Genomic DNA, 144179 nt, shown 5'->3' with positions numbered 1-144179 from the left:
GAATGCCTGGGTTTGAGTCCTGGGGTTGAGTCCACTCCTGATTCCAGTTTCCTGCTACTGTGCATCCCAGGAGGCAGCACTGATGGCACAAGTACTTTGATCACTGCCACCCATGTGGGAGACCTGGACTGAGTTCCCAGCTCTCATCTTTAGCTGGCTCAGCCTTTGTTATTGTGGGCATTGGAGAATGAACCAATTATGTATGTAGTCTGAGTCTAAAGTAAAAAATAATTGCAAACACATCCTGAGTTATACCTATTAGATATTTTCAGTGAGGTATTGGTTACCATAACTTACTTTGCATTACACTATTGAATTAAGCAAAGAAAAGCATACACTGATCATGTTGTGAAGCAGATTTCTTACTGCCAGAATAGAGATAAAAATGCAGAATAGGGTTAAATATTTAGCAGAGGTTCAGATGTTGGTTGGAAGTGTTCATCCCATTTTAGAATGCTGAGCTTCAAGTCTCAGCTCTGCTCCTGATTTCTGTTTCCTAATATATTGCACATCCTGGGAAGTAGCAAGTGATAGTTCTAGCACTTGTCACCTATATTAGAGACTAGTATTAAGATCCTGGCTGCTGGTTTTCTGATTTTGGCCTTACCCAGCCCTGGTTGTTGCTGACATTTGTGGAGTAAACTAGCAGACAGGAAATCTATTTCTCTCTTTCTACTTACAAATAAATAAAAATAAATTTTCGTTAAACTATAAAATGAAAACTATGAGGAACTCTTGATCTGAGATTGAAAATTGATTTAGGAGAATAGTTTCACACTTTTACAGATACAGCTAAAAATATAGATAAATGTCATATATATATATATATATATGTCATATATGGGTTCCCAATATATTTCTGCTGATCTGCCCTAGAGGGAATGGCAACACACAACAATATTACTGTCCATTAAGAGGATTTAGACCTCCATAGCTCATTTCTTAACTGAATCAGTAGAAAAAAAATCTCAACCACTTTGTATGCCAAAATATAACAACATGCTTGAAATTATGGGGGCATCTCAAAGAACACAAGAACCTAGCTTGAGTGAGCTTCCATTGGCCAAATATGGACAATTTGAACATGAAAGCCACATAACAGTAAGGATCGCAAACCAGTAAGCAAAGTAAAACAGATCATACTGAGAATGATAGGTAGATAAATGAGAGAAAGATCAGTAGATCATAAAGGAAATTCTCATAGTAGAATATCAACTACTAAATAGAAAATTTCCAGCTGACAATCTTGACAGTATTACTTAATTCAAACAGCAATGAATTCTGGATGCAAAAATAGTGAGCAACAGTATGTTGATGTAGATATCAAGCATCTTTCCATAAATTAGTTATTAATTTTAAAGAGAAAAATAATAATAATTAAAACATTTAAAATAGATGGGACATAAGTTAGTCAAATGATCAAAATTAACAAAATCTATACTGGGACAACTCCCTACCATGAATCACTTGATGGGTGTGCTGAGAAGGACACATCTCTTCTGTGATAGTCCTACCTCCAATGCAGAACCTGAATCTAATTATGAAAACAAACAAACAAACAAACCAATAAAAGCTGGGAGGCTACATTTGCCTGTTGCTGCTGTAACAAATTACCATGTACTTACTGGATTAAAACAAGACAACTTTATTATTTTGCAGTTTTGGAGATTAGAAGTTTGAGTCTGATGGAACCAAAACACGAGTATATACACAGAACGATGCTCCCTCTGAAGACTCTCAGAGAGAATCTATTCCCTTGAATTTTCCAGTTCCTAGGGAACATTGTTAGTTGCCTACTCTTTTATGTCCCCTTGTGAATACATTAGGCTCACCTGAGTAGTAGAGCATGCTCTATTGATCTTGGAAGTCTTAATTTAATCATGTCTGCCAGTCACTTTTGCCATGTAAGAGACCATAGTCCAGGTTTCAGGAATTATTAAGTGTATATTTTGTGCCATCCATTAATATTATGTCTACCACAGAGATATTTTATAAAATATTTGATTGTATCCTAAACTAGCATCAATATCACGAAAAAAAAAAGCAATCCTGATATAAAATATATCAGGATAATTGGCAGAATTTGAATAATTGAACTATGATTATATAAGTGAATGCCTTTGTTCTTGGTAAAAAAAAAATATGTCAAACTACTTATAAGTAAGGGAACATTCTGCTGCAATATACTCTCAAATAGACTCATAATAATAATAAATCCACATGAGAGAATGAGAGAACCAATGTTGCAATATATCAATAACTGATTAATCTGTTAAAAGCATACAGGAGTTTTATGTAAGATTCTTGCTATTTTTCTGTATGTTTTAAATTATTTACAAAGAAAATAATACAAAATAAACTTTACAGATCTCTTATGATCTTATCAGGCAAGTTCTTTGCTATTAACACATGCCTTAGGAGAGATTTTCATGATATGTCAACAGAGGAAAATATGAAAATATAAATAAATGAGACTCAGGTATGAAGGTACTGCAGGTGAATATTCACAATCTACATTTCTAAAATGAGATTTTGTGTGTGTGTGTGTATGTGTGTCTTCATCTGTCTCTGTAACCCTTTCAAATAAATAAATAAATCCTTTAAAAAAAAGGAGGGTGACCTTGTGGTATAGTGGGTAAAGCCACCACCTGTGACACCAGCATACCATATGGGCACCAGTTGGAGTTCTGGCTGCTCTGGAGTTCTGAGGCAGCTCCATATTAATGGCCTGGGAAAGACAGTGAAAGATGACCCAAGTATTGGGCCTTTGTTATCCATGCAGGAGACCTAAAAGAAGCTCCTGGCTGCTAATTTCGGCATGGCTCAGTCCTGGCCATTGTGGCCATCTAGAGAGTGAATTGGCAGATGAAAGATATCTCTCTCTCTCGCTCTCTCTCTCTCTCTAACTCTTTCAAACAAACAAATAAATCCTTTATAAAGTATAATAAAATAAAATGAGGTTGCATTCCAATACAACAGGATGGTATTACATAAAACTGTAAAGTCAGTAATAAATTAGAACTTCTTCCTGATTATAGAGAATTTCAGACATTCTTTTCAGTAAGGAGCAACATGATACAAGCAATAAAGAGTAAGTGCTCATGATGGGTTAGAAAAAATAACTTTGGAATTTGACAGCAAGTGCAACATGCTCCATGATTTTTCCAGCAATCAAATTTTGAGATGGTAAGGATTAAACTGGAATAGTTACAGGTGGCTTGGAGAGAAAGAGATGCAAAATTATTGCCAAAAAGAATCTATAAGACTTAATAATAACCAAGATACAACTAGACAAAGAGAAAAATGGTGATAAGAGGAATTAGATGTTTTCATTTTTTTTAGTTTGGATAACTAACCAAATAACTTGGTATGTGAAGATGAATAATTCCATATTTTGAGTAAGTCTGACAAAATAGTAAGATAGACAACAAGAAATTGCAGGTTTGAGACTAGAACTTTGTAGACACAAAAGAAGGTTCAGTTCTTTTACTTAGTTATCTGCAGATTTTTATTGATTCTGGTATCCTACATTCACCTTAGAGTTAGTCATTTGTATTGAAAAACTTAAAATGCAAAAAGAGTATGAAGAGGAGTCTATTTTAACTTAATCTATTTCCATACTTACACAGCAATAAGCTGTCAGTTTATACACTTTCAAATTTCCATTTCCTTTCAAGATAAAGTTGATTTTATATGTATAATTTGTCTCTAATTTTATCATAAAGTGTTATTGTAAGGCAATGTAACAGATCTATTTTAGTCAGGATATTGTAATTTTAGAATCTGTGGGAAAATTAACTTTTAAAATCTATATAACTGTATTCAAATTGTCATCAGTAATTCCTCCTGGTACAACTCAGAAAAAAATTCATTTCCTTGAAATATGCAATATAAATTCTACAATGTTATTGAATTATGCAAAATTGATGTTTCTCACACTGTAGTTACTCTTCAGAATTTTTCTTCCTTTTCATATTTCCCAATGCTATAAATCTCTGAAGAATTTCTAATTGAAAAAAATTACTTTTTTATACATTTTCTCTATATACATTCCTACCTAGAGTCAGTGAACTACACCCCAGTTGGATGACATGTTTGTGTAGCATTCTGAAATAGCCTCCATCAGCATAGACAACATTTTATAAAAATTTATTTGAAAAGCACAGTTACAGAGAGAAAGAGAGGGAGATTAGATAGATAGATAGATAGATAGATAGATAGATAGATATCCTCTGTTGGTACACCCCCCAAATGGTCATGGTTGGGCCAGGAAGAAGCCAGGACACAGGAGGTTGTTCTAGATCTTCCATGTGGATACAGAGGCCCAAGTGCGTGGGCCTTCTTTCACTTCTTTTCCCAGGCTATTAGCAGGGAGCTGGATTGTAAGTGTAGCAGCCAGGACTTGAACAGGCACTCATATGCGATGTCAGCGTCTCAGACAGTGGCTTTACCTGCTATGCCACAATGCCAGCCCTCCACCCCCAGACAGTTTTTGTTGAGCCTTGCAATGCATAAATATTGCAGGAAGAAGATAGTCATTTAACATATAAGGAAGTATAATGCATTTGTTTTTTTTTTTGCTGCTAAAACAAATTACCCAAACTTAGTGCCTTGGAACATTGACATTGCATATATTCTTTTTTTCTAGGATTTTTATTTATTTGAGAGGTAGAGTTACAGACAGAGAGAGGGAAAGACAGAGAGATAGGTCTTCCATCTGCTGGTTTATACTCCCCAAATGGCTGCGATGACCAGAGCTGGCCGATCTGAAGCCAGGAGACAGGAGCCTTCTTCCAGGCTCCCACAGGTGTGTAGGGGCCTAAGCACTTCAGCCATCTTCTACTGCTTTCCCAAGCCATAAATAGAGTTGGATCAGAAGAGGAGCAGCCGGAATATGAACCATGTACCATATGGGATGCCGGCACCGCAGATGGATGCTTAGCCTACTTTGCCACAGTATGGGCCCCTGCATATATTCTTTAGTTCTGGAATTCAGATGTCTGGAAATGAGATAGTATCAGGGTTGTGTTTCTTTTGGAATTTTCATGGGAGAATTTATTTTCTTATCTTTTTCAATTTACCAGCCACATTTCTTGGCTTGTAGCCCTTCCGTTTTCAAAAACCATCACTCCAACCTCTGTTTCTGTTGTCCCAACTCTTTCTGCCTTGGGACTTTTTACTTCCCTCCTATAAAACACTGGAGTTACATTAGGCTCACTCAGATAACCTAGGATAATCTCATCACCTCACCTTAAGATCCATGATTACTCAGATCTTCAAAGTCCCTTTTGCCATGAAAAGTAACAACGGACTAAAAAGAGAAAATCTTTGGGAGGTCATTATTGTGGCTACAACAAATGAGTCGAAGATATAAATATCTTGGAAATGTCACTCAATTTAGATAGCAAAAATCAGAATATACCCAGAATTTTTTGAGTCCAAATCTGTGTCTTGGATTTCTACACTATACTACCTTTCCTAATAGTTATTACTGACTCCAACCTTCTTAAAATTCCTAGTTATATTTGCTCCCAATGTTAGTGTCACAAAAAGTATATACTTAACCTATTGAGGACTAGGAAAATATAATCACCATAAGAATATTTCTTTTACTCCCTCAAAATAATCAAGGCACATGGTATTTCTCTATAGATTATGGTAATTTTTTATTTTTCTCTTTTACTTTTAGACAAAGTAGAGATTTTAGAATGATGGTTGTTTGATTTTGACTCTAAAAAATAAAATGAAAGAAAACAAAATGAAAACTTCTCTTTGCTCCATATTCTTTCCACTGTATTACCATCCAAAGCCAGTGTGCTGTATTGCTCTCTATCCTGTATTTGTGTGATTTAGAAATATATCTAGGGGCCAACGCTGTGGCATAGTAGGCTAAGCCTCTGCCTGCGGCGCCAGTACCCATATGGGCAGCAGTTCATATCCCAGATGGCCCTCTTCTGATTCAGCTCTCTGTGTCCTGGTGAAGCAGCGCAAGATAATCCAAGTGCTTGAGCCCCTGCACCTGCGTGGGAGACCTGGCCCAGCTCTGGCCATTGTGGACAGTTGGGGAGTGAATCAATGGATGGAAGACCTCTCTCTCTGTCTCTCCCTCTCTTGTCTGTAACTCTAGCTCTCAAATAAATAAATAAATCTTTAAAGAAAAAAAAATATATCTAAAATATATGAACATGGTCAGGGAAATTGATAAGTACTTTGAAGTTATTGCATGAAAAACTTTAAAGAACTGATACATATGTATCATATGTATATATGAAAACAAACACAATAGACACCTATGAAACTCTAGCACAGAACAGAGTATACCATTATTGTCATGGACTGCCTTGTTTCCTGTCCGTATGTGTTCCTTTGATGACACAGATATCTCCATGTGCTCAGCAGAATTTCAGATCTAAAAGACAGGAGCATTATGATAATATCAATTAAACAAAAGACCAAAGTTGATACTGGAAGTGGGGTGGGGTGCTCCAAATAATTTTTAGAATATATTCCAAGCCACATACTACCTTGAAATAATATTTTAAATAATTAGCTTAGAAATTCACCTGTATAGAGATAGGTAATCTGGTTTTATTTAGATCTTAAAATCCAGCCTCTCATTTCTCAGGTTCTAAGCCAGTTCTTTTTTATATTTTTGATTTTTCAAATATTAACATATACTCTGTTATTAAAAAATAAAATGGCCCTAAAATGAGTCTATATTACCATATTGTGATGACAAGTATAAATTTGCTAGTTATTATGTTATTTAAAGTAGCTGAACTATTTTTGTTTCATCTTTCCTACCACCTTTAATTTTCAATGTTAATTTTCAAATGATCCTTTACTGTAATGATTTAAAATGTTTCATAAAATTATTCTGAAAACCGAGATCATTTTTAAGTCATAGCACTATTTTTAAATGGTTGCTTTTTCTTCCCCTTCAGTATCAAATTTTCAAACTACGTAGAGCAACAAATCCTTATTAATCTTTTTCTGTATTCTAATTATATTAGTTAGATGCTATTGTAAACTGACATAGAATGAAATCTAAAGTTCTTAATGATTTATTTTATTAAATATTTGAAATGAAAGCAACCCTAAAATTTCTTTTGAATAGAATAATGTTCATCATTGTATCTGAAAGGACAAGAAATAACTTGAGTGTCATGGATTTGACAGAACAATCTCAAATGTAGCTTATGTCATTATTTTTCTGCATAACATTAATGTTATTGTAATTCAGAATTTGGTACATTTTCTCAATTAGTTGTATTGCATCAGGATCATAGATGTAGAATTCAGTTTTTATGAAAATAAACAGAAAACAGATAAGCAGTATGCCACTCACTTTGTTCACATTTTGTGCAGTTGTAAAATACTTAGATTATATTCCAAATACAGATAAGTATGGTTATTAATATACCAGAGACTGAAACAGGACATATAAGAAAATTGTTTTGCTTCCATTGAGGGAACACGTCCAGGCTATTTTAGAAGGCTTTCTACTTATTATATTTTTATTTTCTCAAAGGAGTTTAGAATAAAATTACACAAGAAGTACATGTGCAATTACTTAATAATATATTTCATAATATATTTTGAAAGCAAAAACACATTCATTCCTAGCAGTTCTTAATATTGCCTGTAAGTTACATTAGCAGAATTCTATCCTTTGAGGAAAATACTGATACATTGCCAAAAATGTTGAATTAATTTTCTGGCACATAATTTTTCCATATGTCATATTTGTTTATAATCTCTGTTTTATAGGACTTAATCATTTATATTTTGATAATTTAAGAGTGGGCATTTGGTGCAGCCATTACTTATCTGACAAGGGAATAATATTCAGAATATTATCAGGAAGTCAAAATACATGATAAATAAAATAAGTCCAAATAAGAAATGGGCAAATAACCTGAACAAATAGTTTCAAAAGAATATATTAATATAAATAAATACATAAATACCTGAAAAAAGTGCTCAATATAGCAAATGGCCTCTCTCAAATATTGAAGCTAATCTGAACACAGAATAGTAATCGTTAATTACTAATGGCTGGAAGGAGTACATGAGAATAGAGTGAGTTTGCATAATGGGTACTAAATCAGTGTTTGATGGAAGGAATAAGTTTACAGGTGTTACACATCATAGTGGGATGACTATAGTCCACAGTAACCTAGTATACATTTTATGAACAGATAGAAGGAGAACCAAGCCTCCAGTCATTAAAAAAAAAAAATGCCCAGGAAGGGTAAGTGTTGATTATCCTGATTTGATCAGTACACATTATACATGTATTGAATGCCACACTGTAGCTTATAAATATATATAACTTTTGTTAATAAAATTTTCTGTAAAAAATTAGAACAGTGAGTCTAAAGAGTGTTATCAGAAAGACATGTGGTACCTGAAGCCATCTCATGAAATGGAAAATACAGGCACATTAGAATTATGGTAAAATTTTACTTCCGTTGTGATGTTAAAGATTTTATTCACTAATGTGTATATGTTCTAAACAATGAACTGAAAACTTTAAAGCAAATATACACCTTTGAAGGAAACATAAACCCACTCCCATAACACAAAAGTTCTTTCCCTGTATTTTAACACACTCCCTCATTAATTATCTTGCTTTGTTCTACTGGCAGAAGAGGGCACCATTAAACTAAGAATCATTCAAAATATTGCACTATCACAAAAATGAACAGGAGGAAAGTCAGATCAATTCAGTTATTATAGTAAATCAACTGATAAAAATGCACCTATTACAAAATACTCATTCACAAAATATGCTGTGAAGCACACACTAGAAGCCAACACTCTAAATATAATTAATACAAAAATAATATGGAGAAAAGATAACTGATTGAACTCAGGAATGAAAAAGTCATTGCAATATGGGGAATAATTTTAAGATGTCCAAGAGAAAATAGATGCAAAAATGAACTTAATAAGGGACATCAAAGAAACATAGGAAACAAAAATAAGAGAATGAATGAGTAAAAATATCTTTCCACATAAAATCTGCCAAGTAAAGCCTTTACTCCAGCTTATGGTTGGATTGGAAGGCCCTACATAGGATCTTGGCCTGCACTCAGATTCATATGTCACAAGAATGTTTATAAAGCAAAAAGTCTACAAGATATGCAAGGAGATAAAGATATAGACACAATTTCAGTAGTATGAGAGACTTTAAGCATCACTTTGGAACAAACTCTCCCAAACACATTAAAATACAGAATGGCAAAATATAAAGCTGGTAAGATAAATAACACATTTGATATATATGTCAGACATAAATGTAATACATATGGAATGAAAACACATGAAAAAATGTTCAAACTCTCATAATTAGAGAAATGTGAATTTAAACAATATTTAAACACATATCTAATTTGTCAGGTTAACAAAAATTTAGAAATATGACCATACATTCTTTTGGCAAAGCTATGGTGCATATGCCTGTATCATTGGTTAAAATACAAACTGCTAACATCTTTCAAGAGAGGAATTAGCTGTATCTAACAAAATTACAACTGTATTTGTCCTCTGATCCAGAAACACCGCTGCTGAAAAACTGTTTTAAAGGTTTACCCACAAACATATATATTCATCACATTGTGCATTGTATTGCTTATAACTGAAAACTACTGAACATGGTCCAAGTGCTCATACACAGAAGAATGGCTGACTAAACCATGGTATATCTACACAATAAAATACAATCTGGTGATAAAAAGATTTAAGAAATCTCTATAAATTGATTTGTAATCACTTCCAGGATATGTGGATAGGCAAAAAGAAACAAAATGCAAAAAGTTTAAATATCATGTTACTTCTATGGTTTGTGTATGGTTTTATTGTGTCCCCCAAGGCTTCATGAGCTGGAGTTTTGGTCCTCTGTGTGGTAATGGTGGGGCATAGTGTGAAAGTTTTGGAAAACAGGTCCTAGAGAAAAGTTCTTAAATCACTGGGAGAGCTGTCCACAGAGGCAATAAAGTATCTCTTGTGGGATTCTTGAATTCTCATGAGTCAGTAGTTATAAGAACAAGCCCAGGCCCTAAGTCAATCTTCAGGTTCCTGTTTTCAAAATGTGATCTTTCAATTCCCTAAGTTCTCACCATCTGCCATGAGGTGCTCTGTGGGCAGAGCTGATGCTGGCCCATGGTCTTAAACCTCCAGAACTATATATTAAATAAATCTCTTTTTAAAATAAAGTTAGCCTTCTTCAGGTATTTTATTATAGTGACAGAAAATGTACTAATACAGTTCTTTGTGTAAGAAAGGAGCATGAGGAAAAATATTAACTTTTGCAAAGTGGATGAAGGAAGGTTAAACAAGCAATTAAAGAAATTAGTGACTTACAGAGACTGGATGGGAACAAGTGAAGAAAATGGAAAATTGGGAATTGAATGTCAGAGATGAGGAGAAGGAAAACATTACTATGAATATTCTTTGTATCATGTTTTCTCTAAAAATACATTAATGTTTACTCTATAATAAATGAATTGAAATCAACAAAGATATGATGGGAACCTAAAATAGAACACAAACAGTAAAAAAGTAAACCAATTGTATTAAAAATTAATTATATTACTGCACTGAAGATAAGGAATTTTTAAGGCTAAAAAGTTAGATAAATCTTTGATATTAAAGGACTTATAGATTTACATAATTGGACTTTTTTTTGAAAGATTTATTTATTTATTTGAAAGAGTTACACAGAGCGAGAGGAGAGGCAGAGAGAGAGAGAGAGGTCTTCTGTCCGATGGTTCACCCCCTAGATAGCCGCAATGGCCGGAGCTGCACTGATCTGAAGCCAGGAGCCAGGAGCTTCTTCCAGGTCTCCCACGCGGGTGCAGGGGCCCAAGGACTTGGTCCACCTTCTACTGCTTTCCCAGGCCATAGCAGAGAGTTGGATTGGAAGAGGAACAGCCGGGACTAGAACCGGTGCCCATACGGTTTGCTGATGCTTCAGGCCAGGGCGTTAACCCACTGCGCCACAGAGCCGGCCCCCATAATTGGACTCAAAAGACATCTGCTATGACATAATACTGGTTAATTCTATGTTTAAAATAAATATTGGATCATGTTTTTTGGAGTATACACTCAATAAGTACATGAATAAATAATTAAAAATATGTAAAGGTTATTCAATCTTTGTATTAATACTGGTTTTCAATTGGATGTGACTGTGCCCACTGGGAGACATGACATCATGTAAACCAGCTTTGGTTTTCATAACTACTGCCATCTAAGTGGCAACTCCTGGTGTTTAGTCAGTAGAAGTCAGGACTATGGCTACACATCCCACAACATATGGTAGCCCTCCTCAAAGAAGAATTGTCCATCCTCAAATGTCCAAAGTGCCAATAATGAGAAACTATGGTTTAGACCAAGAACAGTTCTGGCAATTAATAATAGGATAATGAGACTCTATGCCTTTTTTAACAGTAAGAAAAAAGAAATGAGCACTCAACATAGCCCGTGAATTATTATAAACAGATTCAAGTGTTAACACAAAAATAATTTATTCAGAATCTAAGAGAGCAATGACAATTGCACTGATCTTGATTATAGTGGAAAAACAACCCCCTTTCTTTTGTTTCACAGTTGTGTAGAAAATCACAGATATTAAGTCAGGTTTGCCCAACATCTGATCAGAGAACTATATGTTCTCTTTTTTGGAGTGAAAATATCTTTTAAAAACTCACCAAACACTCTAATTACTCTATTCTTTGTTCTGCACAGAAATTAGCCATAGCTTCCTACAGAAGACAAGGATGCAGATGTTGCTTTTACACTCAGCCAGATGATTTCATTAAAACCAAATTGTAAAATCAAATGTATGTTTCAATTTCTTCTCTTCCTTATAACTTCAGAATTTTAAGTATTAGATTACCAACTTTGTATAAAATATAGGCTAAGAAATAAGTCTGGGCTATCACACTAAAATCCATTCCAGGAAAGGTTTTTAATTTACATTAATTTAAATCTATTTTTTACATTTTATATCATTCAGTACATTTCTCAGATGGAATTTCTGAAATATCTCAGGACATTTCCAACTTCAAAGTTCAGCATTTCACTACATCTAAAATCTTTTCTAATACCAATAAGTCTGAATTCTTGTCCTAGCAGAATATTTACTGCCTCATTTACTACTTGATATTGTTAGTTAGCCACATGTATCAAATGAATCACTGAATATTTTACATTGTATAGTGGAGATACATTCTCTATGATCACATAAAATTAGTATATTATATTGTTTTCATTCAAAGAAATATAAAATTTTGGTTTATTGTTACTATTAATTTTAAGAACAAAATGAGTTGTGGGTTCTCCCAAATTGTCATGTGGCTTAGGCACAAGTAGAATAGTTTACAATGTTCAACTGGGTAATGCATATGACTTGGATTCCAATGGATTATTTACTTGCTAGCCTACTCCTTTGAGATAACACAGGACTTTCCAAAAAATAGTATTCAAATAAAGATTTTAAATAATAAAATTCCTAAAAGTCTTTAATAAGATCAGTATACTTAATCTAAGATTATAGCATAAAGCATTTTAGCCCTAGGTAGAAATAAAAAAACTGGCAAAGAATTATCATTTTACATGGGGTAAAAATCATAAGAACAACAATAGATGCTACTATTCACTGACCACCTGCTCTAGCACTGTGTTCAAAACTTCACAGATACTATTATTACCTCATGAATAGTAACAGTAGTTGTATAAGCAAGTTTGAGTTGCTCCATTTTATTCATGAGGAAATGGAGTTTTTTTTGTTTTGTTTTGTTTTTTTGTTTTGTTTTTGTTTTTGTTTGTTTGTTTTTTGACAGGCAGAATGGACAGTGAGAGAGAGAGACAGAGAGAAAGGTCTTCCTTTGCCATTGGTTCACCCTCCAATGGCCGCCACGGCCGGCGCGCTGCGGCCGGCGCACCGCGCTGATCCAATGGCAGGAGCCAGGTGCTTCTCCTGGTCTCCCATGGGGTGCAGGGCCCAAGTACTTGGGCCATCCTCCACTGCACTCCCTGGCCACAGCAGAGAGCTGGCCTGGAAGAGGGGCAACCGGGACAGAATCCGGCACCCTGACCGGGACTAGAACCCGGTGTGCTGGTGCTGCAAGGCAGAGGATTAGCCTAGTGAGCCGTGGTGCCGGCTGGAAATGGAGTTTCAAAAATGATCTGGGGTTGTCCAAAAGCTAAATAGCATGAAAACAGTAGCAATAAAATATAAACACAGAGCGCTCGAATTCTGACTTTATATTGCTATCATCAGACTAATATCTCATTTTGCATTCTTTAACCTTAAACTATCTGATAAGGCTTGAGAGAAAGTGGATATCCTGAAAGCTTTACTCTGGTCAACAATACAAATTAAGATAAATCAGCATGCTGTGTTATTCTCCATCAAAGCCAGTTCTTACCCAAAATATAATCAATTAGTTCTTAAAGGCAATATAAAAGATGGAAACTGAAATCATATTCCTGGTATCTGTTAAGTTCAAACCCCTAATCTGCCACTTACCTATTTTTGTGACAATTGGAAATTTTCTTAACTTCTTTGTTTCTTAAATCTCTCACTCCCACGCTCATAGACATGTGGATGCTATTAGATAATACATGTAAAAATGCCTGACATTTAAGATATATGCAGTTACTGCTGGTTGTTTTGTTGCTGCCATTGTGTTGCTAATATGGTTGTCAACATCACTTCAGGATAGCATAGAACATATACTTCCACTGAATAATCCTTGTACATATCACCAGATATGATGCTAGAATTATCTTGTTAACGGCATCTGTCTCTCTGAGTCTAACGTCTTACCATTCCCAGAAAAGCACTTGTTTTCATTTTCCAGTATACTTGATAGGTTATAAATTCTCAAACTATTAGAAGAATTGTACATATTTAGGATTTTTTTTTACCCTCTGTAACCAGATGAAAAGAAAAGTACCAGAAAATATCAACTGGTGTAAATTTTGAAAGTAAACATTTTATTTCCCTTTCATAAAATCACAACTCTCTTATTTTGTACACCTACATGGTGTGAGGACATTGGAGCTATCCTAACCACTTTGTGTAATCATGAGGACAGATGACAGTGACATACTAAGGATGACAAAGTGGAAATTTAAGCAACATTTTACTTGCAGCTGGGAACATTCTGACACATTCATAGGCATGCTGACCCTTCCTACTCTTGTCACTTGATGCTGCTTCACAGAGATAAAAGCATGCATTTCAGTCTAAGGTTGAATTTGAAAGGTTGTGTTTGTTAATCGCTCTTCTCTAAACCTGAGCTCCTTCCATTACAAAATGGGGATTATTACAGTAAATATTTTGCTACTATTATTCATATTATTATTTCCTTTTTTATGATTGCTATCTATTTGTGGGTTAAAGCCAAATGTATCTTTCCAAGGCTGATGTTTCAACTACTTAGAAGCAAATCTAACTGCCTTTAGAGAATACATAGCAGATTGCTGTTACATTGTCCTTTAAACTTTTTTATGTGCAAATCAAATATGTAGAAAATTTGAAAGCAGTGGATTATGGATGCCTGCTGAAGGTACGTGACTGAAAAATATCTAGGAAAGGTCTTGACTAGGGATGCAACCTAGGAAGTAGTATGAGATGGAATCCTGCAAAGTGTCCATGAAACCGAAAGACAAAGGGCTGCTGAATTAAAATTGAACATCAAAGACAACAATGTTGATATAAATATTATAATAATATTATGATTGAGTAGAATTACACTAAAATAATTCAAGTCTCTTGAGAGCCTTGATTCCAATATCTTATGGAAATATATGCTCATCCTCCTTAAAAGCCTTCACTAATTAGTGCTTACATTTTCTGTGGAAGACTTTAGTGCAGTTTAAAACACTGCTTGGGATGCCTACTTCCCACATCACAATGGCTGACTCTGTTTCTCTACCAGCTTCCTGCAGGTGCACTCTAGGAAGTCAGTAGATGACTTGTGTCCCTATCATCCATGTGGAGGACATTACCCAGATTGGGTTCATAGCTGCAAGCTTTAGACTAGACCAGTCTTAGCTGTTATAAGCATTTGGGGAGTGAATGGCAGCTAGAAGACTTCTTTATCTATCTCTCTTTGCCAGTTCCTCTTTCAAAAATTAAAAATAAGTAAATAAAACATTTTTTTAAAAAAATTACGTTGCAATACTCATTCTGTTTGTGGGTTATTTTCCACTGATATGTTTTTCTTCTGGATTTTTGACATAACTTTTTTTTTATCATAAACACTAACAGTTAAAATGAAATTATTATTTGCACTCAAAGATAATGAAAACCTAGACTCCTGATTTCAGTATCCTACTCACTCAGCCTCAATTCGTGGAGCCATGATTTATTTAGGTTTTTGCCTTCTGAATGTTCTCTGTCAAAATTGTTGCCAGATCCTTTCCTTTTCCTTCTAATCTCTTATTAACTTTCTCTTTCCATTCCTGCTTCTACCATCTTCATTCAGATCCATTTTATATAATTTGATTCAGTTGCAAAAGCCTCTACCTGGTCTCTAGCTCTATGCTCTCCAATTCAGGCTTCCTTTCCTCTCTCATTTCTTCCACCTTGAAAGTTTGTTTTAAGTTTCCACCACAGTATTCTTCCATTAAACTGCTAGAATCCTTTCAGTACCAAGCAAGACTATTTTCTCCTTCCTAACAGGAGACCTCAACTTAAAGTGATGCTTTGACCCTCTAAAATTGTAAAGCACTGGCCAGTGGGATTCTTCACACACTACTTTTGATGGTTACTTATGAACATCTCAACATTGTTACTGATAAAGCTACAGGATAGCTGAGACTGTGATATATATTTTCATATAAAAAGCCAATTACTGGTATAGTACCAAGTATAATCAAGGGCTCCCTCAAGTGTTTTTCTGAATGAATTAACAAATTATGAATAAGAAAAATTGACTTTCAAGAAAAATGCTGGAAAGAAATAACCAAGCCTCAATGTTTTAAGTGGGTAGTGCTATTAATTTTATGCAAATGGGTTATATACTTAGTGAACTGTACAAATGTAGGCAAAATAATACAAAAACTTTGAGTAAAACTTTCAGGGTCTTTTTTTCCTAGTAACAGGAATCAATATTTTAAAGTCATTCATAATGTTGTAATTCTTAATTTCATTGGCCATGTTTAGTTATTCTCTAATATATGCCCCGATCTGATGCTAATGATTTAAGTTCTCTTTCTATTTTTTTTCTGGCCAATTAATTTAACTCTTTGATAAGTAATTATTTCTTTATTCAATTTTAAAATATTATATTTTTAACCATTAATTGTAAATTGGCAATATAGAATATATAAATTTATACTGAGCTATGAATACAATGTTGAATAATTAGTCTAAGAAGCTAACATATCCATCTCCTAAACTACTTAATTTTTTTGTGTGAGGACATTTGAAATTTTCTCTGTCAGAAATTTTGAAATGCACAATATCCTATTATTTACTATATCCTATTATTTACTATATCAACTATGCTGTAGTATTAATACTTTTTAAAGATAACTACACACTTTATGTTTCAATTATATCCCTGAAGCCAATGACCCCCCAAATATTCATCAATCTATAAGAGTATTGTCTTACTTACTTCTACTCCTGTGTCTAATTTTCCATTAAACATCTTCAACTAGATGTGTCCAGAACCCTTCACATCTGCTAATCCCCAAAATAAAACTATTTTTGCTTTTTACTTGTTGAACTCTTTATTTACTGAAGTGTTAAGCATTTGACTGCAATGCAAATTAAAAATATGTTATACCAAAAGTAAAGAGGAAATGTGGGAAACAGGGAGGAAGGAGTAGAGGGAGATAGGCAGTATCATTATATTTTCAGAACTGTATCTATGAACTACATTGAACATGTTAAAAACTGAAAAAAATTAAAATTAAAACAAAAACACACACAAAAGAAGCAAGTTTTTTGCTAGGAAACTTGGAAAAGTATATGCTGTTCACTGAAAGATAACAAGGTCCATATGTTTTGGTACATATGACTATAAGGATGATATTATATTCACCTCCTCATATTTCAATGTCCGAAACCCAAACACTGTCTAGTTTAACTTTCCCTACTCCTTACTAATGTGAAGACAGCAATGCTGACAACCGAACTTCTACACATATCTCAAATTCTTATCAACTTTTCCAGTTCAGGGCCATATCATTTATTGCATGGGTTATTTAAATATTTGTACCCTTTATTGGTCTGCTCTATTCTTTCCTTGTTCTTCATTCTGAAACTTGAATGACATTTCTAAATTAAAATATAAAATCAATCTCTTGCTTAAAACTTGCTAATGACTCCTCATCACCTTCAAGATAAAGTTCTAATTAAAAGACATATAAAGTATTTCAAGTTATATGCCTCCTGCTAATCAATTGGTGTGTCCTCCCTACCTTTGGCCCTATTCAACTGCCATACTGAAGGAACTGCTTTAAAATCCCTAATGATTACTTGTTTTAGTCTTACTCTCCTATTTAAATTAAAGTCCTTCAATTTGTATTTGCCTATTCATTCGACCTGAAATTTTCCTACTTATCTGTTAAATATTAGCTCAAGGATAATGTCTCTAAAAGTTTTCTTATATCTTAATTTGTCATACTTCCCTGATTTTTCATTATGCTTATAAGCTACTCTTACTTTAATGCAATCTGATATTATATTATGTTATACTAGTTTCATAATTTAAAGTGTCTCTCCCATCATCCTACTGTAAGGTGCTAAAGAAAAAGACCTTTCAAAAAAGCCAATAAAATAGTTTCTGATGAAAATCCATGGACCGATTAAATGCAGGTGTGTTTTACTGAATTGTGTGCTAATGGAAGTACAGAACTAGGAAACATATTTTGCCTTTGAGCAGAGACATGATGTATTTTTTTTAAAGATTTATTTATTTGAAAGTCAGAGTTATACAGACAGGAGAGGGAGAGAGGGAGAGAAGGAGAGAGGGAGAGAGAGAGGGAGGGAGAGAGGGAGAGAAGGAGAGGGGGGGAGAGGGAGAGAGGGAGGTTTTCCACCTGCTGGTTCACTCTCCAGATGGCCTCAACAGCGGGAGCTGCGCTGGTCCAAAGCCAGGGGAGCCAGGAGCTTCTTCCAGGTCTCCCACGTGAGTGCAGGGGCCCAAGGACCTGGGCCATCTTCTACTGCTTTCCCAGGCCATAGCAGAGAGCTGGATTGGAAGTGGAGGAGCCAGGTCCATATGGTATTCCAGCACTTCAGGCCAGGGAGTTAACCCACTGTGCCACAGTGCCAGGCCCCATGTGATGTATTTTTCCAACCACTTTATTTCTCTTCCATTTCTAAATTCCTTTGCAGCTAATGTGTCTTGCAATTAATTCTATACAACAGAATGTGGGTTCCAATAATATGACATTGATCCAAAACCTCCTGTTACTTTCTTCCCATTGCCATCTAAATGAAGATGCTCCAGTCAAGAATTCTGGGATACCAGAGTTGACACTAGATGACTAGAGAACCATAAAATGGAAAAAAATCATTTATTCATCTAGAACACTCACTCACTGAAGAGTGTGTTGGCTGAGCACTTTGAGTACTGTTGGTTACTAGAGGGCTCAATAGTCATTTCTCAGACATCTTCATTTGTGACTATATTGCTTTATGTAAAGTTTATATCTAGAAAATACGGATTTCAATGTATGTATTTCTGTAGGACTGATCACTCTGCTTCATGTGTTTGTTTTCTTTCATTTTCTTTGGAATCATTCTGGTCACATGGCTCCTTTTGTCTTGCCTTTTGCAACTCAGGCTTCATTCACAACTATTAATGAAAGAAACTTGGAAAACTGCTCCCAACATCAACTCCACAACTCTAAAATTACATCCTCCACCCATGTGAGAGATGCAGATGGAGTTCCTGGCTCCTGGCTTTGGCTTCCAGCCCATTTAGTGAGTGAACCAACGGATGGAAGACTCTACCATTCTGCCTTTCAAATAAAAACATTTTAAAAATGCATGTCTAAGATTCAAAGTTTGATTTTGTTTCCTTTAAATCCAGAGATAAAGCATCTTCCTCATCTACTTCTCTACGGGTGTTTTATATTTTCCCTAGCCCACCCTCTTGCTGAAGATGGTCCCTTTCTTGGAGAGTGACTTTTTGTAGGCTACTCTAAGCCCTTAACTCCCATCCCCATACATCTAGGCCTCAAATTCCAGAGATTAACACCATCTTGTCCACACCTAGTATGCCCAATGGTCTTGGTGTACTTAGGAGATGTGCATTTTCCCATCTTAAAACCAGGACAGTTCTGAGCAAACTGGTAAGATTGTTCATCCTGGAACTTAGCCATCATACCCACAGCCAGAGAAGAATAAGTTCATCAGGTCATTGCTATGGCTTTGAGATTCTTTCTATTTTTGGTAATTGGGATTTTTTCTTTTTTATGGACTTAGCATCATTAAAAATAAAATTATTATTTCATTCAGCATTACTAGGTGTTGCTCCTGACAGTTTTGTTATATAAAAGTCCACCATTTTGTCAGCATTTTAATGTTTTTCCACAGTATTAAAGTGAAGTTTGAGGATAAAAATCATAGTGAGTTACCCCTGTGGGTAACAGTTCCCACAGTTATCACTTACTGAAAGTCCTATCCCTGACCTTGAGAATTTTCTAGAATACTCTAGGCAGGTCAAGCTTCTTCCAGTTGGATCTAGAAGATAAACTTTCTCGTTACTGTTCAAACTCCCTGAGGCAGGCCAGTGGGGCTGGGAGACTGTGGGAACTGTCTACATAGGTAGAAGATCCTTCACAAGCAGGCTGTCAGCTGTGACTGGAAAGCCTGTCTCCAGGCCAACTGGCATCTCCCCCACTAATAGCTTCTTGTGCTGTGTGTGTGACCTTGCAGCTTTAAATCACACCTTCAGGGTGGGTGTAATCTTTGAACCAGAGCTGATAGAGGAAGGAGCTGAGCACCTGGGGAGAGTGGATTGGCTCCAAGAGACCCTGGCTACCTTGTGTGACCTTGCAGTTACAAGTTAGTTGCAATCTTCACCCAGAGCCAGCAGAGCGGAGGAGGCTAAGCCCCTAAGGAGCCAGTCTCTAGGAGACCCCCCTCCCTCAAATCCCTGAGTCCCAAGCCAATCAACAAACATATGGGAAACCCTCTGTTCAGTGGGAACCCCCAATAGGAAAACTGAATGAACAGACAATATTGCCTTAAAAACCCGGGACACTTCCTCAAAGCCAGTGTCCCACTCGGCACTCCACCTGGTCTCCTCTTGGACCACGCGCTTTCTCTGTCGCTTGCCAATCAAATAAACGTTTCTTTTCTGTCAAAAGTTTCTGCCTCTTTACAAATCGTTTCTGGCTTTTTATTTCTATACTAAGCTGAGGAAAAGAACCCAGGAGACTCGCTCCGGCAACCGCCCCCCGCCCCCCGACAGTAACACTCCCCTAAGGAAGCAATATTCTCTTTTGTTTGTTGCATTTCTTCTCTCACAGTACCTGGTGCACATAGGCATTCGGTAACCTTCATGAAAGGAGGAGGTCTGGGCCAGTCCATCCCGCTTCTCCAATCCAACCCCATCTGCCTCAAACTTTACAGAAAAGCGTTCAAGTATTCGTCCTATTAATATATCCTTCCCTGTGTTCCACACACTCATTTCTTCTAGTGCACGTATTTCCTATTTCTATAGTCACTTCAATGGATTTTGGGGTTGGCGAGAGGGGTAATCCTGTGCGCATTCATGACGCCATTTTGATACCGGAGACTAGACAATTCTTAAAAATAAATATACTCATTTTCAGTATGCAGCCTGCTTGCAAGGGTGCTTCAAAGGCGTTTTCCAGATATTCCCGGCTGTGCGAGGGTCCAGGGGCCCAGCCTGCGCACGCCCTGGGTACCCCCCAGCAGGCCCCCTACGCGGGGGCGGAGATACTGTCACCCATTGGCTGAGGCAGCTCCCACACGCCCCCCAGAGCCCCGGAAGTCGGTACCTTCAGGAGTCCCCTCGGGCCACGCGTCAGTCACCCTGCGCCCCTCTCTCAGACCGCCAGCTCCCCTCCCCCACACCCCGCCCCAGGTCCCTCCATTTCTGCCATCTCTGTTTTTACTGACGCTTCTACTTGTGGCTCCTCTCGTTCCTTTGCGCATTCAAAACTGGGCAGCGGGCATGAGCTTGGCTCACCGCAGCCCTATCAGTGGTGCCGGAAGTGCGACCGCCGCCTCGGCACAGTCCCCTGCTGCTTCGGGTGAGTTGAGGCAGAGGTCGTCTGCGAGGGGGTAGGGGCAACGCTGTCAGGATCCTCAAGGGCGGGCAAAGCAGCTTTCTGCTTGTGGCCGGAAGTGCCGTCACCCCGACCTTGGCTTTTCCGTTGTGGGGCACCTATCTGGGCGCCCAGCAGAGAGGAAGGTGAGGCAGAACAGTGGGGAGGTGGCATGGCTGGTGCGGCCCTCCGACTGCTTGCTCGGCTTAGCTTCCCCGGGCCCACGACGAGTGAGGCCTGTGGCCTCCTCCCTGGGGCACTTCCTGCCTCAGTGATGGGTGCTGTGTTGCGCACTGTGGTTTCTCTCCTGCAGCGGAGATTTGGGGGGCATGGTACCCCACTCTTCCTGCTCCCCAACCGTGGAGGTCCCCGGCCTCATTTCCGGACTCAGTTCTTTGGCAGCCTGGGGCCAGATGCCTCCTAGCCTGGCTCTGCTGGAAGCCGCTCTCCTTACGGTGGAGGAAGGGAGCTTGCTCTGGAACATCCCATCAGCTCTCACCGCGGCTGGGCCCGGAGGGCTGTGCAGCTTCAGGGAAAGTAGTTTTAAGTCCTCCATTATAGTGATTCCCGTCTCTTGTGATGAGTTAACTATTCCATGCAATTCACCTGGGAGTCAGGGCAAATTCTCAAAGGAATTCCTCCGTTTACTATTTGTGTATACTTTAGGCCTCTCTCTATCGTTGCAAAAGAGTTCATTTTTGGGCTCAAGTACCTACTGCTAGGAGAATAAAGTCGCACTGTAATGAAGACAGCAATTTGACCTGAAGAATGTTGTCCCACGCTTTCTCCTTGTGAATCTGTGGAAGTGATATGCGACTGTCAACGTATAAATAATCCTGAGTACTAGCTAAATATGTTCTATCAGAGTTTATTGCTATCACAAAACAAAATTGGATACATTTGTTAATTTTTTGTTTTCTCATACATGTAAACATAATTCCAAAATTTTTGAACAAGTTCAGTGAAAAAAAAAAAAGAGAAAAAAAAAAAGAGGGGAAAAAAAAAAGCCTAGCACCTGGAAACCATATACCCATACTGACCTGAAATAAAAACACCAAAGTTTTTCCTTTTTCTAAGCACCACTATTCTAAGAAGGAAATATTAGGATGCAAACAAAAGCATGATTTGGGATAGTATGACAAACAAGATTTGGGGTTTCTTTTTCTTTTTGTTTTTTTTTTTTTTTTAACGTTTGTGTATTTATTTGAAAGGGAGAGTGACAGAAAGAGGGAGAAGAAGAGATCTTCCATCCACTGGTTCACTCCTGAAATGCCGTAAACATCAGAAGCTGAGCAAGGCTGAAAGCAGTTACCAGGAACCCCACTGGGGTCTACCATAAGGGTGGCAGGAAGCCATGTATTTGAGTCATCATCCTCTGCCTCCCAGATATGTTAACAGGAAGTTGAATCCAAAGCTGAGGAACTGGGACTGTATCCCAAGTGCTCTGATATGGGATGGGGCCTCTCAAGCGGTGGCTTAACCATCCCTGCAGCAACACCAACTCCCAAGTTGGGTGTTGTATGAAAGAGTTAACAAACATTTTATGCTGAAATTTCACAAATTGTGCTTATATAAGTACAAATTATAAGAAAAAAATTAAATTCCAAGGTATTTGATTGTTTTTGTAGCTATTGTGAATGGGATTGATCTTAGAAGTTCTTCCTCAGCCATGGCATTGTTTGTGTATACAAAGGCTGTTGATTTTTGTGCATTGATTTTATACCCTGCTACTTTGCCAAAATCTTCTATGAGTTCCAATAGTCTCTTAGTAGAGTTCTTTGGGTCCCCTAAATAAAGAATCATATCATCTGCAAAGAGGGATAGTTTGAGTTCTTCTTTCCCAATTTGTATCCCTTAAATTTCTATTTCTTGCCTAATAGCTCTGGCTAAAAATTCCAGAACTATATTGAATAGCAGTGGTGAGAGTGGACATCCCTGTCTGGTCCCAGATCTCAGTGGAAATGCTTCCAACTTTTCCCCATTCAATAGGATGTTGGCTGTGGGTTTTTCATAGATTGCTTTGATTATATTGAGGAAAGTTCCTTCCAAACCCAGTTTGCTTAGAGTTTTCATCATGAACGGGTGTTGTATTTTATCAAATGCTTTCTCTGCATCTATTGAGATAATCATATGGTTTTTCTTCTGCAGTCTGTTAATGTGGTGAATCACATTGATCGTCTTGCGCACATTAAACCATCCCTGCATACCAGGGATAAATCCCACTTGGTCTGGGTGGATGATCTTTCTGATGTGTTGTTGCATTTTATTGGCCAGAATTTTATTGAGGATTTTTGCATCTATGTACATCAGGGATATTGGTCTGTAATTCTCTTTCAATGCTGCATCTTTTTCCGGCTTAGGAATTAAGGTGATGCTGGCTTCATAGAAAGAATTTGGGAGGACTACCTCTTTTTCGATTGTTCTGAATAGTTTGAGAAGAATTGGAGTCAGTTCTTCTTTAACTGTCTGGTAGAATCCATCTGGTCCTGGGCTTTTCTTTGTGGGGAGGGCCTTTATTACTGTTTCAATTTCTGTCTCAGTTATGGGTCTGTTTAGGTTTTCTATGTCTTCCTGGTTCAATGTAGGTAGGTTGCATGTGTCCAGGAATCTATCCATTTCTGATAGGTTTCCCTGTTTGCTGGCATACAAGTCCTTGTAGTAATTTCTGATGATTCTTTTTATTTCTGTGGTGTCTGTTGTTATGTTTGCTTTTTCATCTCTGATTTTATTGATTTGGGTCTTTTCTCTTCTTGTTTAAGTTAGTTGGGCCAATGGGGTGTCAATTTTGTTTATTTTTTCAAAAAACCAGCTCCTCATTTGACTGATTTTTTGCAATTTTTTTTGGATTCAATGCTGTTGATTTCTGCTCTGATTTTAATTATTTCTATTCTCCTACTAGATTTGGGTCTGGTTTGCTGTAGGTTTTCTAAATCCTTGAGGTGAATTGAAAGCTCATCTATTTGATGCCTTTCCAATTTCTTGATGTAGGCACCTATTGATATAAACTTTCCTCTTAACACTGCTTTTGCTGCGTCCCATAAGTTTTGGTATGTTGTGCTTTTATCCTCATTTACTTCCAGAAAATTTTTGATTTCTCTTTTAATTTCTTCTATGACCCATTGTGTCGCTCCCCGTCTTCATGGAGGAACGACACAGGACCCTGCGCTGTTCTTTTGTCTGCTTGGCCCTCCCCGGGTTTGCTGCTGGTTCTTCCCGGCTTGGCTACCGTCCCTTCCACCTCCGTGGAAGGGCGGTTCCCCCTAGCCACTTTACCCACTTCCGCGGGGGAGCGGCACACCGCTGGCTGGCTCTCTCAGGGGCTGCACAGGTGTTCCTTCAGATAGATGTTCCCCTTAGATGTTCCTGGTGCATGTTGTCTCTCTCCTCCTTTATAGTCCTCTTCCACCAATCCCAACTCTGCTACCCACACGCCGAGTACGCTGCTCTCCTCCAATCAGGAGTAGGTCCTACAGTTTATTGGTTGAACTGGAGGCAGCTGTGTAGAAGCTGTTTCTCCCTTCTCAGCGCCATATTGTGGGAGAGCAGATGCATAGAATAAGTCTTAATTCCAGTAACTTAGTCTAGTCCGAGTTGCTCCCCACACATTGTTCATTCAGGAGCTTGTTGTTCAATCTCCATGTGTTTGCGTATGCTCTAGGGATTCCTGAGTTGCTAATTTCCAACTTCATTCCTTTATGGTCTGAGAAGCTGCATGGTATGATTCTAATTCTTTTGAATTTGCTGAGACTTGCTTTATGGCCTAGTATGTGGTCAATCCTAGAGAAGGTTCCATGTACTGCTGAGAAGAATGTAAAATCTTTAGCTGTAGGATTGAAAGTTCTGTATATATCTGTTAGATCCATTTGGGCTATAGTGTCGTTTAAATCTACTGTATCCTTGTTGATCTTCTGTCCTGTTGATATGACTATTACTTAACCAAGGACGTTAAAGATCTCTATGATGAAAATTAGAAAACCTTAAAGAAAGAAATAGAAGAGGATACCAAGAAATGGAAAAATCTTCCATGCTCGTGGATTGGAAGAATCAACATCATCAAAATGTCCATTCTCCCAAAAGCAATTTATAGATTCAATGCAATACCAATCAAGATACCGAAGACCTTCTTCTCAGATCTGGAAAAAATGGTGCTGAAATTTATATGGAGACACAGGAGACCTCGAATAGCTAAAGCAATCTTGTACAACAAAAACAAAGCTGGAGGCATCACAATACCAGATTTCAGGACATAGTACCGGGCATTTGTAATCAAAACAGCATGGTACTGGTACAGAAACAGATGGATAGACCAATGGAACAGAATTGAAACACCAGAAATCAATTCAAACATCTACAGCCAACGCATATTTTTTCAAGGATCCAAAACCAATCCCTGGAGTAAGGACAGTCTATTCAATAAATGGTGCTGGGAAAATTGGATTTCCACGTGCAGAATCATGAAGCAAGACCCCTACCTTTCACCTTACACAAAAAAATCACTCAACATGGATTAAAGATCTAAATCTATGACCTGCCACCATCAAATTATTAGAGAGCGTTGGAAAAACCCTGCAAGATATAGTTACCGGCAATGACTTCTTGGAAAACACCCCAGAAGCACAGGAAATCAAAGCCAAAATTAACTATTGGGATTGCATCAAATTGAGAAGTTTCTGTACTGCAAAAGAAACAGTCAGGAGAGTGAAGAGACGACTGACAGAATGGGAAAAAATATTTGCAAACTATGCAACTGATAAAGGGTTAATAACCAGAATCTACAAAGAGATCAAGAAACTCCACAAGATCAAAACAAACAACCCACTTAAGAGATGGGCCGAGGACCTCAATAGACATTTTTCAAAAGAGGAAATCCAAATGGCCAACAGACACATGAAAAGATGTTCAAGATCACTAGCAATCAGGGAAATGCAAATCAAAACCACAATGAGGTTCCACCTCACCCCAGTTAGAATGGCTCACATTCAGAAATCTACCAATGATAGATGCTGGAGAGGATGTGGGGAAAAAGGGACACTAACCCACAGTTGGTGGGAATGCAAACTGGTTAAGCCATTATGGAAGTCAGTCTGGAGATTCCTCAGAAACCTGAAGATAACCCTACCGTTCGACCCAGCCATCCCACTCCTTGGAATTTACCCAAAGGAAATTAAATTGGCAAACAAAAAAGAAGTCTGCACATTAATGTTTATTGCAGCTCAATTCACAGTAGCTAAGACCTGGAACCAATCCAAATGCCCATCAACAGTAGACTGGATAAAGAAATTATGGGACATGTACTCTCTTGAATACTATACAGCAGTCAAAAACAACGAAACCCAATCATTTGCAACAAGATGGAGGAATTTGGAAAACATCATGCTGAGTGAATTAAGCCAGTCCCAAAGGGACAAATATCATATGTTCTCCCTGATTGGCGACAACTAACTGAGCACCAAAGGGGAAACTTGTTGAAGTGAAATGGACACTATGAGAAACAGTGAGTTGATCAGCTCTTGTCCTGACAGTTGATGTACAATGTAATACTTTATCCATTTTAGTATTTTTTTTTTGTTCTAGTACCAGTGGTTGAACTCTGTAATTAACACACAATTGTTCTTAGGTGTTTAAATTTTAACTGAAAAGTGATCCCTGTTAGGAATTTGGAAAACATTATGCTGAGTGAAATAAGCCAATCCCAAAGGGACAAGTACCACTTGTTCTCCTTGATAGGTGACAACTAACTGAGCACCAAAAAGGAAACCTGTTAAACTGAAATGAACACTATGAGAAACTGTGACTTGATCAACCCTCACCCTGACTGTTGATGAGCAACTTAATATGTTATCCCTCTTAGTATTTTTTTTTGTTTGTTCTACTTAATATTTTGGTTGAATACTGTAATCAATACACAATTCTTCTTAAGTGCTGAAACTTAACTGAAAAGTGATTGCTGTTAAATATAAGAGTGGGAATAAGAGAGGGAAGAGATGTGCAATTCGGGACATGCTCAAGCTGACTTGCCTCAAATGGTGGAGTTAGAAACATACCAGGGGATTCGAATTCAATCCCATCAAGGTGGCATGTACCAATGCCATCTCTCTAGTCTCAGTGATCAATTTCTGTTCACAATTGATCATAATGATAAGACTAAGAACCAAAGGGATCACATAAACAAGAATAGTGTCTGCAAATACTAGCTGATAGAATCAAAAAGGGAGAGAATGATCCAACATGGGAAGTGAGATACACAGCAGACCCATAGAATGGCAGATGTCCTAAACAGCACTCTGGCCTCAGAATCAGCCAGATCCCAGTGGAAAGAATGGGTCATCAAAGAAGGAGGTACCTTTCTCTGAAGGGAGGAGAGAACTTCCACTTTGACCATGGCCTTGTCTAAATATGATCAGAGTCAGTGAACTCAGGGGGCTTCCATAGCCCTGGCAGCTCATGACAAGAGCCTAGAGTGATTACTGATGCCATAAACAAGAGTGTCAATTTGTTAAGTCAACAATAGGAGTCACTGTGCAGTTACTCCTCATGTAGGATCTTTGTCCTTAGGGTGCTGTACATTGAGATTTAATGCTATAACTAGTACTCAAACAGTATTTTTCACTTTATGTTTCTGTGTGGGAGCAAACTGTTGAAATCTTTACTTAATGTGTGCTCAACTGATGTTCTGTATATGAAGAGAATAGAAAATGAATCTTGATGTGAATGGAAGGGGAGAGGGAGCAGGAAAGGGGAGGGTTGCGGGTGGGAGGGAAGTTATGGGGGGAAGCCATTGTAATCCATAAGCTGTACTTTGGAAATTTATATTCATTAAATAAAAGTTTAAAAAAAAAGAAAAAAATTAAATTGTGACATGAAGTTTTGTATTTCTTAAGGAAAATCTTGTTTTTCCCTAACCTCCAAAAATTACCTCTTTCAAAAGCATCCTTTATCAAAACATTATCAACATAAGCTACTTTATGCTACATTGCTGAACCTTTGTACTGCCTTGTCTTATTAATGATTCATAGTTTTTAGCATTTTCTTCTTCGAGACACCCTCCTTGTTGTCCTTGTTTATCTTAGCCCCTCAATTTCCCTGATTTGTGTGTTACTCAATAAGCAACTCTTCATTTGTTTGGCCTTATCTGTAGTAAATCACAGCTGACTGTCCCATGTCTTTATTTCCACACCTCAGACATTATCTATTAAAATTCTAATGTTCCACTAAAAATGCCTACACTTACAAGACGTGTGAATACATATCTAAATTTCTAAATTTTTTTCTTTACAATAGTAATTCTTTGTACTTTCCCACAGTAGTAGTTCCTGAATACTCAGTGGGAAAAAATTACTAAGTATGATGAAAAAATTAGCAAACTTTTGGCAATAAGCTATGTCGCATTTCCCTATTTCTTGGATCAAGTCATGTCCGTTCAAGTAAATACAATGTAAAATGGTCTTGGTAGCAGTGAAATATGTGTGTCTCACAGAAATAACCCAGAATAGAGGCCTGGTGCTGCAGCATCATGGGTTAGACTGCCACCTGTGATGCAGAAATCCCATATGGGTGACAGTTCGAGTCTTGGCTGCTCAATTCAGCTCCCTACTAATGTGCCTGGGAAAGAAGTGGAGGATGTGTTAAAACACAGAATAGTGAAAACATAAGGTATTTGTCTTTTAGGGACTGGTTATTTTCACTTAGTATAATGGTTTCCAGTTGTATCCATTTTGTTGCAAACACAGGACTTCATTCTTTTTTATGGCTGAGTAGTGTTCCATAGTGTATATGTACCGAAATTCCTTATCCAGTCATCAGTTGATGGACATCTGGGTTGATTCCACATCTTAGCTAATGTGAATTGAGCTGCAATAGACATGGGGGTACAGATAACTCTTTCATATGCCAATTTCATTTCCCTTGAGTAAAATCCCAATAGTGGAATTGCTGGGTCATATGGTATTGATATATCTGTTTTCATTTTTCTGAAGTATCTCCATACTGTCTTATCAGTGACAATACTAGGTTACACTCCCACCAGCAGTGGATTAAGGTATGTTTTCCCCCACTTCTTTGCCAGCATTTATTGTTTGTTGATTTCTATATGAGAGCCATTCTAACTTGGGTGAGGTGAAACCTCATTGTGATTGTGATTTGCATTTCCCTGATGCCTAGTGATCCTGAGCATGTTTGTCATGTGATTGTTGGCTATTTGAATTTTCTATTTTGAAAAATGCCTGTACAATTTCTTTTGTCTATTTCTTAACTGGATTGTTTGTTTTGTTGTTGTTGAGTTTCTTAAGCTCTTTATAGATTCTAGATGTTAATCCTTTATCAGTTTCATGATTTGCAGATACTTTTTTTTTTCTTTTCTTTTTCTTTCTTCCTTTTTTTTTTTTTTTTTTTTTTTTTTTGCAGCACAGAAGCTCCTCAGCTTGATGTAATCCCATTTGTCAATTTTGGCTTTGGTTGCTTGTAACTCTGGGGTCTTTTCCAAGAAGCCTTTGCCTATGCCAGTGTCTTGTCGAGCTTCCCCAATGTTCTCCTCTAGTAATTTGATGATATAAGATTATAGATTTAGATTCTTGATCGATTTTGAGCTGATTTTTATATAAGATGTAAGGCAAGGGTTTTGTTTCATATTTATGCATATGGAGATCCAGTTTTCCCAGCATCATTTGTTGAAGATACTGTCCTTTCTCCAGGGACTGATTTTAGCTCCATGGTCAAAGATTAATTAGTTGCAGATGCGTGGATTGATTTCTGGAGTTTCTATTCTGTTCCATTTGTCTTCATGTCTATTTTATGCCAATCCCAGGCTGTTTTGATTACAACTGCCCAGTAGTATGTCTTGAATTGTGGTATTGTGATACCTCCAGCTTTGTTTTTATTGTATAAGATTGCTGTAACTATTCTGTAAATATTTCTGTTACTTGCTTTGGATTTTCTTTGTACTTTTACTGGGAGATTTTCTGCCTTTACCTTCTTTCATAATGATGATTATTGTTCTGAGTTTCTGTGTGTAGCATAAACTTAATCATCATTTGTCATGCTGGATGAGTGGTGACAAATTCTTTCCATTTCTCTTTGTTTTGGTAGGCCTTTATTTCACCTTCATTGATAAATGAGAGCTTAGCAGGGTACATTATTTCTGGGTTGACAGTTTTTTTTTTTTTTCTCTTTTAAGATTTGTACTATGTCCATTATCTCCTAGCCTGTAGGGTTTCTGATGAAAAATCACCTTTGAGTCTAATTGGAGATCCTCTAGAAGTAATCTGACATTTCTCTCATGTACATTTTAGGACTTTTCTTTATATTTTACTCTTGAAAGTTTACTACAGTGTGTTGTGGTGAAGATATTTTCTGGTCATGTTTCTTGGGGATTCTATGTGCCTTGTGTACTTTTTTTCTCCAAATTAGGAAAGTTTTCTGTAATTATTAAATGAAATAGGCATTCTAATCCATTCTCTTTCTACACCTTTAGGAATGCCTAAAACATGTATGTTGAAATGTTTGATAGTGTTCCATAAATCTCCAACACTGTTTTTAATTTTTCTAACTTCTCCTCTTTTTTGTTTTTTTGGTCTGAAAAATTTCCAGAGATTTGTCTTCTAACTCAGGTATTCTTTATTCTGTCTCACCAAGTCTGTTATTAAGGCTTTCCACTGTATTTTTATTTGACATATTGATTTCTTCGTTTCTAATATTTCAGTTTGATCTCTTCAAAATCTCAGTCTCATGGGAAAATTTTTTTCCGTGACATGTATGCATTCCTTTAACTCTTGAATTTCCTTCTTATTGCTTCTGAGTAAGCCTATGATCAATCTCTTCAATATATTTTTAGGTGTTTCTTTGTATTCTAATATTGAAATGTTGTTGTGTTCCTTGGGGGAGTCACTTTGTCTTCCTTATTCTTGTTTCTGGAATTTCTGCATTTATTTTATGCATTTGTGGAAATACTCATTTTTCTCCTCTGATAGTTTTTGTCTTTGAACCATGCATCTGTAACTTAGTGGAGTGTCTGATCTTTCACTGAATACCAAGAGGTGTGTGCTGGGTGTGGCCAAGGAGCTGTTGTTAGTGCTCCAGGGTAGGGCAAAGTATCCAGGGTGACACCCAAGTTGGGTGTGGTAGATCTCTCTACTGTCAGCTGGGGTAGGGGTGTTGACCTGATCATACCCTCACTTCCTCTGTTCCAAGAGGATTAATACCTTGGTTTAGCCCACAGTGGGTGCAACACTCACCCCTGCTGCCACATGAATCACAAAAGGGATCCACACAGTCTTCATGTGAGTGCAAATCCTACTACTGTGACCACCCCAGGCAATCAGGGAGCCCTGAGCATATGGTGCCACACACAGTGATTGGCCAGAGACCCAGCTGCACTCTGCACCCTGTTGTGCAATCACAGTTCTGACAGCCTCAGCACACAAGGCTCCTACAGTCATGGGTGGTAGAGGATCCCCTCCACCCTGCTTGCCTGCCACATCCACCAAGAGGCAGAGATGTACCCAGTGCCAGCTACCTGTATGTACTCTTATCTTGGTGATTTTGACTCCAGAGCCTGTGATATGTTGAGAGACTGAGTATACCTCACTGTCCTACATAGATACCCAGCTCCCTGTCAGTCCCTCCAACCAGAACTCAAGTCAATGGGGAATGCTGATTTTTCCCTCTGGTAAAATCACTGGATCCCACACATGCACAATACCTGTCACAGCTACATGTGTCAGAATGGTGCCTTCACCCTGCTCATTGCCAGGTGGTGTAGTGTGGGGTTTGGGAGAGAGAAAGTGCCCTTTTTTTTTCTCTGGATTAACTGGATACCCTGTTCCCCTTTGGGCTCCAGTCTGGACTCAAAGACAGTGTACTCCATCAGGTTCTCCCTCTGGCTGTATTGCTGGTGGCAAGGGCTGCTGCAGTCTGCAGTCATCTTGCACTCCAGAGCTAGTGATTCCTCCTGCTCTCAGCTGTGGAGATTGTTTCGTGTCCATGCTCCTTACTGTGCCTCTGCATCTTCCACACTGATCCATGGCATCCCTTTTCTTTCTATAGAATTTGTATTGCAGATTTCTCTCCAACTCTCCCCTGGGAATGCACTTCCTCCACTTCTTTTGCTACTACTTCCCCTTGCTGAAATCATTGTGTCCTTTCCCTGTTGTGCCATCTTGGAATCCTCCATGAATAAACTTTATTAAAAATAAAATTTGAGGCCAACATTGTGGTACAGCAGGTTAAGTTGCTACCTGCAGTGCTGACGTCCCCCGTGAGTGCCGGTTTTGATCCTGTTTGCTCTACTTCCAGTCCAGCTGCTTCCTAATGTGCCTGGAAAGGCAAGCGAAGATGGCTCAAGTACTTAGGTCCCTGCTTGCATGTCAGAGGCCTGGATGAAGTTTCAGGCTCTTGGCTTTGCCCTGGCCCATCCCTCGCCATTTTGGCCATTTTGCACGTGAACCAGCAGATGGAAGATTCATTCTCATTCTCTCTCTCTCTCTCCCTCCCTATTTCTCTGTAGATCTGCCTTTCAAATAAATAATCTTAAAAAATAAAAATAAAAGTCATACCTAGCTATTACTTGATGAAACATATAGAGAATATGAGAGTAGGGGGATTAATATAGATATAGATGGAGATAGATGCAACTAGAGATAGACATAGAGATAGAGAGGAAGATGGAGAGAGAATTTCTCAAACTATAAGCCGAGATTAATACAGTGAAGGAGAGTTCTAAAATAAATATTGGTGAGTTCACACATGAATCTTCAAAGCTGTCTTGGTTCAAAGCTTATATTCATGAAATTTTAAATTGAACATTATAAAAATTAAGAATGGGAATCCCAGGAGGGGGGAAAGGGTTGGAAAGGGTGGAGGGAAGGGAAGCCCCACTTTTCCTAAGTCTGTATATATGAAGTATATGAAACTTGTTTAACTTAAATTAAAAAAAAAATTGTCCTATATAAAAGTGTCAAAGTGAATGCAAAAAATTCATTTTATTATTGAAAGTAAAAATACAAAAACAAAAACAAGAAAGTTGAAAAAGAAGCGTATGAAGTGTTTTTATGTGGGCCAACACTGTGGTGCACTGGGTTAAGCTGTGGCCTACAGTACCAGCATCCTGTGTGGGTATCGGTTTGAGTCCCAGGTGCTCCACTTAAGATCCAGCTCCCTGCTAATGTACCTGGCAAAGCAGCAGAAGATGACCCAAGCCCCAGTGAGAGAACCGGAAGAATCTCCTGGCTCATGGGAAGAATCTCCTGGCTCATGGCTTCAGCCTGACCTAACCCCTGTCATTGCAGCCATTTGAGGAGTGAACCAGCAGGTGGAAGATTGATCTCTCTCTCATTTTCTATGTAACTCTGTCTTTCAAATAAACAAATAATCCTTGAAAGTGTTTACTTAAGATTCATATCACTGAGTAGTTATCACATTATCTATAATTATAAAATAGCTAGTTGAAATCACTAAAATCACTCAATACAACAAAAATCAATTTGAATGGTAAAATTAATAGAATAAAAATCCTAAAGCAAATCATAATTTAGAGTATAGAGATAATTGCAGAGAATACAAAATAACAGTATATAAATGACCATTTAGATTATTTTCCAGAAATTTTTTGCTGTCTTTTTGTGTTACTGGGAGTAAAATAGAATTCCTTCCTGCACTGGTGTTGAGTTTCGCTATCTAACTGTTTGGCTAATAGAAAGTAATGGTGTTGCTTCAGAGACCTGAATCTTACCATCTGATGATCTGCCATGAGAAGAACACATCACAGAGGGCCTGAGCCTCAGGATGGGGCATACAAAACAAACCATATGCACTGTAGGTGTTGTTTCAAGGAAGATGAAATAAAATGGAACAATTCTGAATTTATCCTGGACCCTGGACCCTGGGTCTCTGGGCACAGGACCTGAAACCTCAAGAGTACTCTAGACCAACTGACTTTCAGCCAAGCCTCATGTCCATGAACATAATATTATTTCAACTCAAAATAATCTCTGAAAGATAGAAGGGGCCAGTGCTGTGGTGCAGTGGTTAAAGCCTTGGCCTGAAGCACCAGCATCCCATATGGGTGCCAATTCTAGTCCTGGCTCCTTCTCTTCCAATCCAGCTCTCTGCTATGGCCTGGGATAGCAGTAGAAGATGGCCCAGGTCCTTAGGCCCCTATACCCACGTGGGAGACCCAGAAGAAGCTTCTGGCTCCTGGCTTCGGATGGGTGCAGCTCCAGCCATTGCGGCCAACTGGGGAGTGAACCAGCAGATGGAAGACCTCTCTCTCTGTCTCTAACTCTCTCTGTGACTCTGTCTTTCAAATAAATAAAATAAATCTTTAAAAAAAAAGCAAAATCTTAAAAAAGGAATGTTTCAAAGTCTTCTGCACAAAATTATTTATGTTTCATTAGTTTTTGCTCACTGTGATTCTTCTACAGTTGGTAGATAAAAAGTCATATGTAAGGATGTTCATAGTTTAGTGAAACCTTGATTTTACATGAAAATAGAGAAAATGGCTACAGAGTACAAAGGGTAAGCATAATGGCTTACTGTTCTTCAACAGTGGGCTTTAGGTTTTAGAAAGTAACAATTCCTGATACTTTAAAGATTCTCTGACCTGGTATTAGTATTTATGAGTTAATAAAATAAAACATTTTAGGAATGAATGACAAAGAGGATAAAAACCTGTTAAAATGAAAATGTCAGTGGTCAATTTAGACATGTGCAATTGAGTATAAAAATGAACCCTTGATTTGTGGTTTTATTACAATTCTGTTTCTCAAGGAACAGTTCTGACATATAAAATAATTGAATATGATGGTTAAATAGGTACCATATAAAATCCAGTTTGTTACAAAGCAGTCTACTTTCTTCTTAAATTAATAAAAGATTTCCAGGTGAAATATGAAAAGGAGAATTGTGGCATGGTTATCTTCTGATCAAATCCAAAGAGATTTGTTTGTCTTGCACACACAATGCCTTGTATTTTGAGTTACATCCTATAATTAAATCCTGGGGGAATGAGTTGTAATTCTCTCTGATAACCCATCGTTCAATGTTTCCACATATATTTTGGAAATGTCTTGGTTTAATAAAGCTAATTGGTCTCTATGGGAAATACAAAAGTGCATTTGAAGATAGTTGCTTTCATTTTACTATAAGTTCTGTTTGGTTTACTATTAATATGTGAAATAAAGAAGTAGATATCTAAGCATATGTAAAATCATTCCTACAATCCATATAATAATCCATTCTTTGGAACACAGATTGAACTTTTTCAGAAAAATAATGGTATCCCCAAGGATTAGGTTTCCACATAGAACTGAAAAATAACTATTTTAACTCACAAACTAATCTGAATCCTATTTGGAATAAGGCAAAGTATATTAAATACATATGAAAAACCAAATAAATCTTAATGTAATTGAACTGTACACTACACGTTAACAATGTTGGCACAGAAAAAAAATTCATAATTTCACATGTGTGACTGGAAATAAATTACCTGTGCTCTAAATGAGGTATAAAAAAATCCCTAGTTTGAGCAAAGTTAAACATCCTAAACATATTAGATTATGAAAATTTGAACATATGTTAGAGGAAACAGAGTATTCTATAGAGTGATGCTGCTTTTGTTGCAGGGTTGGAATGGGATTCATGGATGGAGGGTTCCTATTCTATGACAGAATTTTATGAGTAAGACTGACAGTGAAGGTAAACTATATATGTGTGTATGTAATACTTTATGGACTATGTATTTATGTACTATACTTTCATACTTAACATAATATATATATTTTACTTTAGTGAAGAGACACAGAAATATGGTTAATAGCAAAGGACATTATGTAGGACATGTTCAACAATTATAGGACAAGCTGCTGATAGCAAAATTGGTCTGTCTGCAGTGGTTGCAAAATTAGGTTCAAGAGCAAGGAAGAAACCTGTTGAGAGCCATAGAGTAGGCAATAAGGTGAGAGGCTATAAGAATGAAGAAAGATGACAAATCCCCAGCAGCAATAAAATGGAGAAAGCACATCAGCTGAATATTTCCTTCATAAATGCCTGCAGAGTAAGAAAAAAAATTAATCTGGGTTGCTTTTGTTATGTGTGGGTTAATGGCTCACTGTAGTTAAATATAGGTGATTCCCTTGTTAAAATTAGCACAACACATTTAGATCACAAGAATAGACCTTAAAACTAGTAGTTTATTTGCGTAGCTTGATGAAAACAATTCTCAATGTTTAGCAAAGTGTTCAAACCATTTTGTTGAGGTTATAAATAAAATATGGAAAATTACTCCAATTTTAATTTTATTTAATTAATATGTGGGATAAGAATTTCAACTCATTTGGGGGAATAATATTTAAAAGATTAAGCAGTAAACTGATATTCTTCCCAAAACAAAGTCAATGAATATTTTTTCAGCTAATGTTATGTCTGAATAATATCACGTGATGAATTTTTATCAGTACTGCTATTTCTGTTAAATACCCAGTCAACTTTCCTATACAATTTCCTCCCTTTGCAGGGATGTTGGAAGGAGACTTGCTTAGTCATGTGTCACATAAGGACAACAGGAGTTTCAAGACTAAATGTTGGCAAGGAAGGATTTTTAACTGAGCTGAGAAGACATGGAATCCTGAGGCACTGTTATGTGCCAAGTGGGAAAACTTGAGTTCAGTTTTCATATCCAGGTTGCCACCTAAGGACTTTGGTGACATCATCCAGAATCACAATGTAGTAACACAGAAGTAGGCTTTTCTTAATCTGTCTTATTTATCCCTGTATACCAAGGGAATGACACTGAGCAGGTACATTCCTATTTTTTGCATCCTAGGGGCTGGATATACAGCTACCTTATCCCCACTGTCCCATAAGATGCACAGTGCTGTGTGAGCTAGGGTTCTGAGGTCACCCTTGATTTATGTGAACCAGGGAGACCTGTGAGACTCAGTCTTCTTTGCTAGAGAACTGGAATGACCAAGGAGATATGCAAGGACTGCTCAGAGTACAGTATGATTTTAGACAGTGACTCCTTTCTCAATATGGTGCTACACTGCTGCAGCCTGAGCTCTGTGGGATGGGGTAGGGGACAACATGATGTTCTCTAAAGCAAAGTGGCTGAGAGTTTTCCCAGGAGCTCTCCTTACTGAGCTTCTGTGGTGTGGTGAATGAATTCCTCTCTAGCAGGGACCTCCTGTGCAAAGTGTTTAGACTGATGGGCTCTACTGCTCTCCTGCTCATGCTTTCAACTGAAACAGAATTTCCATCTGCTAACCTCCACCTCCAACTCCCATTGACCTTGAGGCCAGGGATCATGACGCCAGTGGACTTTCTCCCTCTCCATGCTACTGCTTTTGCTCTCAGGGCCCCATCTTATTCCCACTCTTCCCTTCCTATGCTCAGGTGCTCTTCTTGGCCCTCATCTTGAGATGTAATTGCTTTTGATATTCTCAGTGGAAGAAGCAAATCCTGGGCTTCTCAATCTATTCATCTTGGAAACTCCCCATAATTAGTATTTCTATTCTTTTATTTAAAAAAAAAAAAACCTTTAGGGGCTGGCGCCACGGCTCACTAGGCTAATGCTCCACCTGTCACGCCGGCACACCGGGTTCTAGACCTGGTCGGGATGCCAGATTCTGTCCCGGTTGCCCCTCTTCCTGTCCAGCTCTCTGCTATGGCCTGAGAGTGCAGTGGAAGAAGGCCCAAGTTCTTGGGCCCTGCACCCGCATGGGAGACCAGGAGAAGTACCTGGCTCCTGGCTTCAGATCAGTGCGGCGCACAGGCCGCAGTGGCCATTGGAGGGTGAACCAACGTAGGAAGGACCTTTGTCTCTCTCTCTCACTGTCTATAACTCTACCTGTCAAATAAAAAAAAAATTATAGTGAACTACTGTACTAGAGAACGCCAGAATCCATTACCTCCACCTGACTGGGTTGTAATACCCCAACATAATTAGCATTATTAACCCACAGTTAACATCACACTGAACAAAGACAAGCTAACATAATTTCCTCTATGTCCTATAAGCAGACAAGAATACCCACTCTCACTGTTCTCATTCAATAATAGTCCTGGAAATGTTATCCAGAGAAAATAGGCAAGAAAATACACACAAATCAGAGGAAGCCAAATTACTCCTGTTTGCAGATGACATGATTCTACAGCGAAATAAATCTGAAGACTGTACCAAGAGACCATTGGAACTGAAAAATGAATTTAGTAAAGTTGTGGGATACAATATCAAAACACAAAATTCAGTAACATTTTACACAGCAATAATGAATTCACTGAGAAAGAAATTATAACCACAATCTAATTAATAATAGGCACAAAAATACCTTGGAGTAAGTTTATCCAACAATGTAAAAATTTCTACAATGATTATTACAATGCACTAATGAAAGAAATTCAAAGAGACACGCAGAAATGGAACAATCTTTCATGTTCATAGAATGGAAGAATTAATATTATTAATATTACTAAAAGTCATATTTCTAACATAGTTTACAGATTCAAAGAAGTTCTCATCAAAATATTGATATTATTCTTCATATAATTAGAAAAACTGATCCAAAATTTCATATGAAAGCACACTAAATAGTCAACATAATTTTGAACAAAAAGAAAAAAACTGGAGGCATCACAATAGCTGATTTCAAAATATACTAGAGAGCTAATTGATCTATAATTGAGAACCTGCCTGTAGATGTTTTAATCCAGGATTGTTTTTTTGTTGCATCCTTAGAGTCATTCAACCGAAAGACAAAAATGTGCAGTTGGGCAACAGTATTCCCATGGTACAAGTCATATATCTGGCATTATGTGGTAAGGATGAGGAAGAAAACACTAATTTTCTTCACCTAACCTAGAAAACATAGCAGCCATTCTGATTTGTTGCAGATCCAAATGCATGTTTGTATAATGCTGAGAAAAAGTGATTAATTCAAGAATAAACTTGGTTATACTGAGATATCTTTTAAGATTATCTCTTTCAGTTTTTATAATTTAGTACTTTGAATACCATTTACATTTGAATATGGTTAGTCTGGTTATAAAATGAGACTTTTTTCACTCAATTTAAATGCCTTTGCAATTTTTAGATTATGAATCCAAAAGAAGCTATCCAAAGATCTCTAAAGTCATCTGAACTAGTTATTACTTCAGTGAAAATAAAGTAGTACGTATTTGAAAAGCTCGTATATTAAATTGAGAACTGTCAGAACAAAAGGCTCCAAATTAGTTGGCATAAAACAACCAAAATATATTGTCTTAGTGTTCTGGAGGACGGAAGTCTAAAATCAAGATGTCCGCAGGGCCACTCTCCCTTTGCAATGCAGGGGGATACTTCCTTGCTTCTCTCTGACTGCTAGTGGTTACTGTCACATCTTTGCCATTCCTTGACTTGAAAATTCATGACTCTACTCTCTGCTTTCGTGGTCACATGATATTCTTCCTGTGAAACTGTGTCTTATCATGGCTATCTCATAAAGAAACCAGTCACATTGGATTAGGGGCTTACTACCTCAGAGCAACCTCATCTTAATTAATTACATCTGTAAAGACCATATTTCCAAATAAGTTTATATTCTAGGGTATTAGGGATTACAATTTCATCTTTTCTATGTAGGTAAAATTCAATCCATAAAAGACATGAATAATCAAACCTCCACGTCTTATGTGATTGGTTAATACTAAGTAAAGGAAAATACTTGACACAAAAGAATTTCTTGGTTCACCTCATAATGAAACTATAAATCTCCCAATGTTTCAAGAAGACAACAAGGTACAAAGTCCTTATTAATCATCCTTGCACTTTTAAACTCTCAGAGTAATAGAGTCATGTTTTCTGGTATTTTACCTTCAATGTTGTTATATAATGGTATTTCATTCACATGGTTTGGTGAATGGATCTCTGAGCTGGATCTCTGAGCTGGCCTGAGAATCAGATGTGGGTTTCAGAGGAAGATGGGTTGAAAATCAAGTAATTTACATTATTCCCCAAGTTGTTTTGCTATATGTATAGTCCAACATCCACATCACCATCATAATTTTGAGCACTAGTTTTTAGTTATTATGATCTTGCTGTGGTAAGTGATGCAATGACTTCGATTTTGAAAAAATTTAAAAAATAATAATTTTTCTAACTAAAGAGAAAAGATACATGTAAGACTAATATTCTTTTAGAATGTGAGCAGGCACATTTTATTCTTCCATAATCTCTAGGTTCTATTATTTTGGAAACCTTATGATCTTAAATGACCATATTTAAATAGACCCACATTTAACATAAAATGCAATTTTTTTCTAATATAATTTTCAAACAGTTTCATGGGCTTTGTCTTTTAAATTATTTAATGATATTAGTAGCTCATTTATTTGACAATAGGTCATAATTCCTCAGCAGTTAATATGTACTTAGAAATTCTTGCAAAATGAAAAATCTCATTTACAATTAATTTCCAGTGTAATTGCTTCTAATACAATTTCATAGTATTAATTTAAAAGTTAATAGCAACCATACAATGTTATGTTTTATAGATATCAGTTGAAATACTTCCTAATTTTAATTTTCCTTCTTTTAATGCAAAACCCTTTTCCTAGGATTCATTATTATTTAAGTCTTGGAAAATCACAATGACCTTCTACTCATGTCTTCAGTGACTGCTAGAAAGCATCCTAGACACGATCACGCCCTATCATTTCACTCAAATTAGCTACCCTGCTATGACAGTCAACTCTGAAAACTTGTGCAGTCCACTGATAGCTAGAATTGTAACATTCAACTACATTGCCTGGACAACAGTATCAATGTGGCTTTCTTCACCTCCCTAAATTCTAATGTTTTCTTTATCTTTACACAAGTTAAGGTACACAAGACTGTTAAAGTCACATATACACAGAAGGTCTTTGAGAATTTCATGGCAAAATGCAAATTATGAAAGCATTGTGCATGAATTTCAAAAAATGTTCAAACCAAAATGAGCAAGCTAATACTAGGGAAAGCACCAACACAGACATTTTCATAAGTATTATAATTTATATTGACTTATCTTAAATACTAAGTTATTGGTAGACATGATTTGGAAATAAATACTCTAATACCTTATAACATCCTATTAGTCCTGAGAAAATAAACTATAAACGCACTCAATCATGTGCATTGAGGAATTCTTGATTGTTTTAGAATATGAAATATATGATATAGATATTCTATCTTACATATAGTTATGTGACACTCAAAATGATTAAAGTTCTAGTACTTAAATCATAACAAATTCTAAAATATAAAAAATTTAATTTAGATTTCTACATGTTAATTAAAAATGCAATAAAATACAAAGAGACTCTGTTCTTGAAAACTTGAGAACTACCTGGATAAAATTTCCAAGTTAAAAATGTTTGATAAACTGTAGAAAAAAATATGGCTCTGGGGGCCACACACCTGTGGCATTGGCATCCCATATGGACACCAGTTCATGTCCCAGCTGCTTCACTCCTGATGCAGCTCCCTGCTAATGGTCTGTAAAAGCAGCAGAAGATAGGCCAAGTATTTGGGACCCTGTCAGCCACATGGGAGGCTCACACAAAGCTTCTGGCTTTTTTTTTTTTTTAAAGATTTATTTATTTATTTGAAACAGTTACACAGAGAGAGAAGGAGAGGCAGAGGGGGTGGGAGGAAGAGGTCTTCCATCTGCTGGTTGAATTCCCAATTGGCTGCAATGGCTGAAGCTGCACCGATTCAAAGACAGGAGCCAGGAGCTTCCTCCCGGTCTTCCCATGCGGGTGCAGGGGCCCAAGGACTTGGGCCATCTTCTACTGCTTTCCCAGGCCATGGTAGAGCTGGATTGGAAGTGGAGCAGCCGGGTCTTGAACTGGCACCCATATGAGATTCCGGCACTGCAGGCAGTGGCTTTACCCCCTACGCCACAGCACCAGCCCAGCTGCTAGCTTCTGGCTTCTGCATGGCCTACCTCAAGCCATTATGGTCATCTGGGAAGTGAACCAGTGGATGGAAGATTCTCTCTCTCTCTCTGTCTCCCCCTCCCTCTGTAACTCTTTCAAATAAGTATATAAATAAATAAAATGCTTTATAAAAAATCCTCTTAATTAATTGATAAGTTAGAAAAAAAGTAGGCAGGTTAAGCTTTAAACTATTATTTAGCCAAAGAAATTCCGTAATTTCTAAGTTAAAAGAAGGTAAGATAAGAAAGTAACAGAAATAAAGAAATAGAATAAAGATTAAACTGTGGTGAAACTCTGCAATGGAATATAGTAAAACTTCTAAAAGGAATAAAATAATTTCCATATTTATATAAGAAAATATATAATATTAAAACAAGGTCTAGGAAATGTATAGAAATTACTACTTCAGAAATGGAGAAAAATAAAATATCTCTTTATGTTGGTTTTTGTTTACATTAGTAAACAGAGATGATAAACAACTAAAAGTATTATGTGAGTGAACAGAGAAAAGAGACATAGGATGACATATACAAGGCTACTAGTGAGATATCTCAGTTTATAGTTTTGAATTTGTTTTCACTTTGGATGAGAATATATAACAAATCCATAAAACTACATAATGCGTTATAAAGGACAAAGACATTGCAATGATCATGATAAATACAAATATATCATAAATTATAAGAAATACAAAGGGATAAATATTCCATAAATACTAAAAAGTTAGTGTGAATTACAAGAATAAGACAGCTACATCTCATTTACCAAAGATGGGATATAGAAGTCATACTAAAGCAATTTAATTAGGCTTTTCTGTCAAACATTAACAAAAATAAAGCTAAAGTAGCATATTCATGTTGGACTAAATAGAGTGTAGGAGAAATTTGTAATGGAGGTAAAGGAATTGTCTATAAAATAATTTTAATTCACCAATTGGTTATGGTAATTCTTTTAGAATGAATATCTTATTAATAAATGTAAAACAATTGTAAAGTAACTACAAGGAGTAGACATATCCATCACCACAGTGCTGTATTTTTGAAGTTAAAATTGGTGACAGCTTGGCTTTATTAATTCTTACACCTAATAAACAACTATTCTACAACTGCAGATGGTACATCCTTTTGAAACATATGCAAAAGTCAATGTCAACAAATTTAAAAATTTAACATTGTGTACCATAATTCTCTAATTTAAAAATAGCAATTAGGATACATTTTTTTAACTTTTATTTAATGAATATAAATTTCCAAAGTACGGCTTATGGATTACAATGGCTTCCCCCCCATATCATCTCTCCCACCCACATCCCTCCCCTTTCCCACTCCCTCTCCCCTTCCATTCACATCAAGATTCATTTTCGATTCTCTTTATATACAGAAGATCAGTTTAGCATACATTAAGTAAGGATTTCAACAGTTTGCTCTCACACAGAAACATAAAGTGAAAAATAATAGATGATTTTTTTTAAATGATGATGAAATCAGATCAGACCTATTGTCATGTTTAATCCCAGTGAGAGTCAAGTTGGGAATTGATAATTCTTTTTTTTTTTTTTTTTTTTTTTTTTTTTTTTTTTTTTTTACAGACGATCAGTTTAGTATACATTAAGTAAAGATTTCAACAGTTTGCACCCCCATAGAAACACAAAGCGAAATATACTGTTTGAGTACTCATTATAGCATTAAGTCTCTATGTACAGCACATTAAGGACAGAGATCCTACATGAGGAGTAAGTGCACAGTGACTCCTGTTGTTGACTTTACAAATTGACACTCCTGTTTATGGCATCCGTAATCTCCCTATGCACAAGTCATGAGTTTCCAAGGCTATGGAAGCCTTTTGAGTTCACCTAAATGCCCATCAATGGTAGACTGGATAAAGAAATTATGGGATATGTACTCTTTACTATACCACAGTAAGAAACAATGAAATCCAGTCATTTGCAACAACATGGAGGAATCTGGAACACATCATGCTGAGTGAAATAAGCCAGTCCCAAAGGGACAAATACCATATGTTCTCCCTGATCGGTGACAACTGACTGAACACCAAAAAGGAAACCTGTTGAAGTGAAATGGACACTAGGAGAAACGGTGACTTGATCAGCATAGCCCTGACTGTTAATGAACAACTTAATACATTATCCCTCTTAGTAGTTTTTTTTTTTTGTCTGTTCTACTTAATATGACTGGTTTAATTCTGTAATTAATACACAGTTATTCTTAAGTCTTGAAATTTAACTGAAATGTGATCCCTGTTAAACATAAGAGTAGGAATAAGAGAGGGAAGAGATGTACAATTCGGGACATGCTCAAGCTGACTTGCCCCAAATGGTAGAGTTAGAAACATACCAGGGGACTCCAATTTAATCCCATCAAGGTGGCATGTACCAATGCCATCTCACCAGTCCAAGTGATCAATTTCAGTTCACAATTGATCATAATGAAAGGACTAAGAGTCAAAGGGAGCACATAAACAAGTCTAGTACCTGCTAATACTAACTGATAGAATAAATAAAGGGGAGAGTGATCCAACATGGGAAGCGAGATACTCAGCAGACTCATAGAATGGTGGATGTCCTAAACAGCACTCTGGCCTCAGAATCAGCCCTAAAGGCATTCCGATCTGCCTGAAGAGCCCATGAGAGTATTTCAGGCATGGAAAGCCAAGACACTCTGGCAAAAAAAAAAAAAAAAAAAACAAAAAAAAACAAAAAAAAACAAAACCCTAAATGAAAGATCTCTGTGAGTGAGATCCCAGTGGAAAGAACAGGTCTTCAAAGAAGGAGGTACCTTTCTCTGAAGGGAGGAGAGAACCTCCATTTTGACTATGACCTTGTCTAAACAAGATAAGAGTCGGTGAACTCAAAAGGCTTCCATAGCTTTGGAAACTCATAATTAGGATACATTTTTTTGCACAAAAGAAATATGTTTCAAAACAAACTACTCATCAAATAAAAATCACAATAAAAATACTTTGAACTAGATTATAAACAACAAATATAAACTCAGAGGTAAAGACAAAGTAGATGTTCTAATTGTATAGCTACAAATATTTAAAATACCTTAAAATTATATTAATGAGTAAAGGAGAAAATGTAAAATTTTAAAACCAGAATAAAATGTCTCAAAAGAGAAAAAGGTACTAAGCAATAGAATGTTTCAAAAAGTCAATGGATACTTTGTAAAAGACAAAAGTAATAATCCTTAGGCAAATTAGATCAAGACATAAAGATATAAAGAAAGACACACTGCATTAACCACCAGCACAACTACATAGCCAAGACATAAGAAATAAAGTGTTATGAAAATAACACTCAAATACCCAGAAGAAATTAAAAAGAAAACCTCTGAATTATTCAGATTGACTCAATATTAGAGAGAAAATGAGAAAAAGGGGACTTGAAAAGCCAAATAAGCAAAAGTATTTTTACTATTAATGTTTTTTGTGTAGAAATCCCAAAAGGAAAATACATACAACTACTAGGATAAAAAATATTTTAAAGAAGTAACCAGGTTTTAAAAATCAGTATATAAAATTTAATTGAAAAAAGTTGAGCTGCATAATTATTTGTGCATTTTGATATATGAGCATTACAGATAAATATGAAATTTGTTTTTTTTACAAAGTTTTTTTAAAATGGACATTTCTGAATGCCAGGCAAAAATAAAATTTTTTTTTTTTTTAGTTTTAATTAATTTTTTTTTCTTTTTTTTGTATTTTTTTTTGTATTTTTTTTATTTATTTAATGAATATAAGTTTCCAAAGTACGAATAATGGATTACAATGGCTTCCCCCCCATACCGTCCCTCCCACCCACAACCCTCCCCTTTCCCACTCCCTCTCCCCTTCCATTCACATCAAGATTCATTTTCGATTATCTTAATATACAGAAGATCAGCTTAGTATACATTAAGTAAGGATTTCAACAGTTTGCTCCCACACAGAAACATAAAGTGAAAAATAATAGATGATTTTTTTTAAATGATGATGAAATCAGATCAGACCTATTGTCATGTTTAATCCCAGTGAGAGTCAAGTTGGGAGTTGATAGTTTCTTTCTTTCTTTTTTTTTTTTTTTACAGAGGATCAGTTTAGTATGCATTAACTAAAGATTTCAACAGTTTGCACCCCCATAGAAACACAAAGTGAAATATATTGTTTGAGTACTTGTTATAGCATTAAATCTCAATGCACAGCACATTAAGGACAGAGATCCTACATGAGGAGTAAGTGCACAGTGACTCCTGTTGTTGACTTTACCAATTGACACTCCTGTCTATGGCATCAGTAATCTCCCTATGCTCCAGTCATGAGTTTCCAAGGCTATGGAAGCCCTCTGAGTTCTCCGATTCTTATCTTGTTTAGACAAGGTCATAGTCAAAGTGGAGGTTCTCTCCTCCCTTCAGAGAAAGGTACCTCCTTCTTTGTAGACCTGTTCTTTCCACTGAGATCTCACTCACAGAGATCTTTTGCCAGAGTGTCTTGGCTTTCCATGCCTGAAATACTCTCATGGGCTTTTCAGCCATGACAAATAACAAACGCAAAAACCAAGGTAATAAAAACAAGGAAGTCACCATGAAGCCCTCAAATGAAAAAGACACCCCAATTCAAGATTATGAGGATGATGACATAGAAAAAATGCAAGAAGCAGATTTCAAAAAATTGATAAGAACATTAAGAAGTTCTCAAAAACAAATTCTTGAACTACAGAAATCCTTAATGGACAAGATAGAAAATCTCTCTCGTGAAAATGAAATATTAAGGAGGAATCAAAATGAAACAAAACAACTAGTACAACAGGAAACTGGGATAGTGACTGAAGTGAAGAATTCAATAGATCAAATGAAAAACACAATAGAGAGCCTTACAAACAGAATGGGAGAAGCAGAAGAGAGAATATCAGACTTAGAAGACAGAGAACAGGAAAGGATACAGTCAGACCAAAGAAAAGACGAGGAAATTAGAAATCTAAAACATATTGTTGGGAATCTTCAGGATACTATTAAAAAACCCAACATTCGGGTTCTAGGAGTTCCTGAAGGCATGGAGAGGGAGAAAGGATTAGAAGGCCTTTTTAGTGAGATATTAGCAGAAAATTTCCCAGGTTTGGAGAAGGACAGAGAAATCCTAGTACAGGAAGCTCACAGAACCCCTAATAAACACGACCAAAAGAGATCCTCACCACGACACGTTGTAATTAAACTCTCCACAGTGAAACATAAAGAAAAGATCCTAAAATGTGCAAGAGAGAAATGTCAGATTACTCTCAGAGGATCTCCAATCAGACTCACAGCTGACTTCTCATCAGAAACTCTACAAGCTAGGAGGGAATGGCGAGATATAGCCCAGGTACTAAGAGAGAACAACTGCCAGCCTAGAATATTATATCCTGCAAAGCTATCATTTGTGAATGAAGGTGAAATAAAGACTTTTCATAACAAACAGAAATTGAAAGAATTTGTTGCCACTCGTCCAGCCCTGCAAAAGATGCTTAAAGATGTGTTACACACAGAAACAAAGAAACACGGTCATCAATATGAAAGAAGGTAAAGGAAGGAAACCTCACAGCAAAAGATCACAGGGAATTCAAAGCATATATTAGAAAATATCTTTGGCAAATGGCAGGGCAAAGTTACCACTTATCATTAGTCACATTGAACGTGAATGGCCTGAACTGTCCAGTTAAAAGACACCGTTTGGCTGATTGGGTTAAGGAACAAAACCCATCTATTTGCTGCTTACAAGAAACACATCTTTCCAACAAAGATCCATACAGACTGAAAGTGAAAGGCTGGAAAAAGATATACCATGCCAACAGAAATGAAAAAAGAGCAGGCGTATCCATCTTAATATCAGACACCATAAACTTTACTACAAAAACCGTTAAGAGAGACAAAGAGGGACACTACATAATGATTAAGGGATCAATTCAACAGGAAGATATAACAATTATCAATGTATATGCACCTAATTACAGGGCACCAGTTTATCTAAAAGATTTGTTAACGGACTTAAAGGGAGACTTAGACCCCAATACAATAGTACTGGGGGACTTCAATACTCCACTCTCAGAAATAGACAGATCAATAGGACAGAAGATCAACAAGGATACAGTAGATTTAAACGACACTATAGCCCAAATGGATCTAACAGATATATACAGAACTTTCAATCCTACAGCTAAAGATTTTACATTCTTCTCAGCAGTACATGGAACCTTCTCTAGGATTGACCACATACTAGGCCATAAAGCAAGTCTCAGCAAATTCAAAAGAATTAGAATCATACCATGCAGCTTCTCAGACCATAAAGGAATGAAGTTGGAAATTAGCAACTCAGGAATCCCTAGAGCATATGCAAACACATGGAGATTGAACAACATGCTCCTGAATGAACAATGGGTCATAGAAGAAATCAAAAGAGAAATCAAAAACTTTCTGGAAGTAAATGAGGATAACAGCACAACATACCAAAACTTATGGGACGCAGCAAAAGCAGTGTTAAGAGGAAAGTTTATATCAATAGGCGCCTACATCAAGAAATTGGAAAGGCACCAAATAGATGAGCTTTCTATTCACCTCAAGGATCTAGAAAACCTACAGCAAACCAGACCCAAATCTAGTAGGAGAAGAGAAATAATTAAAATCAGAGAAGAAATCAACAGGATTGAATCAAGAAAAACATTCCAAAAAATCAGCCAAACGAGGAGCTGGTTTTTTGAAAAAATAAACAAAATTGACACCCCATTGGCCCAACTAACTAAAAAAAGAAGAGAAAAGACCCAAATCAATAAAATCAGAGATGAAAAAGGAAATGTAACAACAGACACCACAGAAATAAAAAGAGTCATCAGAAATTACTACAAGGACTTGTATGCCAGCAAACAGGGAAACCTATCAGAAATGGATAGATTCCTGGAAACATGCAACCTACCTAAATTGAACCAGGAAGACATCGAAAACCTAAACAGACCCATAACTGAGACAGAAATTGAAACAGTAATAAAATTTTTAAAAATTTAATCTAGCCCTAAAAATTAACAGTATCTAAGAAGAAGTCTAGTAAATAATATTCAAGCAGTTTTTAAGATACTATAAAATTATATTGTCTGTTCAAGAAGACAAAAATAAAGACCTAAATTAATATACCGTTTTCATGGATTAGAAATCTATTTAAAGGAAGCAGTTTTTTCCTGATTGTAGAGTCACTGCAACTACAAAACAGCAGTGAAAGACTTGCAGAAATTCATAAACTGAATCTGTAAGTTTACATGGATAAGCAAAGAACCAAGGGTAATTGAGGCCGGCGCCACCGCTCACTAGGCTAATCCTCTGCCTTGCAGCGCCGGCACACCGGGTTCTAGTCCCAGTTGGGACACCGGATTCTGTCCCAGTTGCCCCTCTTCCAGGCCAGCTCTCTGCTGTGGCCCCGGGAAGGCTTGGGCCCTGCACCCCATGGGAGACCAGGATAAGTACCTAGCTCCTGCCATCGGATCAGCGCAGTGCGCCGGCCGCAGCGCGCCAGCCGCAGCGGCCATTGGAGGGTGAACCAACGGCAAAGGAAGACCTTTCTCTCTGTCTCTCTCTCTCATTGTCCACTCTGCCTGTCAAAAAAAAAAAAAAAGTAATTGAAAGTGAATCTGCCTCATCAAATAGGAAGTACCATCCTAAAGCAAAATAATGAATATACTGTACTATTGACTAAAGGCAAGATAGTCAGGCTTATGCATATAGAATAAATTTAAGTAATAGATAATTTGAATATGCAAGAGCACATCAAAAAGTTTATGAAAATTGAATTAAAAGATGTTTATTTTTGTGTAAAAAAATCCATGAATATTAGGAGCCCTCAAAAAGTTTATATGAGTGCATATTTTGAAATGCTATGCATGGATTTCAAAACATTTTGCACCAAAATAAACTACACTTTTTAATTTTTAAATGTAACAGACATACAAGTAGTGTACATATTTATTTGGCATTATGTGATGTTTCTGTATATGTTTACATGGTATAATGTCCAATCCTGATAAGTAGATCTGTCTCCTCAATCATTTAACAATTTCTCAGGCCATTTTTTTTTTCAAGATTTATCCATTTATTTGAGAGACAGTTACAGAGAGAGGGAGAGGGAGAGATCTTCCATCCTTTCTGGTTCACCTCCAAAATGGCTGCAACAGCCAGTGCTGAGCCAAGCTGAAGCCAGGACTTAGGAGATTCTTCTGGGCCTCTTGCGTAGGTGCACTTCTGGGGCCATTGTTGTGGCACGACAGGTTAAGCTGTGGCCTGAAATGCCAGTATCCCATATGAGGGCCAATTGGAGCCCTGGCTGTTCCACTTTAGATCCAGTCCCCTGCTAATGCACATGAGAAATCAGAGGTACTTGGACTCCTGCTACCCACCCACCTGGGAGACCTGAATAGAGTTCCAGGATCCTGGCTTTCAGCTGGCCCAGCCCTGGCTGTCGTAGCCATTTGGAGAGTGAACTAGCAAATGGAAGATCTCTTTCTTTCTCTATCTTCTCCTTCTCCTCCTCCTCCTCCTCCTCCTCCATACTCCTCCTCTTCCTCTCCCTCACTTTATAACTCTGACTTTCAAATAAATAAAATAAACCTTTAAAACAAAAGAAAAAAAAATTTTTATAGTAAAACTATCAAAAATCCTATCTTCTAATTTTAATAGAGAAATGCAATATATCAACATTTAATTCCATTTTTCCATGAGATGTTTTGCTTTAATTATTTTTAAATATATGTTTTCTTGGTCTTTTTATTTTATTTTCTTTCTCTCTCCCAAGGCCCCCAATCTTCCTATTTGAAAGGTAGAGCAAAAGAGAGAAAGAAAGCGAGATCTTAAATTCATTGGTTCAATTCCCAAATGTCTGCAACATTTCAGGGCTAGGTCTGGAAAATGCCAGGACCCAGGAACTCCACCCAGTTCTCCCACGTGGATGGCATGGACTCAAGTATTTAGCCATCACATGCTGCTTCCCAGGATGTATATTAGCAGGAAGCTGGCTAGGAAGTAGAGGCAAGACTCAATTCCAGGCACTTCAATATGGGATATGGACATCACAGGTAGTGGCTTAACCAACTGTGTCACAATGCCCTCAGTACATGAACTTTTCAAAGCCCTCTCTCATATTGAGAAATTCACATTCTAGGGACCTTGGTTAGAACAGAGCTAATTTTGCAGCCAACTGTGCAGTGAACTCTTCCTAGTCATTTCTGCTGGAGTAATTTTTGTGCATATTTTAAAAATGAAGCTGGATCTCACATCAGATAAACATATGAAGGTACTTCAAAAATTCATGGAAATGGAGCTGAAAGGTTTATTTTGATGCAAAAACTTTTTAAATCAATGCATTGTTTTTCTTAAAATGTGCATTTTCTATTAATTTCTTTAAGAGCCTTCTATGCATGGTTTTTTTCTTGCACCAAAGTTAACTTACCTTTTAATTCAAAAACTCACAAATTTTTAAATGTACTTTAAAATGATTGAAAAATATAATTTAGGAATAAAAATATGAAAATTATGAAGACAGACAAAGGAACAACATACACAAAATTTAGTATTGTAATTTTTTCATTTGAGAAAATAAAGGGAGGGTTCACGTAAGGAAGAGAGGGAACTTCAAAATATTGTATTTCCAGGGGCCAGCATTGTGGCACAATAGATTAAGCCACCAACTGCAATGCCAGCATTCCATGTGAGCACCAGTTATAATCCCAACTCCTCTAGTTCCAAACCAGCTCCTTGCTAGTGCACCTGGGAAAGGATTTATTTACTTTAAAGGCAGGGTTAGAGAGAGAGAGAGAGGGAGTTCTTCCATCTGCTGGTTTACTTCATAGCCTGGCCAGGGCTAGGCCTGACCAAGGCCAGGAGCCAGGACCTTCTTCTGGGTCTGCAATGTGGGTGCAGGGGCTTAAGTTCTTGGGCTGTCCACAGCTGATTTCCCATGCTTATTAGCAGGGAACTGGATCAGAAGGGGAGAAGCTGGGACTCTTATTGGATGCTGGCATTACAGGAGGCAGCTTTAACCACTATGCCCCAATACAGGCTCTTGTATTACTACTTAGAATTGCATATGAATCCACAATTTCCTAAAAATAACAAAGTTTAATTAAAAATAAAACATGTGTTCATATGAGGTAATTAAATTAGTCCACACAATTAAAATCTGATATTAAATACTTTTTCTTAAAAGAGTAGTTTAATCTTTTTATACCTTTGTAGTTTTAAAATGTAACTTAATCAGTGAGTTAGATGGGAAAATCATATTGAGTTTGTTTCATTTATTCATGATCGCTCATCATCATTCCCATCCTTATTCACTTACAATTAACAAGCCATTTAATTTAATGGCTTCAAATGACTTCAGTCAGTAATGCAATCAATCCCTCATTTAAAATTGGAAATCTAAGGCAAAGCTTCTCAAAGTTTAGTGAGCATCATCTGGAGAGTTTGTTAAGAAGCAGTGCTGAGAACCAACATGAAATCTCTAATTCAGATGTCCTGGGGTGTGCCTAAGAATCTGCGTTTCTGCTTTCCAGGTGTTACTAGTGTTGCTAATGCAGGTGATCTGGGTTTTAATCAATAGGCCACAATTTTGGGTCGTATCCTAATTCACCATTTGATTTCAACCTAAAAAACTAAAATCATCTGAGGTCTTTAAAAGCATAAGCTTGTCGTAAGGTGACTTTAATACATAGCATGTGTGTATCCACATAGGAACATTCTCTTTGCACATAGTCACCTTTAAACTATAAGGTAGCATTCCATCATAAATCTTAATTTTGAACTATAAAATAAAACATCAGTGTTATGTTAGATTCAAAATTCCAAGTATATATGATGACATTGCCATCTAATGGATAATCCATTTAGAAAATGTAGTCTACAATTATATATGCTGTTTCTGTTCAAATTCCCCTCTGAATCTAGAGGAAAATCTCAGGTTATAAGATTGAGAATTGTGGGAAAATAGGATGCTAATATTTTTCTGTTATGGAAAACAATTACACAAAAAATCATAAACTAAGGAATTTGTCCAAACATTCATATACTTCTTTTTAAAAAATTATTAATTTGAAAGTCAGAATTACAGAGAGAGAGGGGAGAAACACAGATAGATCTTCCATCCACTGGTTTACTCCCAGAATGTCCACAACAGCCAGAGATGGGCTGGTCCGAAACCAGGAGCCAGGAGCTTTTTCTGGGTTTCCCAGGTGTGTACAGGGTCCTAAACACTTGGGCATCATCCACTGCTTTCCCCAGCACATTAGCAGGGAGCTGCATTGGAGGTGGAGCAGCCGGGACTCGAATTGGCATCCACATGGGATGCCCATGTTACAGGTGGCAGCTTTACCAGCTATGCCACAGCGCTGGCCCCCTACTTCTTTTTTGAATCTAATTTTTCCGATTCTTCAGGAAATGAAAGGGATAAACATTTATTTTTTAATATGATTCCTAAAGCTAAATATTCATTTTCAGTCAAAATATTTGAACATTAATTGCATTTTGTGGCAAAATAAAGTTCAGAGAACTTTAGAATGCAAATTAAAGAAATAATAAAAAATTAAGAGGAATAGAGCTGCATAGACTGCTTTGCTATAGAAATTGCCACAAATTAAAAAGGAGGAGAGATTGTAGACTGGTGAGAAGCATGAGAGCAACTGTAATCTGAGTTAAGTAAATAGATTCATCATTTAAAAAAATAAAACTTTGTGATCAATTGATCTTTTAGGTACCTTTCTGATTCAATATTCATAATTAGATGCTTTTCTATGAGTTACAGTTCCTTTCTTACTGAGGACAAAAGTTAATTCCTGTTGGAAAATTCCTCAGAGATTTCCTGCTTTTTAGGACACTAGAAATCAGTATTTTTTTCTCATGTCTTGCAAACCAAAATTACATATAATGTATTTCCATGTATCATTACATTTTCCTGCAATACTGTGCCTCCAGGAAGAATTATCAAATACTTAGCAAATAATGTCTTCCAAGTGTTTATCTACTGTAATTTCAGCAGCATATATAGAAATAAAAACAGAGTATCTAAAATTCTATTCTATCTAAGCCTGCCTAGGTTAAACTAACAACCCTGATATGCATTAAACACTTTTTTTGTTTTTCCTCTGTCAATAAAAACAAGGAATGCAGAACAATATATAGAAGATGGAATGGAAGAAGGAAAAAAGGAAGAAAGGAGAAGAAGGGAAATTATAATGCAAGCAAAAAAAAAAAAAACCTGTCAATGCTACGAAATTGCCTTGAGACAATTTGATTTGTGGATGCCATATGTCATGTCATGCACGCCATAAAATTTTTGCATAAATATTTAAGTATTTATTGGGATGTGTTATTGGAACTAAAATTGCTATTCCAGAGACTATGCATATTTAAATTTTGAGTGATGTTGTCAAAATGATCTATTTAAAAAGGGGGGAGGAAAATGCAGCAGGATGGCTGCTGAGTAAAATCCCCCACTCACTGACCCCACCAGATTTTGCAGCTCTTCAAACACTAATCTAGCTTTGCAAGAGCTGTGGAAGCCAGGTGAGAGACCGTCATACCTGACAGTAGTCTAATAATAAGAAAAGATGCATTCCTGAATGCAGGAAGGAAAGAAGCTTGCATGATCCCTTCCTATCTCCAAGCAGCACAGGTGAATCTGTTGTTTTTAAGATCTCTCCTATGTAATCCAAATCCCTGCCATCATAGCAATTACACTGTATCCTGACAGTTCTAGCATGGCGAGAAATTTGGTTCATGTCAACTAGATACTTGGTTGTTCAGTGATTCTTACAGATGAATACCTTCTGAGAGGTAATTAAAAAATCTTCAGAATTCACATCTACTCCTTTTTGTTCATTAATATGCTTCAACCTCAAGATGTCTGTGTCAGACCTCTAGTAGTCTTTCATGGTCAGATCCCTGAGAACACAGTGAGGCTGTCAGCTCAGCCATCTGTATACCTTCCCACCTCAGGCTACCAGCCACTGTTCTTCTTGGATATATCCTGTACCTCAGGGTCACTTTTTCCACCCTAAATTCATGATCAGGTGCACCACCCACATCTCCACCTATCCATTATTAGCTTGCATTCACATATTAGCTATAAATTTGTAAAACAAACTTGGGCTTTTCCCTTTTCAGTTAATAAAAGAAACTTGAGCTTTTCTTTTTTTCTTTCTTTATTCTTTTTTTCATGATCTCTCATGGCTAAACTCGTAAGCTAGGGAAAGAGCACCAATACAAATGTGGAGTAATATGTGAGTTTCACCTACCTGATTGTACATTTAGTTTATTGTATCTAGCCTTGTCCAGTCTCAGTCCTGGATGTTCTATTTCTTTTTTGTTTTTTTTTAAGATTTATTTATTTGAAAGTCCAAGTTACACAGAGAGAGAAAGAGAGGCTGAGAGAGAGAGAGAGAGAGAGAGGTCTTACATCTGCTGGTTCACTCCCTAATTGGCCACAATGGCTAGAACTTGAAGCTAGGAACCAGGAGCTTCTTCTGGGTCTCCCACATGGGTGCAGAGGCTCAAGGACTTGGGCCACCTTCTACTGCTTTTCCAGGCCATAGCAGAGAGCTGGATCGGAAGTGGAGCAGCCAGGACTCGAACTGGAACCCCTATGGGATGCCAGCACTGCAGGAGGTGGCTTTACCCACTGCACCACAGCACTGGTTGCTGAATGTTCCATTTCAAACCCATGATAGACTGCTGCAGGGAATGTCCACATGTCAATTGAGCTGAGCCATGGCTGAACTATGGCTGAGTCAGCTCCAGATACATAGTTACTTAGTGTGCTGTCATCAAAAAGTTCAGTCTCCACCAATCACATGCTTAGAGATATTCCTCTATGGGCACACATCTCTCTGCTGATGCACTGATGCTGGCAGGGCTTTGTTCTAGACCTTTACTAAGCCTTGCCATGGCCTCTATTCAGCATAGTTTTCTGCCATTGACACTACTTTCATAGACTATCATTAATAATACTATAGACTTTTCTAGAATGTGTAGCATTATTTGCATGACTGCTTGCATAGTAACCTGGATCTGCTAAAGAGCATTTTCTTACTTCATACAGAACTCTAAGCTTACAAGTCATTTCTTGGTGTGAGGTGTTTTAGCTATATAACCCAAAGAGATTCACCTGGTGCCATGTTTCCTTTATTAAGGTAAAGGCTGCAGGATGCCTACCATCTGTCTTTGACATTAAGGAGATTATAATAGAATGTTTTTGATCACCAGATCTTTAAAATCTACTAATGCGACACGTGCCTGCATGTTCACAGTGAATTTTTTTCTGTTACCTGTATCTTACCAAGGTCTGCAGTATACTAAACACCTATTTCTCATCCTCTCTAATCAACTTAATGTTACCAGTACAAATAGTTCTATGAAATATCAAGTTAGTCTAGACCTTAGGGTACTTCAGAAAGTTCATGGAAAATATTTTAAATTCATACTTTTTTATAACATGCATTTTCTTGAACTTTTTGTTTTTGTAAACCCTTCATATGCATGGATTTCAATGTTTTGCACCAATATAAACTTAATGTTACCAGTACAAATAGGTCTATGAAATATCAAGTTAGTGTAGACCATAGGGTACTTCAGAAAGTTCATGGAAAATATTTTAAATTCATACTTTTTTATAACATGCATTTTCTTGAACTTTTTGTTTTTGTAAACCCTTCATATGCATGGATTTCAATGTTTTGCACCAATATAAACTTAATGTTACCAGTACAAATAGTTCTATGAAATATCAAGTTAGTCTAGACCTTAGGGTACTTCAGAAAGTTCATGGAAAATATTTTAAATTCATACTTTTTTTATAACATGCATTTTCTTGAACTTTTTGTTTTTGTAAACCCTTCATATGCATGGATTTCAATGTTTTGCACCAATATAAACTTATCTTTTAATTCTTTCTTTCCATGTGCTTTTTGAAGTATCCTTGTATTATGATAGTGGATAGGTCAGTTAACAGAAATCTGAGGCTAACCTGTAAATGAATATTGCATGTACGTTTGAACATTTTCTGAATTTTCGTTTGCATTTGAAACAGAAAACAACTCATTCACTAAAGTAATCACTACATATCATGTAGCTGAGGCCATGTTAATTAGGGTAAGATCTGAGCTTGTGTTTGGTATCTTTGTAGAGAATTTAAAGAAGCAAACTTGATGCAATATCATCAGAAGTAGGAATAATAATGTGATGGATGTTTTAATAAATCTTATCTGGAGGAGATGAGGGAAGATTAGACCAAAGCTAAAACTGTAACTGTATCTGGTAAAGAAGAACTAGTTGCCCATGTTAGCTGGGAAAATATTTTGGTATTTTGTGGCTAGGACAATGTTCATCTGTTGTCTCTGCTCAGATATGATCATGGAGTATTTTTGTCTGTCTCTCTCAAGTCACAAGATGGCCTTATCTGATGTTGACATTATGTGAAATAGTGTTTCACCAAGGTCTGTCTCTGAATACCAAGTTAGCTCATATCAACACCAAAGCCCAGGTGACAATAAGAAGCCAGATCATATCAAGTGATGCTTTTCTATTCCTCAAGGACATAAGCACAGTGCATGGTACAAATCAAAAACAGCTCTTTCAGAGTCCATTTCAATTCAGAAAATTACATGAATCTGTGGGACAAAAGTCATTTACAAGTGACTGTTAGTGGGAAATTAAATTATTTGGGGGAGATTGATAAGTAAATCATTGCTTGCACTCTTACATAATTTATCTGTGATATAAATATTTAGAAATCCACATGTCTAAGTTAGTGTAAAATTATGATTTTCATTCTTTGTTTAACATGGCATAATATATGCTTATGTAGTATTAAATTTTCTGGGATATATATTTTTTAAAGATTTATTTATTTTACTTGAAAGTCCGAGTTACATAGAGAGAGAAGGAGAGGCAAAGAGCAGAGAGAGAGAGAGAGAGATCTTCCATCCACTGGTTCACTCCCCAGATGGCCGCAACGGCTGGAACTGCGCCCATCCGAAGTCAGAAGCCAGGAATTTCTTCCGGGTCTCCTATGCAATGCAGGGGCCCAAGGACTTGGGCCATCATCCACTGCTTTCCCAGGCCACAGCAGAGAGCTGGACAGGAAGTGGAGCAGCAGGGTCTCAAACCGGCACCCATATGGGATGCCGGCACTGCAGGCGACGGCCCTACCCGCTATGCCACAGCACTGGCCCCATGGGCCATATAATATTTTTTATTTATTTTTTTTATTTTTTGACAGGCAGAGTAGACAGTGGGAGAGAGAGAGACAGAGAGAAAGGTCTTCCTTTACCGTTGGTTCACCCCTCAATGGCCACTGCGGCTGGCGCGCTGTGGCCAGCGCACCGCGTTGATCAGAAGCCAGGAGCCAGGTACTTCTCCTGGTCTCCCATGGGGTGCAGGGCCCAAGCACCTGGGCCATCCTCCACTGCACTCCCTGGCCACAGCAGAGAGCTGGCCTGGAAGAAGGGCAACCGGGACAGAATTCGGTGCCCTGACTGGGACTAGAACCCCGGGGTGCCAGCGCCTCAGGTGGAGGATTAGCCTATTGAGCCATGGCGCCGGCCGGGATATATAATTTTTAAAAGCCCTTATTTACTATCGCCAACATATTCCACTTAATTGCTTGTAACTTATGTTGGTTGAATTTCACAAGTATTATTTAATCAGAATTTTTAAGGATTTGACCATACTAGGTAAATTATTTTTTTGTTGAAGATAAAAGGAGGTTTCTATGTGTACTGTGGGAAGCATGCTGCATTTGGTTTTGTTTTTTAATTTTTCTTAATTGAGAATCAAGGGGCAGGCAGTTGGCATAGTAGTTGGGACATTGCTTGGGACACCTACATCCCATAGTGGAGCACAGGAGTTTGAGTTCCAGTTCGGCTATTAATTCCTCCATCCTGCCAAAGTACCCTGTGTGAGGTGGCAGGCACTGACCCAAGGACTTGGGTCTCTGCCACACAAGTAGGAGACCTAGGTTGAGTTTCAGGCTTCTATCTTTGGCCTGGTCCAGCTCTGGACTTTGGCCAAGTATTTAAACCAGGAAATGGAAAATATCGCTCCCTGTGTCTGTCTCTTTTTGCCTTTCAAATAAAATAGTGAACAAAAATCATGTATATTTATTAGGTACAGCATCATGTTTTGAAATAGGTATTTGTAGTAGAGTGAGTCAGTTAAAATAAATAATGTGCATTATCTCACATCCTTACTTTTTTGTGGTGAGAACACTTAAAATTTACTTCTTCCATGATTTTCAAATATAATGCAGTTATTAACCATAGTCATCATGATGAATGCTAGATATCTAGAATCTGTGTAACTGAAATTTTGTACCCTTTGATTAACATCTCCCCAGTCTCCCTTGGCACTAGCCCCTCAAAACCACTATTATATCCTCTATGTCTAATGACTTCAACTTTTTCAGATTTTGTATATGCATGAGATCAGGCAGTTTTTGTCTTTCTGTGTATGTCTTATTTCACTTACCATAATGTCTGCCAGGCTTATTAATCATGTTTCAAATGATGGAATTTCATTTTTTTTTAAAGAGGGTTATGTGGTTATACCACATTTTCAATTTTCTAAGTGAAGAACTGATCAGAAACATAATAAATTATAATTCCAGAATCATCAAATAATAAATTATTTTTTCAATTTATTTAACTAGCTCTATGAAATACATTAATACATTTTAAAAAATATTTTAAATGTTAAATATGTTTATGGAAAAATATGTAAAACATGATGTTTGACAAGTTTTTCAAGCTAATTGCGTTAACCCATTTCATGGCTCAGTTTCTTGAGATTTGGCTCTCCTAAGAAGTCCTGATAAATAATATACGAAAGTAGTAGAAATCATGTATCAGTTTTCTATGATAACTCCTGCTATGATTCATCCCATTCGGAGGAGAAAGTAGCCTCAATATGTGTTATAGCTCAGTTGATATACCTACATGTCTTATATAAACATTTTCCATTCCCTCTGCTGATGTTCCAGATAGTTATATCAACTGTACAGCTGTGGCTTATCCTGTGACTGTTATCTACTGCACTAGCTACTAGACCTGGCCAGCTTTCATAATTAGCCAGGGAATGCCTCTTCTCCATCTGTCACTGTCTCAGTAATCCAATTTAGTGCCCAGGAGAGATTTGTTGTGATGAGAAATAATGGTAAATAATGGTTAGGAAATATAGATTGTACATATAGAAGTACATTTTACTGCCAGGCTTAGAATGTTCAATAAGAGCAAAGAGTTGAAAGCATTCTGTAAATCACATATTTAAATGAGCAGGTGACAAAATCTTGTACATGTGTTCGTACTCTTTTTTTTAAAAGATTTGTTTATTTACTTGAAAGAGTTACACAGAGAGAGAAGGAGAGGCAGAGAGGGAGATAGAGGTGTTCCATCTGGTGGTTCATTCCCCAGACGGCCGCAATGGCCGGAGCTGTGCTGATCTGAAGCCGGGAGCCAGGAGCTTCTTCCAGGTCTCCCATGTGGGTACAGGGACCCAAGGACCTGGGCCATCTTCTACTGCTTTCCCAGGCCACAGCAGAGAGCTGGATCGGAAGTGGAGCAGCCGGGACGTGAACTGGTGCTCATATGGGATGCTGGCACTGCAGGTGGCAGCTTTACCCTCTATGCCACAGAGCCGGCCAACATACCTACTTTATATGCAAACAAATGCAAAAGACCTTTGTTTTTATAGATTTGGAATCAAAGGTCCTTAAAATCATTTCTAGGTATAATATTCTAAAATTCTAACATAGAACATTTCTTTTTAGAATTTTTCTATAACCTCATAATGTAAAAAGTACATTAAACTGGAACAAAAGCTTCCTGCCACCGTGTTAATTACAAATAAAAACTTCATTGTATTTCAAGCTTCTTTCATAATCTAAAAATTTTCAAATAAATGTTCCCACTGTAGAAATTAAGGGCAAGAAGAGATGGTCTCATGATGTCCTTATCTATTTCTGAGATAAGTTTTCTTTGTGTCAATACAAAGTGTTCATAAAGTCCTTTTTTGCTTAAAGGAGATATCTATTAATATAAAACAGTAAAACTTTTTCATTATTATTTTAACCTTAATACTGATTTACAATGCTTAAAATTAGATATCTTCCACTCATTACCTTGAAGTAATTAATCTACTTTATTGCTCATTAATAATATATGTCACTTAATTTTATTATGCTCACCATTGTGACTGCATGGTTCACCAGAGTCGTATCTGGAAGGTTCTAGTGTCTGTTTCTTGGGATCCTATTGAATTAGCAGCAGCTAGTTTTCTACACTATAATCCCTGATTTTTCCCTTCTTTCTCCTTCAAATCAAAGATTAAAAACTAAATTGAGTATGCCTATGCCAATATGTCATTCACTTTAATTATTTTACATTTTAAAGCTATTAAAACACAGTCTACATTGGTACTGATTATTTGTTCCAAAATGAATCACCAAGAGTGGGTAACTGTTAATGAGAATCGAGAGGTTCTACATTACATCTGAAAAACAAACTTCAGGAAGATAGAATGCCCCCTAATTATTCATGTCAGGTCTAAGCGGGAACTCTTCCATGCACTTCCAAAGACAATCACCCGCAGACCACTTCGTGTCCATGATTGTGAAAGCACTAATAGCTATTCAGCCTCTTAGGTTTTAACTGCCAATGAAGAATCTTAACTTTTCAAAATTTGTTAACATTATGTTGAGTGAAATAAGCCAATCCCAAAGGGACAAATACCACTTGTTCTCCTTGATAGGTGACAACTAACTGAGCACCAAAAAGGAAACCTGTTAAAGTGAAATGAACACTATGAGAAACGGTGACTTGATCAGCATAGCCCTGACTGTTAATGAACAGCTTAATACATTATCCCTCTTAGTAGTTTTTTTTTTTTTTTGTCTGTTCTACTTAATATGACTGGTTTAAATCTGTAATTAATACACAGTTATTCTTAAGTGTTGAAATTTAACTGAAATGTGATCCCTGTTAAATATGAGTGGGAATAAGAGAGGGAAGAGATGTGCAATTCGGGACATGCTCAAGCTGACTTGTCTCAAACGGTGGAGTTAGAAACATACCAGGGGATTCCAATTCAATCCCATCAAGGTGGCATGTACCAATGCCATCTCACTAGTCCCAGTGATCAATTTCTGTTCACAATTGATCATAATGATAGGACTAAGAACCAAAGGGATCACATAAACAAGAATAGTGTCTGCAAATACTAGCTGATAGAATCAAAAAGGGAGAGAATGATCCAACATGGGAAGTGAGATACACAGCAGACCCATAGAATGGCAAATGTCCTAACAGCACTCTGGCCTCATAATCAGCCCTTAAGGCATGCAGATACAGCTGAAATGCCAATGAGAGTATTTCAGGCATGGAAAGCCAAGACACTCTGGGGGAAAAAAAAAAAAAACTAAATGAAAGATCTCCACGAGTGAGATCCCAGTGGAAAGAATGGGTCATCAAAGAAGGAGGTACCTTTCTCTGAAGGGAGGAGAGAACTTCCACTTTGACCATGGCCTTGTCTAAATATGATCAGAGTCAGTGAACACAGGGGGCTTCCATAGCCTTGGCAGCTCATGACAAGAGCCTAGGGTGATTACTGATGCCATAAACAAGAGTGTCAATTTGTTAAGTCAACAACAGGAGTCACTGTGCACTTACTCCTCATGTAGGATCTTTGTCCTTAGTGTGCTGTACATTGAGATTTAACGCTATAACTAAAACTCAAACAGTATTTTTCACTTTATGTTTCTGTGTGGGAGCAAACTGTTGAAATCTTTACTTAATGTATGCTCAACTGATCTTCTGTATATAAAGAGAATAGAAAATGAATCTTGATGTGAATGGAAGGGGAGAGGGAGTGGATAAGGGGAGGGTTGCAGGTTGGAGGGACGTTATGGGAGGAAGCCATTGTAATCCATATTCTGTACTTTGGAAATTTATATTCATTAAATAAAAGTTAAAAAAAAAGAAAAAAAAACAAAAATAGACAGTTCTCATGACTAGTTGAGATTCTCCAATGCAAATTCACAAAGCTTTAGAGTATGACATAGACTCCAGGATATTTGTACATTATTGGATCAGTAGAATGTGTTGTTGTACTTGAATATTGGTTGAAGCTTCTTCTTTCCAAAGAAGTGTCAGTTCTAATCCTGTGCTTCAAAAAACACATAATAAGGACTTGTCGATGGGAATGTACAATAACAGATGAGGAGGATGGTTTATTACAAATAAATATTCTATGCCTCTTGGAAAAGTAGCTTAGAAAGAAAAGTCTTAATTTTCCAAATTACTGTATTGTTAACTAATATTATAACTGAAATTATCAAAAAGTCTTCTTAAATTTTCATTATTATAAATTCAAAATACAATCTTTTTTCTGATTTTTAAGATATATGAGGACTCAATTCTTTTCTTTATATATATATATATATATTTTTTTTTGACAGGCAGAGTTAGACAGTGAGAGAGAGAGACAGAGAGAAAGGTCTTCCTTCCATTGTTTCACCCCCCAAATGACCGCCACGGCCGGTGCTGCATCAATCAAAGCCAGGAGCCAGGTGCTTCCTCCTGGTCTCCCATGCGGGTGCAGGTGCCCAAGCACTTGCACCATCCTCCACTGCCTTCCTGGGCCACATCAGAGAGCTGGACTGGAAGAGGAGCAATTGGGACAGAATCCGGCACCCCAACCGGGACTAGAATCCGGGGTGCTGGCGCCACAGGTGGAGAATTAGCCTAGTGAGCTGCGGCGCCGGTCTCAACTCTTTTCTAATAGTGAATTTTAAGACAAAAATAAAATTTAAATTCATAATACATTTAAATATTGATACATTACTAGCTGAATGTCTATTATGAAACTAAAATTTGCTGTAAGATTTCTTAAACTAGAAGAAAATCATCTTTCACATTCATAAATCATATAGTACGTTCATAAAACTTATTCACACGAACCTTTTTTAAAGTTCATATGAATGGATTTCAATTTCTTTACACCAAAATAAACTTATTTTTTTATTTTTTTTGATTTTTGTTTCCATGAACTTTTTGAAATACCCTTTTATGGACACAAACATATATAAGGCGAGTTTTAAAGGTAAATTAGTTTCTGGTAGGCTTTCAAAAAACAAAGATTAATTTTCAAAATTTTACACTACTATGAAAATGTATAAGGTAAGAATTTCAGGTTTTCTTATTTTCCTAATTATTGTCAGCATACATATAGAAGCATCTAGAAGTAAATTACTGTTGTAGCTACAACTTACTCTTAAATGGTTAACAAATTATGATAGGAAAAAATGTGGTAAGCATTAATAATTGATGAGCCTGATTAAATGATATATGACAGTCCTTTAAATATTTTATCATTTTCTCCATAACTGAGTTTATGGTAAGTGTACAGAAAACGGTATTATTGGATACATAAAATAAACTGTATTTTGGGCAGGCATTTTGCCTCCGTGAGTTAAGCGGTTGCTTAGGATGCCCATGTACCATAGTAGTGTATCAGTTTAAATCCCAGCTCACTGCTAAGTATGCCTGGGCAGCAGATAAGTGTTCAAGTATTTGAGTCCCTGACACCGAATGGGATTCTTGATGGAGTACCTAGATCCTAGTTTCAGCCTGGCTGACCATAGCTGTTTTGTGTATCTGGGGAAGTGAACCAGCACATCGAAGATCTCTCTGTGTCTCCCTGTCACTCTTGTCACTACTTTTCAAATAATAAATAAATAAAACTAAACAAAATTTACTTAGTTTAGATAAATATAGATACATTATTTATATATTAACATATGTCGCGATCTTTGTAAATATTTTTGTTCAAGGACAAAATCTTTTTTAAAGATATATTTTATTTATTTGATATTTCTTGGGGTTTTTGTAAATATTTTTGTTCAAGGACAAAATTTTTTTTTTTAAGATTTATTTTATTTATTTAAAAGATGGAGTCACAAAGAGTAGTAGAGACATAGAGAGAAGTCTTCCGTGCACTGGTTCACTCCCCAAATGGCCTTAATGGCCAAAGCTGAGCTAATCCAAAGCCAGGACTCAGGAGCCAGGAGCTTCTTCTGGGTCTCCCATGTGGGTTTAGGGACCCAAAGACTTGGGCCATCTTCTGCTGCTTTTCCAGGTGCATTAGAAGCGAGATGGATTGGAAGTAGAGCAGCCAGGACTCTAACTGGAGTCTATATGGGATGCCCTAACAGGAGATTTAAGCCACTGCACCATAGTGCTGGCCACAAGGATAAAATCTTTAAATGTATCTATGTGACCAATAAATATCAATGCATGTCCACTTTAGAATGCTTAAAGCTACAGAAATATTGTAAAATAAAAGCAAAATAGTTACCATTCATATCAATTTTAGGCAGATAATATAATATTCCTTAACTATCCAAAGGATAAAACTAAAAACTAAGATTTTAAAACAAAGTGTTAACTTCACCAAACTGGAGAGCCAGATCGCATTGTATCATCTAGGTTAGAGCTCCTCTCAGTGGCTTCGTTTAGAATTTCATATGGCATGTGTATAAGAGTACTCCTAAATTTAAGGCTCCACAAAATTTAACTGTACCAGCACTAATAAAGTAGGAAGTATACTTGAACACTCTGGAAAACAATGACATGCAACTATTTAGATTTATTTGGCATGCCTACGAATTGTTAAAACTAGACTACGTGGAAGTAATAGGAAGTATACAAAATCTTCAAGTTAACCAAGTCATGGTCATAGGCTTTTCAGATATATGAAAACAAAACTTGAAAAAAAAAATTAAAGACAGAACAACATTAAGAGAGTAAAGTTTAACTATAAAATGTAGGGCTGGTGCTATAGCATAATGGATTAAGCCACCACCTGCAATGTCAGCATTCCATATGGTCGCTGGTTTGAGTTCTTGTTGCTTCACTTCCAACCCAGCGCCCTGCAAATGCTGTGAGAAAGCAGAAAAAGATGGCCTTTCTCGTTGCCTATTTTCATAGGAAATGCATGTTTAGGGGACTGAAATATAATCTATAACACCATGTATTTGTTCTCTTGTTTCAGTAACTGATGTGAAACTAAATTTCCTATGCCTTAACCACTTAAAAACAATCCAACAATACTGTTTAAATGTGTAGAAAGGTGCTGAGTTTATATTTTGAATATAAGTACTGTGTTTGAGTCCTACAGTTTTTAACCTTAAGCCAGAAGGAATGTGGAGCGGGAAAAATTGAAAGACAGAAAAAGTAATATGTAGAATGTTTTCTTTTGGTGATTTTGTGTGGTTTTGGGGGTGTCTTCCCAGCACTCTTTTCTTCTCTCAGGAACAGTTCTCCCCATGTTAGGGGTAATTATTTTACCACCCAGCTTACAAATGTATTTCGAATGAGAAGTGGTTTTGACCTATTTTTCTGACCACGGTGAGCAGTGGCCCTCTGCCCCCGTGCAGAGCTCACCTACAAGTTGATCCCAGTGATTCTCACCTCATGGTTTCCACACTCTAACACACAGTAATCAAGCTGACCAAAAGTACTAGTAGAGATTTTAGAAGATATGTGGCTCACATCTTGTCTCTGCCATTCTGTCCTATCCTCTCTTTCTCTCTCTTTTCCTTCCTCTCTCATCACTTGTTCTAGTGAGTTGCAATGTTCTGAGCCACCTGTGGCAAAGACACATGCTGGAAACAGAAAATTAACTTTTTAAATACTTGAGAAGCAAAGAGAGAATAAGAATTGCAGTCTGCTGTTCATTGCTCAAATGGCACAAAGGTTAGAGCTGCATGAGAGCCAACCCCAGGAGACAGTAACTCAGTTCAGATCTCTCATATGGGTCTAAAGGCCCCAACTATTTGAATCATTACCTGCTTCTACCCTGTGCTGCCCCACCACCACCACCACCACCACCACCACCACAGTCTGCATTAGTGGAACTCTGTAACTGAGAACCAGAGCCAAGAATTGAACCCAGACACTTCAATATGGGATATAACCTTTAACTGGTTCCTTAAATGTGAGGCCAAACACCTATCCCCAGAAGATCTATTTTTGTAGTGTCATTCCTGGAAGCCACCTCCACAGTATCAGTCTGAGGCAAATTCACACATTCTTTGCCTGCTGAAATTGTACCTATTAAAATCCTACTCATTTTTCAATTCTCTAATCAATTACCACCTCCATAACAAAGCCTGCTTGACTCAGTGAATGTATATGAGGCTAAGAATATTTCTAATCTCTTGATATTCTAATTGCTATCATGGACTCTGATTTTTGCTAGGACTGGGGTATTATTCTACCATTCTATGACCCCTTTACACCAGATACATCATAAAACCTAAAGGTTGGGGGCCAGTGCTGTGGCTCACTAAGTTAATCCTCCGCCTGTGGCACTGGCATCCCATATGGGCACCCAGTTCTAGTCCCGGTTGCTTCTCTTCCAGTCCAGCTCTCTGCTGTGGCCTGGGAAAGCAGTGGAGAATGGCCCAAGTGCTTGGGCCCTGTACCCACATGGGAGACCAGGAAGAGGCACCTGGCTTCTGGCTTCAGATTGGCGTAGCTCTGGCCATTGTGGCCATTTTGGTGGTGAACCATTGGATGGAAGACCTTTCTGTCACTCTACCTGTTAAGTAAAAAAATTAAAAAAACTAAAGGATGAACAAGTGGGAAAAGTATTAAACTGTTTTCTTGTCCTCAATTTTTATTCCATCGTTTCTTTTTCTGTTTTCAAGGATTTATTTATTTATTTGAAAAGCAGAGTTTTAGAGAGAGAGAGAGAGCAGTTCTGTCTTTTGGTTCATTCTCCAAATGGCCACAATGGTCAGAGCAGGGCAGGTTGGAAGCCAAGAGCCAGGAGCTTCTTCCTGATCTCCAAAATGGGTCCAGGAGCCTAAGGACTTGGCTCATCCTCTGCTGCTTTCCCAGCCACGTCAACAAGGAACTGGATCAGAAGTGGGGCAGCTGGGACTCAAATTGGTACCCATATGAGATACTGGTGTCATAGGCTATGGGTTTACCTGCTGTGCCACACGGTCCTCTCCACCTTTTCCATCCATTCATTCAAACAAATATTTTTTAAGAATATTTAAACAAACACAGTTATTTTGATAAGACCAAATATCAGTTACTTAGTTAAAACCAAGTGAAATACTAACAGTGCTGTTTCTTGGCACTACCTATATACTACAAAGTTTGGGTGGAAATTCATTTGAATCTTTTTTTATAGAAAGCTTTTATTTAAAAAATACAAATTCCGTAAGTACAATTTTTGGACTATAAAAGTTCTTCCCCCATACCCGTCCTCCCACCCCCAGACCAGCCCACCTGCCACTCTCTCTCCCATATCATTATTCATCAAGATTCATTTTCAATTATTTTTATATAAGGAAGGTCAACTCTATACTAGGTAAAGATTTCAACTGTTTGCACCCACACAGACATACAAAGTATAAAATACTGTTTGAAGACTAGCTTTACTGTTAATTCTCATAGTACAACACATTAAGGGCAGAGGTCCTACATGGGGAGCAGATGCATAGTGAGTCCCATTGTTGATTTAACAATTGACACTCTTATTTATGACGTCAGTAATCACCCGAGGCTCTTGTCATGAGCTGCCAAAGCTATGGAAGCCTCTGGAGTCCACAAACTCCGACATTATTTAGACAAGGCCATATTCAAAGTGGAAGTTCTCTCCTCCCTTCAGAGAAAGGTGCCTCCTTCTTTGATGATCAGTTCTTTCCGCTGGGATCTCACTCACAGAAATCTTTCATTTAGGTCATTTTTTTTTTTTTTTTTGGCCACAATGTCTTGGCTTTCCATGCCTGAAATACTCCCACGAGCTTTTTAGCCAGATCCAAATGCCTTAAGGGCTGATTTGAGGCCAGAGTTCTGTTTAGGGCATTTGTCATTCTACCAGTCCTCTGTGTGTCCTTCTTCCCATGTTGGATCGTTCTCTCCTTTTTAATTCTATCAGTTATTATTAGCAGACACAGGTCTTGTTTAGGTGTTCCATTTGACACTTAATCCTATCTTTATGATCAATTATGAACTTCTCTACAATAAGAATTACAAAAGTTTAAAGAAAAAAATAGAAGATACCAAAAAATGGAACAATCTTCCGTGCTCAAGGATTTGAAGAATCAATATCATTAAAATGTTCATTCTCCCAAAAGCAATTTATAGATTCAATGCAATACCAATCAAAATGCCAAAGACATTCTTCTCAGATATAGAAAAAAATGGTGTTGAAATTCATATGGAGGCACAGAAGACCTCGAATAGCTAAAGCGATCCTATACAATAAAAACAAAGCTGGAGGCATTACAATACCAGATTTCAAGACATATTACAGGGCAGTTATAATCAAAACAGCATGGTACTGGTAAAGAAACAGATGGATAGACCAATGGCACAGAATAGAAACACCAGAAATCAATTCAAACATCTACAACCAACTTATATGTGATCAAGGAGTTAAAGCCTATTCCTGGAGCAAGGACACTCCATTCAACAAATCGTGCTGGGAAAACTGGATCTCCACATGCAGAAGCATGAAGCAAGACCCCTACCTTACACCTTACACAAAAATCCACTCAACATGGATTAAAGATCTAAATCTATGACCCAATACCATCAAATTATTAGAGAACATCAGAGAAACCCTGCAAGATATAGGCACAGCAAAGACTTCTTGGAAAAGACCCTAGAGGCACAGGCAGGCAAAGCCAAAATTAACAACTGGGATTATATCAAATTGAGAAGTTTCTGTACTGCAAAAGAAACAGTCACAAAAGTGGAGAGGCAACCAACAGAATGGGAAGAAATATTTTCAAATTATGTAACTGATAAAGGATTAATAACTAGAATCTACAAAGAGATCAAGAAACTCCACAACAACAAAACAAACAACACACTTAGGAGATGGGCAAAGGACCTCAATAGACATTTTTCAAAAGAGGAAATCCAAATGGCCAAGAGATAATGAAAAAATGTTCAGGATCACTAGCCATCAGGGAAAGAGAAAATTCTAGTGAAAAATTGCTCTGAGGTTGCTAGAAAGGTAATGAGCTTTGTTTTAAAAGATCTCAGTATGTGGATATCAATTAGTGAAACATGCAGGTGGAGCTATCCAGCAGAGTATTGGAAAGTAGATTGAAGCTTGGGAGAAAAACTGAAATAATCTAAATCTGTCTTTATAAAATTGGGAAAGAAAAAGTCAAGAACACAACTGAAGTTAAGTTAGCAAAAAATATTGTTTTTCATGAAGATAAATTCAGAAGAAAACACCACAGGCAAATTTAATGATAGAAAACTTATTAGAGTTAATGTTAAAAGACCTTGACTTCTGTAAAGTAAGAAATTAGAGTGAACTTAGCTAGTGCTGAACTGTTTCCAGTGTTCGGAAAGCCTGTGTATACAGAATCCTTCCTTTGTTGCTGTATCTGTCAGAAGAAACTTAATTTCTTCTAGGTTTATGTCTCTGAAATCCTCTAGATCTGAGTCTCTTTCAATGACTATAAATATAATCCTACCTGAGATAGAGTTTCTCTGCTTATATTCACCACTTCTAGATCTCTGTCAAGGGCTCTGTGACCTCTAAGGTCTCCGGAGTGCCAAACTTCTATGACTTAGCAAATAATTCCCCCCAGTGAAATAATCCTTTCTAACATGCATTTTGTGTACTCATCCTGTCTTCCAATCATTTTTTCACAGATTATATAGCAAAACTCTTGCAAAGTCTCTCACGCCTTAACCAATGTTTCTAGGAAAAGACTTTTGTAAAAATGAATGGAATTAAACTCATTTATGAATTAATCTTTTTAACAGATATAACTTTAAAATGCCCTTCAGTTGTTTCAGACAGTAAGTAGGTTGTAGAGTGGACATCTTCTCAAGGAAAAATATGTAACATGGACTGTTGTATCCACTAAAATCCAAATGACTTCAAATTTAAACTATAGAAGATATTTCTATTTATCTCTGAAATAGCCAGCAGGATTTCCTTTCTCTCTTCTTTTTCTTGTTCTCTGAAAATAATGCTATACTGCAAAATTAAGTTTAAAATAAGTACAAAGAAGAAATGTGTATAAAATACACAAATACATATAGACTTATACTGTAATGCGAAAAGAGCTTGTAAAACAAAGTTTGATAGACAAGCATTTGGTACAGAGGTTAAGATGTGGCTTGGAAGGTTAACATTCCATACTTGACTGCCTGGGTTTAAGACTCAACTCCTGTTCCTATCCACTTCCCTGCGAATGTACACCTTGGAAAGACGCAGTGAGAGGTCTCAAGTACTTGGGACCCTGCTAACCATATGGAAGACCTGAATTGGATCTCCATCTTTTTTTTTTCAGGTGGAGTGGACAGTGAGAGAGAGAGAGAGAGAGAGAGAGAGAGAAAAAGGTCTTCCTTTGCCTTTGGTTCACCCTCCAATGGCCGTCGCGGCTGGCGTGCTGCGGCCTGCGCACCGTGCTGATCCAAAGCCAGGAGCCAGGTGCTTCTCCTGGTCTCTCATGGGGTGCAGGGCCCAAGTACTTGGGCCATCCTCCACTGCATTCCCTGGCCACAGCAGAGAGCTGGCCTGGAAGAGGGGCAACTGGGAAAGAATCCGGCGCCCCGACCGGGACTAGAACCCGGTGTGCCGGCACCGCAAGGCAGAGGATTAGCCTAGTGAGCAACAGCACCGGCCGGTTCTCCATCTTCTAAGTTCAGCCTGGCCTATACCTGGCTGGTATTTAAGGGAGTGAACCAATGGATGGAAGATATCTCCCTCTGTCTATCTGTCTGTTTTTGTCTCTCTGCCTTTCAATTAAAATGAAACTGAATAAATAAAAAAAAATCTGTATTTGATTTGCTGCAAAGTTACAATGAATGTCTTATTTTGTGTATTTAGATATATTAATACATCAAAATATTGATTTCATAAAAATATATTTCCTGATTTTTAACAAGATTTATTTATTTATTTGAATGGCAGAGTTATAGAGGAGAGACAGAAAGAGATGGAAAGAGATATTCCATCCTCTGTTCACTTCCTCAATGACTGCAACAGCTAGTGTTATCCCAAGCTGAAGCCGGGAGCCAGGAGCTTCATCTGGTTCTTCCACATAAGTGCAGCAGTCCAAGTACTTGGGACATATTCTGCTGCTTTCCCACACACATTAGCAGGGAGCTGGATCAGAAGTGGGCCAGCAAGCACTCAAATTGATGTCCATAGGGGATGCTGGCACTGCAGGGGCCACTTTACCCACTCACCACAATGCTGTCCCCATATTTCCCGATTTTTAACTCAAGGGCGAATTTATCTTTAATGTTTTGGGGTTAAATATACATCTTCATAGTCTTTTTTACATTTTTTAAAAGATTTTATTTATTTATTTAGAAGTATAGTTATAGACAGTGAGAGGGAGAGACGGGGAGAAAGGTCTTCCGTCCATTGGTTCACTCCCCAAATGGCTGCAATGGCTGGAGCTGTGCCGATCCAAAGCTAGAAGCTAGGCATCCCTTCCCGGTCTCCCAGAAGGGTGCAGGGGCCTAAGGACTTGGGCCGTTTTAAACTGCTTTCCCAGGCCATAGAAGAGAGCTGGATTGGAAGAGGAGCAGCCGTGACTAGAACTGGCACCCATATGGGATGCTGGCGTCTCAGGCAGAGGATTAACCTACTGCACTATGGCGTGACCCAAATCAGTCATTTTTTAAGCAGGGATCCTACCATCCTTGTGGGAGACCTGGATTGAGTTAGTGGTTTCCAGCTTTGGACAGGTCCAGACCTGGCATTTATTGATATTTGATTAGTGAACCAGTTATTACATTGCATTCTCTCTGTGTCTCTCTCTGTTTCTCCCTCTCTCAAATTTTTTAAAAAATGTTCTTATTTCACTGAAGTATTCTATTCAAAATGCTGATGGTAATTTATGTTCTTTTTAATTTTCTTATGCTGTAAGAACTTTGACAAAATAAATTTTAAAAATCTATTTGTTAATCTTTTATAAAAGGTAATTTCACTTATTGTTTCAAGATTCAAGATTAATTTATCCCATACTTTTTTGGAAGATTCTTAAAGGTTTGCTGTTTTTTGTATGCCACACAGAGACAGAATAGAAGTGAACAGATTAGATGAACACCACCCAAGAGGTGAAATGACGCTTCATTTTTGTCACATTCTACCTGTTTAAAAACTCTGTCATGATGGATCTTGAGTATCCCTGAATCATGAGTTACAACTTGTTTATGCAGAAAACACTTTGTATGTTTTGCACATATCCACAGTTGATTTTTTTCAGTGCTTCCATCAAATGTTATGCACATACTTTGAAGAGAAAAACTCAAATCCTTCTGTGCATGTAAATCATATTTTAGCTGGCTTATTGTAGCAAAATGAAGGACCTTTAAAATTCAATGTGATAGGGGCTGGTGATGTTGCACAGAGAATTAAAACCCTGGCCTGAAGCACCAGCATCCCATATGGGTGCCAATTCTAGCCCTGGCTGCTCCTCTTCTGATCCTGCTCTCTGCTATGGCCTGCGAAAGAAGTAGAAGATGGCTCACAGCTCTCTGCTGTGGCCAGGGAGTGCAGTGGAGGATGGCCCAAGTGCTTGGGCTCTACACCCCATGGGAGACCAGGATAAGTACCTGGCTCCTGCCATTGGATCAGCGCGGTGCGCCGGCCACAGCACGCTGGCCGCGGCGGCCATTGGAGGGTGAACCAACGGCAAAGGAAGATCTTTCTCTCTGTCTCTCTCTCTCACTGTCCACTCTGCCTGTAAAAAAAAAAAAAAAAAAAAAAAAAAAGAAGATGGCCCAAATCCTTGGGCCCCTGCACCCACGTGGGAGACCCAGAAGAGGCTCCTGGCTCTTGGCTTTGGATCGGCACAGCTCCGGCTGTTGCAGCCATCTGGGGAGTGAACCAGCATATGGAAGACCTCTCTCTCTGTCTCTACTTCTCTGTAACTCTGTCTTTCAAATAAATAAAATAAATCTTAAAAAAATTCAATGTGATAACATAAAGGCCTAAGTGGTGACACATATGGATAAGAAATACAGAGAGGAGGAACTCAAAATCAAATCTGAAAAAGTTGATAACATCAATCTTACACTTGAGTTAGTCTAAAACACTAAAAAAAACAAAACTGTGTGTTTTTCTAGAATTCATAATGTTTTCAGAAGCCATTCACTCAAAACATTCTTTTTTAAAAAATTATTTAATGTATAGAAATTTCATGTATTTCATATATACAGGTTTGGGAATATAGTGACATATCCTACCCTACCCTCTCTAGAGCCGATAATTCCACCCTTCCTCCTTTCCTCTCCTATTCCCTCTCTTAATTTTTACAATTATCTACTTATAGTTTACTTTATACACATGAGATTGACCCTACACTAAGTACAGAGTTCATCAAATAGTAAGAAAAATAAACACTGTTCCTCAATATTAGAGACAAGGGCTATAAACAATCATTGAGTCTTAAAGTGTGAATTTTACTCATATACTTTACATTGTTGATACTCCATTAGTTGCCACAGATCAGGGAAAACATATGATATTTGTATTTTTGGGACTAGCTCTTTTCACTAAATATAATGGTTTCCAGTTGCATCCATTTTGTTACTAGGATAGGATTTTGTTCTTTTTTTTTACAGCTGAGTAGTACTCCCTAGTGCATATATACCACACTTTCTTTATCCAGTCATCAGTTAATGGACATATGGGTTGACTACATATCTTAACCATGGTGAATTGAGCTGCAAAAACATGGGGGCACAGATAACTCTTTCATATGCTGATTTAATTTCCTTTGGGTAAATTTCCAGGAGTGAGATTGCTAGTTCATATGACATATCTACTTTTAGCTTTCTGAGGTATCTCCATACTGGTTTCCACAATGGCTGTACTAGTTTACCTTCCACCAGCTGTGGATTAGGGTATGTTTTTCCCCACATCCTCACAAGCATTTACTGTTTGCTGATTTCCATTTGAGAACCATTCTAACTGCGTTGAGGTGAAAGCTCATTGTGGTTTGGATTGCATTTCTCTGGCAGCTAGTGATCCTGAGCATTTTATCATGAGTCTGTTGGCCATTGAATTTCTTCTTTTGAAAAATATCTGTTCAAGACCTTTGCCCTTAAGATGATGCTGGCTTCATAGAAGGAGTTTGGGAAGATTCTTCTCCTTTCAGTTGTTTTGAATAGCTTGAGAAGAATTGGAATTATTTTTTTTAAATGCCTGGCAGAATTCAGCAGTGAATCTGTCTGGTACTGGGCTTTCTTAGGAGGATCTTTTTTTACTATTCAATCCCTCCTGGTTATTCATCTATTTATGTTTTCTATGTCTTCATGACTCAATTTTGGTAGATTGTATGTGTCTAGGAATCTATCCATTTATTCTAGGTTTCTCAGTTTGTTGGCATACAGCTCTTGGTGTAATTCCTGATGATTCTTCTTATTTCTGTGGCATCCATTGTTAAATTTCCTCTTTCATCTCTGATTTCATTAATTTGGGTCTTCTCCCACTTTTTTTGTTAGTTATGCCAATGATATAGCAATTTTGTTTATTTTATGAAAAACCAGCTCATTTCACTGATCTTTTTATATTTTTGTTTCAAGTTTGTTTATTCACCCTAATTTTAATAATTTCATTTTTAAAGATTTTATTTATTTATTTTAGAGATAGAGTTACAAATAGAGAGAAGGAGAGACAGAGAGGACCTTCTTCTATCCACTGGTTCACCATCCAAATGGCCTCAACAGCTAGTGCTGAGCCAATCTGAAGCCAGAAGTCAGAAGCTTCTTCCAGGTCTCCTACCCAGGTGCAGGGGCCGAAGCACTTGGGCCATCTTCTGCTTTCCCAGGCCATAAGCCAAGAGCTGTATTGGAAAAGGAACAACTGGGACATGAACTGCCATATGGCATGGCAACGCTGCAGGCAGAGCCTTGGCTTACTATGCCACAATGCTGACTCCCCTTTAAATGCTTCATTACTCCTACTAATTTTGAGTTTGGTTTATTGTTGTTTTTCTAGGCCCTTGACATGTGTTGCTGTATGAACTGCATAAAGGATTGGTGCAGTCCACAGTTTGAGCATGGATCCCCTTGCAATGACCCACCGCAGGTGGTCAGGGAGCTATGAGTGTGTGACATCACACACAATGATTGCCCAGAGACCCAGACACACCCTGCTCCATCTCATGCAGTCACAGAGTCCCCAAAGTCTCAGATTACAAGGCTCCCACAATTCCATGAGGCAGAGGATACACTCTGTCTTGCTAACCTGTCCCATCCACGGGGAGGCAGAGACATTCCCAGAGCCAGCTGCCTGTGGGTGCTCTACCTTGGCAGTTTGAGCCCTGAAGCCTATGATATTTTGCAAACATTGGGGCACTTCATAGCCTTACGTGGGTTCCCAGCCCCCTGTTAATTCTCCCAGCCAAAGTTAGTGGGAAACGTGAGTTTTTTCCCTCTGGTAAAATCCCTGGATCATACATGTGCACAAAAGGTGCCTCAGCTGCTACTCATTTTACAATGGTGCATTCTCACCTCCAGTTTTGGGGCATGCACAATAGCTGCATAGCCACTGCTGACCTGAAAACACTCTTAATGAGCTAATGTTATTGTTCTTTGGCCCTCCAGAAAATTAACAAGCAAAATTCCTCAGACATCCCAAATATACTATGCCATGACTTTTGCAGTTTGCCTTTGCTTTGACTAAACCAGTTTCACCTCTTGATAGCCTTTGCTTTGACTGTAATTTGTCTTCAAAAACTAGTATATCCATATAACCTCCCTGTTCCACTTCTTCCAAGCAGTGCTTCAGTATCTTGATCCCCATTGTTTAAAATTTCCATTGAGAGTTCTGCTCTTGTCTGGAGCCAATCTGGGTATAACAGTTTTGGCATCCATCAAGTAGAAAGTTCACTCGACGATTTTTCGGTCAGAATTGTATAAGCTAAACCAATTAAGATGTCTATGGTATAGCCTGTTGTTCTGCTCTTAATCATTGGCCCTTTTTAATTCAGACATTAACAAGCTTGATTTATTCCTTGCAAATTTAAATAGATGGTCTGTAGTTGTGGGTTTTTATTTCATTATCTTATCTCTGCATCTTTTTTCAAAAAGATATATTTATTTATTTGAAGCCAGAGTGACATAGAGTGAGGAAGAGAGATCTTCCACCTACTAATTCACTCCCCAACAGCCAGGTTTGAGCTTGGCTGAAGCCAGAAGACAGAAACTCCATACCGGTCTCCTGCGTGGATGGCAGGAACTTGCCTGTCCTATGCTGCCTTCTCAGGATATTAGCAGGGAACCAGCACTCTGATGTTAATATAATCCCATCACAAGCAATACCCTAACCCACTCTGCCATAATGCTGACCCTATCTTGGCCTTTCTTGTAAATAGGTACATATTTGTTAACTGCCGATTTCCTTGGGGTGCTGTTCCTATAAACTTTTCATAAATCATAAATTATTATTAGACATTCTTTTTTTAGATTTATTTATTTGAAAGGCAGAGTGACAGAAAGGGACAGATAGAGAGAAAGAGAACCTCTATTTGCTGGTTCACTCCCCAAATGGGCACAGTGGTTGAGGCTAAGGCATGCTGAGGCCAGGAGCCAGGAACTCAATCTGGCACATGGGTAATGGTGGTCCAAGTACTTACGTCATCTCCCACTGCCTTTTCAGGCACATTAGCAGGGAGTTGGATAAGAAGTGGAGTAGCTGGGAATCAAACTGGTTCTCCAGTATGGGATACTGGTGTTGTAGGCAGTGGCCTAACATGCTGAGTCACAGTAGTGGCTCCATTAATCATTCTTTTACTCATTTTTCTGTAAATTTCACATTTATTTTTGCTTCAATTTTAGCAGAAGTTGTAGTGTTTTTATAAGGTCTGCTTTCAAAATGATGCCTTATCCTTCTTAGTATCTAAAACTTGATTCTTTCATACACACAATACTAGTTGGTACTTGTTTATTTTGGTACAAAAAGAGTTTTTCATAGTATACATTTTTTCCATTAACTTCTTGAAGACCCTTCAAATGTATTCTTTTATTAACTTTTAAAATAGAATTTATAAAATATAGGTGTCATGTTCTTTACTTCATCATTATATATTAAGCTAACTCAATAGGATAGAAAATTTTGTTTTAATTTGTTGATCACAAGACAGTGAGAAAATATATCCTGAATTTAACTGTATGTAATTATTGATTAGGATACTGATATATTTTCCCATGCTATTTATAGTTTCATATCACTTTTTTTATTTTATGCTTCAACTTCTGCCAAGATTGTAATTCACCCTGCCATCTCAATTGGCCAGTGCAGGTGCTTCTGCTCACAACATCCATTTCACTAACCACCTTCACCTTGTAGCATCTTCATGCTTGTTTTGATGTGATCAGTGATCGTAAGTTCTAACTTACACTGTCACTTCTACTGGTCATTCTGCTCATTATCTTGGCTGAGTCGTCACTGAGCATCATCACCATCTGCTTAGGGTACTACTGCCATTTCTACACCATTTCTATAAAGGCATTAATCTATAGGCCTTTGATCAATCTCCCTGACCTATGCTATCAATCTTGGGCATCTCAGATGTAACACTGCATCCATTATACTAGTCTCCCAACATACCAACCTCTGAAATATTATGAAGCCAAATGAGGAAAATATGACTCTCTTATTTTGTTACTTTCTATTAGAAACTTGGTTTTTGTTTTTTTTTCATATCCTTTCATCTATTTTATATCTTTATTATTTAATGGATATTATTATACCTACTGTTATCCTTAAAAGGATAAAACTTGCTTAAAATTAAAAAAAAATCTTTAGTGAGAGTCTTTGTATAATGGGCAAATAGAATAAACAAGTTTAAGAAGAAAGCAGGATTGTGGTCACTGCTGCTATAAACATGGTGGTGCAGGTTTCTCTTTGATACAACATGTTCACGTCTTTTGGGTGTATATCCAGTAGTGGAATTGCTGGATGGTATGGAAAGTCTATTTTTGGTTTTTAGAGAAGTCGTCATATTGTTTTCCACAGTGGTTGCCCTAATTTACATTCCACCAGTTGAAAAAGAAAAAACTCAAAAAACAAAAACAAAAGGCAGAAAATGCCTGTATTTATCAGTATTCCTGGAAATACTGTTTTGTCAAATGTTGTATATGTTTGTTAAACCAATATTTAAGAATCATATATTACTATAGTTTTATGATATACTATCATTTTAAAATTTACTGAATATAAGTGAAATGTTTGATTTGGTTACTATTTATAGCTCTTACCTGAATTTCTGCTGAACTAGGGCCTTTTTCCTTTTACTTGTTGAACACTTTAATTAGTGGAGCATTAGGCCTTTGAAGATAATGTAAATTAAAATATGTCATCTCAAAAACTTAAAGAAGGAAAGCAGGAAGAAAAGAAAGAAGGAAAAAAGAAAACAAGGAAGGCAAGATGGAAGAGGGAGGGAGGGAAGAAGTGAATATTATATTCTTATAATTGCATCTGTGAACTACATTGAAACTGTTCTCTTTGCATTAATATTGCATTAACATGAAAAACAAATTAAAAAAAGAAAAAGAAAAAAGCAGAAGTGGTGAAAGCACAGCCTACAACTTAGTCTGAAGAAAATGGTTCATTTCTATTAATTCCAAATATACTAATAGTTTATTACAAAAGGTAAACAAATAATCTTAAAATGGTTCATTTCTATTAATTCCAAATATACTAATAGTTTATTACAAAAAGTAAACAATGTATTAAGATTGTCATGGATATGAAAAATCAGAATTCATTAGAACTCATGTGTCTCTTGATCCATCCTCATGCTACTTAAACTGAGAAGCTATAGATTTTTATTCCAGGGTAAGCCTATGTAAATAAAATGATGTTTGTGATGCAGATGATGTCCAAGATATATAAGCAGGGTGAAAAAGAGTTTCAGAGAAGAATCAGAAGTAACTTAAGATTTTCACAAGACTATAGAAACGAAAAAGGAAGGGAGTAACCCACTATGACATTTGATTTCAGGATATGACCCACTGTAACAATTAACAAAATGGTTATCTAAACTCAAAAATAAAGGCGAGTAATAGGTATCATAAGAGCTAAGAATAACAGGTAACCTCAGAATACAGAATAAATACTAACCACACCACTTTCCTAGTACCTGTAAAACTACTCTAGCTATCCCAAGAGAATGACATCTTCCAAATTCTAAAAGAAAAACAGTCTGTCAATGTAAAATTATAATCACTGGAAATATATCTAAAATATAAATTATTTGTTCCCCCAAGAAACCTTTTATTTAAAGTATACAAACTTTATGAGTTTTATAAATATAAATTTTGGAACATAGTGATAGTGATTCTTTCCACCGTATCCACCCCCCCACCCCCACTCCCACCCTTCTTCTTCTTCCCTCTTATATTCCCATTCTTATTTTTATTAAGACCTATTTTCAATTAACTTTATACATAGAAGATTAACTCTATACTAAGTAAAGTGTTAAACAAATGATATGAAAAAAAAAAAAAACTGTTCCTCAGCAGTTCTTTTATTTCTCTTTTGATTTCTACTGTGACCCACTGTTTATTCAGGAGCGTGTTTTTCAGTCTCCATGTGTTTGCATATGTTCTAGAGATTCTTTAATTGTTGATTCCCAGCTTCATTCCATTGTAGTCAGAGAAGATGCACAGTATGATTTCGATTTTTTTGAATTTTCTGAGATTTGCTTTATGGCCTGGCCTATGGTCTATCCTAGAGAAAGTTCGATGCACTGGTGAGAAGAATGTGTACTCTGCAAATGTAGGATGAAAACTTTTGTAGATATCCATTAGGTCCATTTGGTTTATAGTGTTGATTAACTGTTGTTTCCTTGCTGATTTTCTGTCTGGTTGGTCTCATCATTGTTGAAAGTGGGGTATTGAAGTCCCCCATTACTATTGTATGGGAGTCTATATCTCCCTTTAGATTCATTAACATATCTTTTAAATAGTCAGGTGCCCTGTAATTAGGTGCATATACATTTATTATAGTCACATCTTCTATTGAACTGATCCCTTAATCATTGCATAATGCCCTACTTTGTCTCTTTTAACAGTTTTTGTGATAAAGTCTGTTTTGTCTGGTATTAGGATGGCTACACCAACTCTTTTTTTGGTTCTGTTAGCATGGAATAACTTTTTCCATCCTTTTACTTTCAGTATGCATGTATCTTTTTTGGTGAGATGTGTTTCTTGTAGACAGCAAATAGATGGGTTTCATTTTTATTTTTATTTTTCCATTCAGCCAGTCTGTATCTTTTAACTGGAGAGTTGAAGCCATTTACATTCAAGGTGACTATTGATAAGTAATGACTTAGCCCTGCCATTTTCCATAAATATTTCTATTGTTTACTTTGAATTTCCTTTGTACTTTAACTGGGAGGTTTTCTGCTTTCACCTTTTTTTCATAATGGTGATCATCTTTCTGTGTTTCTGTGTGTAGCACATTCTTAAGCATCTTCTGTAGGGCCGGAGGAGTGGTAAAATTCTTTCAATTTCTGTTTGTTATGGAATGGTCTTTATTTCAGCTTCATTCATAAATGAGAGCTTTGTAGGGTACAGTATTCTGGGCTGAGAGTTTTTTTTTTTTTTTCTCTTAAGACTTGGAATATATCTCGCCATTCTCTCCTAGCTTGTAGGGTTTCTGATAAGAATTAAGCTGTAAATCTAATTGGAAATCCTCTGCAAGTAATCTGGTGTTTCTCTTTTGCACATTTTAGAATCTTTTCTTTATGTTTTACTGTGGAGAGTCTGACTACAATGTGTTGCAGTTAAGATCATTTTTAGTCATGTGTATTAGGAGTTCTATGCGCTTCTTGTATTTGACATCGTCTTCTTTCTCCAAATTAGGGAAGTTTTCTGTAATTATTTCACTAAAAAGGCCTTCTAATCTATTCTTTCTTTCCCACCTTCAGAACTTCCTAAGACCCATATGTTGGGTCGTTTAATAGTATTACATAGATCTCCAACACTGTTTTTTAGTTTTCAAACTTCCTCGTCTTGTTTTTGGCTTGACTGTATAATTTCCTGTGCTTTGCTTCACCGATTTTGTTGTTAAGTCCTTCCACCTTTTTTTATTTATTCTATTGAATTTTTCATTTCCAGGATTTCATTTTGATTTCTCTTTAAGATCTCAATTTCATAGAGAAATTTTCTTTCATGTCATGTATGGATTTTATTAGTTCATGCATTTGCTTCTGATTACTTCTAAGTAATCCTATGATCAATTTTTTGAATTCCATTTCTGGCATTTCTTCAATCTCATCATCTTCACAATCTAGTATTGAAGTATTGTGTTCCTTTTGAAAGGGGGTCATATTTTCTTCCTTATTTTTGTTTCTCGTATTGGTGCATTTGTTATACATATTTGTGGAGTTACATGTTGATTTCTTCTTTTTTTTGTGAATTTTATCTTTGGACTATGTCTGAATGAATTAGTGAAGTGTCTGCTTTCAGTGAATATCTAGAGGTGTGTGGTGGCTGTGGCCAGGGAGCACTGTTCAGTGCTCCAGGGCGAAGGACGTATCTCAGGTGACACACCCAGGTTTGATGTGGTAAATTTCCTTTCTTTCTTTCTTTCTTTCTTTCTTTCTTTCTTTCTTTCTTTCTTTTTAATCAGAGGGGAGGTTTGTTCAGTTCTGTTGGCACAGTCTCATGCTCACCTTCTCTCCTCCAAGGAGACTAATGCCTGGTCACTGGCCCCAGAGGGTATGGTATTCATTCATGATTCCACAAGAACCACACAAAGGATCCTCAATGTGAGCACAGTTCCCACAGCAGTGACCTTTACCAGTTGTGTGGAGCCAACCACAGTGAATTCCCAAAGATGTAGCCACACCTTGTGACCTCCCATGCAGCCACTGTGTTCTCACAGTCTCAGCACACAATGCTCCCACAGTCATGAGCACCCAGTCCCCTGCTAATTCTCTAAGCCAGACTCAGGCATCTCCTCTCAGCTGGTCATGGGCGTGCAGACACAAGCTGATGCAGCTGTTACATACATACAAAATGACACTTCCCTGCTCTCAGCTAGTTACAGGACACCAGTGCCTGGTGGTCAGGGAGAAATGTGCCCCCCATTTTCCTCTAGGTTGGCAGTTATATTGTCCCCAATAAGTCTCCAGGCCAGACTCACATCAGACTCTTCCCTCAGTTTTATCACCAGTAGCTTGGGCTGCTGCAGTCTAGTCTCACCTCACTCTCCAGAAATGGTGTTGAGGCTTTCATATGTTGGAGTCCTGAATTGTGCAAATCCACACCCTCCATGTAAGTCCACAGTGTCTCTAATTTGTATGGAGTTTCCTCTGATATTTTCTCCCTAACTCTTCCCTGAGATTGCACTCTCTATGTTTTTTTAACTATCTTACCCTAGACTAGAGCAGTAACTTGCTACCTATTCCACCATCTCAGTGCCTCTCCTAAAATTAAATTAAATTGACTATTTTGGATACCTCATAGAAATGTAGTCATATGGCATTTGTCCTTGTGTTCCTCACTTATGTCATTTAGAATAATGTCCTCAAGATTTATCAATTTGTGTCCAGCTTGCAAAGTTGACATCCTTTATAGGAGTGCTGGTTTGAGTCCTGGATGCTCCACTCCTTGCATAGGACATTTTTATATGTATTGTATTTCTGACTCCCAGCTTCTCAAGTGTGTGTGTGTGTGTGTGTGTGTGTGTGTGTTTATAAAACAAAAGAATATAAGAGGTAACATCACTATGTGTTTTCTGATATTGAAAGTATATTGAAATCATCTTATGAATAACATTACATCAATATATTTACCAACCTAAATCACATATTTAAATATTTTTTGCACCAAAATAAGTATCTTTTTTCTTTTATTTAATAAATATAAATTTCAAAAGTACAACTTTTGGATTATAACGGTTTTTCCACCCATAACCTCTTCCCACCCACAAATAATCTCATCTCCTTCTCCCTCTCCTATCCCATTCTTCATTAAGATTCATTTTTAATTATCTTTATATACAGAAGATCAACTTAGTATATTCTAAGTAAAGATTTCAACAGTTTGCACCCACACAGACACACAAAGTATAAAGTACTATTTGAAGACTAGTTTTACTGTTAATTCACATAGTACAACACATTAAGGGCAGAGGTCTTAAATGGGGAGTAAGAGCACAGTGACTCCCCTTGTTGGTTTAACAATTGACACTCTTATTTATGATGTCAGTAATCACCCGAGGCTCTTGTCATGAGCTGCCATGGCTATGGAAGCTTCTTGAGTTCACAAATTCCAACCTTATTTAGACAAGGACGTAATCAAAGTGGAAGTTCTCTCCTCCCTTCAGAGAAAGGTACCTCCTTCTTTGATGGGATCTCACTCACAGCGATCTTTTACTCAGGTCATTTTTTTGCCACAAAGTTTTGACTTTCCATGCCTGCGAAAACTCTCATGGGATTTTTTAGCCAGATCCGAATGCCTTAAGGGCTGATTCGAGGCCAGAGTTCTGTTTAGGGCATTTGTCATTCTACGAGTCCTCTGTGTGTCCTGCTTCCCATGTTGGATCATTCTCTCCTTTTTAATTCTAGCAGTTATTTTTAGCAGAAACAGGTCTTGTTTATGTGATTCCTTTGACACTTCATCATATCTTTATGATCATTATGAACTTAAACTGAACACTTTGACTAGTAAGATGGCATTGGTACATGCCACCTAATAGGATTTGGAGTCCCATGGCATGTCTCTAGCTCTACCATTAGGGGTAAGTTCAAGTGAGCGTGTGCCAAAATTTACATCTCTTCCCTCTCTTATTCCCACTCTTATTTTTAACAGCAATCAATTTTCAATTGGATTTGAACACCTAACAATAATTGTGTGTTAATTAAAGAGTTCAACCAATGGTATTAAGTAGAAAAAGAAAATACTAAACGAAATAGAATAGTAAGCTGTTGCTTGACAGTAAGGACGTGGGCTGCTCTAATCATTGTTTCTCATAGTGTGCGTTTCACGTCAACAGTTTTCCAATTAAGTGCTCGATTAGTTGTCACAGATCAGGGAGAACATATGATATTTGTCCCTTTGGAACTGGTTTATTTCACTCAGCATGATGTTTTCCAGTTACTTCTATTTTTTTGAAAATGACCAAATATCATTTTTTACTGCTGTATATTATTCCACAGAGTACATCTCTTATAATTTCCTTATCCAGTCTTCTGTTGATGGACATTTAGGTTGATTCCATGTCTTAGCTATTGTGAACTGAGCTTCAATAAACATTGAGGTGCAGATAGCTCTATTATTTGCTAATTTAATTTCCCTTGGGTTAATTCTGAGGAATGGAATGGCTGGGTCATACGGTAGGGCTATATTTAGGCTTCCGAGAAATCCAAACTGTCTTCCGTAGTGGCTTTACCAGTTTGCATTCCCACCAATAGTGGATTAGTGTGCCTTGTTCCCTGCATCCTCACCAGCATCTGTTGTTAGTTGATTTCTTTATGTAAGCCATTCTGACCGTGGTGAGGTGAAACCTCATTGTGGTTTTGATTTGCATTTCCCTGATGGCTAGTGATCCTGAACATTTTTTCATTATCTGTTGGCCATTTGGATTTCCTCTTTTGAAAAATGTCTATTGAGGTCCTTTGCCCATCTCTTAAGTGTGTTGTTTGTTTTGTTGTTGTGGAGTTTCTTGATCTCTTTGTAGATTCTAGTTATTAATCCTTTATCAGTTTGGATGATTTGCAAATATTTTTTCCCATTCTGTTGGTTGCCTCTTCTCTTTCCTGCCTATATATTTTGCAGAACAGAAACTTCTCAATTTGATATAATCCCAGTTGTTAATTTTGGCTTTGCCTGCTTGTGCCTCTAGGGTCTTTTCCAAGAAGTCTTTGCCTGTGCCTATACCTTGCAGGGTTTCTCTGATGTTCTCTAATAATTTGATGGTGTTGGGTCATAGATTTAGATCTTTAATCCATGTTGAGTGGATTTTTGTGTAAGGTGTAAGGTAGGGGTCTAGCTTCATGCTTCTGCATGTGGAGATCCAGTTTTCCCAGCACGATTTGTTGAATGGAGTGTCCTTGCTCCAGGAATAGGCTTTAACTCCTTGATCACATATAAGTTGGTTGTAGATGTTTGAATTGATTTCTGGTGTTTCTATTCTGTGCCATTGGTCTATCCATCTGTTTCTTTACCAGTACCATGCTGTTTTGATTATAACTGCCCTGTAATATGTCTTGAAATCTGGTATTGTAATGCCTCCAGCTTTGTTTTTATTGTATAGGATCGCTTTAGCTATTTGAGGTCTTCTGTGCCTCCATATGAATTTCAACACCATTTTTTTCTATATCTGAGAAGAATGTCTTTGGTATTTTGATTGGTATTGCATTGAATCTATAAATTGCTTTTGGGAAAAAGGACATTTTGATGATATTGATTCTTCCAATCCTTGAACATGGATGATTGTTCCATTTTTTTGTATCCTCTTCTATTTCTTGCTTTAAGATTTTGTCATTCTCATCGTAGAGTTCTTTGACATCCTTTGTTAAGTTTATTCCAAGGTATTTGATTGTTTTTGTAGCTATTGTGATCTTAGCAGTTCTTGTAACTATTGTTCTTAGCAGTTCTTTCTCAGCCATGGCATTGCCTGTGTATACAAAGGCTGTTGATTTTTGTGTATTGATTTTATATCCTGCTACTTTGCCAAACTCTTCTATGAGTTCCAATAGTCTCTTAGTAGAGTTCTTTGGGTCCCCTAAATAAAGAATCATATCATCTGCAAAAAAGGGTAGTTTGAATTCTTCTTTCCCAATTTGTATCCCTTTAATTTCTTTTTCTTCTCTAATGGCTCTGGCTAAAACTTCCTGAACTATATTGAATAGCAATGGTGAGAGTGGTCATCCTTGTCTGGTACCAGATCTCAGTGGGGATGCTTCCAACTTTTCCCCATTCAATATGATTTTATCTGGGAATTTTTCATAAATTGCCTTGTTTGTGTTGAGGAATGTTCCTTCGTTACCCAATTTGCTTAGATTTTTCATCTGGAATGGATGCTGTATTTTATTAAATGCTTTCTCTGCATCTATTGAGAAAATCATATGGTTTTCCTTCTGCAGTTTATTAATGTGGTGTATCACATTGATTGATTTGCAAAAGTTGATCCATCCCTGCATACCAGGGATAAATCCCACTTGGTCTGGGTGGGTGATCTTTCTGATGTGTTGTTGAATTCTATTGGTCAGAATTTTATTGAGGATTTCTGTGTCTATGTTCATCAGGGAAATTGGTCTGTAACTCTCCTTCTACACTGCATCTTTTTTCAGGTTTAGGGATTAAGGTGATGCTGACTTCGTAGAAAGAATTTGGATGGATTCTCTCTCCTTCAATTTATTTTGAATAGCTTGAGAAGAATTGGAGTTAGCTCTTCTTTAAATGTCTGGTAGAGAGGGCCAGCGCTGTGGTGCAGCAGGTTAAAGCCCTGGCCTGAAGTACCAGCATCCCATATGAGCACTGGTTCTGGTCCCGGCTGCTCCTCTTCTGATCCTGCTCTCTTCTATGGCCTGGGATAGCAGTGGAAGATGGCCCAAGTCTTTGGGCCCCTGTGCCCATGTGAAAGACCCAGACGAGGCTCCTGGCTCCTGACTTCAGATGGGTGCAGTCTAGCCGTTGTGGCCATCTGGGGAGTGAGGACCTCTCTCTCTGCCCCTACCTCTCTCTGTAACTCTGTCTTTCAAATAAATGAAATAAATCTTTTAAAAAAATGTCTGGTAGAATTCAGCAGTGAATCCTTCCTGTCCTAGGCTTTTCTTTGTTGGGAGGGCCTTGAGAGGGCCTTTATTACTGATTCAATTTCTGACTTGGTTATCAATCTGTTTAGCTTTTCTATGTCTTCATGGTTCAATTTAGGTAGGTGGTATGTGTCCAGGAATCTATCCATTTCTGATAGATTTCCCTGTTTGATGGCATACAGCTCTTTGTAGTAATTTCTGAAGATTCTTTTTATTTTGTGGTGTCTGTTGTTACATTCCCTTTTTTGTCTCTGATTTTATTCATTTGGGTCTTCTCTCTCCTTTTTTTAGTTACTTGGGCCAATGGTATGTCATTTTTTTTTTTTTCAAAAAACTAGCTCTTCATTTTGCTGATCTTTTGTAATTTTTTTGGATTCAATCTTGTTGATTTCTTCTCTGATTTTAATTATTTCTCTTTTCCTACCAGTTTTGGGTCTCGTTTTCTGCAGTTTTTCTAGATCCTTGAGATGCATTGATAGCTCATTTGTTTGGTGCCTTTCCAATTTCTTGATGTAGGCACCTATTGTTGTAAACTTTCCTCTTAACACTGCTTTTGCTGTATCCCTTAAGTTTTGATATGTTGTGTTTTTAGCTTCATTTGCTTCCAGGAAGTTTTTGATTTCTGTTTTGATTTCTTCTATGACTCACTGTTCATTCAGGAGCATATTGTTCAGTCTCCATGTGTTTGCATATGCTCTAGGGATTCCTGAGTTGCTAATTTCCAGCTTCATTTCACTGTGATCTGAGAAGATGCATTGTGTGATTTCAGTTCTTTTAAATTTGCTGAGACTTGTTTTATGGCCTAGTATGTGGTCAATCCTAGAGAAAGTTCCATGCACTCCTGAGAAGAATGTGTATTCTTCAACTGTAGGATGAAAAGTTCTGTAGATATCTGTTAGATTCATTTGGTCTATAGTGTTGATTAAATCTTATGTTTCCTTGTGGGTGCAGGACTTGGGTCATCTTCTACTGCTTTCCCAGGCCATAGCAGAGAGCTGGACTGGAATAGGAGCAGCCGGGAATAGAACTGGTGCCCAAATGGGATGCTGGCACCGCAGGCAGAAGATTAACCTACTGCACTTTGGCGTTGGTCCCAATACTAATGTATTTCAAAACTTATTGAAATCTATGATAATTGAAACAGTGAAACATTGGAGAGCCTTTTGGCAAAATTACTTATAATCTATATATCACACCATATATAAGCTTTCATTCAAAATTATTCATGAGCTTAAATGTAAAGCTATAAAAGATTTATAAGAAAAGTTCTTTTTAACGTTTATTTTATTTATTTGAAAGACAGAGTTACAGAGAGATGTGTGAGAGAGAGACAGAGAGGTCTTTGATCTGATGGTTTGCTCCCCAGAATGCTGCGATAGCAAGAGCTGCGCCAATCCGAAGCCAGGAGCCAGGAGCTTCTTCTGGATCTCCCACATGGGTACAGGGGCCCAAGGACCTGGGCCATCCTCTACTACTATCCCAGGTCATAGCAGAGAGCTGGAAAGGAAGAAGAGCAGCCAGGACTTGAACTGGTGCCCACATGGGATGCCAGTGCTTCAGGGCAGGGCTTTAACTCGCTGCGCCATAGCACCAGCCCCCAAAAAGAAAAGTTCTAGAGAAAGCTTATTTGATTTTGTGTTGGGCAAAACTTTTTTGTAAAGACTTATTTTTTATTTATTTCAAAGGCAGAGTTAGGAATAGACAAAGACACACACACATACACACACACACACATACACACACACACATACACACAGAAAAAGAAAGAGAGAGATTTCTTCCATCTGCTGGTTTGCTCCCCAAGTGGCAGTGTTGTGTCATGCCAACATCAGGAGCCTGGAGCTTCTTCTGGGTCTCCCTCATGGGTAACAGGCCCAAGCGTTTGGGCCATCTTCCACTGCTTTCCCAAGCACATTAGCAGGTAGCTGGCTTGGAAGTGAAGCAGCCAGGACTCGAACAGGTGCCAATATGTGATGCCAGCATTGCATGCAGCAGCTTAACCTGTTATGCCACAACACCGACCCCAACACATTTTTGAGCTTGTGTTAATATAACTCAGCCAGCACCTGTGGTGTAGTGGGGTAAGCCTCTTCCTGTGGCACTAGCATCTCATGTGGACACGGGTTCAAGTCCTGGCTGCTACTCTTCTGATCCAGCACTCTTCTATGGCCTGAGAAGGTAGTAGAAGATGACCCAAGTGCTTGGACCCCTATATCCATGTGGGAGACCTAGAAGAAGGTCTTGGCTCCTTGCTTTGGATCAGCCCAGCTCCCACCATTGTGACCGTTTCAGCAGATAGATGACCTTTCTCTCTGTCTCTTTCTCTCTCTGTCTGTAACTCTTCCTCTAAAATACATAAATAAAATCTTTTAAAAAGTGGATGAAAGGTTGGCATTGTAGTGCAGAAGGTTTAGCTGCCACTTAGAATGCCTACATCCCATACCAGAGTGCCAGTTCAAGTCCTGGCTACTCTGTGCATCTGATCCAGCTACTTGCTAATGCATCTGGGAAGCAGCAGATGATAGCTCATGTGCTTGGGTCCCTCCGACCCACATGGGACACTCAGATGTAGTTTCTGGCACCTCGCTTTGGCCTGGCCTATTCCATGTGGGGATTGAACCAGCAGATTGAAGAGTTCTATCCCTCCATCTCTCTGTCTCTCTCTCTCTCCCTCCTACCCTCTTTCCCCCATCTTTCTGCCTTTCAAATTAATTAATTAATTAAACCTTTTTAAAAGAAATGGATAAAATAAGACATTACATCACACATACTGTATATTTTCAAATATTTTTAGGCCTTTCAGATGATATCTTCTACACACATACACACACACATGACTAATAGACAAATTGTATTCCATTTCTTGCCACTGCAGAATTCTTAGTCCTGTTCTGAGTTACATTTGTTGCCAACTTTGTGTTCATATTCATTTCACATGATTTTGCTTTTTGTGTGTTAATTCATTGCTTTTTGTAATCAGGATTTTTAACTGAAGACGTGTTACAAGGTGTGGAAATTGTAGCTTTGCACAAGTAAAGGAAAACATTTAAATTATTAATAAATCCACTAAACATTCTTGTCCATTTTTCACCACAGAAAACTGTTTAGGAAGCACAGTAAAATCATGGTCATTTTTCTCTGTCTTCATTGCATATTTTTGAATCTCTCTTACCCTCCTCTATACTCAACAGTTTGCAACTACTAAGTTTTCTGTTTTCAATTCTGAGTTACTTTCTCATTAGATGTATCAGTTTTAAACTCTCACATTTCATTTGCTACATCATTATGCCAGTGGACTAACCGATAGACTTTGATCAGTTCTTCCTCTTGAACATTTTCCTCCAGCACGGTTCAATGAGGTCCTTAAGTAGCACCATGGGAGAAAAGAACATGAGTGAAAAATGCCAAAGTGAATTGTGCCTAGTAATATTCGGCACCATAAAAATAATAACCACAGTTTAGTAGAGGATAGTATATAACCACATATAGGTAATTTTTAGTGATTCCAAAACAAGTAAAGGAGATACAAAATACCCTCTTAGTTTTTAAGGAAAACTTCATTCAGTTATTCATTTATTCACCTGACATAACCAAATAACATATCACAAATCAGGCAAGAGAAAATGAATCCTACAGAAAGTTACACATCCTAACCTAATACTTTTACTAAATATGATTTTTCTCTCCAGTTTCCACAACCATGGCCACATACATAGCTTTCCAACTTTCTAAAACAGTACTCATGTAAATAGTTATACATGTTAAGTGTGTAAATAGTTATACATGTTAAGTGTGCAGTCAATGAAGAATGGCACGGTTAACATATCTGTGTAATCAGGTTATAGGTGCCATGATACTCCATGTACCAGTGAAACACCTTTCTCCATCACTCCTTCAGTTGCCAACAGGGTTGGCTCCTTACAACTCACTATTAAGTCTTTAAAAAGAAACTGCCTTTGGCCAAGGCTACATTTCCTCCTCTGGGACAGAACACATCCAATTACAAGTTGATGGGTGACTACAGATGCCCAACATCATTGCCTTGAACAAGACACATTTTAAAGATATGAGCACCAGAGTTCACCATTGAGTCTGCTGAGGCACCAGCATCTATCATGCAAATACATTTCTTTTTTTTCCATTCTGATTTCTCTCACATATAGCTGTTTTTTCCACAAGCACTCCCTAATAAGGTCCATGAAAGCAAATTTCTGATTCAAAGTCTGTTTCTCAGGGAAGCTAACCTAACAGAATTGATAACAGTATTGATCCTAGAAAGTGTAATTTTAAATAAGATTTTAGAAAGGGATCATTTACTGACCTCCTGGCAATGGGAACGCTAATTATAAGTAATAGATGGACTAATGATAGCTTGTGACATACTATAGAAGTGTAATTGTCAAAACACATTATGATGGCATCTGTGCTAGACTACTAGTCCGGTGAATATGATTCGGAATATGCTATCTCAAGCATTTGGATCATTTGAAAAGAAATACTTACAAATACTATGGAATTGGGTGGAGTAAGCACACACTGAAAAAGTACAGTGACAGATTAATGTGATTAATCACCAATTTAAGGTGAAGTGTGAAAGCCAGAGGGCCTTTTTAGCAGTATATAAAGAGACTCATTTGCTGCAGCAAGAAGACAGAAAAAGATGATCATCAGATCCTGGACTTAATTATAGTGGGGAAAGAGCTCCAGAAAAAGGAAATTGTTCAACCCCAGCAAGTTTCTATACTAAAATTGGTGTCCTAATTGGAAAGGACTAGAACTCTAGATAGAGACTGCTGAGTAAATTTTCTTGAAATTTCAGTTCTCAGATTCCCATGATCTCTCCAGATCTGAAGAATTGTCCCATTTCTTGTTAAAGGTAGTGCTCCCTTTTGCTTGAATATGAGGCAGTTCTGCCTTAGAAGACATCATATACACAACTTCAGGATTCATTACCATCTCCCATTCTGGACACTAGGACAATAGCTGTTGTTAAGCTGTAACATATACTAGCAGAGAAAAGGCTGAAACTGTTAAAATAAAAATGGAAAACTGCAGAAAATATCTGCATAAACCACCAAGAGGCACAAAGAGTGCTACATGTGGGACTGGATTATGATGGTGTTAGAAAAGCATTTAGGAGTGAATTTGGGGCATAACTTTGGATAAAGGAAATCTTATCAATATGGAAAATCTTTCCCACAAGAAAAAAATTAATATGTTGACAAGGGCCTCAGGAGAACTTAACAAGTTGCTAAAATAATTCTTAGAAGCTTGGAAATATATGATACCCACACCATGAAATTAAAAAATGTGAAATTGCCATTTAAGGCAGTTGAGAAAGAAAGAAAATGTTCAAATAAGTGGACTTTCTCAATTCCATTATCTGAATAAGATACCTGAACTTTTTATGAGGGCAGTATCCCCAGACTTCTTGACACTCCATCTTTGGTTTATTTATTTATTTTGTATGAATTAGGTAATAATCTTGTTGGTATCAGTCCATCTTCCTTTGAGAACACAAATAATCCATGAAGTGTGACTATCCACAGAGTTCTCAGTGAGTTGGGATCTTCTTCTTGCAGCTTAGAATATACCACTAATAACTTACATATCAGTTGCTGTCAGAGAAATCAACATGTAGGACTATGTCTTTCATTATCCCTGGGCCAAGAGAAAGGAAGCACCTATATTTTAAACAATTCTACTGCTTGAAATCATAGTTTCTATACTTTGTTATCAGATTATGCTCTAGGAGAGGTTATTTGCCTTCTGTAGAAAGAAAAATGATTTGAGGAATGCAAACAGGGACTTGTGAGTGGAAAACAAATGACAGGTTTTCCAGGATCTTCTTTTCAAGTAGAAATATTGCAATCCAAATAATAGATAATATAAGGAAGAGGTGTATTAATGGACTCATAGAGGTTGAAACATTGTCAAAAATCAGCTATTCATCTATTCTTCTGGCCTCTGTTCAATTGGCTTATTTGTCTCTCCCTGCATGAGTATCAATCTGTCTAAATTACTATAGCAGGAGGCTAGGTTTGGAAGTAGAGTCTAGATTTGAATACAGGCACTCCAACATGGGTAGCAGGTGTCCCAAGTGGTGGTTTAACTGCTGTAGCAAATGCCGACTCCTAAACTTACTTTTGAATTCCATTTTCCCAGAAACCCCTAGAAGGACTCTATTATTTATGGTGAAGTCTTCTTCACTTTATATCACCATAATCATTCTAGCCTTTTTAGGGTTACTCACTATATGAAATATCATTCTTCGATACTTCCACCTTTGCTTTATGTTCAAGATGCATCTGTAAGTAGACAAAATGTATAAGCATGCTGCAAACAGTTCATGGAAATAAGTATTATACAAAGCTATATATGTGTTTAAAGAATTTGCTTATCAAGTAAGCTTATCTTTTAATTCATTTTTCCATAATTTTTCTCTTATTCAGTGATTTTACTTGATTAATTTTAACTCAATTTTTAGATTAAATGATATATGCACATTTATAATTTTAATCATATATAAGCAATATATATGAAGATATAAACATTACTAAGAACAGTTTTTTTAATTTTTTGTTTATTTGACAGGCAGAGTCATAGACAGTGAGAGAGAAAGGTCTTCCTTTCTTTTTTTTTTTTTTTTTTTTTTTTTGGACAGGCAGAGTTAGACAGTGAGAGAGAGAAAGACAGAGAGATAAGTCTTCTTTCCGTTGGTTCAGCCCCCAAATGGCCACTACGGCCGGCGTGCTGTGGCCTGCGCACTGCACCGATCTGAGCCAGGAGCCAGGTGCTTCCTCCTGGTCTCCCTTGCGGGTGCAGGGCCCAAGCACTTGGGCCATCCTCCACTGCCCTCCCGGGCCACAACAGAGAGCTGGACTGGAAGAGGAGCAACTGGGACTAGAACCTGGTGCCCATATGGGATGCCGACACTGCAGGCAGAAGATTAACCAAGTGAGCCATGGCACTGGCCCCAGAACAGTTTTTTAAAACTCTTCATTACGCAGGTTAATAAAAATATTCTATTGTGCATTTTTTCTGATTATTAGTAAGGTCAGTGTTTTAATTTTTTAACTTTTATTTATATATTTTATTTAAATTATGCAAGTTTCATGTATTTCATATATACATATTTAGAAACAGTGATACTTCCCACAATGTCCTCCCTTCTGCCTACACTCCAACACTTCCTCCTCCTGTCCCATTCCTACTCTTAATTTTTACAAAGATCTATTTTCAGTTTACTTAATGATCATAAAGTTAACCCTACACTAAGTAAAAGAGTTCAACAAAGAGTATGAAGGAAAAAATTACTGTTCTGTTCCTCAATGGAATAGACAAGAGCTGTAAACAATCATCAAATATCAAAATGTTTACTTCACTCCAATATATTGCATCTTAGGTACTCTATTACCTCAGATCCGGGAAAATAATCTGTCTTTGGGGAAATTATTTACTTCACTAAGTATAATGGTTTCCAGTTGCATCCTCTTGTTGCAGAAGACAGGATTTCATTTTTTTAAGGTGAGTATTGCTCCATAGTGTATGTATATCATAATTTCTTTATCCAATCAACTGTTTATGAACATTTGGGTTGATTCCATATCTTAGCTATTGTGAATTTTGATGCAATGAACATGGAGGCACAGATAACTCGTTCAGTCTTTCATATGCTTATTTCTTTTGGTTTAGGTAAATTCCTAAGAGTGGGATGACTGGGTCATATTGTAGGTCTATATTTAGATATGCTGTCTTCCACAGTGGCTGCACCAGTTTACATTTCAACCAACAGTGGATTAGGGTACCATTTTCCCCACATCCTCACCAGCATTTATTGTTTGTTGATTTCAGTATAAGAGCCATTCTAACCTCATTGTGGTTTGGATTTGCATTTCCCTGATGGCTAGTGACCCTGAGCATTTTTTCATGTGTCTGTTGTCCATTTGAATTTTCTCTCTTGGAAAAATACCTGTTCAAGTTCTTTGTCCTTTTCTTAACTGGATTGTTTGTTTTGCTGTTGTTGAATTTCTTGAGCTCTTTATAGATTCTGGATGTTAATCCTTTATCAGTTTTATAGTTTGCTGATTTATAGTTTTCATGATTTTCATCATGAAAGGATGTTGTATTTTATCAAATGCTTTCTCTGTATCTATTGAGATAACCCCATGGTTTTTGTTCTTCATTTTGTTAATGTTATGAATCACATTTATCGATTTGAAAATGTTGAACCATCCCTGCATACCAGAAATAAATCCTGCTTAATCCAGATGAGTGATATTTTTGATGTGTTGTTGAATTTGATTAGCTAATATTTTGTTGAGGATTTTTGCATCTATGTTCATCAGCAAAGTTTGTCTATATCTCTTTCTCTGTTGTATCTTTTTCTGGCTTAGGAAGATGATGTTGGCTTCATAGAAGGAGTTTGGGCAGATGCTCCCCCTTTCAATTTTTTGAATAGGTTGAAAAGAAGTGGAATTAGTTCTTTAAATGTCTGGTTGAATTCAGCAGTGAATCTGTCAGGCACTGGGCTTTCTTTGTTGGGAGGGTCTTTATTACTGATTCAATTCATCTTGGTTATTGGTCTGTTTAAGTTTTCTATGTTATCATGACTCAATTATGGTAGATTTTGTGTCTAGGAATCTATGCATTTCTTCTAGGTTTCTTAATTGTTGGCATGAATCTCATTGAAGTAATTCATGATGATTCTTTTCATTTCTGTGATATCTGTTATTACATTTCATTTTTCATCTCTGATTTTATTGATTTGAGTCTTCCCCTCTTTTTCTTTGGTTAGTTGTGTCAATGATGTATCACTTCTGTTTACTATTTTTTTTCAGAAACCCAGCTCTTATTTTCACTGATCCTTTGTATTATTTTTTGTTTCATTTTTATTTCTTGATGTAGACACTGATTGCTATAAACTTCCCTCTTAACACTCTTTTTGCTGTATCCATAAGTTTTGATGTGATGTATTGTCATTTTCATTCATTTCCAAAAGATTTTTATTTCTTTTTTGCTTTCTTCTATGACCTACTTTTCATTCAGGAACATGTTGTTCAGTCTCCATGTACTTGCATATGATTTAGATTCTTGAGTTGTTTCACAAATTTTAAAGTACTCTTGCATTTTGCTATATTTTATTCATATAGTATTAAATTCTATGTTTGTAACTGGAATGTTTGGATGATTTGTGTAGAAAATTATTCATAAAGATGCCAGGCTTTCCATCTAGTCTACAGCAGTTGTTTGCTATAGTCTTGCATTTGTTGTCTGATCATTTAATTCACTGTATTGATGTCACATTCTTTTTCTCCTTTATTGATTTATAAACTATGGGTCTTGGCTTTATTTGTTTTATTATGACTATTAAAATATTACTTAATGTGTGTAAGAATTTGCAACAAGTCTATTTTTCTTTTCCTGTTATTTGTTCTATTGCTGGCATACATTTTACTGTTAAATATCTTACAAACCACCCATCTTCACTATTATGGTTTCTTCAAACAAACATTTATGTTTTATAAAAATAAATTCAAGCAGAATATCTCTTAAATCAATTTAGGATTTGTCATGTAAGAACCTTGGAAATTTCCATTCCACCCTAAGAATTAAAAACTGCACAGACTGAAAACATCAATAGCTGCTTTTGAATGAATGAGAGAGTTCAGAACACAGGGCCTATCACTGTCCCTAAAAAGGGAGAGACAGGCAGCTAGATATAGGGAGACACAACTCACCCGAAGAGAGGCTTGGGAACAAAAATGACTTTGGGAACCCATTTTGGCAAAGGGAAACCTGAGATGTAATTTATGAACTGCTGGAAGATTACTGTGGGTAAATCTGAGAATAAAAACTCTCAGAGTTCCTTGGCATAAAGGCCCACACACTTTTGAGAGTTTACATCCAGGAACTCACCCACATTCTCCAAGTAAATATGGGAGAAAAAAGAAATAAAAACTGCTTTTTCTGGCAAGGATGTGGACAAAGGGATTATGTGGAAATATGCCAGCACACTCTTTTATTACTAAGGCCTGTCCTTGGGAGAAACAAGTTAGTCAGAGCAAAACTTTCTGGTCTATCAACAAAAACAAACTGACCAAGGGGAAAGATAGAAACAGTTGGAGCTAACTGGAACTTTTTATGTGTTGGAAATGAAATACCCAGATATACCCAACTCTAGCTATCCTATCTCAACTGAAGGGAGAGAAAAAAAAACCTAAGAAATATGTGAAGTTTACAGTTTAGATGTATGAACTCACTATAGAATGCCACTCCAGTATTTTACCATGCTACTACTAAAGGTTTGTTTATAGAAGTTCCTTTTTCCCAGGAAAAATAATCATTACTGAGTTTGAAGAAAAAAAGTATGAGACATATTACAGGGAAAAATACAATTTGAACAGAGAAGTCTTGAGAAGCATGCATGACAGGATATTGAAATTTTCAGATTAGGGATTTAAAACAACTCTAATATATGCTAAGGACTATAATAGATAAGGTAGAGCACATGCAAGAAGAAATGAGTAGCCCTAAAACAGACTGAAAAGAAAGACTAGAGAGCAAAAACGCTACAACAGAAATGAAGAGTATGTTTGATGATTTTTTTTTTTCAGACTGGAAAAGCTTGAAGGAAAAAAATAGCTAAGTTTGAGAATATCTCAATAGAAACTTCTAAAAGTGAAAAACCAGTTTTGCTTTTCAGCAGGCAGAACAAAGGAATAAAACAGAACACAATATCAGGAACTTGGGGGCAACTGCAAAAGATATAAAAATGTGTAATGGAAATACCAGAAGGAGAAGAAAAAGAGAAAGGAACAGAAGCAATATTAGAAGCAATAATGACTGAAAATTTCCTCAAATCAGTCAACAAACTCCATGTTTAAGAAGCTCAAAGAATAGCAAGTGGAACACAGGCTAAATTACCAGATCAAGGTGTATCATTTTCAAATTATAGAAAATCAAAGATAAAGAAAAAATCTTGAAAAAAAAACCTAAATGAATAAACCACCTTAGCTATTTTTAAAAGATTTTATTTATTTATTTGAGAGTTAGAGTTACAGACAGTGAGAGGGAGAGACAGAGAGAAATGTCTTCCTTTCATTGGTTCACTCCCCAAATGGCCAGAGCTGCGCCGATCCAAAGCCAGGAGCCAGGTGCTTCTTCCTAGTCTCCCATGTGGGTGCAGGGGAGAAAATTCAGATGAGCACAGAACTTCTCAAAGACCACAATTCTGTGTTAAATGCTGTCTAATATTTAAAATACACTACTTTATATAGTCAAGTTTTTTTAAAAAAGATTTATTTTATTTATTTTAAAGGTAGAGTTATAGAGAGAGGAAGAGACATAAAGAGACATCCTCCAACCATTGGTTCACTCTCTAAATGGCCACAATGACTAGGGCTGGGCCAGGCCAAAGTCAGGAGCCAGAAGCTCCATCCAGGTCTCCCACATAGCTTCTGCGGCCCAATTAATTGGGCCATCTTCCACTGTTATCCCAGGTGCTTAGCAGGCAGCTGGATCGGACGTAGAGCAGCTGGGGCTCAAATCAGCAACCCTATGGGGTGCCAATGCTACAGGTAGAGGCTTAACCTTCTATGCCACACCACTGGCCCAAGTTTGTCAAGTTTTATAGTTGTGTATTGTGGGAAATGAAACTTTCATTCTGTTAATTTGGGATGCCAGCATTGCAGGCAATGGCTTTACCTGTTATTCACAGTGTTGGTCCACTGAGTGTTATTCTTATTTGACTCTGTTTCTTGGTTTTTAAAAATTTTGATTACAGTCTTCTGATGAATGTAATGAAAGAGTGCTATACCATTATACTTATGGATGTTTTATACTGTGTTTAGCTTGGGTGGAGGGTTATTTGTCAGCATTCATTCAGTGTTCTTCAGAGAATGTATTGCCTACTTGTATTTGATTATGTTTTTTTCTCTTAAGTATAAATTTTAGAATCACTTTGGCTAGCTCCAAAAACTTAATGATTCAAATATTTTGGCAACAAAATAATTTTAAAAGTAAATTTATACAACTCATAAAGGGTATAAATACCTGTATTAACTGAACTACAAAAAGAAATTGATGACTCAGAGTAGTGGAAGTTTTCTTTAAAAATATGCTTCTTAAGGAGGTAACTTTCTTTGACAAAAGGAGAGAATTTCCACTTTAATTATGGCTTGTCTAAATAAGGTCATAGTTTGTGAACTCAAGAGGCTTCCATAGCTTTGGCAGCTCATGAAAAGAGCCTCGGGTGATTACTGACATCATAAATAAGAGTGTCAGTTGTTAAATCGACAACAGGAATCACTGTGCACTTGCTCCCCATGTAGAACCTCTGTCGTTAATGTGTTTTACTATGATAATTAACGGTAAAACTAGTCTTCAAACAGTACTTTATACTTTGTGTGTCTGTGTGGGTGCCAACTGTTGAAATCTTAACTTAGTATAGAGTTGATTTTCTGTATATAAATATAATTAAAAATGAATCTTAATGAAGAATGGGATGGAAGAGGGTATGGAGATGGGATGGTTTGCAGGTGGGAGGGTGGTTAAGGGGGGAAGAACTGCTATAATCCAAAAGTTATACTTTTGAAATTTATATTTATTAAATAAAAGTTTTCTATTAAAAATTAAGCATTTCTTGCAGTACTGGTCATAAAAATATGCTTCTTAATACTTGATAAATATTACATAACTAAATAAAAATTGCAGTATAATGATACAAAAGGTACATTAGCACTCAATTATACTTGATGTATGGGCTATGCATATAATATAGCTTCCAACATCTTTTAGGTTAATTTGGAATGTTTAGATAAATGAACTACTTATTAGATATTAAAAATGTCAAATAATTTTTAAACTGTCCCTTTCCTAGAATATATTACCTGACTTAAATAGAAGTACATCACATACTTAGAAAAGTTATACTTTTGGAAAAGATATGTGCTACATGCTCATATATAAACAACAGTACTATCAAGTATATATAAAATACCTTAAAATTAGAAAGAAAAGAATTTGCACAATATTAAAATAGAGAAAACATATGAATAAACATTTTAAAGGAAAGAGAGTACTTATGGTTTCCAAAATACAGAATTTTATTACTAATCAGTGATAAAGTTATAATCAGTAGGTCATTACTAATCATTAAAATAATGAAAACCCAAACTATCCCTCTTTGCAGATGATATGATTCTTTACTTAGGGGATCCAAAGAACTCTACTAAGAGACTATTGGAACTCATAGAAGAGTTTGGCAAATTAGCAGGATACAAAATCAATGCACAAAAATCAACAGCCTTTGTATACACAGGCAATGCCATGGCTGAGAAAGAACTGCTAAGATCAATCCCATTCACAATAGCTACAAAAACAACTGAATACCTTGGAATAAACCAAGGATGTCAAAGATCTCTATGATGAGAATACAAAATCTTAAAGAAAGAAATAGAAGAGGATACCAAAAAATGGAAAAATCTTCCATGCTCATGGATTGCAAGAATCTTTTTTTTTTTTTTTTTTTGACAGGCAGAGTTAGACAGTAAGAGAGAGAGAGAGAGAGAGAGAGAGAGAAAGGTCTTCCTTTTTCTATTGCTTCACCCCCCAAATGGCCACTACAGCTGGCGCGCTGTGCCAATCTGAAGCCAGGAGCCAGGTGCTTCCTCCTGGTCTCCCATGCGGGTGCAGCACCCAAGTACTTGGGCCATCCTCCACTGCCTTCCTGGGCCACAGCAGAGAGCTGGACTAGAAGAGGAGCAACCGAGACAGAACAGGTGCCCCTACTGGGACTAGAACCCAGGGTGCTGGCACCGCAGGTGGAGGATTAGTCAAGTGAGCTGTGGCGCTGGTCTTGTTTTTTTATATTTTATTTAATAAATGTAAATTTACAAAGTACAATTTTGCATTGTTGTGGCTTTTTCCCCCATAACCTCCATCCCACCCACAGCCATCCCATCTCCCACTCCCTCTCCCATCCCACTCTTCATCAAGATTCATTTTCAATTATCTTTATATACAGAAGATAAACTTAGTATATACTAAGCAAAGATTTCAACTGGCTGCACCCACACAACCACACAAGATATAGAGTACTGTTTGACTAGTAGTTTTACTGTTAATTCTCATAGTACAACACATTAGGGACAGAGATCCTACATGGGGAGCAGGTGCACAGTGAGTCCCATTGTTGATTTAACAATTGACACTCTTATTTATGACATCAGTAATCACCCGAGGCTCTTGCCATGAGCTGCAAGGATATGGAAGCCTCTTTAGTTCACTAACTCTGAACTTATTTAGTCAAGGCAATATCACAGTGGAGATTCCTTCTTCCCTTCAGAGAAAGGTACCTCCTTCTTTGATGGCCCGTTCTTTCATCTGGGATCTCACTCACAGTGATCTTTCATTCAGGTTGTTTTTGTCACAGTGTCTTGGCTTTCCATGCCTGTGAAACTCTTATGGGCCTTTTAGCCAGATCCGAAAGCAACAAGTGTTGATTCTGTTGATGCTGTTTAGGGCATTTGCCATTCTATGAGTCTGCTGTGTATCCTGCTTTCCCCACAGGATCATTCTCTCCCTTTTAATTCAATCCTTCATTATTTGCAGACACTGGTCTTATTTGTGAAATCTCTTCGACACTTAACCTATATTTTTGATCAATTATGTATTTAAACTTATCACTTTAAGAAGTGAGATGGCATTGGTACATGCTTCCTTGATGAGATTGAATTGGAATTCCCTGGCATATTTCTAGCTCTATCATTGGAGGTAAGTCCGAGTGAGCATGTGCCAAACTGTATATTTGGAGTCCCATGGCAGTTTTTAGCTTTACTTTTAGGGGTAAGTCCAAGGGAATGTGTGCCGAACTGTACATTTCCTCCCTTGCTTATTCCCACTCTTATATTTAACAAATATCACTTTTCAGTTAATTTTATACACCTAAGAATAATTGGGTATTAATTACAGAGTTCGACCAATGGTATTAAGTAGAACAAAAAACAAAAAAAATGTAAAAGGAATAAAATAGCAATTTGTTCCTCAACAGTTAAGACAAGGGCTGATCTGGTCATAGTTTCTCATAGTATCCATTTCACTTCAACGGGTTTTCTTTTAGGTGCTTGGTTAGTTGTCATCAATCAGGGAGAACATATGATATTCGTCCCTTTTGGACTGGATTATTTCACTCAGCATGATATTTTCCAGATTCCTCCATTTTTTTGCAAATGACTGGATTTCATTTTTTACTGCTGTATAGTATTCTATAGAGTACATATACCATAATTTCTTTATCCAGTCATCTGTTGATGGGCATTTAGGTTGATTCCAGCTCTTAGCTATTACAAATTGAGCTGCAATAAACATTAAGGTGCAGACAGCTCTTTTTTTTTTCCAGTTTAATTTCCTTTGGGTAAATTCCAAGGAGTGGGATTGCTGGGTCATGTGGTAGGGCTATATTCAGATTTCTGAGGAATCTCCAAACTGTTTTCCATAGTGGCTTTACCAGCTTGCATTCCCACCAATAGTGGGTTAGTGTCCCTTTTTCCCCACATCCTCCCCAGCATCTGTTGTTAGTTGATTTCTATATGTGAGCCATTCTAACCAGGGTGAGGTTGTTTCTAGAAATCTTTTGATTTCTTCTATGACTCACTGTTCATTCAGAATCATGTTTTCCATTATTCATGTGTTTGCATATGGTATAGAGATTCTTGGGTTGTTTATTTTGAGTTTCACTGTGCTATGATCTGAGAAGATGCATAGTATAGTTTCAATTTTTTTGAATTTGTTGAGGCTCCCTTTATGACCTAGCATATGGTCAGTCCTAGAGTACGTTCCATGTACTTGGGAGAAATATGTTAACTCTGTGACTGTGTGGTGGAAGGCTCTGAAGATATCTACTAGGTCTATTTGGTCTATAGCGTCAATTAGCTTTGTTGTTTCCTTGTTGATTTTCTGTCTGGTGGATCTGTCCATTGGTGAGAGTGGGGTGTTGAAGTCCCCTGTTACTATTGTATTTGAGTTTATATCTCCCTTTAAGTCCTTTAGTAATTCTTTCAATAGCCAGGCACTCTGTAATTAGGTGCATATACATTTGTAATAGTAATGTCTTCGTGTTGGATTGATCTTTTAATCATTATATAATGCCCTTCTTTGTCTCTTTTAATAGTTTTTGTGTTAAAGCATATTTGTCTGATATTAGGATGGCCACACCAGCTCTTTTTTGATTTCTGTTAGCTTGGAATATCTTTTTCCATCCTTTCACTTTTAGTCTGCATGCATCTTTGCTGATAATGTGTGTTTCCTAAAGGCAGTATATAGATGGATTCTCTTTTTTGATCCAATCAGCTAGTCTGTCTCTTGGTAGTAGAGTTGAGGCCATTTACATTCAGTGTGGCTATTGTTAAGTACTGTCTTTTTCCAGTCACGTTTCCTTAAATGATCTGTTTATGTATTTTGAGATTTGTTTGTAGCTTAGTAGGGTCATTTTCTACATTCACTTTACTTTGTAGTGAAGTTTTTGTTTTTGTATTTCTTAGTGCAGCACGTCCTTAAGCCAGTGTTGTAGGGTTGGACACAGGACACACATTCTTTCGTTTCTGTTTGTCGTGGAAGATCTTTACTCCCCTTCATTCATAAATGATAGCTTTGCAGGGTATAGTATTCTGGGTTGGCACTGTTTGTCTTTTAAAACTTGGAATATATCCTGCCATTGTCTCCTTGCCTGTAGTGTTTGCGATGAGAAGTCTGGAGTGAGTCTGATTAAATTACCCCTGAATGTGATTTGTCATTTCTCTCTGGCACATTTTAGGATTTGTTCTTTGTGTGTCACTGAGCTGAGTGTTGCCACAATGTGTAAGGGTGAATTTCTCTTCTGGTCTAACTTGTTGGGGCTCCTATTTGTTGAATTTAGTTGTTTTTATCAATATGCCTCTGTTGGAAGTTTTCCGATATTATTTCATTGAAAACACCTTCCAATCCATTCTCTCTTTCCACCCCCTCAGGGACTCCTATTATCCAAACATTACACCGTTTTATTGAATCTTGTAGGTCTCCAACCATATTTTTTAATTTTCTAATTTCTTCTTCCTGTGCTTGATCTGACTATATTATTTTTGTAACTTTGTCCTTGAGTTCTGATATTCGCTCTTCTATTTCATCTGTTAAATTTTTGAGGGATTCCACAGTGTTTTTTATATTGTCAATTGAGTTTTTCATTTCCAGTATTTCATTCTGGCTTCTCTTTAGGATCTCTAATCCTTGGGCGTGCTTTTCATTCAGATCTTGAATCTGTTTCTCATTACTTCTAAGTAATCTGATTATTAATTTTCTGAATTCTTTTTCTGGTATGAATTCAAATTCTTCTTCAGCCTCTGTTATGGATGGTTTAGCCTGCTCCATTGCTAAGTTCATAGGTTCTTCTATATTCTTATTCTGGATTTTTCCTTTGTTCTTCGGCATTTCTGTTTGGCTTAATTTTCAGGTTGATTTCCCTCTGCTATGGGCTACTGTGTGTCTGTACCGATAGCCAGTGTAAGCAGGCAGCTCTATTTTTGAGCGTTTGTTTATTTCTGGTAACTTGAGAAGGCTGGTGCAAAGGCTTTGAGGTGCCAAGCTCCACCCCTGGGGACCAGTTTCCTGTTCCTTTGTTCACCCTAAAGTACCTGGGCCTAATTGTTCAGCTCCCCCCCATCATTGCGCCCCCTACATGATGAGTGGAGAGTTGCTCCAAACCACTTTTGTCCCCACCAGTGAAGTTCCCTCATTTAGAGTGTGAAAGCATAGCCCACCCTCATTCACCCCCAATTGTAAACAAACAAGATGGCTGCACTTCGCCCTCTGCAGCTCTAATGGGGGGGCTGAGACACTGAGGGATCCTGGTGTGTTCAATCTCTCAGTTCGTCCCCCTGGATCACACCCTCTTCCCATGGGTGCTATTTACTTTGTTTTGATTTTCTTTTCCACTCAAATGTGCGTGTGCCTCAACTGTCTGTCCTCGGGTGGGTCAGTTGCAGCAGCAGCAATAGAAGCTGCTGCCTGGAAGAATCAATATCATCAAAATGTCCATTTCCCCAAAAGCAATTTATAAATTCAATGTGATACCAATCAAAATACCAAAGACATTCTTTTCAGATCTGGAAAAAATGATGCTGAAATTCATATTGAGGCACAAGAGACCTCAAATAGCTAAAGCAATCTTGTACAACAAAAACAAAGCCAGAGGCATCACAATACCAGATTTCAGGACATACTACAGGGAAGTTATAATCAAAACAGCATGGTACTGGTAGAAAAACAGATGGATAAACCAGTGGAACAGAATAGAAACACCAGAAATCAATCCAAACATCTACAGCTAACTTATATTTGATCAGGGATCTAAAACCAATTACTGGAGCAAGGACAGTCTATTCAACAAATGCTGCTGGGAAAACTGGATCACCACATGTAGAAGCATGAAGCAAGACCCCTACCTTACACCTTACACAAAAATCCACTCAACATGGATTAAAGACCTAAATCTACAAACTGACACCATAAAATTATTAGAGAACGTGGGAGAAACCCTACAAGATATAGGAACAGGCAAAGACTTCTTGGAAAAGACCCCAGAGGCACAGGCAGTCAAAGCCAAAATTAACAATTGGGATTGCATCAAATTAAGAAGTTTCTGTTCTGCAAAAGAAACAGTCAGGAAAATGAAGAGGCAACTGACAGAATGGGAAAAAATATTTGCAAACTATGCAAAAGATAAAGGATTAGTAACCAGAATCTACAATGAGATCAAGAAACTCCACAACAACAAAACAAACAACACACTTAATGGATGGGCCAAGGGCCTCAATAGACATTTTTCAAAAGAGGAAATCCAAATGGCCAACAGATAATGAAAAAATGTTCAGGATCACTAGCCATCAAGGAAATGCAAATCAAAACCACAATGAGGTTTCACCTCACCCCGGTTAGAATGGCTCACATACAGAAATCAACTAACAACAGATGCTGGGGAGGATGTGGGGGAATAGGCACACTAAGCCACTCTTGGTGGGAATGCAAACTGCTAAAGCCACTATGGAAGTCAGTTTGGAGATTCCTCAGAAAGCTGAATATAACCCTACCATACAACCCAGACATCCCACTCTTTGGAATTTACTCAAAGGAAATTAAATTGGCAAATAAAAGAGCTGTCTGCACCTCAATGTTTATTGCAGGTCAATTTGTAATAGCTAAGAGCTGGAATCAACCTAAATGCCCATCAACAGAAGACTGGACAAAGAAATTATGGTATATGTACTCTATAGAATTCTATACAGCAGTAAAAAAAAAAATGAAATCCAGTCATTTGCAAAAAAAATGGAGGAATCTGGAAAATATCATGCTGAGTGAAATAAGCCAGTCCAAAAGGGACAAATATCATATGTTCTCCCTGATCAGTGAAAACTAACTGAGCACCAAAGGAAACCTGTTGAAGTGAAATGGACACTATGAGAAACAATGACTTGATCAGACCTTGTCCTGACTGTTGCTGAACTATTTAATATTTTATATCTTTTAGTATTTTTTGTTCTACTTAATACTATTGGTTAAACTCTTTAATTAACACACAATTATTCTTAGGAGTTTAAATTTAACTGAAAAGTGATATTTTTTAAATATAAGATTGGGAATAAGCGAGTGAGGAGATATACAGTTTGACACATGCTCAATCTGACTTGCGCCAAACAGTAGAGTTAGAAACTCCAGGGGATTCCAATTCAATCCCATCAAGGTGGCATGTACAAGTGCCATCTCACTAGTCCAAGTGATCAGTTTCAGTTCATAATTGATCACAAAAATAGGATTAAGAGTCAAAGGGATCACATAAAAAAACTAGTGTCTGCTAATAATAACTGATAGAATTAAAAAGGAGAGAAAGATCCAACATGGGAAGCAGGACACAGAGCAGACTCAGAATGGCAGATGTCCTAAACAGCACTCTGGCCTTAGAATCACCCTTAAGGCATTCAGATCTGGCTGAAGAGCCCATGAGAGCTTTCAGGCATGGAAAGCGAAGACACTCTGTGAAAAAAAAAACAAAAAAACAAACAAACAAAACCCCACCTAAATGAAAGATCTCTGTGAGTGAGATCCCAGGGGAAAGAATGGGCCATCAAAGAAGCAGGTACCTTTCTCTGAAGGGAGGAAAGAACTTCCGCTTTGACTATGACCTTATCTAAATAAGATCAGAGTTGGCAAACTCAAAAGGCTTCCATAGCCTTAGCAACTCATGACAAGAGCCTCGGGTGATTATAGATGCCATAAACAAGAGTATCAATTGTTAAGTCAACAACAGGAGTCACTGTGAACTTACTCCCCATGTAGGATAACTGTCCTTAATGTGTTGTACTATGTGAATCAATGGTATAACTAGTAATCAAACAGTACTTTACACTTTGAGTTTCTTTGTGAGTGCAAACTGTTGAAAATTTTACTTAATATATACTAAATCGATCTTCTGTATATAAAGATAATTGAAAATGAATCTTGATGTGAATGGGATGGGAGAGGGAGCGGGAGATGGGAGTGTTGCAGGTAGGAGGGAAGTTATGGGGGGGAAAAAGCCACTGTAATCCGAAAGCTGTACTTTGGAAATTTATATTTATTAAATAAAAGTTAAAAAATAAAATAAAATAATGAAAATTATAATAAGGTACAATTTATTCACAAAATTGAAAGAAAGTAATAAGATATTGACATTACTACTATCAAGTATTGTGGCCATATGAAACAAGAAAAATCCTTGCAAACCTATGGTAGACCAGACACTTTGAGAAACAGTTTATTCATATCATATGACTGAGCATCTTTTATGTATGTAACGGGGATTGAACAAGAATGCTAATAAGAGCTTTTCTCCTAATAACAAGCAAACAAAAAGAGAATTAACCAATGTTTCTTAATAGAAGAAGGAATAGCTAACATAAATACAACGATACGCACATAGGAGAATATTCATTATAGTGACACAAGAATGAATGAATTTCTGATTTCTGCTACTAAGCTCAGATTTTATGTGTGTCAATAATATAAAAATGTAAGAATAACTAAATAAACATATTACAGAAAAATACTAAGTATATGCAAACATATGTATATAAAACAAGGTAAAATAAAACAATATATTGATTAAATATTTGTGTGCATGTGTATATGTATTATAAAAATATAAAGCTAAACAAAGGAATGAATGACCCAAAATTCAGAACAGTGGTTACTTGTTTGAAGAAGAGCAGTGTGATCAGTAAATGCATACTGAATGATTCAAATGTAATTGTAGTGGTCTCTTTTCTAAGTTGAGGCATTAGTATAGGTTTCTGTTTTGTTCATTTTATTGTGTAACTTGTACAAACACATAAAACTTTACTAGTTTGTTTATATGATATTCAAATAAGAAAATCAGTAACATACTTAAAAATAAAATAAAAACTCCCTGAAATTTTTATTTTTAATTAATTTTTACATTTTTATTTTATATAAAATTATATGTATATATGGTGATTTTGCCATATTCAAATGTTAAAAAACCACTTGAAAATATGTACTCGTTCCTTTGTTGAGAGTAAAATGTCTACCAGATCAAATAAATTTGAATATTTTCAGCGATATTGGTATTAAACATTTCCCTTTCATTCCAATATGTAAAGATGTTCTGAATCTGCTTTCATGAACATGCCATTTGAGCTAATTACTTTATAGTAAATGCAGCTCTTAAATTATTGCTAAACCTTGGGAAATGCTTTCAATAATTGACTTAGTTTTCATAAGCAAAACTTGTGTTATTAAATCTAAATTAAATGCACATTTGAGACACTTAAAATGTTAGCATATCAAGCATTTTAATAGTGCAAAGGAAATAACTCATAGGACTAATATTAAAAATAAGTCAAACACTACATTCACAATTTTAACACTCTTTCATCTGAAAAATTTGTATAAACTTTCCACATGTAGTATATGATCTATAATGAATTTATTTTCCTACATAATGTCATAACCTATCTTTAAAGTATTATATTTCTTGAAGCATAAACTTTCAATTTATGTTTCTAGTAAAAACTAAGATTGGTGTATTTTAGAAGTGATATAAGTACAATTCAGTGAAAATAGAAAATAATGCAGGCAAATTGATATATCTACATGTTGTTATTCATTAATGTAATTCATTGGTAAGTCTGTTACAGTTTTTATCCTTCTGATTTTTTTTACATACAAAGGGACTTCAAAAATTTTGTAGAAAAAACAAGTAAAGATGTTTATTTTGGTGTAAAAAGTTCTGAAATCCATGTGTAGTTTTTTCTTAATATGCATTTTCAAAGAACCCTATTAAGGATTTCAAATTTTTTCACACAAAAATAAACTTATCTTTTAATTCCATTTTCTCTGAACGTTTTGAAGCATGCTCATATTCTCTAACTTGAAGAGAGAATTTACGTTATAGTTACTCTAATAAAGAATTGTCTATTGTATGCCTACTATTGTGGGTGCATATATACAAAAATAAACTCTATCTACCTTATTTCTTGTTTCAACAATAATTTAAGAGACAAACACATAAATTAGTGAGTTGATGGATCAGTGACCATAATATCCTGGGCATTATATTTTCTGCTTCACCAACCTTGGTTCTGGATAAAGAAGAAAAACCATGCTCTGGCTCTTGTGTTCGAATAGATTAAATTCTCTAAAGGATTATCAAGAAAAAATATATTGTACTGAAGAAATGGAGGAGTGTTTGCATTTGTTTTCATACATCTATATACATAAATGTCTACCTATTAATGTTGCTCTTGTTCAGATCAAGCTATTCTTCCCTACCTAATCACCTCACCTCTTTACTTTTTCTGCTCGACCTCTAAGACAGTCTTTCTACTCTTCCAAAGAAACTAACTGAAAACTCTCAATTAAATCAAGTTACATGAAACCACAAGTATATCCATACCTTATTTTTCTATGAGAAATACAAGCTGTAAATACATCGGGTAAGTAAAAAATATCCTAAAAGGGAGATGGTGGAGATTTGCAATGGATTCCATCTGTTTTGGAGTTAATTGGGAGGTTAAAAGCTTCCAGGTTTTCCACAAAGGGTGGAAAATGGAAAAATGGAGCGAGCAGATAAGGTTTTGGTCTTCTTTTCCACCTGTTGCTCTTCTAGAAATTCATCCTTCTATCTAAATTGGGATCTAATATAAAATTTATTGAAAGGGGCCAGTGTTGTGGCTCAGCAGGGTAAGCCAACACTTGCAACACTGGCATCCCACACGGGTGCCAGTTTGCATCCCAGTTGCTCCACTTCCCATCCAGCTCCCTGATGATGGGCCTAGGAAAGCAGTGGAAGGTGGTCCAAGTGAATGGGCCCTTTCAGTCACGTGGGAGACCTGAATGAAGCTCATGGATCCTGTTTTCGACCTGGCCCAGGCCCAGCCATTGCAACTATTTGGGAAGTGAACCAGCAGATGAATGATTGCTCACTCTCTGTCTCTCTCCTCCCTCCCTCTCTCTCTCCTGTGTAACTCTGCCTTTCAAATAAATAAAAAATAAGCTTTAAAATATTAAAGTAAATAAAATTTAAGAAAAGTTTTTCAACACTCAAATGTTTGAAAATATTGTGGCAATTAGTTAAAAAAAATAAAAACTTCCATTACTTAGAAATAAAGAGCCTTGATCCTCATCAACGTTATTTCCCTTTTGTTTTATTAGACATCCCCTAGTCAAACAGGGATGGTCCCCTAAAGTTATATTCTTACCATGTGACTGGGTTTACTGCCCAGAATGATGTACCACTAATACATGCCTAATAAAAACAGGGTCAACAAGAAGCTCTTACTTAGAATAAAGCTAAATCTGTAATTCAGATTATGTGACACTGGTTGTGAGAGGTGTAAGAATATATTTTCTAAGAATCAGTGTCTAGTTTACGCATACACCCTTGTCAGGACTGAAGCTTACAGTTTTCTGAGTTCTGCTTTGAAAAGTTTCACAATGCAACATTCACATTCCTTAGACTTCTAGAGTTATTATGACATTCAGCCAGCAGATGGCAGTAAAATATTTTTTAAGGCACCATGTTTTAATTACCACAAGCAGCACAAGGTAGATCCCTTCTGCCAAGTGCAGTTTGGATGGAGTTTTTTGTTGTTGTTGTTTTTAAGTTAATAATTGTCCCTTAGATGAATGAATGCCCTGCGTGTCAGTCAGAACAACTGGAAAATTGTCATAGATGAAATAAAATGAATGATTCCAGATTTAATGTAAGACAAAAATGCTGTGGCCTAAATTTTTGAATCCTAGTTTCAGTCCATTTTCCTCTGCCTGTGAAAGTCTGAAATCATTCTATATCTATACTTTGGCAAAATATTCTGAGAAGTGAGAAGCTGGCACATGTTGGCATGGATACCTAACATCCCCACCGTTTCCTTCTGACAAGTTATTAACAGCAATGTTTCACTGAAACTGATGGGTTTTGCTTTACTGAGGAAGCATTTCCTGCCAAAATATTTCTTTTTTGTAAAGGGGCCAACTGAAATGGTCGATTTTGGTTCTTGCTTCAATCTCCTTTACCATCTCTATCCAATTAGATGTAAATTTCACGGACTGCTTTTGGAAAAAACTAATAAATACATCATAAGTACTTACTCTTTTTCCCCCATTTCCTCTACCCTAACCTAATCTAACTCATTGCTTTTATCATCTTTCTCATAGGATTCTAAACTTGTCTTTCTGTCCATAGCTCTTCTATATTTCCATCCAATTAATCAATTGCTAATAAGTATATTTTTCTGATGTATGGTCCTGTGAGTGTTGGTGATTTTTCACAACTAACTAATTTGGGGTAAAGGGGAGTGGTTTTATAGAAGCCCTGACATCTAGGGTTTTTTTATAATGTCCATAGGTTTTAGTTTTTCTTTTTATATTTCTTTTGTGTATATGTGCATGTGTGTGTGTGTTAATTCAGAAAAATTCAAGAACGATTCTTCCACTGCAGTCATCTTCCCAGAATTTCTCAATTTAAGTGTCTGGTTGGGCTGGTGTCCTGGCATTGTGGTTTAAGCCACCACCTGTGAAGCTGAGGACCAGTGCTCCACTTCTGATCCAGCTCTCGGCTAATGCTCCTGAGAAGGCAGCAGAAGATGGCCCGAGTGCTTGGGCTTCTGCACCCATGTTGGAGACCTGGATGAAGCTCCTGGCTTCAGTCATTTAGGGAATTACCAGCAGATGGAAGATCTCTCTGTCTCTCCCTCTCCCTGTCACTCTGCCTTTCAAATAAATAAATCTTCAAAAACAAAACATGTTACTTTTTAAAAAAATGCCTTTGGTAAAATTCAAGCATGTTTTGAATAATTTCACAATGCACCTACCTTTAAATATAACATATGTAATGTATAAATTTTATGCCTATTTTTCTGTCAATAGCTATCCTATATTATAATCACATGCAGTCATAATATATGGAACTATCTATACAAAATAATAACACGTTATAATTGATAATAATTTAGGATCAATAGAATTGTAGGTGACTTTTTAGCCTTCTCTGAACTGAGTTTTTTAAAAGTGAATAGAGGCTAGCGCCACGGCTCACTAGGCTAATCCTCCGCCTTGCCGGGTTCTAGTCCCGGTTGGGGCACCGAATTCTGTACTGGTTGCCCCTCTTCCAGGCCAGCTCTCTGCTGTGGCCAGGGAGTGCAGTGGAGGATGGCCCAAGTACTTGGGCCCTGCACCCCATGGGAGACCAGGAGAAGCACTGGCTCCTGCCATCGGATCAGCACGGTGCGCTGGCTGCAGCGTGCCAGCCGTGGCGGCCATTGGAGGGTGAACCAATGGCAAAGGAAGACCTTTCTCTCTGTCTCTCTCTCTCTCACTGTCCACTCTGCCTGTCAAAAAAAAAAAGTGAATAGAGATATACAAAAATAGGAAAAAAGTAATTCAGAATAAAATAAAAACTTAGGTAGACCCAGAAAAATTCTGGGAATTGGTTACTACTTTTACAGTTAAGAAATTGAAAACTGTGTGCCTACCCACTCACACACAACAGAAAATTGAGAGAGAATGAGAAATTTGTTAAAATGAAACTCAAAACATGATACTATTTCAAAGCAAGTAAAACATAATTTGATTTTATTCAATTACAGAGCTATAGAATTCATTTGAACTTGATACTTAGCATTTTCTCCTTGTAATGGCATGCATTTAATGACAACAATTTTTCTTTCCTTTTCTTATTTTAAAGGCCAGTGTTTGCTATGGCCATAAATAATAATCATGTGATCTATATATTATAAATGTGCTGTATTCATTTTTAATTATTGTAATCAATTTATAAACATATTATTGAAAGTTTGCCTATGTTTAGGTGATTTATAATGTGTATATCTTTGAAGCCATAAATAATTTTGTGTCTGCAAACAGAGTGAATTGGAGAGGTGTGAAATATAAAAATGCCAGGTCCTTGGCTAACACAGTGGGGATTATGTGGGGCAAAGTTGATAGTTGCAGAAATACATGTTAATTGGCTTACTCAAAGGGCAAAAGTTAGAAGAGGGGAAACTAAATATCTGCATAAGCAAAAGGGATGAGGTAGTAAAATATGCTTAATTTTCAAATCTGTAATAAAATCCTACCTGTTTAAAATATATACTGAGTTAAGACACAGTATGTAAGATTTTATGAAAATCCAGAAAATTAAAAACAAAGAGTGGAGGGACTTTGTTATTTTATTTCCTGGAATTCTGTATTGTTAAGAATTTTTTATATATTCATGTGCTATTTTCATAGTGACAAAAAAGAGATGTTTGTTGATGATTAACACTTTTTAACTCTAAGACATTATATCAGGTTGCTTTATTATGAAGTGTTTCTTAAATATTTTCCAATCCATACTGTTTTATTTATTTCTTTTAAGATTTATTTATTTATTTGAAAGGCAGAATGGAGAGAGAGAGAGACAGAGCACTTCCATCCACTGGTTCACTCCCCAAATGGCCACAACGGCTGGGCTAGAGCTGGGCCAAGCCAGGAGCTTCATCTGGGTCTCCTGTGTGAGTGCTGGGGCCCAAGGACTTGGGCCATCTTCTTCTGCTTTCCCAGGTGTATTATCTCGGAGCTTGATCTGAAGAGGAGCAGCTGGGTCTCAAACCAGTGCCCATATGAGATGCTGGTGCTGCTGGCCACAGCTTAACCCACTGTGCCACAGTGCTAGCCCCATGAAGTGTTTCTTTTAAACATCTTCCTCATCCAAAGGCATTTTCCCTTTCAGTTTGTGAAATATTTAATGGGAGTACTTCAATAAATGATTGAATGCATCTATATGTCATATTGTCAAAAAAGTTACTTCAGAAACTACAACTTGTAGAAAGTTGGGTGGGGGTGGGCGCTGTGGCATAGTGGGTAAGGCCACCGCCTGCAGTGCCGGCGTCCCATATGGGCAGCAGTTTGAGTCCCAGCTGCTCCACTTCCGATCCAGCTCTCTGCTATGGTCTGGGAAAGCAGTAGAAGATGGCCCAAGTCCTTGGGCCCCTTCGTATGTGTAGGAGATCCAGATTGAGCTTCTGGCTTCTGGCTTCAGATAGGCACAGCTCTGGGCATTGCTGCCATCTGGGGAATGAACCAGTGGGTGGAAGACCACCCTCTCTCTCTCTCTGCCCCTGCTCTCTGTAACTCTGCCTTTCAAATAATAAAATAATAAATAAATCTTAAAAAAAAACACAAGAAATTTGGGTAATACCATAAACTAAAAAGAATGGAAGAACCTGTTTTAATATACAATATGATATAATGTAGTCCATGATATAAACTGGTAAGATTTTAAATTGCAATTGAACAAACTAGAGGACATAGGAATCTATGTATTTGTGAATCCATCTATTCATAATTCTGGAAATTATTTGTATTAGAAAAATCTGATGTTATTTTTACATTTCTGTAATGATCACCTGTGTAACAAAACATTGTTCATGCTCACGATTTTATTACCAATTGGTGTTTACTCCTTACAATTACATAACCTAAAATCCAAATGTAATAAAACAAATATCTTTGAGACAATATTGATGTGAACAAGTCATTTGAGAAATAAACAAATGAACAAGGATAGACAAATCTCCCAGATAGATGCTCCCAGGTAGATGCTTCACCAATAAAGAAACAGTGTTGGGTCATATAGAGTGACTGCCTCCCAAGGGGTATAGAAAGGAGAGAGGGAAAGAGTATCTTCAGAGAGGAAAAATGTGTTAAGCACTTTATCAGCATTGTGATGAGGTTAGCATCAACAGAGGTAAATCTTGTTATTAATACCCTTGATTTGGTATAATGAAACTACCACTTTAATTCCTTGTTTTTTCTCACAAGAATATCTAATTAAATACAAGCTAAGAAAATCTGGGAAAGTATAGACTTCGGATAATAAAAATGTATCAATACTCATTCATTAATTGCAACAAGTATATCATACTATTGTAACAGAGAAAATTGCATGTGGGATATGAGGAGACATTTTTTCACAATTTTTATGCATAGCTAAAACTATTTGAAAATAAAGATTTTTAGGCCATTAAAATAGGGATGGGTGTTTTCAGAGGGTTCTATCGCTTCTTGGAAAATCTGCATTCCATATTGGAGTGCCTGGTTTGAACCCCAATAGTCCACTTCTAATCCCACTTCCTATTAATGTGCCATGAAGTCAGCAGATGACTGCTGAAGTGTTTAGTTTCCTGCCACCCCTGTGGGAGACCTGGGTGAAAATCCTGGCTCGTGGCTTCGGACTGGTCCACTCCCAGATGTTTCAGGCATTGAGGAGTAAACCAGCAGATTAAAGATTCATTCACATTTCTCTCTCTCTCTCTCTTTCTTTCTGCCTCTTTGCTTTCAAATACAAAAGTACATAAATAAATAAATAATATATAAAAGCCATTAACATAAAATAGAGTATACTTTATGTAATCACTTCAATTTTACCAAGTTTTTCTTTCAAAATAAATTACTCTCTCTACTCAAGAAACTGCATTGAAATTGTAAATAGTCAAACCAGTTCACTAGTCATAGCTCTGAAATTCACTAAGCTTTCCACCAATAACAAAGTATGGTCTAAAGTCAATAACAAAGTCACTAACCAATTGGATCATTTCTCAGTGACCTAACCCAATCAGTTTGGTCAACTTGAAATCAATGGATGCCCAATGTCCAGCTGATTGAGAGGTATTGATAGTGGAAACAGCAGCCAAGATTGAATTGGCTGTGTTACAGAGTATTTTAGCTGCTCATATAGAAAGTTTATTTCAGGTAAGAAATCTGCAGAGGCTTTCTTATTGGCAATTAGATTTGGAGCAGTACAACTGACATTGTCATTCGCATTAGCTACTTTAAATTATCCACTCCTTTACAACCTTTAGGATGTTGTTTGTTAAACATGACATGTTCTCCTGCAGAAAAGTAGTTTCCTTTTAGATTGAGTGGTCATTTTGATTAGAGCACTGTTGTTTAACTGTTTAAAGCAATTATAGAAAACACAGATCCTGTTGCAGATATTGCAGTCTTAGCAGTCAGGAACCACTGTGACCTTCAGGAAAGAAAAAAATGAAATAAAAAACAAAGAAAATATATTTTACAGAGAGAACAAGGACTGTTAAGATACTAGTAATTTGAAAACAAGGTCAGAAATTCCATACTCTTTCTATGCTTACCCATCAATAAAATTTTAGCCAAAATCTGATCTTTATCCCAGCTCTATATCAGATTCCACATCTCACATAAGCATGTATCATCTACTTCACACACAAGTTGGAAATGTAGTAGAAGTCATCTGCTTTCCACCTTGTAAAACTAGAACCTTGGGGCCTGCACTGTGGTGTAGTGGGCTAAGCAGCTGCCTGCAATGCCAGCATCCCAAATGGGCTCTGGTTTGTCCTGGCTCCACTTCTGATCCAGCTTCCTGCTAATATGCCTGAGAAAACAGCAGAAGATGGGCCAAGTCCTTAGGTCCCTGAACCTATTTGGGAGTTCCAGAAGAAGCTCCTGGCTCCTGGCTTCTGCCTGGCCCAGCCCCAGCTGTTACAGCCATTTGAGGAGTGAACCAGAGGATGGAAGTTCTCTCTCTCCCTCTCTCTCTCTCTGTAACTCTTTCAAATAAATAAAATAAATCTTAAAAAAAAAAAAAATAACCTGGAAGGAGTAAGTAATCAAACAAGAATTAAAAACATTTCATATCCCCCAATTTTTTTAAATGATTTATTTATTTATTTGAAAGAGTTACACAGAGAGAGAAGGAGAGGCAGAAAGAGAGAGGTCTTCCATCTGCTGATTCACTCCCCAACTGGCTGCAATGGCCGGAGCTGCGCTGATCCAAAGCCAAAAGCCAGGAGCCAGGAGCTTCTTCCGGGTCTTCCCATGCACATACCCCCAGATTTTAAGATGGTAAGATCCTTGAATTTTCCACAATAGTAAATAACAAACTTTAGAAAAAGGCATACACAAAATAGTATAATAGTTCACATTTTAAAATTGTATCACTCTATGAAATATTAAAAACATTTATTTCCCTACTTCCTTTTGTTTTCATCTCTATAAAATGTAGCTCCAAGCCTTAAAATAGTGGAAATCACATCTTCAAGTAATTTCTTCAATTTCTACTAGATGGAGCCAAAGTATAAAAAATATGTCTGTGCTAGAATATACATTCAAAGAATTCTTAAACCAAAACAATTTTATTAGCATACTAAGATAATGGGAAATTATAAGAAATGAAAGTTTTTTTTATAAAGTCTATCCACTGGAATAATTGAGACATGAGTGATTATTCACTTATATATATTTCTGAAAAATTCTATATATTTAAACCTTATATCAAGTCTTTTACTGAATTTTTCTGAAGTGTCTCCTTGGCTAAATTGTTGATATTTTCCCAACATTTATTATAGCTTATAATATTTGGTAATATATAATCATTAATTGAAAATTATACAACAAAGTCCAGTATGCCTTTAGTGGTTTCTTTTTAAAAAATTGCTATTGTAGTGGAAAGGGGAAGAGAAAATGATCAATAGCAGAAATAGTCATGCTATACAATCAAAGAGTGGCTACTAGCAATATTAAAGTTAATGATAAAGAAGAAATATTAACACAATTTGTTCTATCATTTACAGTTTTTTGTTTTTAAAAAAGTTTCTTGTATCGTGTCATTGAATCTTCTGTGTCATAGACACTGTGCTTTTCAGACAATGTATGGCTAGTGAAATGAACATTTAAGTCAGTTCAAATAAAAATAAAATGCAAAAAATGTTTTTTATCCCTATTTTGCTATTCTAAGTAAAATATTATTTCAATGTCTTAGAAGTCATAAGAATTTTATCATACAAGTAAAACTCAGAGTAAAATATTTTTTATATTTTTACATTTTAACCAAGGATGCAAGCCTTAGAGGTCAATTACAGAGAAAATTAACATTGAGAAATCATTTAATTTGAGGATTTGAAACCACAATTTATGAAATTCTAGGTTGTTGGTGTAAAAATCACGTGCAACTTCTTAGTACTCATTGTTTGTTAAATGTTTGTTAAATGTTTGTTTGTCTTACATAAGTGAAGAAATACTCTTGAGATCTTTGGTCAATAATGGAATCCCCTGATGATGGAAGAAGCAGTGTCTCTTTGAGTAGCTCACATTTACAATCTTGTTTGTTGGTTACTTTAACAGCACTTCAGTTCTCTGGTTGTATATTACCAATCTTTTTAGATAATGTAAAAATAACTGGTTAAATCATAAAACTTTTTCTAATGAACATAAATCTTTGCCGTCCTTGAAATGAAATGTATTAGATGCATACTTGTTTCTCTGTTGATTCTACTGAATCAGTTGAGTAACTTAGTAATGTATAAGTTCATCCTTTACAGATTAGCTAGGACTATCACCACAGTCACATAATGAAGAATGTATGACAGGCTCTGTCTCCAAAAATGCAGCTAATCAATATTATTCTGTTCAGTCAAATAATTGTTGAGGTCATATTTGAAAAAAAAAGCACAAATATAAACATTTTTGTGGCAATATGTTGAAAAAAATCTAGCTGTCTTATTGATTTTTCTACTTTTTAATTGGTTAAATCAAGTTTGTGTTGTTTAACAAAAGCTTAGATGAAATAAACAGTAAATTTGGAAAAGATTAGGTACCACATCAAAAATATCAAAAGAAAAACAATGGTTCTTCAAACACTTTCAATTTATACTTTGCATTGCTATTTTAGAAGGTGAGTTTGGTTGTAGTTTAGTAAATGTTTATAAACTGTGTTAGTGAACTGCTTATCAGCCAATATTTCATTCCTGTGAACAAATTGTGCAAATAAACTGACATGTATCAAGGCAAAAAGAAACTGACCCAACTTCCCACAAAAATAGTTCTAAAATTTTTTGAAGAGCTGGCAGATTTCAGAGTGAAAATATCTAATGACAGGTTGGATAGATAGCTTTTCTTTACCAATAAAAATGTTTCCTAGAATTATGCAAAAGAAATAAACAAAGAAAGAAAAAGATGAAAGAGAGATCAGGAAGAAGTAAGGAAACGAAAGAAGAAAAATAGAAAAAGTTGAAATCAATGTTTAAAATATAAGAGAAATCTTGATTTTAATTGATTTTAATCATTAGTAGATTGTAGATTTTCTTTTATAATCCATGATTCAGTTTTTAAATGTTTTCAAAAAATGATTATTATGAAATATAATATACATGCTAATACCATTGTTTTTGGACTACATTGTGTATCTCCTTTTATTACACATGGTCTTTGACTTTTAATGGGCATTGAGGACAGTAATTTCCCAAATTCTACTCTCAGTGGTACTGTTAGGTTATGATTTTAGACATTATTTTTGTTTGTTAATTTTTTAAAAGTTGTCCATACAATGTTGTGTAGACTTCTCTTATGATAAAAATTTTTGATTTGCTGTTGTCTATTCTTTTACTAAGAATGCTGAATCAGAATATATTGGAAATAAATAAGTAAATTATCAGAATACACATAAAAAAGTGATTTCCTATTGTAATATTTATGCAGAAGAAAAATGTGCCATTTAATTTAATATGGTGTAATTTTGGCAAAGAAGGTTAATGATAGCGAATTTTTCAGGTAAAAAAATAGCATACACAGAATGACCTTTAGGTTTTTAAGAAAATATAACTGTGAATTCTCAATTTAATTATCAGTAAGAGGAGTTTTAGTATCAGCGTATCATTACTGAAATATGGATATTCTAATTTTTCTACATATAAACTAAAAATATATGTAGGTTTCCATGGCAGCAGGTAACACCTTTTTTCTGTTCTTAAAAAGCTTATGTATTAGATTATTGACAAAATTTTGGAATATCAGCTGAATTTATATATTGGAATATGATTTCTTTTGTAAAAATGTCAACAAAAATGTAGAATGTAACTACTGATTTTTGTTTGGAAGGAAATTAGATCATGTCACGTTATTATATCCCAACGTTTTGTCATTTTTTAAAGTCATACATTCATAGAACAATTCAGGATGTAGTAGATATGAAAGCTGACATGGTGCAATATTTTTGTTAGACATTTTAATCTTGCATTGAGATGCATTTTCTTCTGCACTTACCTATATAAAATATGTTAAAAGTATTATAATCTATCAAAAACACAGTTTGTTAAATATATAAGCAAGAAAAGTGTAAAGTCATCGAGTCTGTCCACCAAGACTAGTCAGTGAAGTAAGTCCACTTCTCTCTTTCCATATTTTTAGCAATTTAATTTATCAGCTACATAATAATCCGAGAAGTTTGTAGCTGAAAAACATATTAGAAGTGATTTTCCATTGGAAACTTGAGGCTGAGGATGTTGTCTTTTAAACTAACCAGGAGCAAAGAAAATTCTAAAAACCTTTTCCACTGGTTTCAGTTCTTGTTATTGAATTACTTTGGCCCAAATTTCAGGCATGTCTGATTGCAACACATATTACTGAAAATTCCTATTTTTCCCAATAAAGTTATAAGATATGTTCAAGCTTCTGTAACACTATGTGATATGTGACAAGTGCTATGAAGCAACATGAATTATCTGGAAGAACTCCAACCTCCTCTGGTTAGAAGAGCAGGCTTCATGTGGGAAGCAAAGAGCTGAGAAAGGCGAAAGAGAAAAGTATGTAATCATAGTTTGGTCAGTTATTGTTTGATGGAGACTATTTTCAAAAAGCAAAGATTAAATAAAAGATGCGCTTTCAGTGCAAATGATTGAAAAGATCTATTGAATGAGCAAATACCAGAGATTCTATAAACTCAGGTTATAGGCTGATGGAGACTCACAAGCTATTTTACTATTGCACAGAACTTACCATATTACAGAGCAAGCTGTATTTTAAAAGGAAAATAAAGCAGGGGGAGATTCCATTTTGCTCTCTGTGTTACCTTGTGTGGGTAATTAATCTGACATTAAAAAGGATATTGGGAGCACTCTATTATTTTACAGAATATTGTTACACTGCTATAGAAACAGTTGGCTTCTAATCTTGAACAGGATTTAAGAGCCAAAAGATCTATTGAGAATCTGATCACTAGATGGCATTGTTTCACTTGAGTACTGTTTCACTAATACAATGACCAAATGAGCTGGTTAAATTAGTAGACAATTATCCCTATTCTACTCTTACTTTTATGTGATGAAACTGGTTAGTTATAGCCTGCAGGATAAATCCTACAGGATGCCCCCACTCAGTCAGGGCTGTTTCTTCACAAGCTCTCTTTTCCCAGCTTTCACCTCAATCTGTCATACAGATTTGACACCACATCGTTCCAACAGTACTCAGAAATGACATGTATATAATGTGGAATATTGTGCACATTTACAGCCAGGGCTCTTTCTCTTAAACATTGCTTGCCACATCTTGGCATCACGTTCTGCCTAGCTGAGTGTGCTTCACTTTTAACATACAAATGGATCCCTAGATCCAACTTTATTATTATTATCAATATTATTATTATTATCTCAAAGCAAAACTAGAGGCCAGCATAACTGATATCTGTCATTTTTCTTTTAGCACTTTCAAGTTTCCACTGAGTTTCCTGTAAGCTAATGAAGGCCACAGGACATGCAGGGCAATGCTAACGCACGATATTTTTATGATTCAGTTCCATTAATGCTGCACATTATAAATCAAGTTAAGTGGCATTTCTATTGAAAGAGGTTCTTCTTTACTTATTTATTTCCAAAGATCAACAAGACCAGTTCAATCAGCTTAGCAACCCATTTTCTTTCCTGGAAATAGACCTTAGCTTTGTTTTCTTACGTTATCATAATCTAGCACTTTTCCTGTTCTAAATGAAAATTCACTTGGGAAGCAAAATCATTTCTTTATGAGTGTTATCATAAAGCAATATCATGCTATTTTTAAATGAATACTAATTCAAAATACATTGTAAATTGTATTCAGCCTACACTTAGGTGATACCACCCAAACACTCTTCATTTAAATAATGTTTTAGAAGAAGAAAGTACAATGCATTGTGGGTGGTGGTTTCTATTTACAAGAAGGACTGCTGGAAATATCCATATTACAGAATGATGTTTTTGTTTTATTAACATAATAGGGCACAGTTGTTTTGGCAGATTGCAATACAGCTGTAGGGTACACCTTCTAACTAGTATTGCTACTTTGTTCTATTTTAAATGCACAGCTGGTTCTTACTGCAGTACTTTCCCGTGGATCTGGAAAAGTAACTCTTCACATCCATCCCCTGAAAATCTTCTGAACAGGTATTTCCAATTGCTCTTAAGAGAATATTGAGACAACAGAGCCGAGTGTGCAAAAATATAGGCTGTCCAATTAATAAATACTTCACAATAACTATCAATTATTGAATTTTATGAAACAATTGAAGTCATTTTAAACCTGAAAAACTGGAAGACACATAAAAATTAATTGAGTTATGAATATGTACTAAGTTTAGGAGAAGTTCTACAGATTACCTGAAAGAAAGGTAGATCCTGCTAGCTAAAATTCTCAACACTTGTGGTACTGAAATTTACAGAAAAACTATCACATAAATTTAACAGCTTTTAGATAACCTTCTTGACAAACTGCATAGGATTAAGATTTTTAAACTCAAATGCAAATTGCTTTTTACCTTGTAAAATAATGTGTTATTAATTTATTCAGAAGTCTGTTCCTATATCATACAGGTTTACTAAGATTTAAAAGTAAAACATGTTTATCCAGGTCAACATTTTCAAAGAATTCCTTTTAGTTCACAGTCATCTACAATTCCTTTTAATGTATTTGAGAATCCCAAAATATAATGCTTCTGATTCAGAATTTTCTGTATTTAAGTTTATATTACTTAAGACAGTGCATTTAACCATGGAAACCATGAATGGAAAAAAGAATAATATCAGTACTATTTATTTGTGTGGTTTCCTAACTTACAGTTTAACAATGCATTTTTGAGTTGAAAAATAAAACCTAGTTTTAATTCTAACTGTGCTCTGATTAACTCCTTAAGTTAAATTGTATTTGTGGCAAAATAAAGTATTTTAGTACACTATACCAAAGTTAAGACTATGTAAATATTACTTCTCAACATAATTTATGATAAAAACATGCATTTTGTTTGTAGCATAAAAGAGAAATTAGTGGTTGAAGGAAAAAATGATCTACATTAAAACACAGGTCTGCCAAAGGGTATTGCTATTGTTCTTCCTTGAATATATAGATGCATACAGATATGTATCTATATGTATTTATATAGATATAAATATATATCTACATATATATATGTAGATATAAAATCCATTCTGTCCCTCTCTCACATACATCCCAGACTCACATACACTAGCATTAATCTGTATTTTTCTGGCATGAATTTTAAATTTATGTCTGAAGTTTAAAAGAAGATATACCTTGCCTCACATTAAAACTTGTGTATAGAACTATTTATATCAGCACTCTAAATGAAAATAAGGATGCTTTCACATGCTATAGAACTTTATCTGAAAAAGTGTTCATGCTATGTAAATATTTTACAATTTTTAAAAATACATTTTGGTACCTGTGTTGATCAAACTTGGTTAAACTAATTTTAATCATTACATGGCCATACCTATAATCTTTTAAATGTAATTTCATTTTATGTTTTTATACTTTAAAATATTTTTTAAATAAAGCTTAAATAAATTACCCAAATCATCTTTGGAATTACTAATTTCATATTAACTTCTATAAAGTTTATGACACTACATTTTTGACTGAGAATAATTATGTTACAATCCTCATAATGGTCATTTTGCTTGCAGTCTACATATTTACAAGTCTAATATTATTTAAAACAGAGTGACTAAGACATATTTGGAAGAAATTAGATAGCTTTAGAAACAGTATCTGTTAGCACGATTGAAGATTTTGTAAATGTATTGTCATATAAATTATAAGGTTTCACATGCAAGCACTACTCAAGTTTATTTGTACATATAGCCTCAATGCTTTTTCCATCAAAAAAAAAGAAGAATTGGGTCAAGATAGATAATATTTATTGTGTTTATAAATTCATTTCACTAAAAATCTACAACTCATTAATAGTGTTACTGATTTATAAAATAAGTTCATTTGAGGTTAACACAAAGATCTCTTGAGGGGTAACTGGTGAAAAGTAAGAGATTCTTTGTAGGTACTAATGTCAGAGGGCAGGATGGCGTAGTGAAATGCGACTGGGACCAAAATTTGATAACCTGGTTCCTATCTCTGCCACTTTTCTTTTCTTTTCTTTCTTTATTTATTTATTTAGTCAGGCTGCCATTGGCAAGCTTTGAAACTCAAGAATCCATATTTTCCTCATCTGTAAAACAATGCTGCCAAACGTTGCCTGAGCTCCTAATGTATGAAGGAATAATGAAGTATTTTGACAACAGTAAGTTTTTCAAAATTCAAGGTGATATTATCCTGCACATTTTTCTGGTGGAATAAATACTTCTCATGAATATAGGAAATTGAGTTTTGTCTGCTTTTAAAATTTGGCAGTCTTTAACAATCAGGTATACAATCTGGCAGTTTACAAAGAGTGCCTTCTCTTTTACACCAAAAATAATTTGACATTTTGGTAAAAGCGGAAAGCATTTAGATTCTGAAGATCAAGTCGACAGTAATTAAAGATATTTTACTCTCAAGGCACCTCATACATGTCCTAACAGAAATGTTAGTTAGAATCTTTTTTTTTTGTATGTAAAGATATATATTATATGAAGATTATAGATATGGCTTTAATAGACATAGTCACGCACATACACAAAGTCATTCCATCTCATGAAGGTGGGGAAAATGGAAAGTGACTGCTCTGGGATCAGATACTTAGTCTTCATTGTGTTTCATTTTAAGCAACAGATTTGAAACTAATCCAAGGACCACCATAGAACAGAGAAATGTGTGTGTCAACATCATCTTCGGAAACTAAACTTGGCCAGGCACAAGTCCTATTTTAGTCCTCAATTCAATTTGATGCAGATAACGAGATTAATTCTCAGGCTTCATTTTAATTTTGTCTTTATTTTTAAAAAGCCCATTGACGGTGTCAAAGATTTTGATTAGATAATTTGATCACATTTCTCCAGCCAGATACAAATTAAAGTTGGAGCTAAAACAGAAAATCTTACTGTTTACTATTCAGAACAATCTTCCTATTTCAGGAAATGGCAGAGCTCCAAAAGCCACATGTGTACGAATGAAAATTCATAACATGTTATTCAAACTCCTGTTGTATTTGTGCAATTTACTAATTAGATATGGTAAGTATCAGCACTGAAATATCATAGTAATAATGTTAAAAGGCAAAAATGTTCTACTTTTCTCAGTTCACTTCTCTTTATGAAAGACATAAAAGCCTGTTTTGTAGCAAAACAATTCTGTACATCAAATATAAAATAAAACCTGAAAAGTACAGTGCATATTTTAACAAGAGATCGTTTTCCATATGAGAAATGGAAAGATCCTGATGAAAGAATACTTTAAAATTGGTGTTGTCTTGAATATAACAACATAATACTTAAAAGTACATGCTAATTTATTTTTCAGATCATGTGGATTTTATCATAGAAATACCAAGTAATTTGACTCATTGGATCTCAACATGTAACTTAAAAAACACTTTCTTCTTCTTTGAGTTTTATTCCTACTTTTTAAAACCTGCTTCTTTATTGGATTATTTGAAATAGATCTATTATGTAAAGATAGTAGCTATATGTAATGTTGAGGTATTAACTTCTAAGTTAATGTTTTTAAAAATTAGAGAAGAGATATGGGAGGGGGAATATGGATGTGTGTATAATTTTTGAAAAGTATAAAAACACTGACTCTACAATTATCATAATCACCTTCTTTTGGTAATCCCCACTAAGCCCTTGCTGGACAGAGCATAGTGGCAATTAAAATAATATCAAACATGTATTAAATGTTTGCTGTGCTACACACTGTAACAAGCATTTTACCTATCCTTTCTTATTTAATCTCTTTTTTGCATCTATGAGAACATTCTCTCCTGACAACCCACTTTATGGATTTAAGAAATAAAACTTAGAAAAATGAAATAACTTGCTCAAGTCACATATATTGAAGTGATGTAAAAACTTGAAGCCAGTTTGTCTGATTTTAGAACCTATCCTCTTAGTCACTGCGATACAAATACAGCCCACTAATTTTAATGTCAGCTGTTTCTCATTAACAGGAGAAATTGACCATTGACAGAGATCATACTTGTGCAAATATTTGCTAATGACCAAGATTTTGATAGTACAGTTTTCAAACTTCACACTGTTAGCAGCCACATATTTCTTGATTTTCAAGGTTAAATTAAGCATCTGAATCTTGCAAATTTTAGAACTCAAGTCAGGACATATTTTTCATGCCAACCTAAACAGGAAACACTCAACTCATTTCAAAAAAGAATGAAAGTGAATAAATGTAATGGGTGCCTACTGTCTCCTGCAGGTTCCCATGGCAGCATAGCAGGCTCAAGAGCCATCAGTCAGAAAACAAAAGATACACAGAATGAGAGGTGCTGGGTTTCTTACATGGAAGCACATGAGAAGAAGCAGAAGCTGAGGCAGTGTAGTGTCTGGGAACTGAAGCAGAGGGACAGATCAGGGAGAATTTGGTAGACTCTGCAGCACATTTGGCCTCCTCATTTCTTATCTCCATTGATTCTACTTTGAGGATCTGGGGATCCTGCCCTCTGTCCTATACTCAATACCTTCCTCCCTCAATTTATGCCATTATATGTTTTCCTGACATCCATTCTTCCTTACTTCATACATAAGGGCTCGTTCTTGAAAAAGTTTATATTCTAAGTATATGTATTCTTCTTTTTAATCTCACTGCATTTTCTAATTCTATTATATTACACAAACTGAGGAAAATCTCTTCCACAGTGTTAACATTTCATTATTAAGAAAAGAAAGAAAAATCTTTGAGATTTCTTAGAGGCCATAGATTTATTGTGAGTATATGTAGACAAAGCTAAAAAAAGAGAGAGAGAACCTCACATTGTAAATTATTTGTATTGATAAACAATAAATATGTTTCTACAGATCAATGAGCAAATATATGCACACATATACACATACTGTTCTTGTCAGATCCTGTAGTTAGTAAACTGGTCTTTTAAGTGCTGATGAAAGTAATGTAATCTCCAGTTTTTAGCTTTGCCAAAGCTTACTACTCAAAGGCCAAACCTAAGTAATGGTAGATTATTTGGTGTCTAAGTTTCCAGGTCAGCTCAGAAGCTCATCACTAATACAAGCCTGTAGCGGTTACATGCATGAGCTTGCTTTGCTTTGCTTTGTTTGATATGTTGAATATGACTCAAAAAATCAAGGACAAAGCAAGCTAACTAAATAAACAAAAAGAGGGTTATTTCATCATTCTTATGGAATAGCTGCTGTAATTCCTTCCTTCTTTCATATATTCCATTTTTCATTTACTCTTGATTCTTTCATTTATTCTGGAATTAATAGTAATATGGTATTGGACACCTATTTATTCCCTGTCTTGAGGACCTAATAGTATTGTTCATTGTTTCCTTGAGTAGCCTAGTTATAATAAGCAGGTGGGGCACTGCCCCAAAATAAAACTTTTCTACCTGTCATCCCAGAGTGTTTGAAATGGGACCAGATTATCCCAATGCTGGGATATAAGTATCACATGTAGTGACAAATGATTATTTACCCAAACTAGTGCAGGCTGTGGCATATTAAAAATAGATGTATAAAATAATTCCTATATCAAAAAAATTTGCATGACCATTTTCCTACCATAATTAGAATCCATTTAAAAACACTACCATAATGCTGTTTTAGACATAGATGAGGAATAATGATGTTTGAATTCTGATCTTATACATTGACGATGGGAAAATAAACACTTCTGTGCAGCAGTCATTAGTTATTAACTTTAATTCATGGGATATAATGTTCAGGGTAACATCTTGAGAACTGGGAGAAATAGGAGAATAGACACAGCTTCAGTATATTTGCAGGCATTGATGAGCTCATGCTATCAACACTGTTTCTGCATTACCCTAACATTGTTAGATATTTCCTCAGTGTTCTGTTAATGTGGGTGTGTGTCAAAATGTTTATCAAAACTACACAGTGAAGAAAGGTCCCTTCCCAAGCCTATCAAGTCATATTTCCTAGTGAAAGAGAGAAGAAATACATATTTTTAAACAGGGATATTTGATCCCCTTACCTCCTCCTCTACTCCCACTCTCAGTAGAAAATCAGTGTTTGTGCAGTAAACTGCACCAGTCCAGGGTAGAGAAGTTAAGTCCTGAATTACTGAACAAAACAATATTGAATTATGAGCAAATGAGAATAGCTATTACTTTCCATGCCCATCATAATTCATATTCATTTTCACAGTATTGATGGAAAGAGATAACCGATGGTCTCATCACCATGAGTAAACGCTGCATAATCCACCCTCTGGGAAAAGAGCTCTGGTCATGTAAAACAATGACTAATTAATGTATTTTATAGCATATTTTGGAAAGTGTTAAGACAGTATTGCTTAAGCAGATAACTTTTCCTAGCTGAGTCATTTACTAATAATAGGTATATTTGATTTTGTAATTAGTTTTGCCTCCTCCACTTCCAGGAGCTGTCATTTGAAATCTAAAGGGACTTTGGAGAAACCCAAGTGCAACAAGCTTTTGAATGTTATAAACCTACTGCCAACTTGTGAAAAAAGAAAACTTTGAAAAAAAGGTTAAAATAGCTATTTTACTGATGTACTTTACAGAGAAGGAAGTTTGGATATGCAGTTGCACTGTTTTTCTTTTAATTGAACGTACAAATAAAATTATATTTATACAGAGTAGTTAATGAAAATTCATTGTGAAATCCTTGCTGTTTAGATAATTTGTAACCCAGGTAATTCAGAGTTGACATGATCTTTAAGTCTTAGTGTCATTGAGATACTGTATTCCATATATATATATATATATTTATTTATTTACATATATATAATAGAGCATTCCATATAATTACTAACTGTAGGACACACAGACACTCTATATTTTAGCTCCCATCAAAATGAGGAAATTGAGTATGATTTCAATGACTCTTCTGGTTCAGAAAAATAAAAGAAAAAGCCCCTATAGCTAGCTAGATTATGAGGAGGTAGAAAAATGATACATAGATGGATCTCCAGTTAGGTAGCTGGTTGTGGCTGAGGTAGCTTGCTGTAGCACCATTAGATAGAGCTGTTAAACAAATGAAATTTACTTTTCACATTCTTCTTGAGTGCTAGTCAGTTGGGTGTGTTTAATCATGTGTGAATTTTCAGAGTCCTTCTAAAACCATTACTAGGATGTGAGAGGTTAATCCCACCTCCTGACCTCATAGAGCTGTGGGCCAGACCTTTGGAATTCTAAAAGGCAGGGAGGCCTCCTTCCTTCTGATTTAGTTTCACAGACTCCTGGGACATCAATTTTTAAAAGCCCAGTCAACAGATTACAGAAATCATTCAAGTTAAATTTTTATTAGAAAAAAATTACTTCACAAATATCCTTTCATGTGAAAATATAAACTTAAATCTGTTTAGCTGTAGATGAATAACAGGGGAGTGGAGTAAAGAATTTAAAAGATTTCTACGGTGGGGATATGCAGCCTTATGATTAAATAGTTTTTCTAGTGGTTTTGTCAAATAATTAGTATCAATTACTACTTCCAAATGCACCAAAATTCATTAGTGATAATTAGTCAGGGCTCTTTTAGAAAGAGTATCTGGAGACAGCTATTGACAACACATCCAAAGAGACTGTAGAAAAAGAAAACCTTTTACTTACTCTAACTTTGGAGAAAATATTGTAATAGATTGTTGAAACTCCAGTTGGTTTCTGAAGAGGCTATTGACAGTTCTGCCAAATGTTCTTAGAATCTTTATCTTACAAATTAAATATATAAAACCTCAAAACTGTACTGTGGAAGTTATACCTTGGTGTGGGAAAGGGAATTTCAATTGTATGGGATTTCTTATCACTTCAACAGAAGCTATTTTTAATCTAGTAATTTGTACTACTTCCTTCATTTTCCATCTATTCCTGTGATTCACATGGTTTAAAAATCATGCTTTGGGGGCCAGCGCCGTGGCTCACTTGGTTAATCCTCTGCCTGCGGCACCGGCATCCCGTATGGGTGCTGGGTTCTAGTCCCGGTTGCTCCTCTTCCAGTCCAGCTCTCTGCTGTGGCCCGGGAGAGCAGTGGAGGATGGGCCAAGTTCTTGGGCCCCTGAACCCACATGGGAGACCAGGAGGAAGCAACTGGCTCCTGGCTTCAGATCGGCACAGCGCTGGCCATGGCAGCCATTTGGGGAGTGAACCAACGGAAGGAAGACCTGTCTCTCTGTCTCTCTCTCTTTCACTGCCTATAACTCTACCTGTCAAATAAAAATAAATAAATAAATAAAAATTAAAAATCATGCTTTTTAAAAGGGTTAATTCACTAAATAGTTGCTGCTCTTTAAAATTTTTTTTTTTTATTTGAAAAACAGTCACAGAGAGGAGAGGGACACAGAGAGAGAGTTTCCATCTGCTGGTTCACTCTCCAAAGGGCTGCAATAGCTGGAGCTGGGCCAGGAAGGAACCAGGAGCTTTTTCTAGGTCTCCCACGTGGGTTCATGGGACCATGCACTTGAGCCATTGTCCGCTGCTTTCCCAGGTGCATTAGCAGGGATCTGGATGGGAAGTGGAGCAGGTGGGACTGGAACTGGCACCAACAAGGGATGCTGGCATTGCAAGCAGAGTCTTAACCCACTACGCCACAGTGGCGGCCCAGGTTGCTGCTCTTACAGTCTTGCCAGGATCAGAGATGCAGCGTGGTGGAAAATTTCTCACACATGTGCTGTTTTTGGTAAGTGAAGATATTTAAGCTGCAATTCTGTATGTGCATTTTGTCTTTTCCTGTCAGTGGTGAAGGATTTGCAGAACTCTATATGCTTTTGTATGTAATCTGGTTGGAGGCAGGGTTTTGGTCTGTGCTTCTGGGTCAAAATAAAGTGAAATAGCCTCCATAGATATCAACACTCAATCTCACCATCAATATGATCAGACATAAAAAACATTGAAATTGTTCCAACCTCCAGTGAAGCCAGAATCCAACCGAACCTGAAACTTCAGATATGTCATCAAATTAACCTAATGATTGCTTATACATTACATTAATTTAGAAATCTTCCATAATTTATGACAGTAGAGTGCTTATTCTTAAAATTGAAGCTGTGAAGTATGTAATCATCCTGAAACCTCATAAATGTTTAATTTTCTCTGACTTTGTATAAAAAGAAAGTCACAATATTAGCCAATGTGGTAGACTGATCAGTCCAGCAAATAATTATAGATGAAAAACACAAAGTATAGACAAACACAGGAATAATACAATGCAGTGATACCAAGATATAAGTAAATAACTAAGCTTTACAAGAATGAACACTAAATTTGATTTCCTGGCCACATTATCCTGCCACCTGCTTCTTTCTCAAATTCAGTGGCAATGACATTCTTCCTTTGAAATAGCATCAGATTTGGTGTCATCCTCATCTCCTCTGTCACACTACCTTCAAATCATTAGTAAATCTTCAAAATATCTCTGAAATCCAACCAGTTCTATTCTTTCCACCAGCACTCATCTCTCTTTGAGATTATTTTACCTTGTATATTTAATACAATTAGAGTAATATCATTAATGCGTATTAGATCTAGTCACACACTGATTTAAAATTCTCTGAAAATGTCTTACTTCCTTAAGAATAACAACTAAAATATTCCCTATGATTTGAAGGAGTTTGTATGATCTTTCTGCCTACTGCCCACTGCTCATCTCTGATCCCATCTCTTAACATTCCTTACTTCCTTCACTACTTCTCCACTTCACTGACTTCCTTGCTGGTCCTTTCATGTCTAGTATATTTATGCCTCACCGAATTTTGCTTACTGTCCCCTCTACCTATAGCATCTCTCAGCTATGCTATGGGTTGATATCTTAATTTTCTTTGGGTTTCTAATCCAATGTTACCTTATCTGAGAACTTTTACTAATCATACTGTCTAAAACAACAACTACACCTTCTCCTAATCATCTTACCTTGCTTTATTTTACTTTATTACACTTAGTACTTCCAGCATCCTATATACTAACTTGCTGATTTCCATTTCCTGATTTTATGTCTGTCAACATTAGAATTTTATTTTTACATTAGAATATTATATTATTCAGTGATCTGTTTCCAGTATATTAAAAGTGCAAAAACCAGAAAATTCAGTAGTATTTGTTGAATGAGTGAAGAATAAATGATCAGGTGAACTTATGAATAAATAAATACATAAACAAATGAACGGATGAATTGATGGGTTGTAATGATTATTAATGATTTAAAATTCTCCATATTATCTCATTTATTTCTCATAATAATCCATCAAATAAAATATTTTATTTATATTTACTTATTTAGTTTGACAAGAAGAGAGAGAGAGAGCTCCCATCAGCTGGTTCACTCTCCAATGCCTACAATGACCAAGACTGGAAGCTGGGAACTCAGTTCACATTTTCCCCATGGGTGGATGGAACTCAGTTACTTAGGATATCATGTTACCTACCAGTGTCTGTATTAGCAGGAGACTGTAGTGAAAAGTGGATCCAGTAATCAAACCCAAGCACTTCATTTGGGATACAGGCATCTTAACTGCCAGGCCAAATGATTGATATTTAAATATACTTTAGATGTGAAAAAAAAAAACAAAAAAACTTATGACTGAATAGATTGAGTTCCCTGTATCAGTTAGTATTTGTTATACATTTTGTTTATTCAAATGTTTACATAAAATATATCAACTACTACTATTTATTACATAAAATAGATCAACTACTATCTGTCACTCTGTGAATAAGTACTAATTAAACATATATATATATATATAAAATCGTATTTTCATGAAGCTTAATGTCGTATATATTAGGAACTGGAATTGTGGTATAGTGAGTTAAGCCACCATTTATGATGCTTGTATATCAGAGTGCCAGTATGAGTGCCAGCTTCACTTCTGATTCAGCTCCCCACTTATGTGCCTGGAAGGTAAAGATGACCCAAGTAGTTGGACCCCTGCTACCTGTAAATACACATATATGGAATATCAGATTCCTTCTTCAGCCTGGCCCAGCCCTATCTGTCATGGTCATTTGGGGAATGAACCAGTAAAAGGAAAATCAATCTCTCTTTCCACCCCCCCCACCTCTTTGTCTTATCCTCTTTCTCTGTAATTGTGCCTTTGAAATAAATAAATATTTTACGGAAAGATCTTATGTGGTAGAATAAAATAAACACAATAGTTACATATGACAGTAAGGATCATAAGAGAGGTAAAATGGATGCTGAGTTAACAAAATCTACATTGATTACTCTGGAAAAAGCAAAATTTAAGTTAAAAAAAAACTCTGAAAGATAACAAAAAGCCAACATACAAAAGGGAGTCAAGATATTGATAGTGTTGGTAAGAACATTCAGAGAAAGAACACATTCAAGCCCTGAGAACAGAAAGGGGTTGATTTGTTTGAGAAACAGAAAGAAATCTATTTTTCAAAGCACACTTCTATAAAGACTTGTTTATTCATTTATTTGAAAGTTAGAGAGATAGAGAATGTGAGAAAGAAAGAAAGAGAGAGAGGAAGAGAGGGATCTTCCATTTGCTGGTTTACTCCCCAGATTGCTGGAGTAGTCAGGGTTGGGTGAAGCTGAAGGCAGGGGCCAGAACCTCAGTTGGAGTCTCCCACATGGCTGGCAGGGCCCCAACTCTTGAACCATCTTCCACTGCCTTCCTGGATGCGTTAGCAGCATGCTGGGCGGAAGCAGAGAAGCTAAGACTCAATCTAGCACGCAGAGATGGAATGCCTGGCATCACGAGTAATGCCACAATGCTGACATCCAGAACACAATTATGTGGGAAAAGAAGGATATGGAGTAAGTCTAGAAAGAGCAAGAGGGAGCTTCATGATAAGAGCTTCAATTTTGTTCTAAGAACAATGAATACTTGTGGTCAGGGGGTGTGGGAGGGAAAAGACAAGACCTGAAACTCTGATTGGGTACTCTGTGGAAAGTTGATTGGAAGGAGGTAGTAGGGAAACAACTTTGAAGAGACAGTTGAACTTAACTATGTGAATGCTTCTGAAAGTTCTAATGCTTTTACTAAATGATACTATAAACAAGTACAATATTTAATGTTTTGTAAGAATCTCACCTACTAAAGCAATAGTAAATGAATGTATTCAATGGTATATATTTACTTTTAAATTTTTTATTTGTAGAAGTGCTTTAAAAATCTCCAAATATATGCAACAAGATGTTAAAATTGCTGTTTTTGCTCATATACCCAGATACAGCAAATGCTACATTCCAAAGAAATTGTGAGAAAGAATTACTGATATGTTACAAGTACATCTGCTCTCCTCTCTCTGTATAAGGCAAAGAGATGGTAGTACATAAATCTTGTCTCAGGGTCAGGAAGACAGGCTTTACAGAGGGGCTGGGTATGTCTTCTTTGAAGTTGTGCACATTTTGGTGGAGCAGGGGGCTGAGGACTATTTTCTCATTATCTACAGGCTTATCACAAAGATAAGAGATGGACTATCTGGCTATTTGCATGGCAGCATTAAATACACATTGGAATTGGTTTGTACAGTTATATTTTGTTCAGTTAAAGTACATTCAAGAGTTTATCAAGGAAAGGATGTGCATCAGGCACTGACTACACTAAAAACTGAGAGCCAGGGTGGTGTTGTGCTGGGGCAGGTTAAACTGCTGCCTGCAACACTAGCACCCCATATAAATTCCAGTTAGAGTCCCAGTTGCTCCGCTTTCAATCCAATTCCCTGCTAACTGACCTGTGAAAACAGTGGAAGATGGCCCAAGTACTTGGGTCTTGCCACCTACGTAAGAGACTGGGATGGGATTTTTGGCTCTGGCTTTAACTTACGAACATTGGTGGACTCTACCTAAGATATCCTTATGCACAGTATCTTTCTCATGTGACTAGGATCTTGTTTGCAGGAAATAAACACAGTTTTTTCTCTGTAAACTCTGGAAGTACAGGCCAACAAAATGAAATTACCTCTTTTTTGTTTGTCTGTCAGAGTTAAGAGTTAAATAGCTGATCTTTTTGCTTTTGACATTTATTGAGAGGAGTGATATGCCAGTTCCCTCTGTCTCTTCCAATAACATAAGGCATTCAAATTAGGCTACCTAAGTAGTCTATTTGAATCCTCTTTTGTTATGTTTGATATGAGAACTAGGCAAATTGTTATGCTTCCTTAGAGAGGGGTGATTGAAAACTCATAATAAAGTTGTTGAAAACCTTCCTTATAAATCCTGATCCTTTAATATATTAAATGAATGTAGAAAATATTAGAGCATCTAACCATTTCTCTTTGAAACTCCCCCCTTTTTGTTTAGGATTTCATTTACCAATATCTTATCAGCTGAGTCAAATTTTTTTTTCTATAACATCTTGCTATACTTTGAAGATAATTCAGACTCTGGGCAGCTAACAATGACAATTTTCTACTACAGTAGCTCTCTTCTAAATGTGCTCAGTTGTCAATGTTCCTTTTAAAGAGTGGCACAATATGCCAGTTGTGTTTTGAGCGCTGCAGAAGATGAAAAGAAGGCAACTGGCATTTACTGAGAATATGCCGCATGAAAGGGGTTCTGCTCGATTCTTTCACATAGGAGAGGTGATGAATTTAGGAGAGAAAAGTATGGGAGAGTAGAGGGAGATGACGCTCTTATTAAGGAGATTTTAAAAATGTCCTTCACTCAGTAAGAGATATTATTAACAGTGTGAAGAAGTCTCCCATCACCACTAAATATGGGCTTTTTTGTTCCTGCTCTATCTTGTCAATTTCGTGTCCTCTTTCTAACTGAATTAAACATTTTCTTCATCCATTTAGGCAGTCTGTGATATAGTTCTTGTGATTCAACTTTCATTCTTCTCTTTAGTGGTCTTTTCTTAGCTGGTCCTCAGTATAATTCCAAAATTTAATTCCTGAATTACTTTTCATAAAAGAGAATACAAAATAATTGGACTATTTCCACATAAATGAATTCTTCCAAACACTGAGAGTTTACCTCTCTCCATGTGTAAACTAATAACAAACATTGGGTAAATTCAATTTTTCATTGTTGGAAATAAGTAATTCTAATTTATATACTCTATTTTTTGAGCAAATTTTCATGCTGATCAAATGGGTCTTTTATTTTATAGAAGAACATGCTGTTTCCAACAAATACACTTTACATGATCTCTTGGATAAGCATAGGAACATACTATTTTAAGGCATTGCAATTTTTATATATATTTATATCATGGATAAATTTTACTCAATAAGCTAAAGACTTTTACTTATGCATCATTCTGTTTGATTATTTCTAATCTAAAAGGATATTTTCTTTATCAACATTTGCTTTGGCCATGGTTTTCAATCAGACCATGAGTTGTAATTGGATTGAAAGAAAGGTGTTATCCTGTATTCTACTAATTTTAGAAGGTACACAGGACCAGTCTCAGAATGGAGTATGTGCAAACACCATATTATTTACAGCAAACTAAATATAATGCCTTGATTTGGCACTGCCTGCTTGATATTTCTCTTGAAAACTGTTACATATGTTTGTTTTGAGTTTCTGCCAAAATAGCAAGATTGTTAAATATCTTTCATGTACGTCTGGTTAAATGCAAGGAAAGAATTGTAGATTACCTTAGCTTAACTTTTATATAATAGTCTAATGGGCACTAAATCTTATCAAAGAGAAAAGTAAATACTATTCCAACTATGTAAAATGACTCTTGGAATCACAATTATATTGCGATTGTAACATGCCAATATTCAGTTTTATACCTGCACCAACTCTACTCGTAACTATGTGACTCGTTTACAAATTACACATAGGATACAGTATGATTGTAATTATGCAGGGACTGATTATCTAGGTTGTCAATTATTCAAGGCTTTTGCATCCTCTTCTTCTTCCTGCTGTCCACCTTTCGGACAGTTATCACCTTGTTAGTGTTTCTACTCTCTGCTTGTTAGTGAGATTGGCAGGGGAAGGGAAAAGGTGTGAAAACTTATATCAGTAGATATTATTACTTGCATGAATTTTCCATAAAAATTGGTGGAGCAAGAGTTTGAAGCTAATTGCTAAAATCATGCTGGGGATACATGTATTTCACTTATTCTTGTTTATCTAGCTCTTTGTAAAACAGACTTGCAAGTAACATAAAAGGCTTACAAGCAGCAAAAAAAATATTTTTGATGGGACTTTCTGAGAAAATTTTTTACATAGAAACTCTGAAGACACTTATATAAGATAGTTTACTTAAAAAATCAAATTTTGGGGCCAGCATTTTGGTGCAGTGGGGTAAGCCACTGCCTGCAATACTGGGGCTCCATATGATCACCAGCTCAAGACCTGGTTACTCTACTTATGATCCAGCTCCCTGCTAATACACCTGGAAAGGAAGCAGAGGATGTCCCAAGTGCTTAGGCTCCTGTCACCAGGTGGGAGAACCAAATGAACCTTCTGGCTTCAGCCTGGCCCCAGCCCCAGCAGTTGAGGCCATTTGGAGAGTGAACAAGTAGATAGGAGATCTCTCTCTCTCTCTCTCTCTTTCTCTATCCCTCTCTCTGTAACTCTGCCTTTCAAATAAATAAATAAATCTTCAAAATAAATCCCAAATGTTTATACTTCAGACAAATGTATTAGAAAGCATTATAATTTATCCCAAGAGAACTATTTGAATGCATAATTAATTAAAATTTTGCAAAATACATTGATGCATTCTTTGGGAAAAATGGTTATTTTACAGATATCACATTATATAATGTTTAAGTTTAAATTTTATCATATATTTCACTTAGTTTAAAAAAATTCTCTTTTCAGTTAATATGGATAAGTTTTTAGGTATTTGCAATGTCTATTTTAGATATATATAAAATTCACTCACTTTGACACATATTCCATTTGTTTACTCATCCTAAATCTTAAAACATCATGTAAACATTCACTCTTCAATTACTCATTCATAAAATATTGGAATTTGGATATTGTGCTGCCTTCAGAGTTACATAAATGTGAATTGTAGCCATGTATTTAAGGGGCAACAATAGATCTCACAACAATGAGGAAAACAATAGGTCTATAAACCTACAGAATGTCATCAATACACATGCTTGGTTTTGTATATTTACTTATAACCTAATACCCTTCTCTCTTGGTTCTCTGTTTTGGCTCTGCAAATGATCCAATTAGTTCCATTCCTGAGGTTCTGTTCTTCCCTCGAGGATCCAAAAATATCACTTTGTGCAACAGTCAGTTTTTGTTGGAATACCTTTGCCATTATATTATGGGAGTGATGTATTGTTTAAAGACTTCATGTGTTACTGTACATAGATTTGAGCTCATCCTTTATATTATTACAGAGGGATAAGAAGATTTTTCTGAATGCAATGGACAGATATATTTCCTCACAGAGCTTTAGCAAAATTAAATCCATCCCAAAGCCATTGAGATTACTAATGGAAATAATTTTCTGAAGCATTACAGGTTTTCTTTTCATGTATTTAAATGCAAGAGAATAGAAGAATTGATATGCTTTGACGGTGATGAATCAGGCATAAAACAGTACATAGGATTAGGATTTATCCTCTGTTACTCAGAAGATCTGTCTGATGGTTCCAGGACAAAAAAGGATCTGGTCACTTGAATCATGGCACATCTTTTCTATATTTGTATGTAGCCAAACCACTACATGTGCAATCTACATTTCTTTTTTTTAAAAAAGAATTATTTTATTTATTTGAAAGACAGAGTTACAGAGAGAGGTAGAGCCAGAGAGAGGAAAAAGGTCTTCCATTCTGCTGGTTCACCCTCCGAATGACTGCAACAGCCAGAGCTAAGCTGATCCAAAGCAAGGAGCCAGGAGCTTCCTCCAGGTCTCCTACACGAGTACAGGGGCCCAAGGAGTTGGGCCTTCTTCCACTGCTTTTCCAGGCCACAGCAGAGAACTGGATCAGAAGAGGAGAAACCAGGACTAGAACCTATGCCCATATGGGATGGTGGCACTGCAGGCTGGGGCTTTAAACCACTGCACCACAACACTGGCCCCAGCTATCTACATTTCTAGAACTTGACCATTCTCCCCCTTATATACAACAGGAACTCTATAACTGCTGATTATCAGTAAGAGAAACTTCTATGATGTATGGTGTCAGTTGTCTATTTAGTCAGTAAAGTTCTCTGGGAACCTATTCCCCCCATTTAAGACATTGACTGTACTTATACCCTAGGCCCAAATTCTGAAAGCAACCTCTTAGTTTGTATCAATCCCAAATACATAGTCACCAAATCCAGCAAGTCAATATCTGTATGATTCTTACTATCCATGACTGTTTGATGGATTTATCTTTTAGGAAAGACCGCTTTTTCACCAAAGATTAATTTCATTGACATTAACTTACATAAATGTGCTTTTAAAAACATGTCATGTTTGAAGCATTGATATGTACTGTGAATAGGTTATCCAACAACAAAATTAAAAGGAGCAGTATCTACAGAAGACTGCGCACTCTCTCTTCTGACACCAACTGTGAGATTGTTGGGCACTGCAGTTGGTTAGAAAAACCCACATAAGATTACCCTCTCTTCTAACAGACACTACAGGTTCGGAAAGTTCCCTAACCAACCTAAGTTTTGGAAAATTGATAGACTAAATTTATTGAAAGTCATTTTACTCACAGTCATATGTTTTAACATGAAAAGTTTACATATTAAAGAGAAGTATGGAAAGAGTAGAATAGGGGAAATACTAAATATAGAACTTGTATTGTCCTTTTCCTATGGACTCAAAATGAATTACTTTCCCAGCACCAATGTATGACAGTACACACAGTAGTGTATGTTATGGGAACTCACCTGAGACTTGGCATAGGGAGTTTTTATTGAGGCTGCATTACATAAGCATGATTAATTAATTGATTGCCAATGGTCAGTTGACATCTGGTGGACCAAAATTCCAACCTGAATCACAATTGTTATTCTTTGGCTAGCCTGTGGACACCACAAAAAGTAAATATGCAGTGCAGGAACAGAGGGCAAGGAGCAGACCTCATTTGGGCAGTAATTTTTAATTTTCATTCTGCGTGACAACAAATCTTTGAAGAGTGATTCTGTGATTTGTAATTATTTGATTTTTTTCAACTTAATATTGATATGATTTTAATCCTGGAGAAAAGGATGTGTATTTTAGTTCCTTTAAAATTTTTTAACTTTGCAAAATTAAGCTTTCATTTCTTAAAAATTGTACTTATTTATCTGAGGAAAGAGAGAGTGAGCAGGAGCATTCCCATTCACGGGTTCACTTCCCAAATGCTTTTAATGGCTGGGCTAGAACCAGGACCAAAGCTGGGAGCCAGGAAATCTATCCAGGTCTCCCATATGGAAGGAGGAATCTCATTAATGAATAACCTGCCACCTCCCAGGCTCTGCTTTAAGAGAAAGTCAGAGTCAGGAATAAGGTTCAGGACTCAATCCCAGGCACTGCAATGTGGCATGTGAGCATTTTCACTGCTAGTTTAAAAACCTGCTTCTTCTCTAAGAATTCTTAATTCAGACCTAAATTCTCTATCATGTTAAAGACATTAACGTTTTTACTCATACAATGTTCAATAAAACTCTACTTGAAGAACTAAACACTACTCAAGTGTTGTGTTCGCCTACTCAGTGTAAAATACCTTTGGTAATTATGTGAGGTTATGGAACTTACTCACTGGTCAAATAGGAACTCTAAACAAGTCATTGAGTCAGGCCACATAGATTCAATACTACTTACAGTAAGGGGCAACAAGAACCTTGATTTTTATTATCTTTAAACAAAGACAAAAATGTATAATTGAATTATAATTAAGTAGAAAAACGTAGGTTACCCATTTGGAATACAAGTCCATCATGCTGTGTTTACATTTTAATACATAAATCTTTATAAGTGAATTCTTTATAAGGTCTAATAACAGACACTTCATAAACAAATTTAATTTGAGAAGACATTTAAAGGCAATTTGATTCACTTGGGGCTGGCATTTGTGGAACAGCAGATTAAGGTGCCACATGCAATGCCGGCATATCATAGATTACTGGTTTGAGTCCCAGCTGCTCTGCTTGCCGTCCAGCTTCCTGCTAATCTGCCTGAGAAGGCAGTGAATGGTAGCCCAAATACTTGAGCCTCCGCCACCCATGTGGGAGACAAGTATGGGGTTCTTGACTGCTGGCTTCATCAAGGCTTAGTCCTGACTGTTGTTGCCGTTTAGAGGTGACTCTGCTTGTAAGATCTCTCTCTCTCTCTCTCTGTCACTCTTTCAATGGATTAATAAATATATAAAAATAAAGGCAATTCAACTATATGGTTAAAAATGTTGACTATCATTCCTATTTTTTTATGCATCATATGATTTAATTTCTTGAATTATTCCAATATGATGATATAAAGAACATCAAAGGAGAAATTTTAGAAAATGGAAATAAAAACATAAAGTTAAGGTTTAGAACACAGATCAAGTAAGGGACTCGAATCTATGTATCTTTAAGCCAAGTTAAGAACTAGACACATAAATATAAAAAAATCAGTAGTCACTTTATCTTAATTAAGTTTTCCTAGATCTTCCTATCTCCAAGATCCATTCCCCTAATGGTTGCACATAATTCAAAGAAATAGGTGGGTAAATTATTATCAGTCTTACGATACAGGTAAGATATAACCTTTGAATTGCTAATTGAATTTTCAGAAAATAAATGATTTTTGGTTTTCATGTTAATTAGCAGGATAAATAAGGGTAATTTCTTATTATGCTAAACTACTGACATAAACAGACAACAGACCATGACAAACCAATCTCCTTGTTTTTTGAAGGAAATCAGGAATGATAGAGTTGCTGCCTCCACTTTTTCCTTCTCTCAGTCCTTCTCTTCCCCTCCCTTGCCAGTCTCCATCTCTTTTTGTTTGTAATCTGAGAAAGATTCACTCAAGTGCTCTGAAGTCCTTCAATGTAGACAGATGTCTGTACCCTATTTCTCCTCATCCTTAACCCCACCAAGTCACATTTCATTAATTTTAATTTTCTTTACCTCTTCTTTTCAAGATTAATGTACTTTTTCTATCCATTTTGTAATTATAAAACTACATTCTAAAGTTGGCTGATATGTCCTTCATTGTTGAAATTAGTTGGGAAGAATTGTATATGTCAAAAGCCTTCATTAGCAAAAGTTAATTAAGCTAATAAGATGCCATCAGTAAAGATATAAAATATTACTTAAAATTAACTTCACATCTCTTTTAATGTGATTTAGATTTTAAGATTTATTTATTTGAGGGGTGGCACTGTGGTGTAGTGGGTAAAGCTGCCGTCTGCAATACTGGCATCCCATATGGGCACCTGTTTAGTCCTAACTGCTCCACTTCCCATCCAGCTCTCTGCTATGGCCTGGGAAAGTAGAAGATGGCCCAAATCC

Source organism: Oryctolagus cuniculus, chromosome 3, assembly GCF_964237555.1.
Source record: "Oryctolagus cuniculus chromosome 3, mOryCun1.1, whole genome shotgun sequence".
NCBI lineage: Eukaryota > Metazoa > Chordata > Mammalia > Lagomorpha > Leporidae > Oryctolagus > Oryctolagus cuniculus.
This window is presented reverse-complemented; position numbering follows the sequence as displayed.